This window comes from Pantherophis guttatus, chromosome 3 (genome assembly GCF_059756535.1).
Source record: "Pantherophis guttatus breed Tessera chromosome 3, ASM5975653v1, whole genome shotgun sequence".
NCBI classification, from domain to species: Eukaryota; Metazoa; Chordata; class Lepidosauria; order Squamata; family Colubridae; genus Pantherophis; species Pantherophis guttatus.
Genome location: NC_142065.1, coordinates 26854051 through 26998229, shown reverse-complemented (window position 1 = coordinate 26998229; position 144179 = coordinate 26854051). Strand labels below are relative to the sequence as shown.

Genomic DNA, 144179 nt, shown 5'->3' with positions numbered 1-144179 from the left:
GAACCTCACACACTAGTTTTCTATGTTTTAATCTGGAAAAGTTCTAGAAATGCTGGAGATGGCATTATCCACAGACTTCTTTACATGGCTTTAAGACAGGGGTCCCCAAACTTGGCAGCTTTTTTTTTTTAATTTGATTTATATGCCGCCCTTCTCCGGAGACTCAGGGCGGCTTACAATGCGTTAAGCAATAGCCTTCATACTTTTGTATATTTATACAAAGTCAGCTTATTGCCCCCACAAACTGGGTCCTCAATTTACCTACCTTAGAAAGGATAGAAGGCTGAGTCAACCTTGAGCCTGGTGAGATTCGAACTTACAGTAATTGCAGACAGCTGGTATTAATCACAATGCTATCAGTCTGTTGAGCCACCAGGCCCCTAGCTGGCTGGAGAATTCTGGAAGTTGAAGCCCACAAGTCTTAAAGCTGCCAAGTTTGAAGACGTCTGCTTTAAGATATTGTCAAGATCCTGAGTAATTTCACTGTATTGTCTGCTTTGGGAGTTGTCAAATTCTACTCTGTTTTATGGGAAACTACAGTATAACAATATTCATTTCCCTTTGAGTTTCTGCAAACTTTCTGGGCAGGCAGCTGAAACTCTTTCCATTTTCTGGGGTTTGCATACACCCTATAAAGATGCAGTATCCTGTTCTTCTATCTTCTTCATAGATAGAACTCATCTCCTTCCTTCTTTCACTCTTTCACGATTGCCACCACAGCAAGAGAATGGTTGCATGGTCGCATTTGAGAAAAATGCCTAATTATAAAACTATCAACATGCTATGATTTCCCAATTCACAAGAGCTTTTGAATGCAACAGAGGAATGTTAGCAAGGCAGTTGGGAAACCTTTCATTGCTTTTAAAACAAAAAAACCCAAAGCAATTAACTGGTTTGTTATTGCAATAGCTTTTTATCATAGCAGCCTCTTAGAATTTTAGGCAAATCACCAGATAATTGCACATAGAATAGTGTGTGTGTGTATATATTAATTCATTATGGTTTCTGGGGGTGAAGGAATGTTTGCTACTGATTTTGTCTTCTGCTATTGGTCACTTAGAGAGGACTGATTGGCTCATGGATGTCCCCAGTGAATTCAAGGTCAGAAGAAATTAAGGCAAAGTTTCCAGCTGCTTTGTGGGGGGTTGGTGGGTGGAAATTCAGACTGTGTGGATGTGCCCTGTCTTTAGTGTTTTGTAAAAGTGTTTTCTGGGGAAGAATTATGCAACACTCCCTATTTACCATGAAAGCAGCTTTACAAAATGAAATAATGCTTGTGTTATGCTGGTTTTGAGACTTTTTCTCAACTGTACTGGAATAGCCATTTCTGAGTCTATACCAAGATTGACCATAGATTTTAGAGTGGATTGGTGATTTACTTCAAAATCAAGTTTGTGCTGGATATTTACTAACTAGTAGCAACTGAAGGTATACTCATATCTCTGAAATCACACAGAGCTTTTTTGGTTAATTATTACATGGAATAACAAGAGAGTCAGCTTCCCATGAAAAACATACCTGAAAACACCTGGCACTTAGCATAGGTCATATGAAAAGAACCCAGGAATTATATTTCAAGGTGTGGCTGTTCCTATTACAAATAATTGCACTACATTCTCCCTTTAAATCCAGTAGCTTCAGAAACTGGAGAAATAAATATGCTGAGCAGTTCTAGAGTTTGTTAGACTACTTATGTTATTATGAAGGTTTTGAATTATATGGCACTCTTTTTCTGGCTGCAGCGTCCTGTGTAATTAGAAACTTTGCAGCCACAGATAGATCATCCAAGAGGTTTATGTGCCTTGTTGGGATCTGGTTGATTAACCACTCCAGGAAACAGGATATTGGGCTTAGTATCCTTACCAGAAAGTGATGTAACTCAGATATGGCTTGGAAGTTCTTTTGATTTGAGAAATAAGTGATGAATCAGTGACAGCTCACTGTTACCTCACACAAGATTTGTCTCCTTCCTCTTCTGTTTGTTTTGGTACTTTTTTTAAAACTTTGGCTATACCATTAGCAAACCCTGGAGAACTGCTTTACCTCTTGGTCAATCAGCAACATTTTCTTCTACGGTGTTGCGGTATCATTCCCACCTCCAAGTTCTTTTCCATGGTTTGATTTTGGTTTACATCATGATAATTGAATTTCAGGCATGGCTTGAATTTCCATATTGTTAAGCCAAAGAGCACTTCAGCACAAGTGGAAAGATCAGCATTAAAAATTGTGCCTGAATGTCCTCTTTATTCATTGCATGGCATTGGCATATTATCCTGAATTGACTTTCTGCGTCTTAACCAAGTCAATAAGCCTCTTTTTAGAGCAGCAAACTAAGGATGTTCTTAAGATATGGGACTTATTTTATCAATGGTTAGATAATAAAACATGGAAATGAAATATGAAATATGAATGTTATAAATACAATATTAGAAAATAAACTTTTTGAAGCAAAAATGCAATAGTTAAATAAATGATAAATGAGGATGTTGATTTGTTTGACAATATGAGAAACTAGATAATTAGTAAATTTTGAATAGGAGGATGATGCACAAAAGATTTGTAACTGACTGACACACTGTTTGTATTTTGTAATGGATGATGGATTTGTTTTATGTTTTGTTTTAAAAATAATTTTTTTCAAAAAAAAAATTAAGGATGTTCTCTGGTTAAAAAAAAATAGAATTAAGACTCTTAAAATGGGCACTGATGTGAAAGATAATGAAGAAATTGGCATACAGTTGGGCTTGCCTTATAACAGTTCATTTAGTGACTGTTTGAAGTTACAATAGCACTGAAAAAAGTGACTTATGACCGTTTTTCACAATTAGGCACAACAATTGCAGCATCCCCATGGTCATGTGACCAAAATTCAGACGCTTGGCAACTGACTCATATTTATGAGGGTTGCAATATCTTGGGGCATGTGATGACATTTTGTGACCTTCTGACAAGCACTGTCAACAGGGAAACAAGATTCACTTAACAACCTTGTTGCTAACTTAACAACTGCAGTGATTCACTTTACAACTGTGGTAAGAAAGGTTGTGAAATGGTGGGATTCAAATAATTTAACAACCGGTTCTCTGCCCTAATGACTGGCTGGGTGGGCGTGGCCATGGTGGGCGTGGCCAGGGGTGTGACAGGTAGCTCGGCTTCCTGCACCTTTTTGGGAGCAGAAACAGGCTGCAGGGGGATGCGCCCCTCCCTGGGCCCCGTTTTGAGCCTAGGAGGCCTTGCTGAAGCCTCCTGGGAGCAAAACTGGGGTGTGTGGGGCATGGGTGGGTTCTACTTACCTTTATTACCAGTTCACAACAGGAGAGCGCGCATGCGCAGATCACCCATGATGATGTCATGACGGGTGGGCGGAGCCTCCTGCTGGTTTTACTACCTGTTCCATAGAACCGGACCGAACTGGGAGCAACCCACAACTAGTGTGGGGAGTCCTGGAAGGGGCAGGGCAGGAAGGGGCAGAGCCAGCCAGCAAAACTCTTAACAAATGTCTTAACAAATTTCTTTTAGCAAAAGAAAATTGTGGGCTCAATTATGGTCGTAGGTCGAGGACTACCTGTTGGTGATGTATCTGATACACAATTCTGAATCACAGAATTATGCCTCAGTCAGTATGATTTCAGGTCATGCCAATTAGGAATCCTGAGAACTGTAATGCCGACACATTTAGAAGGGATCAGGCTGGAGATCTAATCAAAAACACTGGGAAACCACCAAACAGGGAAATATTCACTAAAACAAACTAAAGTAGTGGTGAAATGTAAAATTTGTTACTACCGGTTCTGTGGTCGTGGCTTGGTGGGGGGGAATAATATGACTGAGTGGGCGTGGCCAACTTTTTTTTTTTTACTTTTAAAACCATTTTTTCTACAACCTCTTTGGCTGAAGAGATTGTTTAAAAAATGCTTTTAAAAGCCTCTGATGATTCCAGCTGACTTGCCTGATCGGCAGAGGCTTTTTTTCCTTTTAAAAACATTTTTTCTATAACCTCTTTGGCCTCTGATAATTGCGCGGCTCAGGTGGGCAACGGGGGGGGGCAGGGATTTTTGCTACTGGTTCTCCGAACCACCCGCCTCCATCATTACTGGATTGGGCGATCCGGTCTGAACCCGGAGCATTTCACCCCTGAACTAAAGGCATGAAAAATGTGTTACTCTTCAATGACTGTTTAAAAGGCAGTTTCATTAAGAATTGAAAAGAAATGGAACAATCTTAAGAAAGTACAGAACTCTTTGATGATAATATACTATACTTCTGCTAAAAATAAAGGAAATTAATTGAGGCCATAACTGTGGTGAAAATTACATGGGTCAAACACAGGTCTTCTTTTCAAAACCAGAACTAGATTAAGAATTTTTGGGGATTCACACTTCACGGGAATCGACCTGTTTATTTATAAGGAAAGGGGAACTAGACAAAGCATTCTTAATAGGCAAAATGCAGTTTTGCTCTGGATGGTAGTAGAATACGAACAAAGAAACTATTCATTCCAACTTGATTTAAGTCTGCAGCCAATACAGTAATAAATATGCCATATCCTCAGTAAATATGCCCTATCCTCAAGCTGTAAATGTAGATTAAAGAGAAGGAAAGCTATTATTGGCAAGAACAAACACACTGATTCTTTATCAGAACAGTGGTTTATCAGCATGACGGATGTTTGGCGGATGATGGGAGCATTAGGATTGTGTCAAGTTCAATGAACTATAAACATGGCAGTAAAACAAGCATACAACATTTTTACCTTGTGTGCATAACCGTGTAAAGCTGTTCAGTATCACTCAATATATACACAGATTGAGGCATAAATGCAGTTGAGTCTCTGGTTCTAGTTTACACTATGTCCAATGTTAACATATAGTATACATGTGTGTGCATGCATGCGCACACATGCACACATATCTATAGAGAAATGTATATGTTTTAAATGTGAATTGCATGTATGGACACTGGCTGGATGTGGGAGTCAATAGCTGCCATCTTAACAGAATAACAGAGTTGGAAGGACCTTGAAAGTCTTCTAGTCCAATCCCCTGCTCAGGCAGGAAACCCTATACCAGTGATGGTGAACCTTTTGGCACCGAGTGACCAAACTGGAATGTGTGTATGCGCATGTGCGCTGGAGTTCTGGAAACCCGAAGACTAGTTGGCCGGTGTGCATGCATGCGCTAGAAACCAGAAGATCAGCTGGCAATGGCGTGCATGCCCACAGAGAGGGCTCTGTGTGCCACCTCTGGCACGTGTGCCATAGGTTCACCATCACGGCCCTATACCTTTTCAGACAAATGGTTGTCCAATCTCTTTTTAAAAACTTCCAGTGTTGGACACCTACAACTTCTGAAGTGAAGCTCTTGCACTGGTTAATTGTTCTCATTGCTCTCCTTTGCCTTTATTTATACATAGTGTCACCCTGTGATGGCAAACCTATGGCATGCGTGCCACAGGTGGTACACGGAGCCATATCGGTGATGAACTCAGCTCCAGAGCGCATGTGGCAAATGGGCTGTTTCCGGCCTCCAGAGGGCCTCTGGGGGGTGGGAGGGTGGGGAAGGCCATTTCGCCCTCCCTAGGCTCCTAGAGAGGCTCTGGAGCATGGGGAGAGCAAAAAATGGGCCTACTGGGCCCACTGTGCCATCGTGTGCCAAAAGCAGGGGGAGTGTGGGGGGCGAGGCACATAGAATTATGGGTGTGGACATGCGTGGGTGTGACCTTCCTGCTCCCCCCCGCTTTTGGCACGCTATAGCATAAAGGTTAGCCACTACTAGTGTCACCAATCACAGAGGAAAGGAGTTCTTGATAGAAATGTGTATAAATTTAGGAATTTAATTTGTTTTATATATATATATATATATATTTGTTTTATATATATACATATACATATATGTATATTATATTGGTATAAATTTGGTATAAAATGGTTTATACCAAATTTGGTATAAAATGGTTTGTCGTGAATGCGACTGCTTGCGGGGTCCTGGATTGGAGCTGAAAGGCAAAAGGGAGCAGAATGCCACCTCCCACATGTTGGGGTAGACCAGGTGTCTCAATAGAAAAACACTTAATGTTAATATATATACAATGTTAATATATATATAACAAATTGTCCTAACACACACACACACAATAAATTCTACAATGGCCTTAGCATGCTGAAAGTCACACACAAAAAAGGAGAAGTCACATAAAAACATGTTAAAAAGTGAATAGAAACACAATAAAAATTAAATTAGGGCAAGATTAAATGGATGGAAGTAATATTATGTAATTACTTAATGATTACATTTTAATGCATAAGTGCACACCGATGCACAATTTATATCGATTCCTCCCTTTTTACCTTAAATTAAAAAGCATGTGAGAAAAAAAAAGATATCCATGTTCATTCTCTTTTTTCCATGCCTCCTGTTCTATGCCTTTCTCTCTCACATACTCACTAATCATTTTTATACTGGTGACTCCTAGTAGCATCATCTAAGCATTTCTGAAGTGACATAACAGTTTCCATCACTGTTATATTGGCACCATAATATTTAGAAAGCTCTTGAAAATGCTACAAATTGCTAGTGGAGAAATGACTAAAGATCCTGAAGATGTGATAGAATAAGATAGAAAGAAGCGACAGCGACCTAGCCACAGAAGGTGGCTAGGTGACAATGGGCCAATCATTCACCTTCAGTCTAACTTACAACATGTAGTTGTTGCTTGGAAAAATAGAAGGAAGTGCTATGTACAAGGCCTTCAGCTTCTGTGCAAGAGGATATAAATGCAATCAATCCATAATTCTAATTGCAAGGGAGAATGCAGCCTTCACATCTGCTGTGAAACTGAACTGGATTTGAACTCCAGATTCTCAACCAGCTTGATTGTGAATTATGAGAGTTGAAATCTAACCAATTTGTGGGGGCATTGGGTTAAGGCTGACATTTAGGACTGCAATGAATGTCTGAAATAGCTCTAAGTCTAAAAATAATTATGGCTGTCTGTTAAAACTATCACACCATCCATATCCATGTACTTTCCAAATAAGGATATTTATAATATAGGTACTCCTCCACTTACAACAGTTCATTTAGTGACCATTTGAAGTTACAATTGCAGTGGAAAAAGTGATTTACAACTGTTTTTCAAACTTACAACCATTACAGCATCCCCATGGTCACATGATCAAAATTCAGATGTTTGGCAACTGACTCATATCTATGACGGTTGCAGTGTCCCAGGGCAATGTGATTCCCTTCTGCGACCTTCTAACAAGCAAAGTCAATGTGAAATCCATCAGGTTCTGGAGAACCGGTAGCAGAAATTCTGAGCAGTTCAGAGAACCGGCAAATACCATCTCTGGCTGGCCCCAGAGTGGGGTGGGAATGGAGATTTTGCAATATCCTTCCCCCAGGAGTGGGGAGGGAATGGGGATTTTGCAGTATCCTTCCCCTGCCATGCCCACCAAGCCACGCCCACAGAACCGGCAGTAAAAAAAAAATATTGGATTTCACCCCTGAACTAGATCCACTTAACAACCATGTTCCTAACTTAACAACGGCAATGATTCACTGAACAACTGTGGTAAGAAAGTGGGGCAAAACTCACTTAACAAATGTTTCACTTAGCAACAGAACTCTAGGGCTCAATTATGTTTGCAAGTTGAGAATTACCTGTAGTTGCTTTTTTTGGGACAGGCAACTAAGGCTGGTCATTGAGAAGCACCAGAGCAAGCCAAGAATGGGACAGGAAGAAATTCATCACTCACTAGACAGTAGCTCTTATAAAGGCAACAAAGAGCACAAACTAGGCTACTGTGTCTCTGTGGGGAATTGTTGCCTTCCAGTAATAAAGGTTGCTGCCTTCCAGCACATGACGTAATAAAGGTTACTGCCTTCCAGCACATGTAAGCATTACAATTAGAGTATCGAAAGATACTAATTTGTCCTAAAATAGATTCCGCTTTATGCCCTGGTTTGTATAGAAAGGTAATAATGGTAATATCTTTATTGTGATCGCTCACCAGGATTTACGAGGCAACAAATAACAGCTTCTATTTCAAAGTAAAACAACATAAAATGATAGATAAATAATTAAAGCAATCAGAGCAATTCAGTCACATTCAGAAATAGCAAATCGTACTAATTTCACAAAAGTAGGTGCATATGTGCACCAGTCAGAATTGTCTGAGTGCTTTATTAGCTAGGCTAGGGAGTTATGAAGTCGGTCCTTGTATAAAATGCCCTATAGCAGAGCATCAGCTATGGATTCAACAAATCCTTCTGCATAGCCTTAGCTTATAAGGGATATTGTTTTTGTACTTGCCCTCAAGAACAGTTGCCGGGAAGACATGGGCTGATGTTAGTGGTCTTCAGAGCTTAAGGACACTTACTTAAGTATTTTGCTGGTCTAAAAAAAATGGGGATTGGGATCCAGTTGTCTAGAAAGGTAACTGAAAGAATGAAAGAACGAATACATATAGTGTACATGTCAATGTAACCTGTGGATTTGAAGAATTTTTGGACTACAATTCTTGTAAGAGCATGGCTGGATGCCTGCCTTAATGAATTAGCTTGCAGTCACTGAGAATAGAAAGCAGAAAAATATGATGGCATCACACTGCCCTGATTATGGAGTCCTAGTCAGATTCAGAAAAAAAAAGTGAGGGGGAATGGTACTGTCCCTAAAATTAAGGTGACAATCGTCCTCCTTTAGGGAAGACAGTCCTTCTTTTGTAAGTTCTGTCCTCTCTTGAAAAGTGTCTAATCTGTGAAGACTAATCTGTAAATCTCCGTATTTGATCGATGCCGATCCAATCTGTTGCGTGTGATGTGACATATTTGTATTTGACATGACGCTTCATCAAGGCTCGGTACAGTGCAACGAGGCACCATTATGAGACCCATGCGCTCCGCACAGGAGAATTGTTTTGAGAGAGTGCGCCGCATGAAAGTGGCTTTGTTTACTTTTTACCGAAACATGACACGGCACACACGCACACATTAGACTCACTTCTTTCTCAGTGAATATTCAATCATACACAGGTGAGCACAATTATTCATGTTTTATTAATTCGTTATCTATTTAATAATTTCCAAATATGTATAATTTTATTTACAAGTTTTTATTTACAATATTTTTTCTTCAATTTATTTGTGTCCTCCTTCTCACAGTAAAAAAATCGATCACCTTACTATAATTCTAATATGGGTTGCATAAGGAGAGAGATTGGTGGATTAGCTGAGTTCTGCAGCTTATTTTCTTTTCCCTCAATCATCACCCGCTGGCAGGAAGAACCATCAATTGCTCAACTTAATGCCGGTAAGGCAGGCTTGAGCAACTGTAGAAAAGTGCCAGGTCACAGATGCTTTGCTTTGTGCCCTGTCACTTGGGCTATTTCTGAACATGAGTCTAGCACTCTTTGGAAAGTGTGCTAAGCCTGTGTCTAAAAATATCCTTGCTGAAAAGAGGGGTGGAAAGTTGAAGTGAGACGGAGGGAGACATGTATTCAGAAATAGCCTGGCTGATAAACCAGAGGCACGGATGGAGATTTTCAAGGAACATCGGAGGGTAGTCCGTACTATTTCATCTCCTGACAGAAGTGTCTATCAGATGTAGTCAAAAAAAGTGCTTGTTTGTTGCACATAAACAATATAGACATAACTTCAATTGTGCTGTTATGGCAGCCATTTTGTTTTTTTCGCCTATATCCTCTGGATACCCCTGGCTCCTGCCCTCCCTCACACTAGGAGCTGCCAGTTGAGTCAGCAGATCCAGCAGAGAAGCACAGATGAAGGGGAAGCGAGCAATTGATACCGAGTAAGCTACATCCTCAAACGATTCAGGAGAACACCAGTGCCAATTGTAAATGGACTGGCTGGCTGCAAGCAAATATGTCTATTTTATTTGCCCAGTTTTGAAACCACCCACCATCTCCTTCACAAAAAAATAGTCCATAAAATAACATTGCAGTGGACAAAATGGTGTTCCCCTTCTAAAGCCCTTTGTCAGCAGAAGCAGCAAAAAAATCTGTGATGGGTGTCAGAACTAACAATACACATTCACCCTGGTGTAATTGACTTTCTGGGTAGCTCCTGTTTTTCCCCCAGTTAGGTCTTTATCACTATTTCAGAAGAGAGAGCTATGAATGTGAGGGGCCCTGATCAATCTTGGAAGCACCGGTCTGCATTAGATGGGCAGCTATGGAAATGTCTGGTTTCTCTTGCAGCCCCAGGCAAAATGGTGCTAGAGTGTAGTGCCCAGTGACTAGAGCAGGGCTGTCAACCTCCCAGCCTGTGGGCTGGATGCGTCATGTGCTGGAGATGTCGGGTTTAGCGAAGGGGAAAAAAGTCCCAATACATCAAGTGATACCGCCATAATGACGTGAGTTTGACACCCCTGGACTAGAGGAATGGGATGTGCCCACAGCAGCTTTAAGTGGCTAAGAGGAGCTGGCTTGATCCCACTTCTGACCCCCCCCCAACCACCCCATTGGTCATTAAAAATCCTAAAATGGCTCCAGAGCAGAATTATGTTGGGAAGAGCCGAGGTGGCGCAGTGGTTAGAGTGCAGTACTGCAGGCTACTTCAGCTGACTGCTAGCTGCAGTTCAGCAGATCAAATCTCACCGGCTCAAGGTTAACTCAGCCTTCCATCCTTCCGAGGTGGGTAAAATGAGGACTCAGATTGTTGGGGGCAATATGCTGACTCTGTAAACTGCTTAGAGAGGGCTATGAAGCACCGTGAAGCGGTATATAAATCTTAAGTGCTATTGCTATTGCTAAAAGAGAATATAATTGCTTCCCTTTGCTTTAATATTCAATCTGTTAAATATCTGTAGCTATTTTAATTTATGTATTCCTTCAGTGTAAGTAATTCTTAGGGAAAAAAAAGATGTTAAAACTCGTTTAAAAACAGCCCTTATCAAAACCATGGCTCCAATTAAAATCTAATTGTTTCTTCTATATTATTTACATACTCTTAATGCAATGCAAATACAGGAAATAGGAAATATGAAGGTGAAGAGAGAAGGAATGTATGATGCCCAAATTATCTCTTATAGTTTAGCTCCCCTGGGCTATAGGAACAAAAATGTTTCATGATATTCTTTGCCCTTGTACTGACTTCAATGAAGCACAAGGTGCCCCCCACCACTTTTTTTATCACAACAGATTATTTCAGGTTAACTCCTGAAAGTGTCTCCTCCCAGTCAGTGGGGAAATCGACCCCAAAGACCTTCAGGCTGGCAAAAGGAAACAGAGCATTCTCTGTTAAATTGGAGCTGTGTGTCTCCTCTACTGCCCTACCGCCTTCGGAGCGCTGAGAAGCTGCCCTTCAGTCAGGAGTTTTCAACGCCTTTTTATTCTTACTCTCCCATTAAAGTTGCCTGGAAAAACAAAAGGCCTTTCATTTCCATTGCTTTGAGAGGTGTGAGGTGGGTACTTGGGTGTGGTGCCTTACTGGAGAGCAAATATATCAAGTGATACAATATCATATTGAGTAAGCAGAAGTGAGCTAATGTTTCTAACCTGTTGGGCAAGAACAACTTTTCTGGAGCTTATAAAGAAAGGCACAAATAATTACATTATACACACACACACACACACACACACACACACACACACACACACACACACACCGGGGGGGGGAGGAAGGGGTTGGTTTTGTATGGAGTCAGGATTCTCCTGTTTCATGCATTTCTTCCTGAAAGTAAAACACCTTAGCATGCAAGCAAATAATAGAAGTGTTAATATAGAATCACAAGAAAACAAAAAACTTGAAATGACACAGAAGACTTGAAGACCATAGGTTACTTGTCCCCTTGTAACCATGTTAGACTCTCAAGGTTGCACATTGAAATTTGGAGGCAAACAGCTATTTTTGTCTTTTAAGCAAAAAGATTCCATAATCCTTTAGCAGGTTAGATAAAAAAAAAAAAAAACCAAGCAATTTCCATGTTCTCTGGGAAAGCTGTAACATTAATTAATGCCTCTCTAGTTAACACTTAGTACCTTTTTCCTTCCTTCCTTCCTTCCTTCCTTCCTTCCTTCCTTCCTTCCTTCCTTCCTTCCTTCCTTCCTTTTTTTTACCAAGCAAATATGGAGGAGAAAAAGGGTGGGGAAAGACTAGAAAACTCAGAAACAAATAATGTTTAGGCAAAAACATTGGTTCTAAATTGCTGCTAAACTTTAGATAATTCCACAAAATGGCTACCATATGGAAGCTTGTTCATTCAAAACCCAGCTGCCATGCCCATCTAACAACAAAATTCGCATTTTTCTAAAGCCAAAATGATGCTTTCTGTTCCCTACCTAGCTCCCTCCAAAAGTTTGTTATTTTCTCTGAGCAGATAAGAATATTTCGAAACAAAGTACTGAGCTGCACACATCCTCCATTACATTTATTAAGAATACTAAGGAGTGAATGAGAAGTTCAGAGAATAACAGAAGAGAGACAAGGAAATTAAATTCAAGGAAATTAAAACCCAATGTTAGAAATGGGAATGTTGTGCCATGATTGTTTCCCATTTTGTTAAAAAAGATAGCTGTAACAACAGCAACAACAACAACAAAAAGTTATGCGGGGCAGAGAACCTGACATATGTTAGAAACCTTTCCTGCACATTGTGGTGAGAAATGTATTATCACAAGATTGCAATGAAAGCATGCAGGATTAATCTCTCTTGTGCTCTTTTTATTCTATCAACGTTTTGGTCAGCAGGAACCTCTTCTTGGAATCTCCCATAGCTTCATCATCTACCCCAAATTCATATTCTTACTGGCTGCCAGTAGTTTCTCTTCATCTCTGTCCCTATGTATGGTTTTTATACTTGCAAGCAAACAAATTAAACAACTCTTGCTTTAATAAAGCTTTCTTTCTTTTTACCTGAGCATGTCAATGTTCCATGCTTCACAATCTTTTTGAAACTGCTTTGAATCAGGATATTTCTTTCCCCCACGAGTTGAACATATTCCTGTAAGAAGCCATTCTGTTCTTCTACCATGCAGGCAAGTGGCTCCAGACAGCCCTTGTGCAAACAGCTCTCTGTGTGGGAGGAAAGGAGACGGAAATTACATCTCAAGCTCCATTAATTCTCTGAGCTCGATTTAAGAATATCTGAGATTACGAATCAGTTCTGGTCAACTTCTCCTCTCTCAAAGTTTAGATTTTGGATACAGGTAAGGTCTATATTGAGGCCCTTGAACTATGGTGCTGGAGAAGACTCTTGCAAGTCCCTTGGACTGCAAGGTGATCAAACCTTTCAGTCCTAGAGGAGATCAACCCTGACTGCTCTTTAGAAGGCCAGATCCTGAAGATGAAACTCAAATACTTTGGCCACCTAATGAGAAGGTCAGACTCACTGGAGAAGAATCTAATGCTGGGAAAGATTGAGGGTAAAAGAAGAAAGGGACGACAGAGAATAAGGTGGCTGGATGGAGTCACTGAAGCAGATGGTGTGAGCTTAAATGGACTCCAGAAGATGGTAGAGGACCGAAAGGCCTGGAGGAACATTGTCCATGGGGTCGCGATGGGTCGGACACAGCTTCGCAACTAACAACAACAACAACAACAACAACAACAACAACAAGGTCTATATTATTTGCTACATTGCCATGTTCTCCCAAAGGAATCCAGTACTATATATAATATTATCTTATGTATGCAACAAATGTTTGCTTACTGATTTTGCTCAGGAAAAGGAAGTGCAACTTTGATTTTAAAACTTCCAAAATGAAGTGGAAAGAATGGTAATGGGCAGGTGGGGATTATTTAAAGCATTTTATACAAACCCTGCCATTATTCTTGTCCCAACTCCTGCCAACCTAGCAGTTCAAAAGCATGCAAATGCAAGTAGATTAATAGGTACCACCTTGGTAGGAAGGTTCTCATCAGAAGGCGTTCCATGCAACTTGATGTATAGTCATGCCGGCCACATGATCTAAAGTGTCTTTAGATAAACTGGCTCCCACAGTTAGGAAACTCTAGCCCCCTAGAGTTGGATACAACTTGACAGGGGAATCCTTTATCTATTTAAATAAAATGTATGGAATGTAGTCTGCTGAAGGAGAAAAATGTGTTTGTGTAACATACTTGCGTACCCGAGTATGAAAAGATTTCCCTCATAACCGAAAGAAAGCCTAAATGCAGATAAATGTATTGACACATATTTTTTCCAGGTTCATACTGAACCCCTCCATGGTCTTCCATGTAGCTAAAAGTCAGAATTTACACTCTGTAGAACCACCTACAGCGAGGGTGCCTTTCTTATGTGGCTTATTTACAAAATAGATGGCTCTTTGTAGAGCAGCATAAAGAGGCATGCATATTGATGGTGCTATATAAGCAAACTGGCAAACATGAAATAACATTCTGTTCTGATTCTGACTTGGAGACATGGCGTTTGATCTCTGGAGGCTTGGCTTTCCTTTCTGTAAAAATGATTGCTGACTCATTTAAAATTGGTCCTGCTCATACCTGTAGGATGGTGTAAACCCATCTGCCCCAGAGAAACCTAACTAGCTCTTGAAAGCAACGAATAAAATAAGCAGTACATTCACATTAACCATTTTCTGTTAGGGTTGATTATATTAGGACAATTGCTTGCAAAAATAAAAACCCCTTGTTCATTTTTGTTTGAAAGTGAATGTCAATCAACATTCCTGTTCAATTTCTTAAGATTCTTCTTGCTGTTTCCATAGCGGTTATAATTTTTACAGGTAGGGGTTGGCAATGTGATGGACCCTCCTGATGCCAAACGACCAAGAAGATGCCCTTGAAATATATGGTGAAAAACGTTCATAGACAACTTAAAGATTTTAAACATTGTATGGGAAGACGCTGAAGCCTAAAACCAAAAATACTGGAGATCCCTTGCTGCCTGATGTGCTACATAGCATGGGAAAAATCTAATGCTAAAAAAAAAAAAATCCTATTGATTTTTTTTCTCTAGTTAAAGGAAAGAACATAAGTGACAGAGAGGTTAATATAACAGCTTTCAAGACATGAAATATCCCAATTGACTGAATAAAACTTCATTTTGGAACCATACAGAAGAACCACTGAGGGCAACAAAATAATCAGTTGTAACCAATAAATTATTAATTTCTCCTGTTCTTCTCCAAGGTCTTTACTTTGTTCAGCATTCTTCTTTTTGATTTCTTCACGAGCTTCAGCTCCTCTCAGAACCAAACCTTTCCCTAAGGCTGTGTATGATCGTGCCCCAAGCCAAAGAATCAGTTTTCTTTTCTTATATAGAAAATAAACTGTAGAAGGTCAGCTGTTCCACAAACAGTTGGAAAGTTAACAAACATGATGTAATGTCATACTAGCTCAGCCAATGACTATTGTAAGCATTGCCACCTTCACCACAAAATAGAAGATATATACATGCACACATAGAGAAAATGATTTATGGGTAAATATATTACTACATTGGGAAGGAGGCGTGTGTGTGTGTAATTATGTACATATGCAACCCTTACATAAATGAATTTCGGTTTTGCACTCTGAAGAAATGGTGGTTAAAGGTCAGTAGAATAAGTTGTTAGCAGCATTTCTTCACCACAGTAATAATGCAAAACACAGACAAAAAGCAGCAAGCAAGCCAGCAAACAAACAAACAAACAAACCCAACCATAGATCTGAATCAGAGACTGGCCTTCAAAAAGGATGAATTACAAGGATTGGCTTGGAAATGATATTCTCTCTTTTTCCAGAGAGATTACTAATTGAAACTCAGCAATTTATGTTCTTCTGGATAGAAAAGATTCAGCAAAGCTTAGTTTGGGGAGTGGGGGAGTTAATTCTTGTTCTCTTGGGTAAGTAAGTAGATTCTCAGTTTTGGTTCATCTTATCTCAATCAAGTGAAGCCAGTTTGATGAAGTGATTAAGGCATTAGGCTAGAAACCAGGAGACTGAGTTCTAGTCCTCCTAGAACTAAGAAGGAGGAAATAGCAATCCGATTCTGAAAAACTTTTCCAAGAATAAAGCAGGGATGGCAACAAGCACTGACTCAATCTCAAAATTCAATATTTAAACATGTAATTAATGTTTTTAAAAATAATATGCAGAATCTTAGAAGCTTTCAAGGTTCTTGCATGAAAACCTACCAGATCTTGTGTTTGGATTCTGATATTTTGTGCAATCATAGAGTTAAGAACAACAAAATCTTATGAAATTTCAGTTGACCAGCCATGTCATTTTAGGTGATAATCCATGCCATTTCAAGGTTGAAATTATTAAAAGCTCATGAAATTGGAGGATCTTGTAAAGTTGGGAAGTTTTTAAAAAGCTATTCTTTGGAGGCTTCCTGAGATTTGTTTGAGATTTCTGTGTAGCTCTGGCATGTGCAATAATAAATTACAGGAAAACCAATATGGGTCTATGGCAAATCTAGATAGCTTATTACCATGTTTCCCCCAAAATAAGACCCTGCCTTATATTTTTTTGAACCCTGAAATAAGCACTTGGCCTTATTGCCATGCTCTCAAAAGCCTGATTGGGCTTTTTATCAGGGAAGGTCTTATTTTGGGGAAAACAGGGTAAAAAGCAGAGACATCACCCTGCCAACAAAAGTGTGTATAGTCAAGGCTATGGTTTTCCCAGTTGCAATGTATGGCTGTGAAAGTTGGACCATAAAAAAGGCTGAATACCAAAGAATTGAGGCCTTTGAACTATGGTGCTGGAGAAGACTCCCGCGAGTGCCTTGGACTGCAAGGTGATCAAACCGGTCAGTCCTAGAGGAGATCAACCCTGACTGCTCTTTAGAAGGCCAGATCCTGAAGATGAAACTCAAATACTTTGGCCACCTAATGAGAAGGAAGGAGTTACTGGAGAACATCCTAATGCTGGGAAAGACTGAGGGCAAAAGAAGAAGGGGACGACAGAGAATGAGGTGGCTGGATGGAGTCACTGAAGCAGTAGGCATGAGCTTAAATGGACTCCAGAGGATGGTAGAGGACAGGAAGGCCTGGAGGAACGTTGCTCATGGGGTCACAATGGGTCGGACACGGCTTCGCAACTAACAACAAATATCTAAGAAAAAAGAGACAATCCTGGACTCAAAGCTTCTATTATCTCTCAGAACCAACAGATATACTTGCCTATATTCACCTGAAAGGCAACAAATGGATGTCGCTCAGCTCTCTGTCTACACACAGCAATGGGTGAAATGATACCTCTAAGACAAGTGTATTCATTCTCTCAACTATGCCAATATACAATTATGCACGCTCCCAACATAGGGCACCCCAAGTGTACTGAATTATAACTTCTATACAGGTAATCCTCAATATGTGACCACAATGGAGCCTGCTCATCATGGTCATAAGTCACAACAGTCATAAAATGGGTCAGATGTGACCTTCCTAATTTTATGATCCTTTTTTGCAGTGGTTGCTAAGCGGACAAATGGTTTACTATGGGTATGATTTTGCTAAAACCCAGAAGTAAGTGCCAGGTTTTAGCAAAAGTGCTGTAAAATGCAATCACTTGAATGCAGAATGTTGCCCAAAGTTCACAAGTATGGCTGTATTGCCGAATGCCCAAAGTTAAGTCCTGACTGTTGGAACTGGGTCATAATTAGCCTTAAGGAAGATTCATCATAACTTTAATCAGTTGCTAAGCGACCAGTCATAAGTCAAGAACTACCATATTTTTCAGAGTATAAGACGCACTCCCCCCCCAAAAAAAGAGGGCGGAAATCAGTGTGCATCTTATACTCTGAATGTAGCCCTGCCCGGCTTCTCAAACGGAGATTTCAGAGGCTGAGAAAAGCATCAGAAACGAAGCTTCAGAAAAGAAGCTCCCAAACAGAGCTTCAGAAAAAAAGCCTCCAAACAGAGCTTCAGAAAAAAAAAAGCCTCAGAAACAGAGCTTCAGAGGCTTTTTTTTCTGAAGCTCTGTTTCGAAGGCTTTCAGAGGCAGAAAAGAAAGTTTTTTCTGAAATGGAGTTTCAGAAGTTTCAGAGGCAGAAAAAAAAGCAAAAAAAAAGCAAGGCACAGAGCTCACAACCAAGGAACCTGTTGCTAAAATTCACCTCTGGGAACAGCTGACTGGGGGTATTCCGAGAGAAGGCCGATCCACATGCCAATCAGCTTTTTTTTATTTTCCTCCCCAAAAACTAATGTGCATTTTATTACTCCAGTGCGTCTTATACTCCAAAAAATACGGTACTTGTACAACACCATATAACTAGACCAATACAACATGAAAAGCTTCTGGTTGCTTCTAAGCTCAACTTGTAAGGTTATCTTTGATGAAGAAAGCGTTTTTCATTCCAGCTATATCACATACCAAGGCAGGAGACAGGTTTGTGGTTAAGCGGTCAAGTTAAATATAGTCAAATTAGGGCTAATTTATATCTGAAGCACTGTGAGTCATGATCTTCTTCCAGCTAGTAACTGAGATTGCAAATAGGCACTCAGGTAGATATAACTGTGTTAACTTGGCTACTTGCCTATTGCAACTTTGCTTATTTTACAGATTTCATCTCTGAAATTCAGCTAAATGATGTATCCACTGAAAGATCTCTTAACATTCAAATCCCTGGCTCTAATACTGTTTATAGAAAGATCTATATATTTCCTGTATGTTTCACATTTTTTATTCTTCTTAATTATTATAAAAGGTTCCCCTCGCACAGTTGTTCCTGACTCTAGGGGGTGGTGCTCATCTCCGTTTCAAAGCTGAAGAGCCAGCGCTGTCTGATGACAATTCTGTGCTCGTGTGGCCCGCATGACTAAATGCCAAAGGCACACGGAACGCTGTTACCTTCCCACCAAAGGTGGTGCCTATTTTTCTACTTGCATTTTTTACGTGATTTCGAACTGCTAGGTTGGCAGAAGCTGGGACAAGTAACAGGAGCTCACCCCATTACATGGCACTAGGGATTCGAACCGCTGAACTACCGACCTTTCGATCGACAAGCTCAGTGTCTTAGCCACTGAGCCACCACATTTATAATCAGTTTTAACCCCCTTTATAAGCTTTCTGGAATTGTATTGTGATTGGGCAATCTTAGAAATTGAATAGGTATATAAATGTTTGTATGTATACAGAGATGATGTCAATGATTCACTGAACAATTCCAACACTTTAAGCTTGTGCATTTAGGCAATAATCTGTTTCAAAATCCATTTTTTATTCCAAGGATATGTAATGAATTCCAGTAACTAAAATGGTTCCAAGATACATAAAGATTTTGCAATATGTGTTAAGCAAGCCTTATATCAATATGGGATAGAGCAGCAAATCTTACAACTACTGTCAAGCACTGGGGAAATCAGGAGGGTCAGGCAGTTCAAATGAGTATAAAGATTTATTGCAAGCTTAAGCGCTGTACAAGAATCTGAGCTACTAATGGTCAAGGGAAATGAGCGGGAATTAAGAAGGCATTCAAGGTGGGCTAGACTTAGATCTCTTGCGGGCGCACAGGGATTCATGACTTATGACACATTTGATTCCTCCCTCGGGCTCAGCCTGGTCATCTCCTACAACTATAAGGGGAATTATATTGATCGACTCTTGTAAACACATGAACCCAATATAGTACTCCTGCCCAATGGTGATAGTCTGATTGTATTTCTGTGTATGCAGAATATGTGAGTCCTATTTGCTGTGTACAGATAAAAATTTAGGAGCAGCTGCAGGTAGTCCTCAATTTTAACCGTTTGAAGTTAGAATGAACCTGACCAAAGTGACTTACAAACAATATTTGCAAAACCATTGTGGCAACCCACAATCACATGATCAAAATTTGTAGCATCCCAGGTCACATGATTGTCATTTTTCGACTTTACTAGTTGACTTCCGACAAGCAAAATCAATGGGAGAAGCCAGATTTGCTTAACAGCTGTGTGATTCACTTAACAACTACAGTTGATCTGTTTAACAATTGTAGCAAAAAGTTCATAAAAGTGGGTGCCACTCACTTAACAACCACTTTGCTTAGCAAAGGAAATTCTGGTCCCAACTATGATTGTAAGTCAAGGACTACCTGTATTATAATTTAAATAGTCATGCAGTACAACTCATCATAGTGGATTGTAATCCTGCTTTGCCTGCTTTCTACTGTCCAAGATAAAATGTTGGGGACAATTTCAAGCTATTTCTCCTTTATGAATTCTTTCTCTGTCACCTGAACTCTGATTTGACAATTCTTCAAGTAGAGTATTGTTTTCTATAAAATGACACATGGCATGAAAGCCATAGGCATGTCCTTGTGTTTATCTTTTCCCTTTGTTTCTCAAAGAAGTACCAAAATTGCTTTTGCTCAGGGGTGTGCACCCTTCCAAAATGAAAATGAGTTTGGTATAGTAGTTACAGTATTAGATTAGGAATGAGAAGACTCCTAATCTCTGTGACAATCTAATCTGTGACAATCTAATCACCTAATCTTTGTGACAATCACTTTCCCTTAGCCCAGTTTATTGCACAGATTTGTTTTTGGCAAGTGGATATGGGGGAAATGTGCAAGGTCTATCACTTTGAGTTTTTGGAAGAAAAATAAGAGATAAATCTAATAAATACATAAAAATAAATACATTCCAAACCAGTGCTTTGGCCACGGGGAAGCACAATATCTTTATTCATTATAAATTTATTCATTATTTATTCATGATAGCAGTGTTCCGATATCTCAGGGGCTGCCACAAAGAAGAGGGAGTCAAGCTATTCTCCAAAGCACCTGAGGGTAGAACAAGAAGCAATGGGTGGAAACTAATCAAGGAGAGAAGCAGCCTAGAACTAAGGAGAAATTTCCTGACAGTTAGAACCAGAGGTGAAATCCACTTACCTTTGCTACCGGTACGGCCTCTTTGGTGCATGTGCAGATGGTAAAAACCTGAGACGTAATGACGTCCCGGCGGGTGGGCAGAGCTTCCCGCTGCCGGTGCTACCGGTTCAGTGAGCCGGATAGAAACAGGGTGATTTCACCACTGGTTAGAACAATTAATCAGTGGAACAACTTGCCTCCAAAAGTTGTAAATGCTCCAACACTGGAAGTTTTAAAGAAGAGATTGGATAACCATTTGTCTGAAGTGGTGTAGGGTTTCCTGCCTAAGCAGGGGGTTGGACTAGAAGACCTCTAAGGTCCCTTCCAACTTTGTTATTCTATTCTTTTTTTTTCTTTTTCTTTTTAAGTTTTTCTATTCTATTCTATTAAAGCAGCTGCCTCTTTTGCAGAGTCACCTAAAAAAACCCAGGTTGCTTTAATGAATATATCAGAGAATTACTACGGTTATGCATGTTCCAAAACACTTCCTTCAAATATTCTTCTAATTCACAAAATATTATGACTACTAAGCAAAAGTGTGTGTATATGTGGGAAAGCATATATGCTGATCTATGTGAGAGAAAAAAAACTGGGACTCTTGAATAGAATCAAGATTATGGTTTTAAAAAAGCAGGCAATGCATAAATCCATCGATGCAGAGTATGTATATCTTAAGAAGATGAAGAAGTGAATAATTCTCCACATGCATTCAACTTCGTTTGCAGGATTTCCATGTGTATTAAGATTGTTTTTCCAGCTCATATCTCACTCAGAGCTAATTACACTAAAGCAGCTTATGGGTAAAATCAAGTCATTCAGAAACGCCAAATTGAAAGAGTGAACCATTCATTGTCAAGGGACACTGCAAAGCTAATTACAATAGCAATCCAGAACAGACAACAAGAACATAATCAAGAAAATTAAACTAAGCCAATTTTCCTCTGCAAGACACCTTCAGATTGTGCTTATACTATGCTAACTAGAATTCCTAGTCAGTACCGTTAAGTGTTGGGGATTCTGGGGACTGAAATTCTAATTTATTTTGTGAGCACCAGATAGATAAAGTCTGGATGATAGGCATGGATTGTGAATAGTTTCACTTCAGCTTGGGAGGGTTGTGTTTTCATAACAGATATAATCAGTCGCATTCCAGGCTTGTTCCAAAACTATGGGCCAAGGCTAAGTGATATGACAGTCATTTTTATGTGTTCCAAATGCTTTCCATTAAAATACTGCAAAAGCAACAACAATACTGTCCCACCAAATACTTTTTAGAGACAGACAATACTAAATAAGGAAACAAGATACAAATAAACAGAAAAGGCACTTAACATTTCCTCTTATCTGTTCTTCATCCAGCTCTGTCCCATCCTTTTAAATTCTCAGGGTAGTTATCCCCTTTTCTCTGGCTTCCTCCTTTCCACCTCGTGTTTCTTCTTCTTTTGCTTTTTGATGTTGTAAGACAGGGGTGTCAAACTTGATTTTATTGAGAGCTGCATCAGGGTTGTGTTTGACCTGGGTGTGTGTGTGTGGCTGGAGGTGGGGGTGGGCATGGCCAGCTCAACGTCACTCGTGTCAGGGGCGCCTGTGGTGGCCTGACCACTCTTCCAATGAAAACGGGCTCCCGAGTTCTGTTTTCAGCTGTAACGGCCTCCTGCATCTCTCTGCCAGCGAAAACAGAGCTCGGGAGAGCCGCAAGCTCAATTTTCGCTGCCAGAGGCGCTGCAGGCCGGTCCTTCACTGCTTCCAGAGTGGCCCCATGGGCCAGATCTAAGCACCCCGTGGGCTGGTCTTGAGTTTGACACCCCTGTTTTGTGTGTGTGTGTATGTGTGTGTGTGTGTGTGTGTGTGTGTGAGAGAGAGAGAGAGAGAGAGAGAGAATGTTTATAGATGAATATGTCTATTTCTGCACACGTGGGAATAACTGATATATGCAGACAGAAGTCAAATTATTATTATTTATTATTTATTTTGTGTGCTCCCCATATCGCCACATACCAGTGGTAGGTTGAGTAGTTCGGAGAACTGGTAAATATCACCTCTGCCTGGCCCCACCCCCTTCTATTCTCTGCCTCCCAGTCTCCCAGCTAATCAGCTAGAAAGAAAAAAATCAGGGCTCACTTGACAAAGAAGAGGAAAAAAAACCAAGACACCGTCGCTTTAAATTGAGAAGCCAAGAAGCCTCCCGACTGATCGGCTAGAAGAAAAAAATCAGGGCTCGCTTTTCAGCCAGGAGATCACTTGGCAAAGAAGAAGAATAAAGTAAGCCATGTCCTCAGAACCGGTAGTAAAAAAATTTAGAACCCATCCCTGCCACACACATAATATAACCTAGGTACCTGGTTTTAAAGGAAACTAATTTTAAACAGTACTTATTCCTGCCTTCAAAATAAATAATAGAATAGAATAGAATAGAATAGAATAGAATAGAATAGAATAGAATAGAATAGAATAGAATAGAATAGAATAGAATAGAATAGGCAGTACATATGTGCATGCAAGTTAGCCCCTTGCATACATTCATTGGGAAGGAGAAATATCAGTGGTAGCCAGGCTGACAAGATGGAGAAACAATGTACAGAATTGATTCTTGCATTTGTAACTACAGTATTTTCTATTTTTCTGTATTAAATTAAGAATTTTATTTTCAGGTAAGTATTTTCAAGAGAATGAAGGACTCGAGTTTCCAGAAAGTGCCATTAGGTGCACATAATTTCACACCCGATGGGATTTGAAATAAAACTAACAGCCAACGAACATTAACTAACATTAAAATTGAGCAAAGTTTCTTCAATTAGAAAGGTGTACACAATCACAGCTACCATAGTCAGGGTTGTAGATCATCTCTGAATAACAGCAGAGATTTAGAGCACTCCAACGTTTTGCTGCCATCTTCTGGTGAACTAGATATTTGCAACCATACATGGTGGCTTAGTGCAATTTAAAACCCTGGGGCCATATGCAATTCCCAGAATCCTCCCAAAGTTGAATATGACTAAGTACATTAAGAGTAATAATCTTAACCCTATTTAATTAATTTAATTTTAATTAAGTGTAAGTGAAGTGAAATCCAATGTACTTTTGCCCTAGTTTGCCTACTTTTTGCAATATGCCCCAGGCATACTTCTTAAAAGCCAAGTGCAATCCTCAGCTGGAAAATGTTGTCCACCTAATTAAAAACAGAAATACTCAAAACAAAAAGGCCAACTACGCAAGCAGTCATTTCAACATAGAAACAATGGAAAGCCACAATCGTTTTTAATTCAAAGAGAGCAATTCTGGCTTGCTTGCAAATGTTAAAAGTCAGCCAATGGAAGGGACTTTCTGGTGAGAAGTTGCACTTCAGTTTCTCCTCTCCAGACAATGCTCAGTCTGAATTTGACAATGGAGCCAATTGCATGCAGAAGAGGCGGTAGGTTCCATTTTGTTGAATGTGTTGGTGCAGAGACAAGATAGTTGTCTGTCAGGTTTAATTCGGATTTCTGCACTTGAGCAGAGGGCTTGACGTATGAGTAAATAAACCTTCCTGTTCTATGATTCCGTTGTTTATGTGTCCAGCAGTTCGCTTGAACTTTAGGCATTTTTCCAAAGCCGGAAGCATCTCCTGACTACATTCTTTCCAACTGCTCAGAATGGCGACTGTTTCATGGCACAGATTCCTCTTGAAGACATCTCCCAGTGTTATGAAATGCAAGTGGGGCCATTCAAGGTAGAGAGCTTTTTCATAAGAGCTTTTGACAGAGTGACGGAGAAACACACAGTCCATTTCACATTTTTGGTTTCTGTGGCCTTCTAGATTCCATTGTAGACAGTTAAAAGCAGATGGTTGGAATAAATTGAACCATAGTGCACAATTTAGGATTGGTTAAGCCCTCTGCTAACCATGGGGATAGTATGTTCACACATCACAGCAGCCATTAGAGGGCTGCAAAGGCAAATTATCTTTTGACTAGCCCACCCGTTTTTAACCAGCCAAAGAACTTTCCTGGCAGACACTGTTCCCACACCTTTGAAGTTTGTATAATGTTGAATCGGACGGCTGCAATATGTTGGCAGATATCTGACTGGGCAGGGTGCTGGCAATTGCTCAGAGCTGCCCTTCGCTGCCTTAGGAGACAGCACACATGTAGCAAAGGTGGCACTGTTGTGGCTTAGGTCAGCAGTGCTGTAAAAAAGGGCTAAAGATGGCCTCTGGGTAGCAAAAGTGGCACCAGTCTCTCTCTCTCTCTCTCTCTCTGCTTCTTCACCAGTGTTGACTCTGCAGGCATATTTACTGTCACCACTCGGTCAGGTAGCTGAATAAAAGTATTAACAGCAAGTACATCCCAAGATCCTGAGAGAGCAGAAGAAAACACTCCTAACTGACACCGAAGGAATTAAGGCTTTCTAAAATGAGAGCTGTTAATGGCTCCCTTTAAAACACCCACGCCTCTCATTCCAGCTGGGAGAACAGGAGAAAGAGAAGTATTCTGTATATAATCCGTCACTAGGTTAGTCTAATTTTAAATATGCTAAAAGTGAGTTTTGGAAGTTAAAATAAATTCTTAGCTTTGGCTTCAAAAAAAGAAGTCTTAAAAGTGTATTTTAAAATCGGGAAAAGAGAGAATGGCTTATCAGTTAAATTCAAGCCCTTCCTTCCTTCCTTCCTTCCTTCCTTCCTTCCTTCCTTCCTTCCTTCCTTCCTTCCTTCCTTCCTTCCTCCCTCCCTCCCTCCCTCCCTCCCTCCCTTCCTTCTTATTTATGAATATAAAGGTAAAGGTTCCCCTTGCACATATGTGCTAGTCGTTCCCGACTCTAGGGGGTGGTGCTCATCTCCGTTTCAAAGCCGAAGAGCCAGCGCTGTCCGAAGACGTCTCCATGGTCATGTGGCTGGCATGACTAAATGCTAAAGGTGCACAGAACGCTGTTACCTTCCCACCAAAAGTGGTCCCTATTTTTCTACTTGCATTTTTTACGTGCTTTCGAACTGCTAGGTTGGCAGAAGCTGGGACAAGTAACAGGAGCTCACCCCGTTACGTGGCACTAGGGATTTCGAACTGCTGAACTGCCAACCTTTCGATTGACAAGCTCAGTGTCTTAGCCACTGAGCCACCGCATGTCCCTCATTTATGAATATAATAAAAATATAAAAAATAAAGAAAAAAAGAAGATAGAACAAAAAGAAGTGAAAAAGGAAAGAAAATTTAAATTTTGATTTCTGCCTTTCTTTCTATTGAATAGTTGCCATCATACTTTCCACCCCTCTATCTTTAACCCTTTTTGGTCCCCAATTATGTATATCTTCCATTCATTCTTTTCTTCTTTCAATAAAAAGTTCATATAAGGTTTCCGGCCTTTCAAGAAAAAAGTCTTTAACATTGTTTTTCCTGACCAAACTAGCAGTAGTCCTCAACATATGACCACAATTGAGCTCAAAATTTCTGTTGCCAAGTGAGACAGTTGTTAAGTGGGTTTTGCACTATTTTGCACTACCTTTCTTGCTTGTTAAATGAATCACTGCAGTTGTTAAATTAGTAACACGGTTGTGAAGTGAATCTGATTTCCCCATTGACTTTGCTTGTCATGGGTCACAAAAGCTGATCGCTGCAATTGTCATAAATATGAGTCAGTTGCCACCTGTCTGAATTTTGATCGTGTGACCATGGGGATGCTGCAAGTGTCGTAAGTGTGAAAAATGGTCATAAATCACTTTTTTTCAGTGCCATTGAACAGTCACTAAATGTTGCAAATGTTGCAAGGACTTGGAACAGTCCTTGTTGCAAATCAAGGACTACCTGTAGTCAGCGTTGCCATTTCCACAAATTCACATTTTCTTAACTTTTAGCTCAGAGGCTCACAGAGGTTTTTTTGGGAAAAAGAAATGAATCTAAAAATTGTGAATGTATCGGTTAAGTCCATGGTTTGGATCAGTTTAGACCTGAGATTCTTAATGGCTGTGAACGAGAAGAAAGCGAAATGATAGGCAACTTGATAAGGGAGAGAAAAAGCACCGATTTCCAATCTCTAAGTGTTGGATTGGGTTGTTAAAAACAACACTACCTTTCCTAAAATGTTTCAGGAAAAAGAATATTTATGGATAATTGTTCTAGCAATTCTTTGCAAACTCTAGCCAACTCCCTACAGAAATATCTTAAGGGTTCCTGAACTACCTTCCCCATATATACGTGCTCTATTTTATTATTTTATGAAATGCTCTGTTTTTTGTTTTTTTTTAAAAAAAGTTTCTTCTTGATTTTGTCCTTTCTGGTGCTTGGTTGATGAAGAAGAGATGAGTGAACGCTAGAGGTCAGCAACTGTTTATGTAACAAATGCCGAACAGCCTTTGAAACTGAAATTGGAATCTGTTTCTATGCACGTTGTGCAATGTGTCTAATAACATTCATTTTTATAGAAGTAGCATGCAGTAATTGAAGCAGTTCTGTAAAAATGTAACCTTGCTTCTTGTTGAAATCTTGATTTAAAATCTGAACAGTTTCCCCCCCCCCTGGAAGGGCTGTATGGATTCCTTCCTTCTTTTTAAGAATCTCTTGCAAAAATATCAAATCTATAAGCAGTTAAAAATGAGTTGTTTTGCAGCACAGTTTCTTTTGGAGTTATGTTTAAGTCATCGATATCTGGTCAAATCACTGTTTCTATCATGAAATATTCCAGACCAACCATAAAGAATGTAGTGACTATTTGAAAATCACTTTGAGGACAAAATCGCCCATAATTGCTTGAAGCTGGTGGACCCAGTACTGACAGAATCCATTAAGGTGACCGAGGCAGCTTCTGATATCATCTGGGATTCTTTCATTGAAAGAGAACAAATATGATCTTCAGTAATCGGAGCTCAACCACTTGTGGATTGGATTTTTAATGTTCCTAGATTGTTCAAGTTGATAGAGTGGGTGAAGTACGTAGAAGCTTCTTTCAGGGAGAGGGGTTTTTTTTTAATTTGATTTATATGCCGCCCTTCTCCGAAGACTCAGGGCGGCTTACAATGTGCTCAGCAATAGCCTTCATCCTTTTGTATATTTATACAAAGTCAGCTTATTGCCCCCACAACTAGGTCCTCAATTTACCTACCTTAGAAAGGATGGAAGGCTGAGTCAACCTTGAGCCTTGGCGAGATTCGAACCCTGCAGTAATTGCAGGCAGCTGGTCTTAATAACCAGCTTAATAACAGGGTGCCTTAAACCCCTGTACTACCAAGGCTCTTGTAATTGAAAGAGGGGTGACGCAGCCCCTCTGAAGAAATCATTCCTTGGCATTGGACAATTTCTTTCCCAGAGAATTTGGGGGGAAATACTTGCAGTTAATCTACACCAGATCTTGGAAGAGTGGATTATGTGGATTTCTTCCAGTGTAGGTTCAAACTAGGACAAAAATGACACTCGTTGCTCTTATGAATCTTCTGTGGTGGGACTTGACTGCAGGGAGTGAGGCCCTTCTGATTCTGCTAGAACCTGTCAACAGTACCATTTATTACTGTAATCTCTGGAGTGCTTGTGAGGATTGGAGATTCATTAATGGTGCCGTTCCTTCCTGAATGTGTAGGTCCAGTTGGATGGGAGGTGGATGAGAGATGAAATCCTTGGTCACATGGCTCTCTCTTCCATCTTATTTTACATGTAGTCAAAACTTCTAGGAGAGATAACCTATCAGTTTGGGGGTGAGGATCTTCCATATGTCAGTGGCACTCAATTGTATACTTTAACCTTGGACAGTGCAGGAGATGCTGTGGTGGTCCAGGCCAAGTGTCTGATGGCTGTTAGGAATTGGACAAAACAGACTCAGATCCAATCCCAGCTGGACAGTGGTTATTTATCAAGAGAGCACCTAGGTCATATAATTCTTATTTACAGTAGTTCTTTATTGGGTTGCACTACTGTAGAAAGAGGTGGTCTGGGATGGGGGTGTGTGAGGTCTTCTAGGGTCATAGCTCCGGTTGGGACAGCAGATGGAGCCCGTGGCCAAAAAAGGCATTACCATTTCTGAGTGTTTGCCATTTCTGTTCTGGAGGCGGTCATCATACTCTCATGATCTCAAAATTCAATTACTAGAATTCATTTTACTTTGAAGACTACTGGGAACTGCAACTGGTGATCTGGTGACTGTTTAACTGCTTTAACATAATTATACCTAACTTATAGGAGCTGTTTTGGTTGGTAGTAGGCTTCCAAATACAATTAAAAGAGCTGGTTAAAGGCCTCTGTTTTTACAGAATTATGCCCTCCAGGTAGAAATGACCTATCCTGTGAGTGGGAAGGTTTTCTAGTAGGCAGAACATAGGGAAGCTTTTTCCATGGTCACCCTACCCTTCTAGAATTATTTTCTCTCTGAGCTTAGAATGGCTCCTTCCTTACTGGTATTCTAAAAAGAAGATAGTCATCATTTTGTTGAGATGTTAGAGGGGAGGTGATAGGAATGTTGACTGTTAATTAATTCCTAATGATCATAATTTAGGTTTTTGCTTTTACCAGTAGGATTTACATGACCATATTTATTATTTTTTAATTGGATTTTATAATTAAGAACTGTTGTGATACGCAACACATGCATATATGAGCATATCAGAACTTGAAAAAATGAGTGAGCAAAACATGAACAATGCAAGATAGATAGTCCTATACATAAGTCTGTGCAAAATCTGAGGATATATCAACTTTCTTTGGGGCTTATCATAATTTTACAGTTGTGAATCTAAATACGGTGCAGCAACATTTCTCCATATTAATTTCTCCAAGTGTCTTAAAATTAGTTGGGGGGTAGGCCCCTTGATTTTGCTGGAAGACTCCTGCACCAATATTATTAATTGTACAGTTAACAAGAACTAATTCTTCTACATTAGTTTTCTGTGGACACAGATGGATAAAAGTCATATGATAATGGCAGCATATTGGGTAGGAAGTGAGATTCCTGAAGCTCCTTACTGGCTTGCTTGCAGTTTGTATGGTTGGCTATCTCATACACTATTGGGCATGTAGGCGTTCAGTCACATTTTTATCAGAGAAATTAAGCAAACAGTAAGCAAACATTCCTTTCATTTCTCTCCTTGATACTATGAAAAATGATTGCAACGTGTTTGATAGAAAAAACCTTTACAGTTGCCAAGTGGTGTGGTTGTTTCTGCTAGGCTCCCTTGGGATCTGAAGCACCTGAAGATTGTCAACAATGTGACTTTAGACCTTGGCCCTAAGCCTAACCCTGGGGTTAATATCAATCCAACAGAGCATTTGGAAATTAATTTATTTCAATTGTAGCATTGTCATTTAGATGCTGGCAGATCTACTAGGAACCTCATTTAATGGAAGGAAACACATCTGCATAATAAATGGACATAAGGAGCTTGAGTAACACACAGGCTATAAAACTAGTTTGTTGAAATAAAGAAGGACAAAAGTACTTAATTTTAAGTGGGCTATATCCAAAATATTGAATATCAAACATGAATTATTTTATTGATATGCATCTTTAAAAAGCTATTTGTACACCCAGGAACCAAAACAAAGTCAAATATTGCTGTAACTTAAGCTATACCAGTATTTGAGAAAAGGTTGAGATAGGTCAGCAACAATAAATATTAAATTAGAGTCATTGGAGCCCTGGTAATAAAACTGATATGCAAGATAGCCTTCCCCAAGAAATCCACTTGACAGCAATTACAAACAACACAAGCATTTAAAATAAAGTATTCATCAGAGGCACAAAATATATACAACATTCTAAAACTGTAAAAATCCATTGAATAGGAATACATGTTAATCGACACATGTACAGTATAGTAACTATAAGGACCTGAAATAAGGATCCAAAATAAGGCAGGGCCAGTGATGGGTTGTTCCCGGTTCTGTCTGGTTCTTTTTCAGTAATAAAAGTGGTGGGAGGCTCCGCCCACCCGCCCAAACACCATAATTGATGATTTGCACATGCGCAGAAGCTTCTGTGAATGCGCAGAAGTGCGCACATTCCCATTGCAAACTGGTAGTAAAGGTAAGTAGAACCCACCCCTGGACAGGGCAGAATATGTTCTTGCTATAATGATAATAACTATTTATTTGATAAGATATCACCATGTGCATTTTCATTTTCATACTTACAAAGAAGAAATAAAGTTTGGACCTGGCAGTTGGAAAAGAATGGAAGGGGAACAATATTTTATTTGATAAGAGTACAGAGTACTGATAAGATAGTCTAATGCTAATAGTGAAAGGATATCTGGCCCTGCCTTAACCCGCATTTCTTAAAACAGTTCTTTATTGATACACCACAGTTATAATTAGAGTATAAAACTCAGCCAGATGCACAATAGAGTGGAATGTGTGGATACTGCAACTTTAGTTCCAAGAGCAGAAAAGTTAACTGAAGGAAACATTTTATGGTTGCTGTGAGCCATAAAAGGTAACCCAGACAAGAACTATATCCATGAGTGTTAACTTTCTCTTTATTGTAAGATTACATTAGCAGAATCTTGCAAGACTGAAAGTGTTGTGACCCCGACTCCAGAGCCTGTCCTAACAGAGGAAGAGGATTCAGAAGGTGATGGGAGGAACTGACAAGGCCTCCCTCTCCAGGACCCTCCTCTCTGGCAATGCCTCAGGTTCCATCCGAAGGCCAAGAGGAACAGCCTGGGATATGCCAGGAGGAAAGCATATCGGAACAACAACAGATGTTGTTGTTCATCATCAGCAAGGATGATGAATCCTGGCTTGATCCCAGGCAGCGTCGGAGGGAGAAGTGTGCGCAGCAACAAAAGAGGTGTGGGAGGGCCAGAGATTGAGCTGAGTCACTGAGCCACACTCCACAAGGAATAAAAGTGGGTGTGATTGCTCTTCAGGCTTTGTGACAGTCAAAGTTAAAAACCTGAGAGTCACATCGCGTTACCTGGAATCTGGCTTGTACATATTTGGATTGGACCTTGGCTAACTCTTGCTTCATGGATTACTTTTTGCTACTCAACCGGATTGAGGATAAACTCTCTCTTGCTTACTGTGAGTGAAAACTGACTTGGCAGGCATTACGCAGTTTACTGCCAAAACTCTTATCTGCAAGGGTTTCTAGTCTGATTGCTTAATAAAAACTTGGCAGGCGTGCCTGGTTGTGTGTTTGCCTGTGTGGGGAAGGGGGACAGAACAGAAAGTATCTCTCCCCTCCTTTCCTTTCACTCTCTGGAAAACTAGGGAGGGTCATTTCTGAAACATTTCCCATGCCCCCTCCTGTGCCTTGAGATATCTTTTACATGCCAGTTGTCCAGTCTGCACTCTTCTTTCTGTCTCCCAAGGTCATTCTCACATGCCATTTCAGCTGCATTAATGTGTGTCCCTCCAATCTTGAGTTATCATAAAAATATTTTCACTGCCTTGATGGCTAAACTCAAATCAGGTTCAGTAATGAGGTTTATGAGTGGCCTTGTCCACTTCTTGTCCACAGCTTCACTCTGAGAATTTATCTAAAGCAATTGGTAGATTCTTCTAGCTTTGTTTTCTTTTCCATTCAACATTAAGAACTGGCTGGAAAAGCCATGCCCGATTGCTTTCAGGTACAGGGTGGGCTTGGATGAAGGAGTGGGTACCCAAGATGGAGGTTTTAGCCTATTTTAAATCACTTGACAATACTCTCTCCTTTTAAAACATACAGGTTTATGAACATTTGTTTTTTTTTAAATTTGTAAACTTTTATTAATTTAAGAAACCACAAAATACATTTATAAATACAAGTAAAACAATATACAACAAGCATCATCTTAATGACATCTAAATTTAATGTCTGAATTATTACAATATCAATAACCTATATTCTTCAATATATATTCTTTCTCTCACCTTATATAATGATATTATTTTATTGATATCTGGTATTTCTTTTTTTTTTTATTGAAAAAGTTTTCAAATACAAATTCCCCCCCCTTTTTTTCCCTCCCCCTCCTCGTCCCTAACCCCCCCTCCCCACCCATCCCCCCCTGTGACTTCTTCGTAACAAAAAACCTAATTCATAACAGATTACTTACTCCCTCCTCTAAATACTGACCTTTACTTACTAAAAATATTATTAATATTATAACATCCCCCTTTATCCATACATTTCAAGAAAGAAAGAAAGAAAAAAAAAAGACATTATACTATAACATTGTAAAATAACTTCTAATTTAGCATAATAGTATTATAACTCCCAATTTGGCAGTAATCTGCCCTTTTTTTTCTTCTCCCAAACTTATATCTATATATTATTACAACAAATCAAATCAAAACCACCTTCCGCTTTAAAACTATACAATAAATCCTACTTTAACATTTAATCTTCTGTATGTATTACTATAACATTTCAAAGCGGCCTTCCCCATAAAATCTAATTTAACATTTATTCCACTCTATCCATTTCCTCCACTCCCCTAAATATATCACTTAAAAATCCCTTTTCTTAAACTAATCAGTCTGCTAACTAGCTTATTCACCCACTGTCCTGCAAAATTACCATACACAACAATTCTTAATATCTTTGATTCACTGCCCACGCTACTTAAAAATATATGTATATATATTCCATTATATCTAGATAAAAAGGAAAAGACAATGACTTTAAATTTATAGTCCATATAATATCTTCTTGAAAGTCTTTCCACTGGATTGTTAGGACCATCATCCATAATAGGGTAACATAGCTTGCTGATGCAACAGTTTATTCAAAATCTTCAATCATATCCGCCCCCATCAGTAGTAAATATCCTCTTATATGTATAAAAGTAAAAACAACCACCCGAGTGACATTATAATTATATTCCATATAGTAATAATTGTGGCTTTCATCAGGATTATTGATTCCCATCATCGTAGTGGGTAACAACTGATCTTCTGCTTGCCCCAGCATAATTCTCTTGCCTTATGATTCAAGATAATTATAATATATTTATCAGCACAAAAAAGGAATTCCAAAGTGGATAATTCAAATCCATCAGTTTAAGGCTCTTTTCACATCCCAAGATTACGGCAGTGCAGAGATCTGTCACTATCCTCAGGATAATATTGACCAATACGTCGCCTCCTCTATATTTTCACATACTCATTCATTTTTTAAAGTCACTGGCTTCACTGTTGCTTGATTTAGAAATTTCTATTTTGATGCAACCTATTTCTTTTTTTCTTTTCTTTTTGTGGGTTTGATTTCGATCCTGGTTTCCTTTCTACAGATTGTGTATCAACTAATCGGTTTTCATTCTGCTTTGTAGATTGGTCTTGTTGGTTTTGTTTTTGTGTCTCATGTTTCTTTTTTATCCCTTGTATATCCCCTAATTGGTTTCCATGCTTGTCCTTGACTTGATAAGTCATCACGTTAAAGTCAGATGCCACTTCTCTCAAATTTGTAGATAATCCAGCTGGGGTATCCGAAAAATCCAAAGGCAATTTATCTGGTACAGTCTCTGTAATTCGATATTTTCCCTTTATTTCCAGCTCCTTCTGCTTATCCTGTATTATACCTGAAGATGTTAAGTTCATTTTCAACCTATTTTGATAAAATTCTTCCGCTCTTTCAACAGTATTTAGCTGGGTATCTTTCTCCTTGATATCTCAATATGATACCAACTGGGGCGTCCCACCTAAATGGGATATTTCTCTTTTTTAACTCAGCCACCAGAAAACCAAATTTCTTCCTTTCCGTTAATATCTTAGGTGGGAGTTCTTTGTAAATCCAAATCTTTCTTCCATACAATTGCAAATTAGAATTGAAGGAATTTTGCACAATATTATTCCTAATTTCTTTATCTGTAAAATAAATCACCACATCTCTAGGCACTTGCCTTTGCTTGGCAATCCAGGAATTTATTCTGTAAACTCTGTCAATCCTACAAAACACGTCCTCAGGTTGAACCTTTAAAATCCCAGCTAGAATTTCAGAAGATATTTTCCTTAAATCATCTCTGTTATTTTCCTGCAAACCTCTCAGTCTTATCGCATATTCTGTAAAATTATATTGTACCATTAGAACTTCTCTTTCAATCCTCTGTTGCAGATTTTCTACGTTACCAAACTTTTGATCAGCCTCCATTTTAGGTTTTTCTTCTGAGCTATTATCCTGAGTGTTTATCAAATCATTTTCAATTTTTTGGATTCTATTGTCCAATTTATCTTGAGTTTCTTCCATTTTAGACTCTAGTAAATTAATATTTGTATCCAACTGTATCATAAATTCTGAAAAACCATTAACCACTTTTAAAATTTTTCGCTCCAAAAAATCAAACTTAGATTTCACCATTTCTTTAATTTCCTGCTTAAATTTTTCAAGATGCTGATTCACAATCTCATCCCTTCTTTCAATCTCCTCCAAGAGAAATTCTATTATATTGAAATCAGGTTTCTGAGACTGGAGAGTTAAAACTTGTTCCTTTAAATTGTTAGTGGGGGAATCCCCCCCCCACTACTTGTTTGTCTGACTTTATGAGTCTCAGTGCCATGTTTCCGCCCAGGCAAGCTTTGTTAAAAGAAAAAAAAAAAACAAGAAAAAAGACTTCTTTCCAATCAAGAACAATGTCAAGTCTCCAGGGAGAAAAAAGAGAGAAAAAAACACAGGAGCGAAGTTTTGTCTGCAAATGTAGCCAGTGGTATTTATTCCGCTACATTGTAATAATAGAAAACGGAAGGACTTTCCCTTTCAGCCTCTTCTCCAGCCGCGGCAGACGCCATTTTAAAAGGCTTTTTTCCCCCCCTTTCCTTTCCTCTTTTCTCTTAAGTAGTTTTTTTTAAAAGATAAGTAAAATACTTGCGATTCAGTATTACAGGTCCAGCTCACATTTTCTTTGAATAATCTGTTAAATTCGCAGGCTTGCTTTTGACGCCTGGCTCTGCATTAGCAGAGGTCTCCCAAAGCCCGGAGCAGCGGCTGGGGATATGGGGCATCTCATCCGCTCCATCCCAAAAGTAAAAGAAAAACTTTTGGGACTATGCAGAGAGTTCTACCCACCCCTGCCGGCTCTATCTCCGTTTCCTCATGGAAACGGAGTTTTATCGAGCCGCCATTCCGCTGTGAAGGCGGCTCTAACAGGCAATGGAAGCTGACGATCCCGAAGGAACATCTGGCGGCGGCCAGCAGCAAACCGGAAGTCGATATCTGGTATTTCTTTATTAAATTTCATTTGATATAGAAATTTATTTTACTCTTTTGAGATCTTCCTTTTATTTGATTTTTCTTTTTTCTTCTTCTAACCATTGATACCACCTTTGCCAGACCAGATAATATTCAGATTCTTCCTTTCCTTGAATTTCCTTGGTGAGTCTATCCATCTCAGCACATTCCATAATTTTAGATACTATTCTATCATGAGTTGGGACTTCTTCTTATTTCCAATTTTGTGCATATGTGATTCTTGATGCAGTCAAGATATATGTTATTAAATATATTATTTCTTTTTCATATTTACGTGTAGGTATTCCTAATAAGTATGTTTCCGGTTTTAATGGTACTTTTTGAGTTGTTATTTGTTCCAATTGCGTTTTAATATTGATCCAGAATTGTTTAGCTTTGGGACATGACCACCACATGTGGTAGTATGTCCCTTTTTGTGCTTTACATTTCCAGCAGAGTGAAGATGTACTGGGAAACATTTTAGAAATCCGCGCCTGTGGTAGGTGCCACCTATAGAACATTTGTTTTTATAATAAATTTGTTTTTATAATAAATGTCATAGTCTTCTAGAAGACTAGTATAGCTGTGTATTGAAGGAACTGACACAGTGCTGTGATGGCAGTTTGCAAACTTTGGGTCAGGTGTTATATGGGCAGTTGCCTCCCTTTAAACCATAGCTTTGCTGGTGGCCTAAACCCAAATGACCACTTGTAGTGACTAGGGAATGGAGGAGGGGGTTAATAAGCCTTAGTCTTAGTCAGTTAATAAGAGTTTGGCGGATGCCAGCCCTTGACAGTATGATTATGAATGAGCTAGTAGATACTTCATATACCAAAGTTAATTTGGTCAAAGATGGAAAATACTATTTTAAAACCAGAACAGCTAAGGACAAAACAGGCAGATATTGTTCTCCATACTAAGATGTAGAAATACTGTGGAATGTTAATCTAAATAAATAATGTCAAAATGAAATGTTGGCTTCTTGAGAAATCCATGGTTAGTCAGTGGTTGCACCCACTGTTACTCAAACTCCAACATTTTCTTTTCATTAATCAGCCTTAGCATTTGTTTCATTGTGATATGCCAGAGAAGTATATTATTGTTCCTCTCCAAGCAAAAAGCAAAATAAAATACATATGGCAAATGGGAGGGAGAGATCCTGCTTTGTTGGCATCTATTTTTTATTATTATTATTTTCCATTCAAGCCCAAACTAAAATCTGTTAATCCAGTATATTGGTTGTGACCAAGAAGGTTTTTGATTTAAGCAAAGATATCAAATAAGAAATGTCTGTACTGGAAACTGATTTTGCAAATAAACCTTCACATTTTTCTGTTGGCAATGCCAATCCTCTTTTTTGGAGAAGCAAAATGCATAAACTAGAGAAAGGCAAGGCAAGGCAAAAATCAATTCATTTTTGTTGATGAAAAATAATATCACAGGAAAGATCGGGACTTATAATGATTACTGGCATTCCTGACCGATTGACAGAAGAATTAAATTCATTTTGTCACGAGACAGGTAGGATTGGGTGATCCACTTGAGTTATTTTCCAACCCAAAAGAAGACGCCGATTTTCCCATTTTCCCATATGATTTAAATTGCAGCACATTTGCTTAATCCATTAAGTTTTGCCTCCCTGATCATCCTTTCCAACAGTTTTGAAATCAATGAAGAAATATTGGTTATGTCAGTCCCTTAAATTGTGAGGCAAAATGCCACCTCCTTCTGCATGAACTATAAAATGTACTTAAATGTAGAAGGTGGCCTTCATCCATCAAATCAGAAGCATCAAGGTTTGGCTGCACATTCCTATGGAAGGAGAAGATAATTCTCACTGATAATTCACTGATAAAAAACTGAAAGGGCATATTCTGAAGCATTTTAGTGACTTAATGCTTTCCAAGGAGAATAAAGAGCTTTTCAGAATTCAAACTGATACAGTCTCTAGGTAAAAAAATTATCTATTATCTTCAAAATATTTTGGATTGCAAATGCTGTGATCAGTCAGCATATAATGGGATCTAGCAATACTTGGACGGTATTTTAATAACAGCTCTGTTAGAAGCTATAATATTGAATTCTTGTGCAGAACCTGCAAAGCAGGTGTCCATCCTATATTTTGCTAACTGGCAACATGGAGTTTCAGAAACTTTGGATGAAACAAATCCATATGCATTGGGATGCCATCTTTTTTCATGGAAAGGAGTTCTACTCTGTCATTTTGTGATGCACAATCATCAGTCATTGGAATTGTCCTCAATCCTTCTGGGTGGGCCAGGTTGTGAAACCAAGACGTGGTGCATCAACCAGAGCAGGAGAAGTCAAACCCTAACATAGGTGTGTAGAAAAATGTTACATTGGAGTCAATTGTTTCCATTCCTATGCGTAAACAAATGAGCAGGATCCTTCTTGGGACAATATTGCATTCCCTTTGAACAATCCATTTATGGCTTGCTTTAACAATAGGGCTGGTCGTAGATTTAACTAGATTGGTTTGCAAGACCCTTCCCTCCATTATGTATTCAACTTTGGCAATCTCTCACCAAAAATAGCCTTTCTTACCCATTTATATTAATGGGCAAGAATTGTACTCCTAATTTCTTTTCTTGACATGTAGGCCCATGTATGGGTATGTGGTTACAGTTTCTTACAATTACATCTGTGCCCATGTTGAAATTTTCCCATGGATTAAAACTCCCTAACATTGCTAAGTATGTACATTTCAGTTACCCCCAACTGTTTGCTGTCCAGATATATTAATTTTCACCTAATGGAATTAGGAATTCCATGGGTTAGAACTGTATATAGTGGGAGAATGCCAGGCTAAGTAATGCTGTACCATTTTCTTGTGGCCATCACGGAGCCTCACTGACTCCAATATTTTCAAATCAATTACTCCAAAAACATCTCTTCCCAGCAAATCTAACCCTGGCTGAAAATGCCACCCAAGTGATTTGGAAAGAACTGGAAAGAAATGCTAAGTTGTAAGCCCCATTATCAGTGCAATTTGAACATAGTTAGGGTTAGGTTATTATATGTAGATGCTTACACATGTGGACACGGCATTCAGTTAAGCAACTTGTCCTCAGTTGACGGAGGAAAATGTCTTCTGAATTTCTAATATATCTGGATCCATAAACGAAAATTTAATTATTTTATAAGCATGCCTTGCTGTTGGTGAACTTCATGCAGCAAACAGTACAGGTAAGCAGGCTATAATCTATTTTATAGAGAATGGTGTGCCAATAAAATTCTCTATCAAAACCTGCTTCAGAAAAATTTCATCACACTAATATTAAATCTGATGTATCAGCAGTTATGTTTTATCTAAGGTGATGACTGGAAAAAAAAAGAGAAAAAGAAGGATATATTTATTGAATATTTTGCTATTCTTGCATATTGCTTTGATCTCAACCAGTTATTCTCCAAAGATTTAGTCCTGAAGCATTCTTTGAACCTAATTTTCCCATAGCATCTACGTTCCCCATCAGTAAATATTGATTTTAGCTGACCACAGCATTAGAGTCAATTGTTTGAAGAAACTTTTATACTTTTGAACGATAAATACTAGTATACCAATATTTGATGGTTTCTGGAAAGATTATGGGAATGTTGAAACATCACCATCAAAACACATTGAAAAGTATATAACCACTGGCCATAGAAGAGTTGCCTATCATTTTTAAAGAAAAGATCTATATAGAGGGCTAACTCCTTCCTTTCCGTGCTGCCACTTTAGCAAGGCAGTCCTTAAATGAGGTTAAAATGGTATTTGTTATTTTTTAAAAAATAATATGAGTCTGTAGAAATGTTTAGAATAGAATAACAGAGTTGGAAGGGACTTTGGAGGTCTTCTAGTCCAACCCCCTGCTCAGGCAGGAAACCCTATACCATTTCAGACAAACGGTTGTTCAATCTCTTCTTAAAAACTTCCAGTGTTGGAGCATTTACAACTTCTGGAGGCAACTTGTTCCCCTGCTTAATTGTCCTAACTGTCAGGAAATTTCTTCTTAGTTCTAGATTGTGTCTCTCCTTGATTAGTTTCCATCCATTGCTTCTTGTCCTGCCTTCAGGTGCTTTGGAGAATAGCTTGACTTCCGCTTCTTTGTGGCAACCCTAAGATTTTGGAACAGGGCTATCATATCACCCCTAATCCTACTTTTCATTAAATGAGACATACCCAGTTCCTGCAACCATTCTTCATATGTTTTAGCCTCCAGTCCCCTAATCATCTTTGTTGCTCTTCTCTGCAGTCTTTCTGGAGTCTCAATATCTTTTTTGCACCGTGGCGACCAGAACTGGATGCAGAATTCCAAGGCCTTATGAAATGGTATTAACACTTCATGTGGTCTTGAAATGTGTGGGTGAGTATGATTCATGTTTGATATTTTTGCTTTTTTTTCTTCAGCCTAGGAATATAAATACAAGTGCACAAGACATAATTCAAGATCATAAAATTATATAAATAGCATCAAAATCCTGCATGGGTACAGGACTAATAATAATAATAATAATAATAATAATAATAATAATAATAATAATAATAATAATAATAATAATAATAATAATAATAATAAAAAAGAAATACAGGAATGAAAATTTCAGTTACTGCAGCCTTTTCTAAACGCCTCTTTAAAGTAGAAAATGTTCCCCTTTTGCTATGTAACTATTCTAGAAAGCGCATTCAGGAAAATCCGTGCCAACATGAAAAAAGCACTACTCCTTTTGCCCATGAAACAAACCTCAGGTAATGGTCGGAATGCAGAGCAAGATAAGCAAAGAAAGGGCATCTGATGGGAAGCCACCCATATCTGCAGTCCAATGGCTGGCATGCCAATATTCCCCATTGATATGTCATTTTATCCTGTGATATTTCACTGCTGTTCCTCAGAGACTGTACTGCAGAAAGACAAATGGTAGAACATGTGGGTTTTCTTGCATGATGTGGCTACCTAATTTTCTTGCCCAGAAAGCCAACTATACTTCAGGTCTCTGCCAAAATATTCACCACAAAGAGGAAATAGGCTTGATCTAAATCCGTTTCGTCCCCATTCGAGGAGACATCTTCCAAAGCGCACTGAAGATGTCTCCTCGAATGGTGATGAAATGTTTGCAACCAAATCGCCAAGCTCGGCGCTCAAACCAACAACATAACTACCAATCCGAGCTACTAATATTCAAAGACATTTCAATTAATCTAAATCCATGTATCCATTGCCCTTCTACTCCATCCGTCTCTGTCCTTTTCCTTAAAACTGGGCAATAAATTACTTTTTATGTGTCCCAAAAATCAGGCCAAGTCTATATATTGCACTATTCATGGACAATGCCCAAGGGGCTCTCCACCCTTCAACATCCTCTGGAGTATTTTACCCTGCAATGTATTTGTCCCTGAACAAACCAATAGATCACGTGGGCATTGAGGAGAGGCAAGCAACAGAATGGACTTTTTGTTTGCAGTTTGCTTCCACTAAAAATGGAATTTATCATGTAGGAGAGGGAAAAGTCTCCAAGAAATGTCCTGCCAAACTGTGGGAGATGCTTTCCTTCAAGAATTGTGTTTGGTGTGTCAAGATTCCTTAGACTGATTATTATATCATGTGAAGATAGGAGAAAAAATAACTTACTTAAATAACCATCCCACAAATATTTTGTAAGATGGAGTCAAATATGGTCTTGCAAGGCATAAGACTGCCTCTTGTAAAAGGCACTATCAGAAGTACAAAACTGCATGTAGTGTACATTGTAATTGATTTTAAATGCTTGGAACCAATAATATACAAAATGTTTTGAATGTAAATAATGTCAAATTCAGAAAGCCCTTCAAGTTTGAAACAGTTGTTTTGGAGTACGAAATAGCTATTCTGAGCTTGAAACAGGCTGTTATTTTAGAATCACTTCATGTTAGAAATAACTCAGTTTCAAAGTCAAAATGTTTCGAACATTATCAGAGTAATCTGTTTCAAATGTATAATAGCTGTTTTGCATTCATAAACCACTTTTAGTTTGATATGGATGAGGATCAGAGGTGGGTTTCAGCAGGTTCTGACCAGTTCTGGAGAAACGGTAGTGGAAATTTTGAGTAGTTTGGAGAACCGGTGGTAAAAATTCTGACTGGCCCTGCCCTCATCTATTCTCTGCCTCCCAAGTCCCAGCTGATTGGGAGGAAATGGGGATTTTGCACTATCCTTCCCCTGGATTGGGGTGGGAATAGAGATTTTACAGTATCCTTCCTCTGCCACGCCCACCAAGCCATGCCATGCCTACCAAGCCACACCCACAGAACTGGTACTAAATTTTTTTGAAACCCATCACTGATGAGGATGTATAAGAAGACAGTTCAGACTTTTGCAAACCTCTGTTCACAATGTAATGTAATGAAGAGCAGCTATTTATTTATTATTTATTTATTTATTTATTTATTTATTTCCTGTCTTTATTATTTTACACGTAACACAAGGTAGCAAACATATCCAACACCCTTCCTCTCCTATTTTTCCACAACAACAATACCCAATAAGAGAAAGTGACTGAAAGAGAGTAACTAGCCCAAGGTCATTCAGTTGGCTTTCATGGCTAAGGTGGCACTAGAACTCTCCTGCTTTCTAGCCTGGTGTCTTAACCACTAGACCAGATGGGCTCTAATACTCAAAAGCATTACAAGGGCCAGATTCTGAGATAGAGACCACACTTTGAAGGTCAACACAGCTCCATCAATGTCTAGTTTGCACATCACATAGAGCCATGATTTACCAAGTCAACATTTGTTCAATAACAGGCAATTGGTTGAATCTATAAAACAATTCAAAAGAAAATAAAACAGTTTCAAAATAGCCAAGGGACTCTCTGTATAATACCTCTAAATATCCATTTCCAATATCTTATCTTTTACATTAAACATCATTCATCCAAGAGAAATTCTAGATGCTTTTCTGAATATACATTACATTTTTTAAGGGATGCATCGAGGAAAACAAAACACAAACACATAAGCCAGGGAAATTAGGATAACTACAGCTGATTCATATAGTACGGTAAACCACAATGCAGTTTAATTTTAGTCAACTTCATCCAACTTAATGCCCTCCACATAATGACAATTCATGGCACAGGTTTCTCCTTTTTGACAGTGATCGACATGATAGTGCACCAGCTTTGGTGAAGGCTCATAATTTGGTGAAAATTGCATTTGGCACTTATTTAAGTAAACAAGTATACAATAAATTAATTTTGATTTCAAATGGTTGAAAGACATAACCAATGAAACCCACATGGGTTCAAGACCAAATTATTTGCACTCTGAGCAAATAGCTCAGAGCTATTTTTCCTAACCTTGTGTCATCCAGATATGGTAGAATCCCTGGATTTCTTCACACATGAGAATTCTAGATGTGGCAGTCTCATCCTATTTGGATAATGTTAGCCTAAAACAGCGATGGCTAACCTTTTTGCCATCACATTCCAAAAGTGGTGGGAGCGCGGTGGGTCACGCATGTGCATGCCCACACCCATAATTCTATGCGCTCCACCCACCCGTATGCGCGCACGACCCTCCACACTCCCTCCGCTTTTGGCACGTGATGGCACTGTGGGCCTGTTTTTCACCCTCCCCAGGCTCCAGAGCCTTTCTAGGATCCTGGGGAGGGCGAAAACAGTCTTCCCCCCCAGAGGCCCTCCGGAGGCCAGAAACGGCCAATTTGCCAACTTCCGATGGGACCAGAAGGCCCATTTTTTGCTCTCCCCAGGCTCCAGAGCCTTTCTAGGAGCCTGGGGAAGAGTGAAAAATGGGCCTTTGCCACCACCCCAGGCCCTCCAGAGGCTGGAAACAGCCTGTTTCCCTACTTCTGGTGGGCCCAGAAGGCCTGAAAATCAGCTGGCTGGCATGTGCATGCACGCCAGAGCTGAGCTCATGTGCCCACCAATATGACTCGCATGCCCTAGGTTCGCCATCATGGGCCTAACATATTAAAATGGCAATACTGTGGAGAGTCTCCTGACTCTCACTGGTATTTATAAGATTGTTGTGAGGGTAACATAGGGAGATGTAGGTTTACTGCTCCAGACTTGGGAATGAATAATAATATAATGCTGTATATGAAAATAAAGTACACCTTGGCTTGTAAAAGTCTATTTAGAATTGGTTGGGCACTGAACTGGGCTGCAACAGTAATCTGTGAATGACTAGAAGTACTTTGGTGTGTCAAAGGTGGGTCACCTGTTAATGAGATTAGCTTTATTATTTAGATAATAAATAAATGAACTGAATCTTTGATACTGTAGAAGTACCTGTGTTAACATAAAACAATATGGATGAGAGCCCAGTCTTAGAAACTACAGGCATTAAATTATTGCTGTGCTAATCTGAAGCACATCAACCACAGGATTTCAAATGGCCATAAAAATAAAATAAGGCTTCTTGTTGGCACGGCTCACTTGGCTCTTTTAGGAAACTGACAGTCACTAGCCTGCGGTCTGTTCCACCCATCTCTTTTATAAGCTTTCAAGAGTTCATCACAATTAGAAAAGTCAGTACCGTTTTGGCAACAGGTTCTCTTCTAAGTTGGCACTGGATGCTAAAACAACATTTCTTAGAATGTTGGATTGCCTCGTTGGTGCTGTATTCATCATTCAGAATAAATCTTTAAGCCAACATTGTGTAAGGGACATTGCATATGCTTCCCCAAATCCTTTGAAACTTGCTAGAAACTTATTAATAAAGAACTGTGCACACATTTATACTGTATATGAAGGAGACTGCATAGTGGTGGTTCAATGAAGGGCCTTCTTTAGGTGGACTGATGAATGGAATATTGTTTAATCTGCCCTCCTCCTTTTCTACTGCCTCTTGCAAGAAGACGTCAAACTTTACTGCCTCTCTCTCTCTCTCTCTCTCCTCCGATAGCTTTCAGGATTGCATTGCTTGCTTAAAATTAATTGGCAATTGGACTCACAGCTCTATCTAAAAGGGGGTATAAATCTTTTTAAAAATCCCTGAACACTTGTAAAAGGCCCACTAGCACACTATTTTCTTCCACTTTCAGACATTACTATTTCCTTAAAGCTAGGATAGACAAAAATCGATGTTGGTTAAGAACTGAACTGGAGACAGACAGCTTGCCCATTTTGACAACTGAAACCGGAGAACTTAAGTGTGTGAGGGCAGCTCTTTGAAGCAACAATCCCAAAGAGCGATCTATTTCTCTGGGAAAATGCCACCTTGTATAAAATGGTGCGTTTCAGATATTTGACAACTATGGGAAAGTGGTTCTACAGTAGAGGTTCCTGGAGGTTCATTCTCAGCCCTTAAAGTGAGGAGCTGGTGTCTCAGCGACTGTTAAATATCAACCGAATAGTTGGGGTGGGGGAGACTTTTGTTTGAAGCAAAAAGTATCTAAAGATATTCCTCCCACAGACAATTGTGTATCTTCTTGAAAGTACATAAATGGGGGATGTCCTCTGCTTTAAACGAGATTTCTTTGATGTGTTTTGTATCATCTGATTTATGTAACTATGTAACCACTTCACATGCTCATTTGACCTTCATTGGTTTAGAAGTGCTCTGAAAACCAAAGGGAGGTGAAGAGGAATACATTTTCTACAGCAGAAACTGATCTAACTATAATTCCCTTCAACTGCCCAACAGACTAACAGAATAGCAATAGCACTTAGACTTATATACCACTTCATAGTACTTTACAGCATTCTCTAAGCGGTTCACAGAATCAGCATATTGTCCCCAACAATCTGGCTCCTCATTTTACTGACCTCAGGAAGGATGGAAAGCTTGAGTCAGTCAGAATCAAACTCCTGGCAGTTGGCAGAATTAGCCTGCGATACTACATTCAAACCACTGCGCCATCATGGCTCTTTTTGGAATAAGAGAGTTGGAAGGGACCTTGGAGGTCTTCTAATACAACCCTCCAACAAATATTCTTTTTTAAAATCTCCAATGAATAAAACCACACAAGCAAATAAAATAAAGAAGTTAAAAAAAAAGCAGTTGTGACAACAGTTCTGATATTTTTATCTCCAGCCTTGCAAATGCCTGAATGCACCCTTTTACCAACTCTCACATTTACATTAAAAACTATCACTGTGACATGAGCATTAGAATTGCTTGCTGTTGCTGAGTTTTAGTGGATAGTTGATAAATATGCAACATGAGTTCCTCTGCCTATGCTGATGCAGTTACAATTATATTAAATATACACAGAATTGTATAATATATATTAATAGTATATTCTACTGAGAATCATACTCTTTAAGATGCCAAATAGGGAATAAAAAACCAGCAATCTTGTTCCCTACTAAAGCAATGCATTGCTACTAAGTAATTCCCGGCCTTCTTGTGTTGAAGCACAGAGCTGTATGCTTTAATATGTGTACAGAACACGATTTAAAAATAAAATGTTCATATGATCCTATTTTAGAAAAACCACATTCCATAATTTTATAAAAAACCACGTATTTACCACAATTTCTGCTCTAGCCAAACAATGGTGACCATACAGCTCCCGTTCTAACTTTGCATGAAAAGGTGATAATTTGTCTTAGTGAATTCTTGATGGATGGTATTGAGCAAGGTGTCAGAATCCTGCACCATCTCTGGCAGGAGGGGTTGGCCACACAGAAAACTCTGTTCTGGTGTATACGTGAAGCTGAATATACTGGAATAAATCAGACCATCGTTCCTTAGTAGCAGAAGGGGGACAGTGATTGGGTATCTCAACCATCTCCAATCAGGGCTGAATGCAGAGATATCAGGAACAACACACACTAACGACTTGGAATTCCTAAACAAACACAAAACAAAACAAAACAAAACAAAATTCATTTATGGGTTTGGGTGTGTGCATGCACACATATTTATATCAGTAGTGGGTTCCACTTACCTGCGCTACCGGTTCGGAACTGTGAGCGCGCTTGTGTGTGCGCGCTTCCTTCACTCGTGGCGCTTCTCCAGAGCATCTGGATTGACGTCCGGGTGGGTCGGTGGAGCCTCCCACCCAGGGGTGAAATGTAAATGTGTTACTACCAGTTCTGTGGGCGTGGCTTGGTGGGGGGGGTAATGTGACTGGATGGGCGTGGCCAACTTTTTTTTTTTAACTTTTCAAAGTATTTTTTCTAATGCTTTGAAAAGCCTCTGGCGATCAGGCAACTCAGCTGGGATCGTCAGAGACTTTTCAAAGCATTATTTTTGTCATCTCTTCGGCCAAGAGGTTGCAGAAAAAAAATGCTTTGAAAAGCCTCTGAGGATCCCAGCAGAGCTGCGCGATCATCAGAGGCTTTTTGTTTTACTTTTAAAAGCATTTTTTCGTCGGAAGAGGTTGTAGAAAAAATGCTTTTAAAAGTAAAAAAAAAAAAAAAGAGCCTCTGATGATCGTGCGACTCAGCTGAGCATGGTGGGGGGTGCAGGGATTTTTGCTACCAGTTCTCCAAACCACCCGCCGCCATTGCTACCATATCGGGTGATCTGATCCAAACTGGGAGCATTTCACCCCTGCTCCCACCGCCACCACTACTGGGGCGAACCGGTAGAAACCCACCACTGATTTATATACATATCCATAACATGTGCCTTTTCTCCTCCCCCCTCCCGTCCCAGGATAGTCTCTCTAGATTTTTCAAGCAGTTAAATTGTAATCAATAGGTTTGTGTAAATAAAAAAGTGGAGAGTGTGGGTTTCAGTGCTCTTTCAAAACGTACTTCCTTTTTATCTGTGGAACTTGCACAGGCAAAGCAGAATGGCAGCTGCTCTCCCTCTTTGCAGCTCTACACAGGCCAGCTTTCCAGGACTATTTTGTAAACAGGGCATCCAAACGCAGCACCAAACTGGGACATCTATTTGCTTAGCTGCTTAGCTGTGGAACATTTCCACAAGCCATGGCTTCATATATACCTCTTGTGGCAAAAAGAAAGTCTTCTACTTTTTTTTTTAAATTTGATTTATATGCCGCCCTTCTCCGGAGACTCAGGGCGGCTTACAATGCGTTAAGCAATAGCCTTCATCCTTTTGTATATTTATACAAAGTCAGCTTATTGCCCCCACAACTGGGTCCTCAATTTACCTACCTTAGAAAGGATGGAAGGCTGAGTCAACCTTGAGCCTTGGCGAGATTCGAACCTGCAGTAATTGCAGGCAGCTGGTCTTAATAACAGGGTGCTTTAGACCACTGTACTACCAAGGCTCTACTTATTTCTTGAATATGGGTTTCCAATTGGTACCTGGTTGAGCAATGTGAAAAGAAGGATGCTGCATTAAGTAAGCCTTTGGTGTTTGGTTTGGTTTGGTTTGGTTAGCATAGTATGCAGGATTTCATTGTCTGATTTTGAACAGTATCTTTTCTGCATTATGTTCGTGACTTTGTGCAGTGTGCTACACCTAGAAGCAAACAATTTGAACCCTAGACTTATTCATTATAGTAGCTTTCCATTAATCTTTCTTCCATAAGAAGTAAGAGACCTTGAGCTGTTTGTATTGTACAGCCAAGAGAAAGAGGCATATTGTTGAAATGTTGATTTTACGAGAAAGAAGGCTTGGGTTTTCTACTTTGCAGTGAATGGAATTTTTCTTTGTAGCTTTTATAGTTTTGGCAATAAATTTATTTAAATCCCTACCCATGTGATAGATCTGGTATCAGCCACAAGATGCCTGACATTATATACATGAAATAAAAATTGGAGATTTTGGGACCCTGTTTCCAAACTTATCAGAAAGGGAGTGTTTGTCTTCTTTTCATAGAAACCATGCAAATTACATTGCTGCTGCTGTGTGATTTAGTTATCTCTTTGTCAGGCACAGGGAACTTGAGATTTTAGAAGGTGCTGCCTTCTAATACTGGTATAAGTAAAAAAATAAATGAATTACTAAACACAACAACCAATATTGCACCGATCCCTTTCACTCACTCCTGATTTCTCTGGAAGAGATGCTTTTGGAAGTTGTGCAAAGAATAGTGGCCGGGAGACTTGCCCAACTGATCATGCTGTGCAGTGCTGGGTTTCAAATTTTTTTACTACCGGTTCTGTGGGGGTGGCTTGGTGGGCGTGGCAGAGGAAGGATACTGTAAAATCTCCATTCCCTCCCCACTCCAGGGAAAGGTTACTGCAAAATCCCCATTTCCTCCCAGTCAGCTGGGACTCGGGAGGCAGATAATAGATGGGAGCAGGACCAGTCAGAGGTGGTATTTACTGGTTCTCCAAACTACTCAAAATTTCTGCTACCGGTTCTCCAGAACTGGTCAGAACCTGCTGAAACCCACCTCTGATGCTGTGGTTTCAGGACAGTCTGTATTTGCTTTACCTGTACATAGTCTCTGCTTCCACATCTCCAAACCAAATTTTCATGTTTGCATGGAAATAGTTGCCTTGGACTTCCAGCATTGCCACATCCCCTCCACCAGTCAGCTGTGGAAAACAAACCCAAGCATAGGATCATCCATCTTATCATGAAAGTACAATATAGCCTTTCCTCCCAGCACTTTGTCCTAATTTTGCACCTCTGTGGATTTTAAAGCAAAGATACTCATATTTTGACCTGGAAGGCTTTTTGGCTTTGCACAGAAGTCTATAACTTCTGTAATGTCAATGGGCTGAAAATTTAAAGCTCTCCAGAGATTATGGAACTGTAACACCTGTTGTCATAAACACTATCCATTAAATCTAGGGCTGAGCGTTGAATACCTGGAGAAATGTGGTTTCCCAGTTTTCTGATATATCTGAGCCATGCTTGGGGTGGGGGGGTTAAAATGTATTGATGCTTATAGAAGTCACAGTACTAAATAAATAATTTAAATGGGAAAACAAAAGACTTTGATATGGTTCATATAATGTAGTTTCCAAACTGCATTAAGAGAACAGAAAAAACCCTCAGGTTATGATTACTTTTATGCCTCGCATCTGAATGCCTCCAAGATATGGAAGAACACAAGGCACCAACGTAATCCTTCATTTTAATCTCATAAATAAACATATTTTGCTGCAGCCGCACTTCAGTTGCTGCTTTCTGTTCCACAAGGAGCTCCATGTTAGCCTTGTGCATTCTATATTAATTAATTCATACCAATTGCCAGTTTCTGATTCAGTGAAAACAGAATGTTCTATCTAAGCTGTTTGTAGAGATGGTTGCAGAAGTAAAGAATAATTTAATACACTCCGCACAATCTTTTATTGCCATTTCAAGGAAACTGAATGAATCTTCAGGTTTTTGTTGTTAGGGCTGGAGATAAAGTTATTAAGATGAAATAGCCAATGCTTTGTCCCCTGATTTTTTTGCACAAAGCAGCAAGGCAAAAGAGCATGGGGGAAAAAAAACCTCTATGTACCTCCAAGGTTGTTATAAGAGGGACAGGACCCAATGGATTCTGGATGCTGGTTGGGTTGAGGCTGAATGAGTATTCCACAGCCTCTGTCCCAATGATGGTCCAACAGGAACTGTCATTCAGCAATTCTCGGTTTATTTCTTTGGGACAGGGAGATGCCTGCACAGCAATAAATATCATCTTTGAATATATTCATCAATGTGATTATAAATCACTTTTCTGTCTACTGAAATGCAATTATTCTACAAAATCATCACAAATACAAAGCGGAGAGATAGATACCAGTAGATAAAATCTGACTGGGTAGATCCAGCGGGGATGACGGGGGCAGGTCCTGAGAATGTTATCTGGGATGAGTTTGATTCTGTGACCCCTGAGGACGTGGACAGGATTCTGGGTAGACTGAATGCGACCACATGTTTGTTGGACCCGTGCCCCTCCTGGTTAGTGCTGGCTTCCCGGGAGGTGACGCGAGGCTGGCTCCAGGGGATTATAAATGCTTCATTGGGTGAGGGTGTCTTTCCCGCCGCCTTGAAGGAGGCGGTGGTGAGACCTCTCCTCAAGAAGCCTTCCCTGGACCCGGCAACATTAGCTAACTATCGTCCAGTCTCCAACCTTCGCTTTGTGGCGAAGGTTGTTGAGAGTGTGGTTGCACGACAGCTTCCCCGGTACCTGGATGAAACGACGTATCTAGATCCGTTCCAGTCGGGTTTCAGGCCTGGGTACAGCACGGAAACAGCATTGGTCGCATTGGTGGATGATCTCTGGAGGGCTCGGGACAGAGGTTGTTCCTCTGTCCTGGTCCTATTAGATCTCTCAGTGGCTTTTGATACCATCAACCATGGTATCATGCTGCACTGGTTGGAAGAGTTGGGGGTGGGAGGCACCATATTACGGTGGTTCTCCTCCTTTCTCTCCGACCGGTCGCAGTCTGTGTTGACAGGGGGGCAGAGGTCGACCCCGAGGCCCCTTATATGTGGGGTGCCACAAGGATCGGTCCTCTCGCCCCTTCTGTTCAACATTTATGTGAAGCCGCTGGGTGAGATCATCCGTGGTTTCGGGGTGGAGTACCATCAGTACGCTGACGACACCCAGCTGTACATCTCCACCCCAGACCACCCCAACGATGCCCTTGAAGTGATGTCCCGGTGCCTGGAGGCCGTACGGATCTGGATGGGGAGGAACAGGCTCAGGCTCAACCCATCCAAGACCGAGTGGCTGTGGTTTCCGACGTCCCGATATAGTCAGCTGGTGCCATCGCTGACTATTGGGGGCGAAGCATTAGCCCCCACTGAGAGGGTTCGCAACTTGGGTGTCCTCCTGGATTCACGGCTGTCTTTAGAAGAGCACTTGACGGCCGTGACCGGGAGGATTTTTCATCAGGTCCGCCTGATTCGCCAGTTGCGTCCCTTTCTGGATCGGGACTCGTTACGCACGGTCACTCATGCCCTCGTCACCTCCCGTCTGGACTATTGTAACGCTCTCTACATGGGGCTCCCCTTGAGGAGCACTCGGAGGCTCCAACTGGCGCAGAGTGCGGCCGCGCGGGTGGTGATGGGAGCAACGTGGAGCTCCCATGTAACGCCTCTCCTGCGCGAGCTGCACTGGCTCCCGGTGGTCTTCCGAGTGCGCTTCAAGGTCTTGGTTATCACCTTCAAAGCGCTCCATGGCTTAGGACCTGGCTATTTACGGGACCGCCTGCTGCCACCAATAGCCTCCCACCGACCAGTACGCTCCCATAGAGAGGGGCTCCTCCGGGTGCCGTCGGCCAAACAATGTCGACTGGCGGCCCCCAGGGGGAGAGCCTTCTCTGTGGGGGCACCTACGATCTGGAACGAGCTCCCCCCGGAGATACGGAGGATTCCGGATCTGCGTACCTTCCGTCGCGCGCTTAAGACGTTTTTATTCCATCAAGCTGGCCTGACCTAAACTTTTCCTCTTTTAAATGGAATTTTAAATTTGGTTTTAATTTATTGGGGTTTTAAAATGTCTCAGCCAAATTTATTTAATTAGTTTTATCTCTATTTTAAATTTTGTATTTACATGTTTTATTTTATGGCTGTTCACCGCCCTGAGTCCTTCGGGAGTAGGGCGGTATACAAATTTAATAAAAATAAATAAAATAAATAAATAAATATTTAAAACAATCCAAAGTAATAATAACATTATTTAAAAGCCAGCAAAGTCTTGATTAAAGTGCAATAGAAATGGAGCCAGCCTGTTTTACTTTGAAAGAAGATTCTTTCTACTTAGAGCTAAGGAGTGGAATTAAGGCAATCCTTTTCAAACTTGGCAACTTTAAAATGTATAGACTTCAGCATGCCCACTGGGAATTTTGGGAGTTAAAATGGCAAAGTTTGAACATCACTTAACTAAGGCAACTAAGACAGCACTGACTATACCAATTTCCATGCTAGCTAGAGATCCCGTAGTCCAGTTATTGTGAATGGCAGATTGGGTAAGCCTAAAGCCTGATTGGTATGGTAGTTGCCATTTTCTACTAATGTTTGATAGAATGATGTTAGTGAAATAATGAAATGCTTGAATGGTTAAAACAGTGGAATTATACAGGTCGCATAAACTTTCAACTTTCCATTTCAGTATTTTTACCTTGCAACAAAAAAGAGCAAGGGCTTTTTTTTTAGTATCTCCCCAATTAATTTCCCCATTTCTACGTTGCTGAAGTGGCCTTATGACCATGGGAAACTGTAATCACATCCAATTCAGATAAATCTTTAGTCAAGCTTTGGCAATTATTTCAGTGTGCTCAGGGGGCAATGAAAATAGCCATCTGTAATTCTTCAGTTGTGTCCAATTAATATGGTGATATATAATCATGCACTTTTCCTTCTGATAAGTCCTAATTTTTGTGGGGAAAAAGGGAAGTCTTTTTCCCCACAAAAGCATGGTCTATTCAGATAGTCTTCTGCATATACTGAACACACGAAGGGAAGAGTAACAATGTTCATCATGGTCATTCTCTATATCCTCTATGCAGTGGTGAAATCTAAATTTTTTTCCTACCGGTTCTGTGAGCGTGGCTTTTGGGGGGGGTCATGTGACTGGGTAGGTGTGGCTATGTAGTCATGTGACTGGGGGATCAAAAGACAGAAACTCACTTTAACAATGTCCTGCTGGAGTAGGGGCTTGGACTAGATGACTTCCAGGTCCCTTCCAGCCCTGGATTGATTGCTGTGCTCTTTCAAGGTATCACCTGAAGCTGCGTCTAATGCCAGGTTTGTGGTCCTTCCTTCCTCTCCTTTTTCCCTCCCTCCCTCCCTCCCTTTCTTTTTCTTTCTTTTGTTCTATTTCTTTCTTCCCTCCCTCCCTCTTTCTTTCTTTCTTTCTTTCTTTCTTTCTTTCTTTCTTTCTTTCTTTCTTTCTTTTTTTCTTTCTTTCTTCTCCTTCCTTCCTTCCTTCCTTCCTTCCTTCCTTCCTTCCTTCCTTTCTCAGCACCCCCTCACTCCCTGTTTTTGGCCTCAGGGAAGCCTTCTGGGAGCAAAAATGGACTTCCCCCAATAGGTAGTAAAAAATGCTTTAAAAAGTAAAAAAAAAGTTCCAAGGATCACGGGGCACAGCTGATTGTCACAGCTGATTGTTGGAACTTTTTTTTTACTTTTTTAAAGCATTTTTTTTACTACCTATTGCCCGAATAGGTAGTAAAAAAATGCTTTAAAAAAATAAAAAAAAAAATCAGATGATCAGCTGTGCCGCACCATCTTCAGAACTTTTTTTTTTACTTTTTAAAGCATTTTTACTACCAGTTCCATGAACCAGTCACATTTGTTATTACCAGTTCGGGAGAACCGGCCCGAACCAGTAGCAATTCACCCCTGCCTCTATGGATAGGAGGTAAATTTCACAGGTATCTAACACTAGTTCTCTAGAGGTCTAAACTATATATGGAGCCTGTGCACTCCCAGAAGTTTTAACAGCTCAAAAGATTTGTTTATTCTTGAAGATTAAGGAGGATGGGGAGGGGGGAGGACTTATTTGCTCATATTTGCTTTCACTTCTCATTTGTTGATTGGATTTCTTCCTCTGACTACAAGCAAGAACATCCTTATTTATACTCAAACACCTTGAACAACTTCAAACTTTGTGGCTACCTGCATTATATTTAATTCCAAGATAGGTTGGTTACTGGAAGACAACCGCATCCACATTACCTGGTACTGGATTACGTTCTCTGTCGAGAGACAGAGGTACATCCTATCACTCCCATGAAACTGGAATGCACATTTATGCAACTGGGAAACTGGTTCATCCACATCCAACATTACCGATTGCTTAGCAACTTTGCGAATGATCTCAAGAATAAATAGACATAACAAAAGTTCAAAAGAGAACAAAAAAAACCATTTGACCTTTGCAGTTGAGTTCAGATTTTTAAAACTATGCTTCAGAGGACAGAATAGGAACAAAAATGGCAAGCTATGCAAAGTAGGGTCGTCCAAGGATTGTAGTCGGGACTGATGCAAAGCCCTCCAACCACGACTACTATCTACTCTTTGAATGGGAACTTACAACCAAGAGTTCTCCCCCCAAAAAATTGTGCACCAGCTGTGGGAGGTTCCCAAACCTATAGTCACTCAGTCTTGCCAAATTAAGCCTGAGCCTGTTCTTTCCATTAGATGCTGAGAAAGCACCTTGATGATATCACTCATCAACCAATTGTATTTGAACATGTATAACAATATATTGATATTACCTAAATATGTGCCATTGGATGACTTCACCCAACAACTTCATGTAGATGTTAAATAAGAACAGGAACACAGGCAAGCCCTATGGAACCTCACTCTTTAGGGACTTAGAGGTGGGCCCCTTCCACACAACACCATTTGGAACTGAATTGCACAACCACATCTTTTTACATTTGTTGTGGATACTTCTGCTTCTCTATTAGTCTGCAGCAATCCTCTAATATTACGGCTGATGAATATCTCTGTTTTATGTAGTCACTATATAACTTTTGTGTAGGTATAGGATGAAGAGAGAAGATGATGATTGCAAGCACCAAGAATACTATTGTAAAGTTACAGACTATTCCAAAATGTTACTTCTGCAAGTGGTTTTTTTTCTTCCAAGTTATTATTAAAACCTTACCAGAGGAGGCAGTGCTAGCCCAGTAGTTGTACAGATAAGCCGTACTCTGGAACCATACCGAATGTAGACTTCCCGCAGTGGAAACCCGCCCTGGGATTGAGAACAGAACTCATCTGCATAACAAAAGGAAAGGAGAGAAAACAAAGGGAGAGAAAGCTTAAAGGTGATGACAAGGAGCAAGAACTGGACTTAACCACAGCACTGTATTGAATGACAAGGTGGGTTTTAAAAATGCTGCTTGAAATATAATGTGATTTTGGTCCCATCTATTACACTAATCTATGTAAGTTCTTATTAAAAAAAAGATATCAACTGGCCATCAAGCTGCTAACAAGCATTGTTTAGTGAAAGCAATACCCTCCAGATGTATTGGAATATAAATCCTAGAACTCCCAGCCAGCATACTCCAGCCTGATAATTGCCTTCTCTGGAAAGGTTATTTAAACAATATGATAATCGCATTTCCAGAAATAGAAGAGCAACTTCACAATCAAGGACATCTGCAAGGGAGATCAAAAAAGGCAAGATGGCTTCGATGACCATGTGGTGACATCTCTTGACTTTCATGACTTCACTTATATACTACCGGGTTTCCCTGAAAATAAGCCCTCCCCCAAAATATTTAAATGCATGCGCAGTTGGTCCCCGCCATTTCCTCTGATTAGGGTTAGGGAGACAGAGCTGGAAATCAGGTAAGACGACAAGAGGAGCCCCATCTTGCTCCACGCGCCCCAAAATAATAAGACATTCCTGAAAATAAGGCCAAGCACTTGACAGGGTCTTATTTTCAGGGAAACACGATATATGTCCCTATTCCTAGTATTGGTAACAATGTTACATCCATTCCTTTTACAAAACTGACATCTATTTCAGATGTTAATGTGATACACTAAATCACCTGTCTCCAAAGCTTATTGGAGGTTTAAACCCAATCTCGTAGAATCATAATGTATACTTTCACTTCAGTATCAAAGTTTATTCAGCCTTTCTCCATTTTGATAGTCATTAAACCACTCAAGGTCAAAATGTCATTAAGCAATTGGGTAAACAGATTTGCAGTTAGGCTCCAGCATGAATGATTAAACCTCTGCTTGCCCTAAACCAGCCTCACCTAGATGAAGTGTGAATGCTGCCCACTGCCGGGCACTTGCAGTGAAGGCATCATCCTCGACAAAAAGGTAGCGAGTGCTGACAGTTTGTGAGCGCAGGCGATTGAAGAGAGAGACCTTTGATCCAGATAAAATGCACACTAGGAAATTGCAAGTGGGAGAGAGAGGGAGGAGGAGGGAGGGTGGGAAACAAGTTTGGAGATTTTATGTGTATATTTAGATTTTTATTGCCGTACTTTTCCATATATACGATGCTACTTTTTCTTAAAAACCTTTACTTGAAAATGGAGGGACGTCTTATATACAGGAGGCCAAGAGGAGAAGACTGTACATGCCGGATGAGCCTCTATTCTTATATGCAGCTCTATCGTTCCTCTCTTATTGTAGTTGTTTCCTGTATCACATTGCCACTCTAGGTTTCATCTCTATTGTTCCTGTGATGCATTTTCTGTTCTTGTTGTATTACTCACTCTAACAAGATGGCTTCTGCACAGCGATGGCTGGTAGTGTGCTTACTACAAGAAGCTACATGAAACATGGGCGCATCTTATACATGGGGGCCAGAAGTGAGTTTCAGTTTTGTTTGCTACTGGTTTGCTCATGGGTGCGCGCATAGAGACATCTGGGCGGGTGGGCGGAGCCTCCCGCCGCTTCTACTGGTTCGCCCCATCTGGGGTGAACCGGTAGCAACCCACCACTGATGGGGGCATCTTATACATAGGGCCAACTTATAGATGGAAACATACGGTAGTTATCTTGATATTGTAGTCCTAGGCATGTAGATACAGATGGGCTTAAACTGAACAACCCAGGTAGGATTGTTCTACACTGATGTGAATTGATAAAGATGCTGTCAATGTGACCCTAGCTTTGCACTTCTAGCTGGTCAGACCTTTCCTTGGCCTGCAGCTCTTCTGCTCTGTGTTATCTGCTTTAACATAAAAAGCTACCTAAGCACCATCTACCACCCCATCATTGTTCTAAGTGACAGCACCTCTCCAAAGGCTCAGAAGGAGAACTTTTCCATCTCCGGCTACCTGATTTTATTCTCTGAAATGTCAAAGCAAAGCAACCATGTCCTATGCACTAGCCTGTCTTAATATACTAGTACCTTCTTTAATGTATTCCAGTCTACCACCTCTCCTGCCAACAAGGCCATCCCAAAGGACTTACAGCAACTTCTCTTCATGGAAAGACTTACGGTCTGTGTTCTTCAGGGACTGCTTTTTCTGTGAGGGCTTGGAGATCACTTTGATCCGCTTGCTGTGGAATGTGCCAATCTCCTGCCCATTGCTGAAGAACAGCTTCAGGGCTAGCCGGAAGTGTTTCCTTTTGTCAGAGTCTGAGATGTAGAGTGCTTTGGCGCAGCTGAATATCTACATTAAAGGAGGAGGGGATATTGATTGGCATGAAGTGGAAGGAGGGCTTGAGATCTGAGGTTTAGGGATGATAACCTGACATAGATTAGCATAATGGGAAGAAGAAATAACCTTGAGGAACAGGAAGATCTGTTAGTCATCAGATTAAAGAAACCTGAGTCCAGAGAAGAATTGTAACCTGAGAAAATATCTCAGACAAGATTCTCCATAGTTCTCATGAAGCTAAAGAGAGGGAGGGAGAAGGACATCAGACTTTCAAGAATATATTATCTGAGCCATAGTGGCACAATGGTTAGAATGCAGTACTGCAGGTTAGCTCTGCCCACTGCCAGGAGTTCGAACCTGACCTGCTCAAGGTTGACTCAGCCTTTCATTCTTCTGAGATTGGTAAAATGAGGACCAGGATTGTTGGAGGCAATGTGCTAATTCTGTAAACCATTTAGAGAGGGCTGTAGAGCACTATGAAGTGTATAAATCTAAGTGCTATTGCCATTGCTATATTAAAACTGTATTGGCCTGCTTGGCTCTGGTTTCCTGGTCTGGTCTATTTTGAATGGCTGACAGTAACACCAATTCACTGGGGGAGACAAATAACTGGAGGCATTGGAGTAAATAACACTTGGAAGTTCTCTGGTGGGACCCAGAAGAAGGGCCTTCCCTGTGGTGGCTCCCTCTGTCTAGAACACCATTCCCCCAGAGATTAGAATGGCCCCCACTCTAGTACTCTTCTGGAAGGCGCTGAAGACCTGGTTCTGCCAGAGGGCCTGGGGAACCCAGAGCGGGCCTGAGCCCATTAAATGGTTCGTATGATCTGCTGTCACTGGGGTGGGGAGTGGGGTGGGTGGTTTTATTATATTATATTAATTTATTTGATTCTTTTTATTAGTTTTATTGTTTTAAATGTGGTTTTATATTCTGTAAGCCACCTTGACTCACCATGGGCGAATAGGCGGCTACATAAATTCAATAAATAAATAAATAAAATATGTGAGCATTATTGAGCAATAACTGTTCAAGTGGCAGAGCTATTAATATTTTATTTCATACGGGCCTTGGCTAAATATAGAGCTTTTCCTTCTTCTGCAAAGGTTCCTCCCCACAGAAGAAAGATGATATACACAAAAGTGTTGCCTTTGATATTTACACTCTTTCCATTTACCCTGCTGGTAGAAAGGTTTTCCAGCATTCTGTAACGTTTCCAAAAAATTAGCCGATTGGAGGTAGAAATGGAAGAGAAGAAATGGAAACCTTAAAATGATCCGAATGACCCTTAAATTATACCAGACTCCCAGAGACTCTGCACTCTCTAGAAGTGTGAATTCAAGTCCCAGAATTCTTAGGAATGACCGTGCTCACTGGAGAATTCTATAGATCTTGTATGTGTCCAGATTGGAGAAATTTAAGATATACCATCATTAATCGTTTTAATAATCATTTCTATTTCAGGAAGACTTAGCAGGGATTCTTTAAATAACCTATCATCACAACAACCAACCAATCACAATGACTTACTACTAGTAGTCCGGCTTTATTTTGTGCTACTTAAGATAGTGTACATAATGTTCCCACCTCCTGTTTTCCCCACAACAACAACACTGAGAGGTCAGCTGGGCTTAGAAAAAGTGTCTGACCCATGGTATTAAGCCAACTGTCATGCCTAAGAGACGACAATTTATTTATTTATTTATTTATTTTTCAGATTTCTATACCACCCTTCTCCTTTTGGACTCAGGGCGGTGAACAGCCAAATATAAAACATTCGTACACAGAAGTTAAAATAGATTTAAAATGATTAAATAAAATTTAACTTAACAATAACTTCTGGTCTCCCATTTTCTAGTCCAGCAGCACTTTAGCCTTTCTAATTCCTGCAGCCAGTGTCCAGAGTAAGCAAAGTGATACATTTAACTGAATATACTATTCTATTTCAAAAGATTGAAATGGAAGTTTTGAAGCACAAAAGGGGCAGAACAAAACATTATAAAGCATTAGTAAAGAACAAAGTGGTGCATTTAAATGGTTAATGTAATCATGATCACAATGTTGTCAGTAAGAATAAGAAGCAGAATAAGACTTAAGCAAGAATCTTATCAGATTAAAAAAAAATTCAGCAGTAATTGAAGTCCAAATTACACAACCTCCTTGCCAAATATTGTGAATAAGTGTACAATCAAGAAATATAAAGGAACTAGTTTGAAAGATCTCACTCTATGTCATCCAGCTTTTAGAGGGTCCCTTCTTAACATGAGCTCAGTTTGTCATCCATGAGAACGAAATATGGGATCAAGTAGCTCCCACTGAAGTTTATAATAGTCCCCATTTCAAAGCCTTTGTGGTTCATATAAAGGGAGAGGTGGATTAGGGATGTTATTACAGGTGAAATGCAAAATATGGGTCTCGTAGATGTTTTATTGACTTAGCAGTTAGGGAAATCCAAATGGAAAGGCGTATTCATACGTATTTGCTTTTCTGACTGCAAAGAGCAGGGGTCCCCAAACTTGGCAGTGTTGTGGTCCACCAGCAGCCTGGGGAGCTGGCAGCAGAGTCGGACAGTGAGGAGGCTGGGGAGGAACATGGGCCAGTCCTGGAGTCTGGGGAAGGCTTGGACGAGGGCTCTGCATCGGAGGCAGAGAAAGGGCCATCTGGGAGGTACTGTACATGCTGCCTCCGGAGCCTCCAGAGTCGGACCTCAGCGAGGCAGAGGAACAGGGGGAGCCTGTTCCCATTGCACGCATGCACAGAGCTGCCAGAAGGCAAGAACAGTTAAAACAAAAGGGACAACTTGGGAGTAAGCCTTGGAGATGATTCATCCCTCCCATAAGACTTAAAAGAGGAGCAAAGGCCTTTGGGCCTTTGCAGGAAGCAACATTGTTAATTCTGTAGTTTAAAGTCTGAAGCTCTGTTTGATTCTGGACTCCGTGTGGCTTTGCCAATTAGGTCTTTGGTAGCGTGTCAAGGGAGATAAAGATGGGTGATTATCAGCCTTATCCCGAAGGACTCTTTACAACTATTTGGGACTCATCTGTGAATGAACAGAATTCGCAGCTATTAAAATAAAACAGGTTTTGGGGACTACTCATGGGTTTTACTGACTCAGGAAGCCTAGGTCAGAACAGGCAGCTTTAAGACTTGTGGACTTCAACTCCCAGAATTCTCCAGCCAGCATAGCTGGAGAATTCTGGGAGTTGAAGTCCACAAGTCTTAAAGCTGCCAAGTTTGAAGACCTCTGGCAAAGAGCCTCCTAGGTTTACTGTTCCCAGTCATCTTGGCGCTTTCTCTGTTCTGATAGGCTTTGCTTTTACAATGAGTTAAACATTGGAAGCACAAAGGTTGCTACTGTAGCTCGGTTGGCCCTCTTCTGGCCTCTGCATTCTTCCAGGGCTGTGATAATGCTGCGGACATTTTTGTTCTATTAAAAAGATGCCAAGAGATATCTCTCACTCTTGATCTTGGGGGGCCCACTCTAGTGTTTTCTTTCCCTCTTTATCTTCCAATAAAGAAGGCACTTTTACTTGGCAGCAATCAGGATCAGGCTTTCCAGGGTAATCTCTGGCAGACCTCCCACTGCCATGAACATCAAAGGACACAGCAAAGAGAGATGAGCTTCTTTGAAGCCCCATAAAAGGTTACATTTTTTTTATGGTTGTCACATGCAGGAAAATAGTACAGAAAAAGAGTAATTGGGCTAAGGGTTTTATGAAGGATTCTGAGGAACTAGCTGATGTTTGAATGGCTTTGATGTATATGTAGGTAGACCTCATTTAACTGAACTGCCTCATGCAGCAACCATTGAAGTTACAATGACGCTAAAAAAATAACTGGAATCAAGGTGCACATTTATGTGCTGAGGTGGCACAGCCCAGGTGGTACAGTGGTTAGAGTGCAGCGCTGCAGGCTATTTCAGCTGACTGTTAGCTGCAGTTTGGCAGATCGAATCTCACCAGGCTAAAGATTGACTCAGCCTTCCATCCTTCCGAGGTGGGTAAAATGAGGACCCAGATTGTTGGGGGCAATATTCTGACTCTGTAAACCACTTAGAGAGGGCTGTAAAAGCACTATGAAGCGGTATATAAGTCTAAGTGCTATTGCTATTGCTATGACCCTCGAAGCATCACTCAGTTTTATGTCTGCCATTACAGTCAGCACTCTTGTCCTGTGCCTGACCCATTTTTTCCTCCTCTCACCCTAAGAGACCAGAGATATTGCCTAAACAAGTGATCTCTTCCTGAGTTGCTTTGTTTTGCAGCCTGGCTTCAGCTGCTGCCTGAAATTGACAAGACCCTAATCCATTTTACACTAAAGGCTTTTGTTTGCCTCCTAAGCAGCTCGTTTGGCAAACAGCTAGGGCATTCCTTTCCATGTATACTCTCCCTTGTGTGCCTGCTTACTCTCCTGTAATCCTCTTCTCTCCAATGAATGTAAATACAAGCATAAATTCCTTTCTTGCTAATTATCCCAGCACCAGGATGAGCATGCCAAAGGACAGGGGAGTGGGAAAAAGGCACAGCTGAAGTAAGCACAGTCTCAATGATTTTCCACTTACCAACTGCATCACTTAGCAGTTGTGGGTCCAATTATGGTCAATAAAAAAGAACCATGTGTAACAATTAACATTTTAGCTCACTAAAGGTAAAGGTTCCCCTTGCACATATGTGCTAGTCGTTCCCGACTCTAGGGGGAGGTGCTCATCTCCGTTTCAAAGCCAAAGAGCCAGCGCTGCCCAAAGAAATCTCCGTGGTCATGTGGCCGACATGATTAAACGCCAAAGGCACACTGAACACTGTTACCCCCCACCCCACCAAAGGTGGTCCCTATTTTTCTACTTGCATTTTTATGTGCTTTCGAACTGCTAGGTTGGCAGAAGCTGGGACAAGTAATGAGAGCTCACCCCGTTACGCGGCAGTAGGGCTCACTAAACACTAGGCCCTTAGCTCACTAAGGGATCTGAATTTAGCTACTTCTGGGTAGAATCAGAACTTCCCTGTTCTTCAAGTATTTTTAGCTCGCTGACTATCATGAGAGTGCATTGTATGGTCACAAGGAAAGAGACCTTTCTTTGCAACAGTGCCCTGATTGTGCAGTACCCTCTGTTTGGAAATGTACCAGCCATACACTTCTTTTTGACACTAGTTATAAATCAGTTTCTCAGATATATTTAGGTAATTCATGTGAGCAATTAACTTTAATGTCTTTTGAGATTTCCTGAATGTTGAAAGTTAATATTTTATCAGATTAACTTTAATAATATATTAGGATTTTTAAAATTATATTTCTGTATATAACATAAAAGACTATTTAAATAAAAAAACCCAAGAGAATAAATAAGAAAAGCTCAAACTAGGCATGATGATAAAGATGTCTTGCATTTATTGCATTAATAAAATCCTTTAAAGCAAGTGTGGAAAAGGACAATTTATTTTGCCTCCTGTCTTGCTGTCCTGAACAAAATCCTTGTCCTGAACTGCTCTTTGTATTAACAAAAGTATTTATTGTTGGCACTTAAAGGGAGAATTTTTTTTTCACAATCCAAAAGAATTTTCATCAGAACCGTAATAAGGAGGGAACGGTTAGCTTCCATTCTGCCCTTGCTGAAATGCCAAAAATAATCAGCTTTCCCAAAGGCAGTGTTTCTTTTAAAAAGTGTGCATTACATTCTGAGATGCATTTAACACATCTGATCTTCAGAGGATTTTGGCAGCTGCTGCTAACTGCCAGGTTGGTCTGTAAAATGCTTCCCCCCTCCCCTTACCTGCAGTTTAATCATTGCTTCTATTTCTATGTATGGCTATGAAAGTTGGACCATAAGGAAGGATGAGCGTCAAAGAATTGAGGCCCTTGAACTAGGGTGCTGGAGAAGACTCTCGTGAGTCTCTTGGACTGCAAGGCGATCAAACCAGTCAGTCCTAGAGGAGATCAACCCTGACTGTTATTTAGAAGGCCAGATCCTGAAGATGAAACTCAAATACTTTGGCCACCTAATGAGAAGGAAGGACTCACTTGAGAAGTGCCTAATGCTGGGAAAGATTGAGGGCAAAAGAAGAACGGGATGACAGAGAATGAGGTGGCTGGATAGAGTCACTGAAGCAGTTGGATTGAGTTTAAATGGACTCCAGAGGATGGTAGAGGACAGGAAGACCTGGAGGAACATTGTCCATAGGGTCACGATGGGTCAGACACAACTTCACAACTAACAACAACTATTTCTATATATATTTGAGCCAGCTTACCTTGGAATCCAATTGTTCTTCAAAGTTTAGCTTCTGCATTTCTACATGGCTACTGCCCATGCTATCAAGTCCTATATACCCACATATCTGGGAAATGGACCCTGTTACATCTTTGTCTAGACAAAAAAAAAAAAGGAGACAGAAATGTCACATCACCATTCTACGTGTCTAAGAAGGAATGAAAGCTGAAAGAACTCTGCATTTCTTTTTTCTATATATGCTGTAATATCTGCTAGCTATTTATGTTACAGTATTGCATTTCTACTCTTTCTTTCTTCCCGTATGGAACAAAACCTGCACCCAATATAAAACAGCCCTATTTAGCTTTAGTAGGTTGAATGTCTGTCTCAGATTCTCAATCATTCAGGTCATAGTTGTCTCAAAAGTGCTTTTTTCTCCCTTCTTCTTCAAAAGGCAACTGGATTGTTTTTTCCTTGAGGAAGAAGAAAACATTTCACTTTGCATCCAAAAAGCTTCATCAGTTCTGATGGGTGTGTGTGAAATGGAAGGATGGGTTACTGACAATTGAGACTAGGTGGTGGGGAGATGGAGGGGTAGGTTCTGACAGGATGGTGGGTGAGGAATGGAAGGATTGTATTCAGTGGTGAAATCCAATTTTTTTTTACTACCGGTTCTGTGGGTGTAGCTTGGTGGGCGTGATGTGACTTGGTGGGCATGGCTTGGTGGGCATGGCAGGGGAAGGATACTGCAAAATCCCCATTCCCTCCCTACTCCTGGAGGAAGGCTATTGCAAAATCTCCATTCCCACCAGACTCTGGGACCAGCCAGAGGTGGTATTTGCCCGTTTATTTATTTATTTATTGGTTCAATTTAGAATTCTGAACTACTCAAAATTTCTGCTACCGGTTCTCCAGAACCTGCAGGATTTCACCCCGATTGTATTTCTTTGCAGTCATCTGGTTGTTAGCACTCTCCCTGAGAGCTCTTGAAGCAACTTGAGGGCTTATGTTTGCCCTCAGGGTCACCTGAATCAGGGTGCAATTGGTTATGGAAACTTCTTACTGCAAGGGCTGCGTTGTAACTTGGAGATAGTTGGTGTCTTATTCCTCCCCCTCTGTTGAGGAAGAGGTGTTCAATTCTAACATAGATGGATTCTTTTACTCCTCTTTCAAACCAATGGTCCTCTCTATCCAAAATGTGGACTGTAGTAGGATGCTTCTAAGGATAAACAATTGTCTTTGATTTGCTACATATCTGTTTCTTAATTTTATTCATCTAAGTCATATCTTAGTTGCATACCATATGTAGATTTCCAAGAGAGCATACGGTATAGAATGCACAATACAGCTATATGCACAATTTCTTTCAAACACATTTTTATCTGATTTCTGAATCAGACTTTAAAAGATATTTTCTTTAAAAAAACTGTACAAAAAATTATATACCTAAGCACAAAAATGGTGTAATATTCCAATATACACATTATTTTTTTTGCAAAATATCTTTGTGCATATTATGTATGCAACTATCTTTAATATATTAAGGGCTTTTTCCTTCTGTATTTTATATATTCTTTTTTTAAATAGATACTTTATTTGTGCAAAAGATAAAATATAAAAAAGAAAAAAGGATTAAGAAGGAAAAATAGTGAAAGGGACGATGCAAAGGAATAAGGAAAGAAGAAAAGAAATGTAAAAAGAATAATTTCCAACTTTCTTTGAAACAAATATAAAATATGTTAACCTTTTGATATAAAATTCAATATTATACAGCATTTCAATAATGAAAAACAATTCTAACTGTCAAATCCCAAAATTAATATAACATCTATTTTGCTTTCTAGCAAAAAGTCCAAAAGTGGTTTCCACCTAGAAACATAGCTAGACATTATCTTTCTCTATTTTGTATTTTTATGCATTATATTTTTATTTCTTGTTTTTTGCTTTATTAGAGAAACGCGTTACAAAATTCAAAATATTGCTTAATGCATTGTAAGCCGCCCTGAGTCTCCGGAGAAGGGCGGCATATAAATCAAATTAAAAAAAAAAAAATACTATGGAAAACTGTATTCTGTGAATTCATTTTGAAACTTCATATTAAGTCAGTTTCTATTTAAATGTGAATCAAAAGAAGCACTATTCCATCACTAGCTGTTTATCATGTAATTTTAGCCCATCCCTGGGAATTAATCATGCATGTTAACAGCATGAGCTTTGCATGTTTATGCAAGTCCAAACTGATATATCTTCCCCCATCAAGTAGATTTGCTAGATCCTTTTCCTTATAAAGGAATTAAGTGCAAAGGGAAAGTGTCATGCATGCGTTTTCTTGAACTGCAATTAGCTTCTGTTGATGAAAGAAGACAAGAAATAGCGTTGCTGGTAAAGTTTGGTAAAGTTTTTGAAATTCTCCACCTAGAACAGGCTCCTGTTTTCCACATGAGCTAAACTGGATGTCTACCAACAGGGCATAAAACCCCATTCCACTGGCTCTGAATGGGACATTCTGTATATGAGCATGTAGCTCTTATTCGCTCACTCCCTTCCACATGCTTGTTGAGATGCTCAGGAAATTCTAAAAGTAATTTATTTGTTTTTCTAGTTAAGCTATTACATCATCTCTGCCCAATTCAAATGAGGGCGTGGAATCTCCTATTCCTCAGCCTGGCCTGGCAATGCAATCAGATCAGTTTTCTAAAGCTGAGTTTGGCATATGCTTGGGAAATAACCTCCTTCTGCCCTCTTGTTGTGCCAGCAGATCATGAGTCTAAATTCTCTGTGGTTTGGATACAATTCCTGTAACGGCAGGTCAAGCTATAACCCAATTGCTTTCAAGCTTTGTGGCATTTTTTTTCTTTCAGGCTACCAGTTAAGCTGAAAAAGGAATGCTTCATACCCAGTGCAATTAACAGATGACAAGCAAACGAGGAAACTGAAGCTGAAGTAACCTTTTTCCTAAAGGAAAACACATCTCCTCTTGTTTTCCCTTGGAGCTCTTTGGCTAAGGTTGTTCGGAGAAGGCGGAAGAGCCTTAAATTAAGCAAAAGTATGGCTGTGACTTCTTGGTTGTACATGAAAAACAAAATTGCATGGTATGAGAGTATATTGATGAATGAACGGGGAACCCAGTGCCAGTAACAATTATGGTAAAGGTAAAGGTTTCCCTCACACATATGTGCTAGTCATTCCCGACTCTAGGGGGTGGTGCTCATCTCCGTTTCAAAGCCAAAGAGCCAGTGCTGTCCAAAGACATCTCTGTGGTCATGTGGCTGGCATGACTAAATGCCAAAGGCATACAGAACGCTGTTACCTTCCCACCAAAGGTGGTCCCTATTTTTCTACTTCCATTTTTTTACATGCTTTCGAACTACTTGGTCAGCAGAAGCTGGGACAAGTAACGGGAGCTCACCTCGTTACACAGCACTAGGGATTCGAACCGCTGAACTGCCGACCTTTCAATTGACAAGCTCAGCATCTTAGCCACTGAGCCACCACGTCCCTTCAACAATGATGGTGATAAATGTTAAATACCTCAAATCCGTGACCTACTGCAGCTCTAAGAACTTTTCAATTTTTGCATTGTTTGCTATTTTGTATTGGGCCTTTGATCCAGCTGGTAAGAGTTGCATTTGAAGGCAGAGATATGCCAAATCAAGTAGTAGGTACATGCTCAGTTTTTTGTGGTAATGACCAATGGGAAGTGAGCATCAGCTGGCTGCTGAAGGTTGAAGATCTACCACTGCCCCACTTTGTGACAACTCGATTCCTATCTACCCTCTGTTACAAAAACAAGAAATAAAAGTATCATGTATGAAAATACAACATACAGGGGGAAAGCCCCTTAAATATATTAATCTGTGTTCTTATTTCCTTCTTACTTTTTTGTTATTTCTTTTGAATGGTGTGTAAATATGGTTTATCTCTATGTGCCTATTAATGGCTGATTTGTCTGAATGCCAAGAATCAAACGTGATTGAATGTAAGAAAAAAAAAGATGATCACAGTTTCCTAGTTGAAACAATGGCTGAGTTTGTACACATGTTATGAGTTATCATTGTGTCTTGTTATTGCTAATTGATGCTCATGGATGTACTCTGCTAGTCTTAGATAGACAGAAGACTACAATACATATATTTTCTTCTATTGGAACTGTAATAGATATTCAATTCTATTAGGATATTACAGATAGATTTGGCATTCAGGATTATCAGTCTCATCTAGGTGCATCCAATAATTTTTATGATGGGTACCTGGATTTTGCAGTCCAGTTACAGTAGGTTAAATATTTTTTTTATCCTAACATAGAAGGTTTCCACAAACAGTTTCCCAACTTCTATAATTCTAATTCTTGGGAAACAAAGAGTGAACTAAAATGGATTATACCTTTAATTTCTTCCTTCTTTTGTTTCCAGCCTGGTCCACTGAGATATACACATGGGGGTGGGCAGAAGAATCTGATAAGAAAAGAAAATTCTGTGTAGTAAACAGTTAAACTAGGAAAGTTTCTTTAAATTTTTATTTTTCTGGAGAAATAGATTTCAAAATATTTATTATTTTATAAATGACATGAGGAAGGTTTTCAGGAGAGCAGTGCACAGGAAATCAAACCATAGTTTAGCATGATGTATAAATTCAAAGTTATGATGTGGCAAAGAAAGAGGTTAACATTTGTCTTCCTGATAATTTTACATGGGGCTCTTAAAGTGCCCCTTGATTTCACTAAAATATCCTCTGGGCCTGAAAAATTATTTAGTAAGAATTGGAAAGTTCAATCTGTTGAAAGAAGTCACCTTTTAAGCTTCAATTGATGTTTTTAATTTTTTGAAAAACAGATTTCCTCATACTATTAGGGATCACTTTAGGGATTAAAACAGATAAAGAATCTCTCTCGTTATTTATGTAGCATAATTATATATATCCTTGAGACTGGATTCATATGGATTATCCTTAATTTTTGTATTCTTAACTTTTGTGACTACCTCAAATAGTTCATTTTTCAAAGAATAAAGTATTGTAACTGTACGATTGTGTCTATGACACATAGGGCACCTATGTTTAGCAGTAACATGTTTTACTCAAACTAATTTGGGGGATTTGCACAACATAGAAAGTAGTGAACTAAAAATAGAGCTGGGTTAACTCAAAACACCAGGTTAATATGTAGCTGGCTAGTTCAATGTGTATGTTTAATAGTAATAATCTCCCTCAGAAATGTTGTTAATTATGAATACAAAATGTCTAGATTTCTTTTCCATTTTTGATTCTAAGTTTGCCAATGACTGGTCCTAAGTCATCTATTAAACTCAATGTAGATTTGTTCAAAGTCATGTCTAACCCTAAACCCATGTCAGACAAGCTTTCAGATTAACCCTGTATATATCCTGGAGATCTGCAGAAACATAGAAACAACACAAAATGAATAAATGCAAATGTTTTTAAAGCGTTTGGATTGGATAGATTGCAATTACAACTGTAAATAAAAACAGTGACACTAAAAAAATAATTCAAACCCATAAATCTTGCTCCTTCTTTGATCATAAACTGTGTTCAGAAATTCTTTTGCTTCTTTAAGCACAATTACTTTCTATTGTGTAAAACATGAATTTGCTTTCCTTTTTTTTTGTTTCCAGTTTCAGACATCTGTACAAACCAGACACAATTATGAACTCATCAGCCCTGCTCTGTGGTGATACTTATACAGGGGTAAAACTTTCATTTTATATCTAAGTAGAAATAAATCTTATTCCTATGAATTTTTTATGGCCTGTAATATGGAATCCTCAGAAGATTAAGAACAGAGATTACATTCCCAGGCAAAACCTTAAACCAGCTCACATCACAGATTCAAAGATTTGAAAATATGTTTTCTTGTGTGATATTTGAGTCTTCAAACTCAAATGAATAGCTGAGATTCATACCACATTGGTACTGCATAAACATCAGTAACAATAAAGATGATAATGAAAAAAAAACCCATAATGAGTAGTTGCATATTCCCGTGCAACTGGTTATTTGAGGTTACTAATTGCAGAATATTATAGAGCCCATACTATTTCACACTATTCCATACTATTTCAAGCTTTACTTAACAAGGTCAGAGGTAAATCTTTATTTCTTTTCATGGGAAAAAGCTGAAACAAATCAATTTTCTGTGCTATTGCCACAATAAAGTGTGCCAGATAACTTTCAAATCATGCCAATTTGTTGAAATAGATGAGAGCATGTAATTGTTTAAGGATTTGGCTTGCTTGCAAAAGGAGAAATGTGAAAGATTAATTCAAACCCTACTGCCTGTGGGCTGCCACAATCTATACTCCTTTCTGGAACATCCTGGAGCTTTTGCAGAGAAAAAGAGGTGAACAGGTTGAAAGAAGTTGATTGTCAAGCTATCTCTGGCATGGAAGCTATCCTCTTCCATGTTTCCCTTCACACATGGTGACCCAGGAAACAGGACAACCTGACCAGATCAATAATGATAAACTTTTTAAAGTGGGTGAAGAAAAAAGTCACTATCAATGTATTCAGGCCATGGTCACCTCTGACCCAAACTGTCCCCAAAACAAGGGAAATCACAGTTTTTAGATGTAGATAATTGACAAACCTCCCACTAGGAAATTAAAGTGATCCAGAGCCTTTGGATAATTCATTCACATCATGAAAGAAGTATTTGCAAGAATGGGAACAGGCATCTGGCCAGGTTCTGACCAGCTATCAGCAGCTCCGTAATGAATTATTTAGGAATGAGTAGCAGTTGCAAAAAGTTTTGTTTCCATTAGGAAATTAGGAAGCAATCCAGAAGAATCTATGATAATGCAGGATCTTTGAGAAAGATTTCCATTTTCTAGTGATGGGACCTCTGCCAACTAGATGAGGAGAACATGCGTGCGAGTGTACAACTTCAAGCTGAGATACTGCTTTCCATCTGGCTGTCAATGCACAGCCCTAATTGGAAATAAAAACCATCCCTGTCTTGCCATGGCACAATTGCCTCTGTTTGGAAGCTTTTTCCTTTCCTCAGTTTAATGGGAAGCATGGCTCCCTTGCTGTTGCTTTTAGAAGATCAGAAAGTACCACTTTAAAAAAGGAAGTGCCAAATTCTCATACGTGTACAGAAGCAGTGATAACTGTCAATGAGATTGAAACTATTTGTTCTTTTCAGGGCCAAAGTATGGGAGATTCTGGATTGGATCAGCATTATATAACCAATAAATGTCAAACAGGAAAATACAATATTACTATTATTGCATCTCAGCTAGTGGCGGAATTCTTTTTTCCCCTTGTTCCCTTGTAAGTTTCCTAGATAGGAGAGTGACCAGGAAATTAATTGGTGGGTGAGAAAGGGCATGCTAAACTATAAATCAGAATAGGCAAACTGTTTTTATTAAATGTTTTGGAAAACTAATATAAACAGAGAGAGAGATAAAAGAAAAAAAAGAATAAAATACAAATAACTAAAAAAAGAGGTCTAAATTGTAGTGGAGATTATAGGTTTCTGATATATCATTAATTGTTTATGAATTATAGAACATATGCTTTACAAAATTAAGCATTGCTATTAAGCTTTAAACTGAGAATGCATATTATGGACCTTGGTCAACACAGTGCAGTAAAAATAACTGACTGAAATGATTAGCTAAACTGGATCAATATTGAGAATCTATTCTAATTGGATCTAATCCTACGATAATAGAATAGAATAACAGAGTTGGAAAAGACCTTGGAGATCTTCTAGTCCAACCCCCTGCTTAGGCAGGAAGTCCTATCTATACCATTTCAGACAAATGGTTATCCAATCTCTTCTTAAAAACTTCCATGCTGGAGCATTTACAACTTCTGGAGGCAAGTTGTTCCACTGATTAATTGTTCTGTCAGGAAATTTCTCCTTAGTTCTAGGTTGCTTCTCTCCTTGATTAGTTTCCACCCATTGCTTCTTGTCCTGCCCTCAGGTGCTTTGGAGAATAGTTTGACTCCCTCTTCTTTGTGGCAGAAGCCCCTGAGATATTGGAACACTGCTATCATATCTCCTCTACTCCTTCTTTTCATCAGACTAGAAATACCCAATTTCAGCAACCGTTCTTTATATGTTTTAACCTCCAGTCCCCTAATCATCTTTGCTGCTCTTCTCTGCATTCTATTAAAATATTGACTCTCTGTATATAGAAAAATCCAAATTATGAATGAGATACACCTATATGTACTAAGATATAGTTCAGGAATATTCCAGTTAGAATTGTCCCCACTCCCAAATTGTAAAGCAATGACTCTCAGCTTCTATCACTATTTATGAAGCCTTTGGAAATTGAATTTTAGCACCTTCCAGAAGACCTCTATCTTGGTAAACCAGGCATTTATAGAAATCAATGGACTATCAAGAGATCCACAGTGTACTTCTCATAGTGTGCATTCATGTGCAAAGAAGTAGACTTATACTATCTAAACTATTGCAGAAATTTCCAGTGAAATCTACTTTTAACAGGAAGTTCAAATTGTTTCCTACCTTTTTTCATTCCCATATGATTTCTGAGCAACTTTTGCATGTAGTATCAGCACTGTCTGATCAGAAGGGAGCTGAAGATATCTATGCACAGCATCTTGGAGAGGATTGATTTGCTCTGGATTGAACCTTTATGGAAGATAGTCAACAGTACATCTTTCGTATTTAGGAAGAATAAAGAAAAGTACCAAGAAAGTGAAAAACAAATAGAAAAAAGTAAATGTAGTTATAATCTTTCTCTAATCAAACAAGTTAGTTTTGCCATCTCTGTTAGTTGTGTTATCTTTACAAACTACAGTAATCCCCTGATGTGGGTATTTTAGAGTCTTTCCATCTTGGGCCATATAATATAGGTAGTCCTCAACTTAGACCAAGGGGCAGTGCAGTGGCTCAGTAGTTACAGTAGGTTGATATGCTTGTTGGCTGGAAAGACTGCAGCCCAGGTTCAAGACCTGAGTGCCATGTGATGTGGTGAGCTCCTGTCCTTGCCCCAGCTCCTGCCAATTTAGCAGTTTGAAAGCATGCAAATGCAAGGAGATAAATAAGCACGACTTAGGTGGGAAGGTAACAGAGCTCCATGATGTCATGCTGGCCACATGACTATGGAAATGTCTTCAGATAGTGTTGGCTCAATGGCCTTGAAACAAAGTTGAACAACCCCCCTCCCCCATAGTTGGCAACAACTAGTGGAGTAAAGTTCACAGGAACTCCCAATTTACAATCATTTATTGAGCAATGGAAATTCTGATCCCAGTTGTGGTTATAAGTCGAGAACTACCTGAAGTCTTGCAGCACTAATCATATCTAAACATAATTTTTCATGTTTTTTTTCAATTGGCTGTCCACTAATCCCAGCGAGAAAAGTTCTGGTTTCAGTTGAATGTTAATCTTTAAACTTCTTTGTATCATTATGTGTATTTGAATCCTAAAATGTCTGGCTTTTGTATAAGTTCACAGACATGATAAAATGTCTCTTTATGTTGTCTGTATCTGCAACATAAATTTAAAGTATGGTACCTTTATAAATTCTACACAATTTTTCTAGAGCCAATAGGGAGGAAGTGTTATATACTTAAAAGTATACACACTTATTCAGAAACCCAAGTGAATCAATTTGGTGATAAAGCAGAAAGCATCTGCATTAATGTAAGTAGATGAACAAATAAAAGTAATTTCATTATTAGTATCTATTATCACCTGCTCAACCAAGAAAAAAGGTGCAGTATGCTTTCCAAGATCAAATTGCAGATCTTTCAGAGAGGCACAAAATAGTAATTGAGAACTTCAACCACCTAACATCTGTTGGGAAGCAAATAATAGCCTTATTGGTTATGCTTCTAATGCATTTGAATAAACCCTTCTCATTCTTCTCCTCTCTTTAGACTGTACTATCACTATTAATGTTTCTAATAATAAAGGAGAAAAGCAATTTCTCTCCAGACATTAATAGTATGCATAAAAAACTAGGAAGATGTAAATAAAATTTCAATTATACCAACTCAAAATTTGATGAACATGTTTTATCATTGATATTTCCAGTTGACCAGTCTTTAATACCACTTGCTTTTGCACAAGCATGAACACAGAAAATCAAGGCAAATTAAAGGGTGAACAATTCTTCTGCGCCAAGAACATTTTATGCAATTAAACATATCAGGACAGAAAGCAATGGAATGTGATTAGAGTTGCTGCACAGACAACTCAAGTACATTCAAGATGAGGTACAAGGATAATGTGTTCCAAGATGCTTGTTTATCCTTTTAGGAATCGTGTGTATTTTGCAAATTTGAATCTTAGCCTCTTCATGTTTCTATGCATGGTTTTTCCTCTTTATTGTTAGTTCAATAACTGAAAATCAAAGACAACCAAAAGTATCACCCCAATGAAACAGAATTGCTAGGAACTTTAAAGATAGCACAACTGAACCGTAACAATGGTCATTGTAAAAACCCATCATAATGGAGAGTTGAATTATGTAGACTAGGAGAAGGTAATGTTTGGGAGTTGGTTTTGACAATAAAAAAAGTGTATTCTCATAAAAAGTATATTCTCATGCTATAGAACAGGGGTGTCAAACTCAAGGCCCAGGGGCTGGATCCTGCAGGGCCACTCTAGAAACAGCAAAGGACCAGCCCGCGGTGCCTCTGCCACAGGGGTGGGTTCTACTTACCTTTACTACCAGTTCGCAACAGGGCTGTGTGTGCGTGCTCGCTTTGCTCGCACGCGCGTGCTCTTTTGCACATGCGCAGAAGCATTCTGATGACATAAGGGTCGGTGGGTGGAGCCTCCCGCCGGTTTACTACTGGTTCTATAGAACCAGTGCGAACCGAGGGCAACCCACCACTGCTCTGCCAGCAAAAACGGAGCTCGGGAGTCTTTTTTTTTGCTGTCAGAGTGCTTGGACCACCACAGGCGGCCCTGATACGAGTGATGTTGAGCTGGCCACACCCACCCTGGCCATGCTCATCCCGGCTCCTCGAGGTCAAACACAACCCTGATGCAGCCCTCAATGAAATCAAGTTTGACACCACTGCTATAGAAGAAGCCGCAGCATTGAGACAATGTTTAGGGCCTGGTCACATGTCATGCATTTATCAGATGGCAAATTCCTGCGGTCACTCCTCATAAACCTATTTCAGCCATTTTTCTACCAGAATTTGCCATCTCCACCAAATATGATGTTTCCTGAGTTCTTTCATGCCTTTCATTTCTCCTGTCTCTATTGTTGATCCCAATTTTTCTCCAGGCTTCCAATAAGGTACTGCAGAGGAGAGCAGAGTTCCACAATTTTATTTGGGAAAGAAGGCATGGTCACACCACCACCACGATTTTAGTAATAGTATAGTAGGAGAAAATAGTATAATAGGAGAAAATAGGGCGTAATTATGCAATTATTAAATGATGTCCAGAATTGTAACTTCCAGATGCAGCATTATTTTCAGAATGTGGCTCGACCACTCTTACTCATTTCAGCATCCTGAAAAAGTCCTCCAGCAGACTTCCATGCCACAATCAAAACTACAGCTCGGGTTTCCCTGCTCCTAATCCAGGGAAGACCAGACCAAATTAGTTTTCTATTGTTACTAGATAAGGTAAGGTAAGGGATCAACTTATAACTAGCACAATAAAGATGGAGTTACTCCTAATCTTCTTCCTCTCTCCCCTGGACCAAGGAATATTTTCTGATATGCTCCTGCTTCCTCCTATGTTTTCTGTGTCTGCTAAACATTCTATTAGCCATCTTCCTGAAGAAGTTAAAGTTCACCTGAAAATAATCACTTGAATGAATCTCAGAATTGTAGACTTGGAAGAGATCACAGGAATGATCTGATCCTGTGGTCTGATCTTCTACAATGTGGTGGAAAACCAATTAAATCATCTATGAGAGGCAGTCAATCCTTCAGAATGATCCGGAGCTGAAGAAGCTTCTTGGATGAGAAGCAAAACATCTTCAAAGAAAAACCAGAAAGTCCAGTTGCCTCTTGAAAAAAAGCACCCTTGGGACTTCAGAATGAACGGAACCCCATCCTTTATAGGTAGACTGGTCCATTGTACACATCGTACGTCAGAAAGGTTTTCCTCAGTTAGACAACAAATTTGAGGTAGCAAGAACTGTTTCTGGTCCAAGTTTCTATGGCCAGAGTAATTAGTTCTCAACCTTCTTCTTTGTAGCTTCCTTCTATATATCCGAAAATAACTAATGTCTCCATCAGCATCATGGAGGTATATAAGACTTAGGGTTCCATTGTCACTGGTTAAGCAGAAATGCTAAACTTAGGGTGAGAATGATGGGAAGGATATGATTTGCAAACATTAGGAGTTGTGATTTTTTTTCTTGTGTCAGATGGACAAAAGATTTCCCTAGCAGCCATGGAAATATGAGTCAGAGATCTAATTTCTCTAGCAATGATGCTACTGGGGATCTGGATTTTCACATTAACATTCTTTTAAACATTTTTATTGTGACAACAGGGTGTTAAAATCAGTGTACTGAATGCAATTCATATTGCATGATTTCCCATTTTTGATAGAGATTACTTATCTCCGACTATGGTGTGATACTCACAATTAGCCCAATTACAGAAGTCTTAGAAAACAGGGGTTTACAATTCCTCTAGTTGTCTCATTGTATGACCCACAATACCAAATCAATCATATTATCCGGATTTTAATAAATGTATTGCTTTTACACATTTTAAAGTAAAATACTGGTGTAAAGTTTTTCTTTAGACCTGTCTCTAAGGAAAATCTCTGAACGGTTGCACTACTACATATCCGTGAAGATTCTCATTCATCCAGGTCATGCTTGTCCCCAAAGGTGCTTTTTTTCAAAAAGCAACTGGACTTTGTTTTCCCTTGAAGACTTTTCCCTTTTGACAGAACTGAAGAAACTCCTTGGATGAGAAGCGAAACGTCTTCAAAGAAAAACCAGAAAGTCCAATTGCCTTTTGAAAAAAAAGCACCCTTTGGGGTTGCACTACTGTAGGATTCCCGTGTTTGGCTTGCTGTAAGACTAGGGAGGCTTAATGTGCAGAAGAAGCCGAGGTGCAGAAGAAGCTTAATGTGCAGAAGAAGCGGACTTCTCTGCAGGAGCCCATTCAGGGGACGACATATCGGATTTTTATTTGCACTAAAGTTGGACTTCGTTTATCTTCCAGATGTCAGCGATTGTCCAGGAAGGCACAGACATTGCTAGAGACACATTACTATTAGGACTTCCTGCCAGGGGTGAAATCCAGCAGGTTCTGACAGGTTCTGGAAAACCGGTAGCGGAAATTTTGAATAGTTCGGAGAACCAGCAAATACCACCTCTGACTGGCCCCAGAGTGGGGAGGGAATGGGAATTTTGCAGTATCCTTCCCCTGCCACGCCCATCAAGCCACGCCCACAGAACCGGTAGTAAAAAAAATTGGATTTCACCACTGCTTCCTGCCCTTCAAAGGTCTCAAAGGTGCCCAGCTAAGCCCACCACCATCACCCCTCCAAGGAGTGAGGGGTTCGTGCCTGGCAGTGTGGGAGGGCAGAGGGGGTTCGTGCCTGGCAGTGAGGAGGTGGGTGGCTGGGTGGGGCCGGAGCAGGGCAGCCCCGCTCCCTGCAGAGACAGACCCGCTCTTTAGCCCCGCAGAGGAAGGGGTCAGCCTTCCTTCCCCCCCTCCCCTCCCCTCCCCGCCTCTTCAGCTTCTCGGTTAAAGACAGCGCTCTCCTCTCTGGCTCCTTTCAGTCCGAGCAACAGTCTGAGCAGCTGCCTCCCCACCCACCGCTCCGCTCTTCCCGCCCGCTTTACCTGGACCAAGACTTTGGGGAAGTCGTCCTCCCAACCTCCGCTGTTCCCGCTGGTTCTCCCGCCGAGCCATCCTGCCGGCCCAGGTGAGTGAGGGGTTCCGGGGAGAGTCGGGCACCTGCAAGACGAAAGCACGAGGCTGAGCACGGTTCCTCCCGGGGCAAGTTTGCGCCGGCAGGCTGGCGATTGATCTCCATCATCTCCAAAGGTGAGCTCCCGAGGAACCGCCTGGCCATGTGCAAAGTGCAAAGCCCAAGGATTCTCTTGGCCGCTGCTTTGAGAAAGCCTGAAAAGCTAAGAGGGGGCACAAGTCGCGTGGGGCTGCAAAGATCTATTCACACTTGAGTGAGAGAATAGGGCTTCCCCCCCCCACACACAAACCATCCCCAAATCTGACTTCTGAGGCTCACTTGCCATCAGGGACCACCACAAGGCCTGTAGAGAATAAGGCATTTGAGGCATTTTAACTTCTCTTGAAAGCCCTTTGGGAAAAGATTGCAAAATATTGAAAAGGAACAAGCCGACTAGCAGTTCTCCAAATAGCCAAGGCCAGGCAGCTTTGAACCAACCTTCCTTCCTTCCTTCCTTCCTTCCTTCCTTCCTTCCTTCCTTCCTTCCTTCCTTCCTTCCTTCCTTCCTTCTTTCTTTCTTTCTTTCTTTCTTTCTTTCTTTCTTTCTTTCTTTCTTTCTTTCTAAATATTTTTTTTATTTTAAATACAAATAATACAAACATAATACATATACATCCACCCATAAACATATGTTTATGTTTAACCTACTAGTTTCTTGCATTTCCACTGGCAGTTTGTCAAGCAGTTGTACAACTTCTTTTTGTGGTACTTGGTTAAATGTTGAAGGCAGTTTTTGTATCTGCTTAATTGTCCAACAGGTGCTTTTTCCGGAGGCAACTGGACTTTCTTGATTTTTCTTTGAAGACATTTCACTTCCCCTCCAAGAAGCTTCTTCAGCTCTGACTGGATGATTTATCCATATCCATATCCTGATTTATCCTTCCATTCCCCACCATCTAGTCAAAGCTGAAGAAGCTTCTTGGATGGGAGGGGAAACGTCTTCAAAGGAAAAAGCAAGAAAGTCCAGTTGCCTCTTGAAAAAAGCACCTTTGGGACAACCATGATCTTGACGACTGAGAATCTCCATGGACTATCGGCTTGATTCTGACTAAGAAGTATATATAAAATCTTTTTTTTCTACTGTAGAGCATAATGTACCCTGTTTCCCCCAAAATAAGACATCCCCTGATAATAAACCCAATCAGGCTTTTGAGTGCATGGCAATAAGGCCAAACACTTATTTCAGGGTTCAAAAAAATATAAGACAGGGTCTTATTTTGGGGGAAACATGGCAGTATGTATGACCAATCATTTACTTTTACTCATGCTCTTTTTTTTCCTCACTTGATTTATTATTCCCTATCCTTTTAAAATCTCTACCATCCTCCCAGTTAAAGTCTCTTGCCCTAAAGATCCCAGGATGTGTATATCCTTCTGACATCAAGATTTATCTTTGCCAGAAAGTAGAGGGAGATGAGGAACCGTAGGGAATAGTCCTATTCCCACCAACCTGCTCACTGTGGTGTCAGTCTGAAGTTTCAGCCTAGGGAGACAAATTAGGCAGCTCATTTGTGAAGAGGGGAGATAGTGTCTTATTCTGAGCCAGATTATTGCTCCATCTCTTGTCTGTCTGGGTGCTGATTCTTCAAGGTTTCAAGCAGGAGGCTTTCCCAGCACTGTGTAATAATGATGGGGATTGAAGCTGGAAAGTATGAAGCCATGTAATCAAGGCAAGAAGAACCTCCAATGACATCAAGGGAGACTCGGTTAGAATCGCACAGAACTTGTTGCAGATTTCATTTGAGGCACATCTGTAGGTCAAAGCCAGCAAGTGGCTGAAGCATATCACTGGCCAGAGATAGCGAGAAGCCAACATGCATGCCCTGAGATATTCATGAATTCTCAAAGACAGATGCTTGGCTCAGATTCATCACATACAGTGATTCTTCTATATTTATTGCTTTCACAGTATGCCAGGGAAACAATATATTATTGACAAATATGCTATTGGCAAATGACCTAAGTAAAATGGATATAGACACCCACTCACACGGACACACACATTATAGAAGCATATCTTTCCCAATATGGTCCCCTAGAGATATTGGATTATGCTGTCCTTTATTCCTGCTTATCTTGCTGATTAGGGATATTGGATATAATAGACAAACCCAGTTGTAGGTATTACATTGGGAAAGACTGGTATAAACATTGTCCTAAATGGGGAAAAAGCCATCATATTGTATATACTGTATGAAAAAGAAGAGCATATCCTATTGGCCCTCATAGACTTTCTAAAGCAGAACTGCACTTTTTCTTATTCTTATAGGCACAGACCTACCCATTTATTAAGTATCTCTTTCATAGCCTATGATCCATGCTACTGGTTTCCAGCCAGTTTTATCTTAAGAGATAAAGCCCCATTGTGAGCTTTGTGGCTTAATAAGAATTGGAATCTGGATCTAATCAGTCCTCTTCCACCACTCAGTTGCTACTCATCAAGCTATCTTAAGAGTTGTAAAGATGAGTTGCCACTAGAGAAGAAAGAAATCAGGTGGGTGAATTTAAGACGTAATCAATTGATCGTTTTTCTTCCTTTCTTAATCATTAGTTCAGAACAACATCAATAATTTAATGAACTGGATTTTTCTAGATAGAGAAAAGATAGAATGACAATTTGAGTTTTGTTTTTTTCTCCTCTCTCACCCTTTGTCATTTTTGAGTTCCTGCCACCCATATATTACTGATACAGAATTTCATGGGAACTTAAAAAATAATCTCTACATTTTTCTTGACATCCTAAATCCATTTGTGGCAGAAACACAGAATACTGGGAATATCATAAGACCTACTTATTGCTATATAATACAAAATCAGGACATTTCCTATTACAGTTGTAATAAACTTGAGTTTATAGAGATGGAACAGTCGTGGTACATTTTCTGCTGTTTTTAATATTGAAGACTTTGGATTTGCTCATTCAGTGCTGCTCTGGAATGTGAAATGCTTTTTACAGCTGTCTCTTTGTAGCTGTACTTTTTTCTTTTACTTCAATTAAGATGCTTCACTGCAGTGCTCTTAAGCATGACAAGGTGTATCAAGGTTTATTCTTTACAATTATTGAATGAATGCCTTCAAAATACATACCATTATTGGTGGTGCATGCAGTAATGTTTGCATAAATAACCAATGACTTTCGTATTCTCTAAGTTTTTATGCATGCAGAATCAATTAAGGAACTATAAGTATCAGACCAGAGTTTGATATAGTTATAATTGAATAAAATAAAATAAAATAAAATCAGTTCTTTGTTCTTCCATATAGCCCTGGAGATAAGCAAAATTAATCAACATATTATATTTCCTACATAATGTCTATATCCTTTGTGCAAGACATGGCAAAGGAACTGAGCAAACTCTGAAAAGACACTTGCTTACATGAAGGTTTTTTTTTTTAAAGATTTGGCTAATTCTAATAATTCTAATACATCAATTTATTATGGAAGCTATCTCCAGAGAATGTTAACCATCGATTAATGGTTCAATTTCCATTGAAGTGTTCTGTTGTTTACACTCAAGACTTAAAATATCACCCCAATTTCATGTAAACATGCATAGTTTATATTTACACAGTCGTCATAAACTTGCAACAGGTATCAGCATGCCAAGTTATAAATCATGCCCCTTTGAGATGATCCTTGGTTTCTGTGCTTTATGTATTAGGTAGTATTAAAAACATTTGTTTAAAATTGTACCAAGAATGAAACATTTTAACAAGGTTAGGTAGAATACACATCCCCCCCCCTATTCAAAGCTGCATATCTTCAAAGGAAGAAAATCTGTATGTTTTAGGTGATAATCCTAGGGCTAAATTGGGCTAAAAATCAGCTGCTTTAATAAGTTAGTTACAAAAATGTAAAGCTGGGGCTAAGTTGCAGAGAAAGCCAGTTTGGTGTAGTGATTAAGGCATCAGGCTAAAATTTGGGATACTGTGAGTTCTAGTCCCCCCCCCTCTGCCCCCCCCTCCAGGTCTGTGACTTTGAGCCAGTCACTTTCCCTCTTTTCTGAAAAATCTTGCCAAAAAAACGGCAGGGACTTTGCAGGCAGTCTTGAATGAAAGGGGGGTGGTGGGGGGCGGATGGGAGACTGTTCTGTGATTGAATGAAATTCTTATTAGAAGAGAATCATATATAGCAGAAAATGTGAGTGGAGAGAAAAATATTCTGTAGAATGTTCCATTTTTCCAAGAAGCCATTTAAGAAAACCCTGGCTCAAAACCCCTTGAGTTATTGTGACTTTTCCCCTGAAACTGAATGCTTCAGGCTAGCAAAATAAATTACCTTTCAAATTTAGGCCTGCATTCCCTGCAGGGATCGCCAGATCTGTATATAGTCTTGTAAAAGCTGTGGTGGTAGCTAAAACTTATGAGGACACAGAAGTTATTTTTTTGGAGCAAAACTGCAGAACTTTGCTTTGGCATATGTCCCTAAGAGAGTAGCCCAATATAGTCAATGGGATTTACTTCAAAGATGTAATTGGCCCCATTTCAAATATGAATTCCTGTCTGGGATGCGGTAGCAGAATTTGGTATGTCTTATTTATTTACTTAGTAAAATGATACTATCTACCTAAACTAGTAAGCTTTTTCTTCAGCCTTCTGGAAAGACAGTGCTTGAAAATGTTCTCTGTTTCAAAAGGATATTTTTCTCTCTTTTTCAAAGCATTTCATCACATGTTGTTCATTAGGAGAGTGGTTAGATCTTTTTTCTTTGCTCATTTGATTTTTAGTGGCTTATTTTTTTTTTTTAAAAAAAGAATTCCATATAAATTAATCCTTGGTTGGTCAAAACACAATATGTCTCTCTGATTTTCAATACCCTAGCAGTACATATAATCTGGTTTGTTTTTTTTAAAGGAAAGGGAAAAGTCTGTTCAGCCTTAAAATGTGAAGCAAAAACAGAAGTGAAAAGTTAGCAGATACATTTAAATTACATCTGACATTTCTGTAAAAGTGTTCAATTTGCAAACTGGAGTGCTCCAATTTAGGAAGGCATAATGCAATCTTATGCATATTTCTCTTGGATATAGATTCCATTATTTGGTAAAGCTCTGCTTAAATGTCAATCAGAATGTATTTTTTTTAATTTTTTTTTAATACTATTTTTCCCCCTGAAGGAACTGGTGGATAACATTCCAATGAACACAATACTTGGGTTCAGAAAATTCAGCTAACCAATTCAGCTTAACATGTCGCATGATTTGCCCGAATAGGTTGTAAAAAAAAAGGCTCTGATGATCGCATGCCACAGCTGTGATCGTCAGAGCCTCTTTTTATCTTTTAAGAGCATTTTTTAACAACCTATTCGGATGCTTTTAAAAGGTAATAAAAGGCTCTGATGATTGCGCGGCACAGCTGTGATCGTCGGAGCCTTTTAAAAAACTTTTTAAAAGCATTTTTACTACCAGTCCCAGAGAACCGGTAGTAAAAAAATGCCTAAAAAGTTTTTTAAAAAAGTTCCGACGATCAGCTAAGTGACGTGCGATCTTTGGAACTTTTTTTTTTTTTTACTTTTTAAAGCATTTTTAACTACCGGTTCCAGAGAACTGGTAGTAAAAAAATGCTTAAAAAGTTTTTTAAAAAGTTCCGATGATTGCTTGTCGCTCAGCTGATTGTCGGAATGTTTTTTTTACATTTTTTACTACCGGTTCAGCAAACCAGTAGCCTTTTTTACTACCGGTTCGGGTGAACTGGACCGAACCGGGAGCATTTCACCCCTGGATGTACTCCTAAGTAAATGTACATGAAGTGAAGCTGCATAAGGCCAAAATGTTAATGGTTGCAACAACTCAGCATGCCACTAGCACTTTCTGCATAGTATAAGGGTATGGAGATTCTCAATCATCCAGGTCATGGTTGTCCCAAAAGTGCTTTTTCATGAGGCAACTGAACTTTCTTGTTTTTTCTTTTGAAGACTTTTAACTTCTCACCCAAGAAACTTCTTCAGCTCTGACAGGTTAGTGGGGAATGGAAGGATTTTTTATTCCTTGCAGACAGCTGGTCATTTGCATCCTTTTAGAGGGTTGTTGAAGAACTTGGAGGTTTATCTATGTCCTCAGGGTCACCTGTGTAGTGCTCCTGGTTCCTGTAGTCTGCAATTTTTCCTCAGGAAATCCATTCCTACTCCCACACCATTCAAAGGGTGTTCATCCCAAATTGTATAGCTAAAAGTCTGTAGAGATGGATTTCCAGAGATGGAAAAATTGAAGAGCCGAGGTGGCGCAGTGGTTAGAGTGCAGTACTGCAGCTACTTCAGCTGACTGCTAGTTCAGCAAATCAGCGGATCAAATCTCACCGGCTCAAGGTTGACTCAGCCTTCCATCCTTCCAAGGTGGGTAAAATGAGGACCCAGATTGTTGGGGGCAATATGCTATTTAGTATACTGTCTTTAGTGTAAGCCGCCCACAGTCCTTAGAGAGTGGGCGGCATAGAAATACGAATATGAATAACAACAACAACAACAACAACAACAACAACAACAACAACAACAACAACCAGGAGGTGACCCTGAGGACACAGATAAACCTCTAAGTGTTTCAAGGACCCTCTAAAAGGATGCAAATGGCCAGCTGTCTGCAAGGAATAAAAAATCCTTCCATTCCCCACTATCCTGTCAGAGCTGAAGAAGCTTCTGGATGAGAAGTGAAATGTCTTCAAAGAAAAACCAGAAAGTCCAGTTGTCTCTTGAAAAAATACCTTTGGGACTTCAGTTTTACATTTAACAACAACAACAACAACAACAACAACAACAACAACAACTTGGTTGATACCTAGGACGCTGGCAGCAACCCGTATCAACCATTAGCACTAGTCAATGGTATTTGTGACACATTTTTAAATGTTCAGTTGACTGAGTTTCATGTTTAATGAATAATAAAAAACAGTGAGTTTTTTTAGCCACTGGGTTAGTAATGGGATGGTTTTAGATTTAGTCTGTTCTAAACATTACATTAATATCCATAATATTTCACAGAGCTACTTAGATCTCACTGATCTTCAGAAGTTTTCTCTAAAACATGCCTATTTATGAAACCATCACAAAATCTATGGCTATGTGCATACAAGGGATTCAGGTAACCATTAAATATTCTGAGCATGATGGTGAAGAGATAACACCTTCCTAGCATGCAGAATATACCACCAATTCTGAGGTTCAGTCCTTACTTGATTTTCTTCTTGTGGATTACTACTCTTCTTCATAAATGCAAAGTAAGATAAACATTGGCATAACTAATATCGCTGCTGAAATTCAATAATAAACTCAACAATAGCATCAAGAAGATAAGTTTGATGTTTGAGGATAATAATAATAATAGCCGCAACGTGATGAGCAGTCTGCTGATCAAAATGTGTCCAATGGCAGTGTGAATGCAAGAAGAAAAAGATTCTTGCAGGTATTCCCAGGTATCTGGTTGCAGAAACATTTGGATAAGTAACATTGTTAACTACCTTATATCCAGTGGTGAAATCCAAATTTTTTTACTACCGGTTCGGTGGGCGTAGTGTGGCTTGGTGGGCGTGGCTTGGTGGGTGTGGCAGGGAAGGATACTGCAAAATCCCCATTCCCTCCCAACTCCTGGGGGAAGGATATTGCAAAATCTCCATTCCCACCCCACTCTGGGGCCAGCTAGTGGTGGTATTTGCCTGTTCTCCGAACTACTCAAAATTTCTGCTACCAGTTCTCTGAACTGCTCAAAATTTCCACTACCGGTTCTCCAGAACCTGTCAGAACCTGCTGGATTTCACTTCTGCTTATATCTCACCAACAGAATGCAGGATCAGGTCTTCAAAGTCAATGTAAACTCATGTGGATGTTTATAACAAAGAGACTATTGGGTCTTTGGCTGTCCAATCTAAACCAATTAAGGATTCAATCTTACTTATCAGGGAAATAAACCCCATTAAATTATTTCTGAGACAAAAATGCAGAGTTATATTCTAATAATGGTAAAATTAATTAATTTTGATAAGTTTATGAACAAGTAGGTAGCTAACAAATATGATGTAAGATTGGAATTATCCAATCTGCCTGCTGAGCTCCAGATAATTTTGAGCTATTACTGGTTTCACTGTCACTCACCTGGGGAGCTATTATCATTTCTAAATTTGACTTTTCTGTTCCTGGCAATATTGAAGAAGCCTCTCCCCCCTGATATTTGCAGAGCTTTCTATTGTGCATAATTGCAATATTTGTACAATTTGCAATTTTCTAAAAAAAAAAATGAAAAGCAAACAAATTAGCAATAAGATCTGTGCCTTGGAACATGAATTATTGGCTCTGATCAGAAGACTTCCATTAATTATTTTTATTGCTTTATTTGGTATTTAAATTATATAACCCACTACTTGATATATGGCTTTAGTTGGCTAACAATTGGAATTAAACAAAGACAAATTGAAGCAATTTAAAAGGAAATTAAAAATGTCACAATGTGTTTGGAGTGACACAAAAATGTGCAACACAACACTAAGGTGGGTTCATCAACTGTCTGTCCCAGTACTCAAGGACATAGCCAGATCTTCAGAACCTTTTGAAAGGCTGGTAGAATTGAATTCAGTAGTTTTCAACCTTGGCAACTTTTAAGATGTGTAGACTCCAAAGCGTGTTGACTGGAGAGTTCTGGGAGTTGAAGTCCACACATCTTAAAATTGTTCCATTTGAAAACTACTAACCTAATTGAAGGTGTGCAAAGTGATAAGAGAAAGGGTGTGATGGTCTAGTGGTTAAGATGCTGGGCTTGTCAACCGGAAGGTTGGCAGTTCAAGACATAAAATCATATGATGAGATGAGCTCCCATTCTTGTCCGAGCTCCTGCCAACCTAGCAGTTCAAAAGCATGCAAACACAAGTAGATAAATAGGTACCATTTCAGTGGGAAGGTAACAGTGTTCTGTGAGACTTGAGATATACTAATGTTGGCCACATCACCATGGAAGCATCTTCAGACAATGCTGGCTGGCTCCCTCGACTTGGAAACAGAGGTGAGCACTGCCCCCTAGAATGACTGCACTGGACTTTTTAAAAAAGTAAAGGGGGCTAATGCCATACTGCACCCAGTGAAAAGGATTGGAATAGTTCCATGCTTCCAGGCATGAAATATGACTCAAATACTAAATAGTTTGGGGGAACAATAGATTTTCACCCAAAACCACAAAATGACATTAGTTCATTCCATTGTAAATGTCAAAGGTTAGTTACACTGGGAAAAGTTTATATTGGTTAAAAATAAACATATGTGTGCAAAGTTTTCAAAACCCATGGCTCAAAGAAACGCGTTTCTTACAGACTTACAATTTGATAAAAAAATATTTCATTGAGTCTGTAGCCAAAAAGGGGTTTAGATGCCTCTTTATAAATCCAGGCTTGACAATCTTAGTCCCAGTGCTCTTCAATATCTTCATCAATGATTTAGACGAGAAGATAGAACTCATCAAATTTGGAGATAACACCAAGCTGGCAGGATTAGTCAATACTCCAGAAAATAGACTCAAGATACAGAAGGAACTTGACAGACTCGAACACTGGGTGTTATCTAACAAAATGAAATTCAGTGATGAGAAAAGTAAAGTTATATATTTATATGAGAAAAAAACAAATGCACAGGTATACAATAGGTGGTACCTGGCTCAATAATAGTAACTGCGAGAGGGATCTTGGAGTCCTAGTGGACAACCACTTAAATATGAACCAGCAGTATCCTGCAGCTTCCCCAAAAAAACCAACATAGTCCTAGGCTTGTATTTACTGAAGGATAAAATCAAGATCATGTGAAGTGTTAATGCTACTTTATAATGCCTTGATAAGACCACATTTGGAACACTGCATTCGGTTTTGGTTGCCACAATATAACAAAAAAGACGTGTAGACCATAGAAAGAGTCTAGATAAGAGCAACAAAGATGATTAGGGGACTGGAGGCTAAATCAAATGAAGAACGGTTGCTGGAATTGGGTATGTCTAGTCTAATGAAAAGAAGGACTAGGGGAGACATGATAGCAGTGTTCCAATATCTCAGGGGTTGTCACAAAGAAGAGGGGGTTAGCCCTTCTCCAAAGCACCTGAGGGCAGGACAAGAAGCAATGGATGGAAACTAATCAAGAAGAAAACTGATCTAGAACTAAGGAGAAATTTCTTGACATTGAGAACCAGTGGAATAGCTTGCCTCCATAAGTTGTGGGTGTTCCAACACTGGAAATTTTAAAGAAAAGAGTGGATAACCATTTGTCTGAAATGGTATAAGGTTTCCTGCCTAAGCAGGGGGTTGGACTAGAAGACCTCGAACATCCCTTCCAACTCTCTTATTCTGTTATTTTGTTATTCATGGACAAGGTGTCTGCAGGGTTTTTGGCAACATGTTTTACAAGTGGTTAGCCTATGCCTGAGAGAAAATAATTGGTTCAAAGTCATGCAGCTCATTTCTGGGCCTAAGGCAGGACTAGAATTCAGGTTTCCCCAGTTTTTAGTCCTATACTTTAACCCAGTATTTCTCAACCTTGTCAGCTTTACGATGTGTTGATTTCAACTTCTAGAATTCTGAGAATTCTGCATGCTGGCCAGTCTACACATCTTCAAGTTGCCACAGTTAACCACTACACTGAACTAGTTCTCTTAAATAAGACTAAACATAGATGTCTAGGCCACACAAATTAGTACCTTCGGATTACAACTCCCATCAGGTTTGCTCAAGGCCAATGTTGGGTTGATGACAAATGGAAGACCCTGCTCTAGTTAGATTTCTAACCTGAAGGTCCAGTTTATACAATATCAACATCCCAACCATTGTTTTTTCCCAGGCAATTGACTCATAATTCTATGCTAGCAGCCTAAAACCTCACTCGGCTACTCTTTTGATGGCCACATTGTTAACTATCCCAGTTACTAAGAGGTTGAGAAGCTCTCACTTCCTTCTCCACTGCTTGCCATTTTAATTTCCCCCCATGAATTGAAGATTTTAAGAGATTCTTTACCAAAATATGGGGGTCACTGCTGGAATCAATGTGCGACTGGCCAAGTTCATCTCTGCCCTGGAAGTCTGTTGTGCACTACTGTTAAGGGCTCTTCCAAAACTTTAGGATGATACTTAACAGTAGAGTTAGGATGATCAGACATGAATGAGATCTTTAGATATAAGCTGTGGGTCTTTTGTTCCTCTTTTTGTGCAACCTATAGTAATTAAAGCCTTTATTTTCTATTTTACCCAGATGGTGATATTAAGTTGCTAACATTGGAGAAGACAAGTTATTGAATCGGTTTAAAGTACTGAATGTATATTTTGAAAGTAACTCTACTTTCCAAATAATTGTCTGAAATCCTTATGTATACACCTGTGAAATTCAGGTTAGATATGCATACTGGATAAGAAGTTCTCCTTAATGAAAATTTCTTATCAGTGTTTTGCTAGAAATGGAGATTCTCAATCATCCAGAATATGGTTGTCCCAAGGGTACTTTTCCCTCCAAAAAAATAATCCTGTAAAAAATTTTTTTGTAAACTGTATTTGTGCAAATTATGTAAAACTTCAGAAATGGTTCCATGGTAATATAGGTTTTTAGTTTTTAGTTCTCTGCAGATTACTATATGTTTCAAACTTGCATAGAGTAGATGAGAGCCATGCCATAGCTTGACACATTCACACATTATTAATAAATATAAAAATATTTTATCTTTGAAATTCACAAATCTTGAATTTCTGTTTAGAAAGGAAAGCTGAATCCAACTTTTTACTATCAAGATTAATTCCTTTTTCAGAAGCCTTGCAAACTTTGATTAAAAACTAAAGGGCAACAAATACAACTCTGTGACTTAAATACTCCTTTCAGATTGCAAAGGAAATTGGACAGGATGCATACATTCCTACTAGCTTACAGCAATATCCTTTAGATTCCTGATCTTCTATGTTATTTGCACACACGGAAAATCATACTATCAGAGAAAATGAAAATATCAATGTGGCGAGTTCCAGTAATATCCCAGAAATGTAATGAGAAAGGGTTACCTATAAAAATACATATTTTAATAATACATTTTAATGGTTACATTAAAATGTATTATTAAAAATATGTATTTTATTCACCAAACCATGTCATATACCATTATTAAAAAGCAGCACTATCTTTCCCTTTAAATCTGATAATGAAAAATTGGGATATCAATGAACTGAATAATAAACCTAAATGATGATCTTTTGAATAATCCTCTCCAAGCTAATACTCTCAAGATATCTTAAATTACATTTCCTACATGTCAGTCAGCAGGGGATAATGGCAAATAAATTTGAGCATATCTAGAGGTCAGTCAAACAGGGTTGTGTTTGATCTTGGGGGAGCCGGGATGGGCGTAGCCAGCTCGACGTCACTCGTGTTGGGAATGCCTGTGGTCTGCCAGTGAAAATGGAGCATGGCCCACTCAAGCTCCATTTTCTCTGGCAGAGGCACAGTGGGCCAGTCCTTTGGTGTTTCCAGGATAGCCTTGTGGGCAGATCTAAGCAACCCACAGGCCAGATCTGACCCGCGAGCCTTGAGTTTGACACCCCTGATTTAGGAGATCTAAGAAACCTTAGGTTAAAACCTCAGAAAATACAGTAAAATGGGATGAAATGAGAGGAGAAATGCACATTTTGTCCCTGCCTCCTTGAAGAAGAGATTTTTAAAAAAAATAAAAGATAATAATAAAATCCTGAACTAGGATTCATAAAATACAAGAAGTCTGGCACTAGCAATGTCTGAACAATCCCTCTGTTGTGATTAGATGCTACCTTGTTGTTTTATATTACGGAGGACACAATCCTCTTTCTTATCCAATTTTTCATCCAACAGATGATGTGGAGCTATTCTTGAGAGAAGTCCAGAAAATGTTCTTACAAACCAAGGCAGAAAAAGCCGTTTCTACTATGCATTGGAGGAAATCCAGTATATTAAGATGTTAGTGTAAACCAATCTTCCTGCAAAGGCACCTTCCAGATGTATTGGATTATGCCCCCTATCTTTCATACTGTCATAATCTTTGCTTAATTTATTTTGGGTGTATTAGCTGAAGAGTTGAACACATCAGTGTAGTTTTGGAGAAGTTTTGTCTGAAGAGTTTGAAAATCAGATTAGATAGACAAAATAGAAGTTATTATAGATATTCATTTCATTAAAATAATAAAGAGAAGAATTGGTACTTGAAGGTGTAGCTGTCCAAAAGTTTAATGCAATAAAAACATTAAAGCTCCATTAATAAAACAGGAGCACAACAATAGTGACTGGGTTTGCTTTTAAAAAATACTGGTATGGAAGCCAAGTATTTATTTGCATAAGTAGCATTCTGTCTCAGCAGTGATAACATCTGGCTGACCTTGTTTTGGCCTAGATCAGTGCTTCTTATCCTTGGCAACTTGAAGGCTGGCTGAGTGGGAGTTGAAGTCCACATGTCTTCAAGTTGCCAAAGATTGTGAAACACTGTCTTAGAGCTTAACTGAATGGGTAGTACCAGGTAATACCAGCTAGGTTGGGAAATTAAAAATAATAACAAAAGAACATTGCAGGCATGGCTAATCACTTTTCTATTGTTTCAAGAAAACTTATATGCATCCATATAATTATAGGGAATAGAACTTCATTCAGGGACCTCTCACATTTTATATGGCTTTCAGTAGAAGGTTAATAAGCAGTCTCATTTATAACCGTAGAGTCTTGATCCACATTAACTTTCTATTTTCACTGAACTGGATGATAGGATTCATACATTATCTCACTATGGTTTACTGAATAAAATACATCTGCCTGTCAACATTGCATGCTAGACCAAAACCAAGGAAACCACATGATGACTTAGTGTGTGAATCTGGTTTGTATGACATGGTTAGGTAGTTATAGATAAGATTGCACTCTAAATCATTCCATTTTCCACTGTGTGAAAGTTTAGCAAAGTCCTTAAATACGTCCTTTAATTAAAATGGTTAGATATGCCGGTAAACTTTTGGTTTATCAGACTGTAACTTGGACTATCCCCTACCATATTCGTGGTTGTATCTATATAATGCTAACATCTATAATATCTTATGATATACAGCCCACTTTTTTCCTGATTTCAACAGTTGGAAAATAATAATCAAATAATGCAATGGCATTATATCACTATAATAATGGCAGGGATAAGTAGACCTTATGAGAAGTAATATTAACTTGATTTTAAAAATAGTGCTCTTTTTAAAGTTGTCCTCTCTTGCTAAATGCCCCTACATGGCAAATGAAAGATACTTCTTCAAATGCCTAATGAGGTTTATTTTAGGTTGATGGTCAATTCAGAACATAGTTGGCTGTGTAAATAGATGTTACATAGCTGTGGTCGTAATGATGTTAGCTTTGTAAATATAGGCAAAACAGAGATTCAGACATAAATTCCTTGTGGTGTATCATAGAAAGCAGAAAGCACAGATATTAACAGCATTTTGGAAACCTTCCCAAATCATCATGTACAATTATTGACTAAAAGAATAGTCAATACAAAAGTTCTGGACGAACCAATGGTCTGTAGGCAAAAATTAAAATAAATTTTGTTTTGCTGAAGTATTGCTGAAATCTTAGTTTTTGATTGTGTAAGTTTTTAGTATTTTTCCTCCTTTTTGGTCATCAGATTAGATTGTGCAAAGGCATCTGAGGACAAAAAAAAATGTGTCTGCTGCCTGTCCATTTTTCAACAAACTGACACCATTTATATCTTTTTATTTTGATTCAGCTGGAAGATTAATTTCTTTTCTAATTCTTTTCCAATTAGGACTTGTACTTTCTCTTCATGCAATTGATTTATTTTCATTTTCATTTTCGTTTATTTCTATTTATTCCTTTTCTTCCATATCGTTTTTTTCCCTCTAAGGTTGATTCTTAACCTCACCAAAAATATATATATGATCTGTCTCACATTCAGGACCAAATATACTTCACTGGTTCTTCCAGACTTTATTATAAACTGTCAATTCAATCATGCTTTCAGTTTTATATTAATTCTTTTGACATGTATGCATATCAATGGATTTATGGTTAAAATATGAATTTATAATAAATAGACTATTTTCTAAGATTTCCATTCTAATTCATTCTAGGGTCTCTGAATGGCTGAATCATTTTCTCTTTATTCTTTCATCTTGATTCCATCAGCAAAATCATGTTTTCCTCTTGATCAGAATGCCATGCAATCCCCACACTGGTTTTTTTTTTTTCATGATCAACATTTATTAGAGTATGATATGATAACTGTCATCAATTTATCATTGTATACTTTTATACAGTATGCACCTGGATGATACCAATTCATACCTTCTGGCATACAGTTTAGACCAGGGGTGTCAAACTTGCAGTATCATGTTGTCATCCTGTGATGTATTGTGACTTTGTTCCCCTTTGCTAAACCGGGAGTGGGCGTGGCCAGCACATAACGCATTTGGCTCGTGGGCTGTGAGTTTGACACCCGTGGTTTAGACCTTTTGGCTCATAATTAAATCTACATTTTTATACACACAAACACCCACACAGTTCTGCTTCATAGGATTCGTTCACTTTTATTAAAGTCTGTTAGATTCTTAATTTTGCAGGCTCATTTATGTTCTGCTCTTCACCATTTATTTCTCTTAGATTCCAAGTCTCAATCTTCTATATACTATGAACATGACCAGATGCCCTTTCAGTTTATTGTAATCTAGTATACAGTACACTACTTTACTTTTACTTTTATTTGATTTATATACCACCCTACTCCCGAAGGACTCATTTTCTCATTTAGATTACAAGTCTTAGTTATACCCATGGCACATAAACTGTTCTTTGCTAGTAGTTAAGGGCAATCCTGCTAAATTCTGACACATTTTGGCCATTCCACCATGTGTAAAATTACAGCCCAGTTTTATTCCAAGCATCCTCATTCTATTCTGTGCAAATTAGGACCTCTAATCTAGAGATTCTCTTGTAAACCAACATATTATCACACATCTCAGCAGCTAGGAGAAGTTACGCACTTGACTAATATACTTAGGATTGTCCAGAAAAATATGATTTTTGGAATTTAAATTATACCTTACAATTATAGTAGAATAGCAGAGAGCTGGGAAAAAAAAACCATTGGCATCTTTGAGAGAATATTCAAAAGTCTTCTGAAATCCCTCTTTGTATCTAAAGAATTTGCATCCATTTTAGCACAGTTTTAGTTTAAACATCTTAGTGGTATAGAGCACTGTTTTTAATCTTTCCCCGTGGGAATAGATTTGGAGCTACTTTAGACAGACTGGTTCAAAATCTGGAGACGTCCGCTCTTGCTCTGTACTACATAAAAGGTAAAATGATCTCTCTGCTTTATAAAGAGCTTTTTGTTCAGGTCTCTCTCTCTCTCTCTCTCTCTCTCTCTCTCATCACCAGCTATGACTGTAAGGAGCTGGGTTAGGAATTGAACCAGGGAAACTATTTGTTACTGTGTTAAGGGCAAAGACAGATTCATGTTTCAATTATTATGGATTGGTTTCTTGGCTGGTAATGGGGACCTGATCAAAGACTAATGGAAAAATGATTACCAGCCTAGTAGGACATTTTTCTGAGAGCCATTCTTTCCCCAGGATGACACACAGAGAGGCTAAGAGATAAAATAGTTACCAGACCTCCTACAGGTGTGAATTTATTTTCTTGCTTTGACAACATGGTGTCTCATACTGAGTGCTCATCAGTCCTAGAAAAATCAGGACTTTTGTTGAATGTAGAACAGGTCATCCTCAACTCAAAGAGGACTTCCATTTAGTGACCATTTGATCTTATAGTGGCACCAAAAAAAGGGAGTTATGAACAGTCCTAACTTGCAGTTACAACCATTGCAGCATCCCCATATGGTCAGGTGATCAAAATGGTGGGTGTTTGGCAACTGGCATGTATTTATGATGGTAGCAGTGTCCTGGAGGTGTCACACGATCACTATTTGTGACCATTCCAGTTGGCTTCCAGCAAGCACAGTCAATGGGGGAAGCTGGATTTGCTTAATGACAGCCTGATTCACTTAACAAGTGCAGTGATTTACTTTACTTTACTTAATAATAACATTGGGCACACTCACTTAACAGCTGCCTTGCTTAACAGTGGAAATTCTGCTTCAAATTGTGTCATTAGTTGAGCACTATATGTGATGCTTAGGATCAAAGAAAGTTACCATATTTCGAGCCAGACCTCAGTTTAATTTAGTGATCGGCAACTGTAGCACTCTGTATATAATATACATGGAAATATAACTTCCATGATCCTTCTCTATTAGCCATGCCAACCACATCTGCTGGATTGTACAGTTCAACAATATCTAGAGTGTCTGAGGTGGCCCAGGGCTGTTGACTTTGACTGCTGAGGAGTCTCCAAAGTTTTAAGTAGGATTTTTCCCCCTGATTGTATCTATTTTTGCCATGAATGGAGTCTGGAATTTTTGACATGTCTGATGTACTCAGAACTGTTCCAAATATTTCTAGGCAGACTCTTTGCAATCTGATCTGAACAAAGTGGACCACGTGTCATTCTCCTGTTCTCCCATTATATAATCCTATCTCCAGTGACCTATAGCCCTCCTGGCTTATTACTCTTTTTAAAACATTTTATTTCTTTAAAAATAATAACAGAAAAAGTAAAAGAACAAAAACGTACATATACCATTAGATTGGTCATTTGTATGACCAATCTAGCACTAATATACTGTACGGCATGTCAATTTCTCACATCATGTGGAAAAGAAACCAAAAGCCAACAAAAGCTCAATTTTTCAGCATATTTAATTCCTACCTTCAGAAAGTCAGTGAAATTTTAATATTGATAATTTTTCATTTGCTGTTAGTGCAGAGCTCTGTGGGGATTACTCCTATTTAGGCTAATGTCATTTGACATCTAATCTGGGCCATTTTCCATTTACAGTATAACTGATACATGGTGGACTTCTTCATCTCAGAAGCTTTGTTTAAAGACTGTAGCCATTATATGTGCTAACATCAAAAATAATGTGAATTTATCAGTCTCAAAGTAGAGTTGTAGTGAATTATAATGAACTGTGATACCTAAAGTGTTGGACTTGGGCAAAGGAGACCTAGGTTTAAGACTCCTTCAACCAGAAAGCTCCTAGAGTGACTTTGGGCCAGTCATTCTCCTTCCACCGAACCTACTTCACAGAATTTGGGGAGATAAAATTGAGTTCTCGGAGTTAGTCAATCAGTCAACCCATCCATCCATCCTAACTGAATTTAAAAAGAGCCCTCAAGTGTAAGTTCAAATGTATCTTGCAAACTCAATTAGATGCTTCTTGTTCTGTTCTGCAGAGATTCTTTCAATCTTTTCTCATATAAAATTGCTTTGCCTGCCAATATCCTCCATAAAATGTTACATCTCAAGTTGAGGATTGTACAATTTTTTTTTTTAGATGTGCTAAGAGTGCAGTATCAAGAGAAAGAAACCTTTGATGATGCTGGGTAGGAATTTGGAGAGTTGGAATCATAACAATCAGGAGACAAAGAGTTGATGTCTCTGGTTGTCCCAAAGGATTTTAACTGGAATATTCAAAGTATTTCTGATAACAGGTAGCCAGGAATAACAATTAGAGGAATTATTACTTGGCAGGCTGTATTGAAACCCAAAGCAACAGCTTTTGCTGAAACTTAGTACATGACCAATAGTTCATATATGAAACTTGGGAAGGAACAGGGCAAGATATTAGTAAGCAGAGTTGAGTTTCATATTGGCTTACCTGGCTCCATTACGTGATGAGGGATCCCTTTTTGCTTGTGGTTACAGTATTCTAGGAAGTGAAAGGCATCAGCTGGGTCTTCTGTTCAGTCTTTGTTCTTTTCTTCGCTTGTTTTTATACACTTACAGTAAACTGCAGGTAGAGATAAGGTTTTTGTCACGTCTTGCACGAGGCTACTTATCTCCTGGCTAGTTTTCATGTGAGCACAAATATGTTATTCCCTCCATTTAAATTACACAGGTCTTTGCTTTAAAACAACCAACCAGTTGAGAGCACCTTGGCTCTAGAGCAAAATGTCATTCCTTTTGTTTGTTTTTTAGGTCCCAAGGCCTCCTGCTTAGATGCTAAGTTTCCAATGCTGCTCAGTATTTGCACTTCTTTTCCCCAGCTGTTCTCTAATTGCTGATTTCCCACAGACGTTCTGCTACCTTCACCAGCAGGCATAATAGTGGATAAGATGGGGAAGATACCACTTAAACTGGTTGCAGATTATTACATAAGAAACCGAGGAGTTGGAGGAAATGTTTGTAGTGGGCTTCCTCTTGTTCCCTGCTGTTCTCTGGTCATGGATCTTCTGCTTCTAGGCCAAATGTCCATCACTAGGAAGAATGAATAGGGATGTGGTGGCTCAGTGGCTAAGATGCTGAGCTTGTCAATCGAAAGGTTGGCAGTTCAGCAGTTCGAATCCTTAGTGCTGCGTAACGGGGTGAGCTCCTGTTACTTGTCCCAGCTTCTGCCAACCTAGCAGTTCGAAAGCACGTAAAAAATGCAAGTATAAAAATAGGGACCACCTTTGGTGGGAAGGTAACAGCATTCCATGCACCTTTGGCATTTAGTCATGCTGGCTACATGACCACAGAGACGTGTTCGGACAGCACTGGCTCTTCGGCTTTGAAATGGAGATGAGCACCACCCCCTAGAGTTGGGAACGACCAGCACATATGTGTGAGGGGAACCTGAACCTTTACCTTTAGGAAGAATGAAAGAGTCCTGGTTCTTGTCTTACCATATTCTCCATAGTAATCCAATAGCAAATAGAAGAAAAACTAAAGGGCAAGTAGCATAATCTATTTCCTATGTTTGCTTTTCAGAGTAAAGGTGCATCTCGTCTCATGATTCAATCTTAGAAACAACTTTAGTTCTGCTCAGGTTTTCACCTGAATATAAAAGTTTGAAATTGAGTAAAAGAAAATCTGCATAGGCTTGTCCTTCCCACTTATTTCATGGCCCCCATCTTCCTTGGCTGGTGGTTGTTTCCAGTCTCTTCCTATCAAGCAAAGAGATTTGAAGGAAGGATCACATGGGAAAGCAAATATTGGTATAGCTTCAGATCTTGGGAAAGGGGCAGCAAGACAAGGACAGGGCTGGCAGGATGCAAGGATAAAAGGAGCAATTCCACCCTCTCTCTGTGTGTATGTGTATGTGTGTCCCTCTTTGCCCAGTTTTAGACATACCAGGCAATAAACTGGACTTGGGCAGACGGTTTTGTCATAATTGTGAAGTCTATAAAAATGGCCAATGTATTGTACTTCCCCAGTCATTTACTGCTGGTACATAGAATAATAGAATAACAGAGTTGGAAGGGACTGTGAAGGTATTCAAGTCCTACCCTCTGTTTGAGCAAGAGACCCTATACCATTCCAGACAAATGGCAGTCCAATCTCTTCTTAAAAACCTCAAGTGTGATGGAGCATGTATAACTCCTGGAGGCAAGCTGTTCCACCGATTAATTGTTCTGTCAAGAAATTTCTCCTTATTTCTAGGTTGGTTCTCTACTTGATTCGTTTCCATCCTTTGCTTCTTGTTCTGCCTTCAGGTACTTAGTAGAGAGTGCATAATAGGGAGGCTACTCATTCATGGATGTAATGATGGAATCATTCACATTGTGGGAGCATCCCAACAATTAATGTATAACGAGGGTTAGGGTTAGGGTTATATAATAATCTCTAATACTATATGTCCATTGTCCACAGTCTAGTCAAAGCCTTTGGGATAAATGTTTTGTAATTGGTGTTAACATAGATAAAGTACTTCTCTTAAAGTCACTAAAGCAACCCCATCCTTTACAAGTTTCTTCAAAAGCTGCCTCCATTGGGATCACCTCGGAAATGAAGTAGTTGCAGATGGCAGGGAATACTTTTTAAAGCAGCTGCATGAGCCCTGCAAATGAGGCAGTTGCTTTGAAGATTCAAAGACAGAGATGGTTCATTTATAGACATGTGTGCTGCCAAATACCTCTTTGGTGTTTTGTATATTTAAACGTACAGCTTCACAGTACATATACATCAGTGGTGAAATGTAAAATTTGTTACTACCGGTTCTGTGGGCGTGGCTTGGTGGGCGGGGTAATGTGACTGGGAGGGCATGGCCAACTTTTTAAAAAAACTATTTTAAAGCATTTTTCTACAAACTATTCGCCTGAATAGGTTGTAAAAAAATGCTTTTAAAAGGTAAAAAAAAGGCTCTGACGATTGCGCGGCACAGCTGTGATCGTCAGAGCTTTTTTTAAAATCTTTTAAAAGCTGGAAGTAACAACACCTGGGTGGGTGGGTGGAGCCTCGCGCTGCCATCGCTACCAGTTCTCCGAACCACCTGCCACAATCACTACCGGATCGCCCGATCCGGTCTGAACCGGGACCATTTCACCCCTGATATACATACACAATCACGGTATTACAACTTCATACATTATGCACACGTGCCCATACAGACACATCTTTATTTAGTCCAATAAATTAGGATGGTGTGTTTATTATGTAATTCTTCATCTTTGTAAGTCACTCATCTTTCATTTTTTGGAAACAGTAAATCAGGCTATTTGCCAGTTTGCTCCTGAGGTGAGGTTTGGTCACAATACACTTCTAGAAATGTTGTTCACAGCACAATTGCCCCAAACTATTTTTGGGCTTTGGTTTGCCGAGTGTCAGGGTAGTGATCAGGTACCCAGGAAATTTGGGAGGGGGGTTTGGCGCCAGAGGCAATGAACACACTACTAAATAAAGGGATTTAAACCGTATGATTAATCAAGCAGACAGATTTAAAAGCATAGCATAAAAAGCATACGTACCAAACAAGACGACGCCCAAATCTCTTACAAGCTGCCAGGAGCTCTTTAATAACAACAGCAGAGATTGCCTAAGGGTGACTAGTTTCCACAATACCTAATAGCAATAGCACTTAGACTTATATACCGCTTCACATTGCTTTACAGCCCTCTCTAAGCAGTTTTACAGAGTCAGCATATTGCCTCCAACAATCCGGCTCCTCATTTTACTGACCTTTGGAAGGATGGAAGGCTGAGTCAACCTTGAGCCTGGTGAGATTTGAACTGCCAAATTGCAGGCAGCTGGCAGCCAGTAGAAGTACCTGCAGTACTGCACTCTAACCACTGCGCTACCATGGCTCATAATGCTAAGTTCTGTGCAGAAGCTCCCCACGAACAACAACAGCCTGATAGTTTTTATCAAAATTTGGTACCATGATTTCATGGCCCTGCTGTAGTCATAGTCAGGAGACTGCAAGACCTGTCTTTAATTGTCTGGCTCATGATTCTGGGATGGGAATTGAAAGTCTGAGAGTTTCATGATATCTTCCACTTCCCTTCTCCTTTGCTCTGCAAGCAAGCGTGGAAAAACAAGCAGGCTAGCTTAGAATGAGTTCTAAGTTTCTAGATTTTTCTTAATATAAGGAGAAATCAGAATATGTGACTAAGTCCTCGTGATAACAATAGTCTTCTGCATTGCCACTTTAGGCTTATGACTGCTTCCCCCCACTCCTGTCGAAAAGGAAAAGAAAAAAGAAAATAAGATGTGAATGAAACAAAATTGGCTGCAGAAGGAGATAATAATAAACACAATCCAATATTCTGCATCAGGGGTCTTTTAAGCTATGTCAGTGTTTCTCAATCTTGGCAATGTAAAGGTGACAAGATGTGCCAAGGTTGGGAAACATTGGGCTAGGTTACGGAAGGAATTAGATGACCAGAACAGTGTATGAACCCACATTTAAACCTAAACCATATGGTTTTGACTTGGTCTTGTAGCTCATCAATCCATTCTAAGTATACAAGAGTTCAGTCTAATAAGATTTGTTTTGTGTACTGTGTGACTGTTATTATATAAAAGAATTGTACCATGATCCATTTAATTGTTATCTGGTTTTCCAATTTAGACAAATACAGTTGCTTAGGGCAGACTTAAACTTTCCTCTTAGATCCTTATCCAATAAAATGCATCTTCCTGTACATAAGGAAATGTAAAGGTAAAGATAAAGGTTCCTTCTCACACATATGTGCTAGTCATTCCCAACTCTAGGGGGCAGTGCATATCTCCGTTTTGAAACCGAAGAGCCAGTGCTGTCAGAAGACGTCTCTGTGGTCATGTGGCTGGCATGACTAAACGCCAAAGGCGCACGGAATACCGTTACCTTCCCACCAAAGATGGTCCCTATTTTTCTACTTACATTTTTTACGTGCTTTCGAACTGCTTGGTTGGCAGAACCTGAGAAAAGTAACGGGAGCTCACCCCAATACGCGGCACAAGGGATTTGAACTGTTGAATTGCAAATTCAAATTCAAATTCAAATGAAATGTAGGTTTTTTTAAAAAAATACATTGATACCATACACACACACACACACACACACACACACACACACACACTGTGTATATGTATTTTGTGAAAGCACAAGCCTGGGGTGATACATTCAGCTTTTTACCCAAGGACTGTACTCATGCAATGGGTTATGCCACCTCAAATTTGTTGCAGAATAGACCGCATTACACTTTCACATATCACGCTTTTTACCCTAAGTAAAAAACACCGAGAATAATAATTTAGATATATCTTAATTGGCATGTTTCCCTTTCTATGTTTATTTATGTTGATAGCCTTTGGCTTCAACTGCTGCTCAGAACAGAAACTGGATTCATGCATCAACCCTCAGGGAGTCTTTTAGCTCCTGCTAAATAGAAATGGTCAATTTTCTTAACTGAAATTCTGTATGCCTTAAACTTTCTAGGCTTATTTTTTTGGCTCTGACACAAAATTGAGTTGGAAATTTTGCAGAGGCATGAAAAAGGCATTTCTGGTGTTCGGGGAAGAGAAATGGCTGACATGGAGAATATTGTATATATACAAAAGAGGCCTTTAGTAAAATGGAGGAATTATACCTCAGTTTTTAGGAGTGTGAAAGTAGCATAAAGTGACAAAGTATAAAATGATTTAGAATGAATAAATGAAATCTTGTTTAGCTTGTAGTGTTTGGAGGGTTAAATCAATTTTATGGGTATGAGTGGAAATCTGCAGAATAAATTTGTGATGTTTGTTTAGATTTGTTCATAATAAATAGCCAGTTTATCTAAGAGAATTGTTTTTAAACTGGGTATTTATCCCTTGAAATAGATTAATTAAGTACCCTTCCTTTTTAAAAAAAGCAGTATCATTAATTGAGTAATAAGAGTTGCAAACTTAATTTTGCGAAGCTTTTTTTCTGGAAACATTGTATTGCTAATCAGAATTTATAAAACTTATGCTAGACCAATTTTAGAGTATTGTTCAACTGTTTGGAATCCCCACAATATATCTGACATTAGTACAATCGAGCGGGTTCAGAAGTACTTCATGAGAAAAGTTTTGCGTTCTTCTGTACACAAGAGAATTCTTTATGCTACTAGCCTCGAAATTCTCAGTTTGGATAACTTAGAACTGTGTCGCTTGCGGTCAGACCTAGGTATTGCATACAAAATTACATGTAGTAATGTTTTACCTGTAAATGTCTTTTTCTGTTTTAATCGCAATAATACGTGCGTGAACAACCACTTTAAACTCAATGTAAATCATTCTAAACTTGACTGTAAAAAATATGATTTCTGTAATAGAGTTGTCAAAGTCTGGAAGGCCCTACTTGATTCAGTTGTCTCAGCTACAAATTTTCACAGTTTCAGTCACAATTTGACTTCCACGGACCTTACTTCATACTTAAGTGGTCAGTAGAGGGGGCGTGCATAAGTGCACTAACGTGCCTATCATCCCTTTTATTCTCTTATTCTTCTCGTTTTTGTTTGACAAATTCCAATAAATAAATAAAATAAATAAATATCCTCTATGGTGTTTGTCACAAGTAAATGCCTTATTCTCCATTATGTAAATAATATATGAACAGTGTGGCAGGGGTTAACTTATTCTTCACTTCTTAATGTATTCATACTTTACCACTCCCATAATTAGCTCCACCCATTGTATATATAAGGAGCTGCATACGTTCATTCTGTGCTTCTATCTGTGAATATTCAGTGAATATAGAATGCCTTATGTAAATAAAGAGAGATATATTTGAACTCTTAATTCTTGAACAATTTATTGAGTCTGATCCTGAAAATATCGCAACAATCTGGTAGCAGAGGATGGTTGAATTGACTCAATAAAAACTTAAACATGTCTAAAAGAGATAGGCCCAACACCAGGGCATACAGCAAAGAAATGGAAGCGGATCAAGAAATAATAGATGAGTCCACAAATGCAATTTCGAGAGAATCTGAAGAATACACCACAGAAGACGAAGAAATAATAAATGAAAATGATGACCAAGAAGAAAACGAAATAGAATACAACGAACTCAGGTCAGAGATACTAAAACTCCTAAAGAGCCAAAAGAGCGATGAAAGTCTTGTCGCGGACCTCCAAGATATACTAAAAAACAACGGAGCAGCGAGAGAGAAGCACATCGCTACTGAAAAACCAAAAGACTCAAAATTAGTAAGTGATATGCTTACAGATAAAAATACAGCGAAGAAGAAAACCGACAATCCCGCGCAAAATTTCGAATGGCAGCCATCTTGGTTTCAACGGACTCCCAAGATGAGTGAAGCAGAGCCAATCAGGAAGCAGGATTCAAAATGTCTGGCGCGAAAAGCCTTACTCGATACGAAAAATGAAAAAGAAAAAGTATATACCTCAGAAGAATCAGAAACAGAGAATGAAGAAGATTCGATAGACACACAAATAAAATCAGCAATGAAAACGCTTTTTGCTGCATTTGGGCCGAAACTGAAGATTACTAAAAAATCAACCAAAAGGTAAGCAAGCGAGCCAACGCCTCAAAATCTACCCGCTCCTACCCAGACGGCGAAAGCACCGACACCTGAACCCAGAGAGCCCTGCAGATATCACCCCACACCGCAGGCTGATCCAAGAACCAGCGCCTTCAGCAAAAGAAGACGAGCGCCCGCCATCACCAGGACTCCCAAGATCGAGCCGGAGACTGATTCATCGGAAGAAGAACGAAGCGAGGGAGCTGCAGCAGCGAGAACCTCTCACGATGACTCCAGGAACGAAATGAGCAACGCGCATGCGCGGGACTACGCAGACAACCCAGGAAGTCATGAGATGCAGAGAGAACCATGCAGACTCGTTGCGAGCATTCCCACGCCGTTTTGCAATTTTCAACATTTGCAAGACCACGGACTACCCCTGGTTGTAAGTAATGGACCCAACAATGTTGGGAATTTACCCAGTGACTTCCCAAAGCTGAGAATAGATGGCATTAATTTGCAAGAATGGTATCAGCAGCTCCAGGTTGTCTTTATGAAAGAAAACTTAATGTTTTTTATTACCAACCCCCCAAAAAGACCTTGGACTCTAAAGTTAGATTGCTTACATCATAGAGCATTTTTCCTATTAATTTCCAGTGTGTCCCCTGCCATGTATCACAGTATTAAGCAAAATCTGACTGTCTCAGAAATTATTCAATGCATGTTTAATTTGTTTCACAGTGAAAGCGTAGCCACTACCACAAGAATGTCTAAAGATTTCTTCTCTTCTAGGATAAAGCCAGGGGTTACCATAAGTGAACATTTAATATCTTTAAACAAGATTAGAGCAGAACTGCATTTAAGGGGGGAGGTGATTTCAGATCAAACGATGAAAAGTGTTATCATCAATTCGCTTGACCCATCATGGGATAATTATATATCACACTTAGACACAATCAATCTAGGATACTTATCCATAGAAAGCCTATCCAATAAGTTAATAGCTGAAGACAATTCAAGGAGAAGTCGTTATAACAACCAAATAGAACACAAACAATATAAAAGGGTAGCATTTCAAGAAAGATATCATGAAACATTTAGGTGCCACAATTGTGGATCTAAAGAACATAATAGGAGGGATTGTCCCAAAATTCAAAAGGATAGACATAGGTCAGAATATAGAAATAGGTACAACAACAGACAGTCTTCCAATGATAGACTTAGGTATAGAAGTCCACCCAACTATAGAGAACATAGAGGGGGCAGAGATAACTCAAAGGATAGAAAATCTGGCTCACTGAATGGGCTAAACAAACATGACAACATTAACACACCACAACCAGAGAACAATAATTGGCTTATTGATTCTGGAGCAACTAATCACACTACTACTAATAAAAACATATTATCTTCATTTGTAGAAGATAAATTTGTAATCAAAGTGGCTAACCAAGAAAAAGTTCAAGTTATAGGTAGAGGGAATGTAATCTTACCTGGCTTAGGAAAAATAGAGGGGGTATTACTAATACCTGAAATTCCTCATAATATACTTAGTGCCATAAAACTAAGCAGAGATTCTGACATTAACATTGTGTTCTCAAAAGGAAAAGCAACATTAGAAAAAAACAAAATAAACATAGGTACAGTAATAACCAAAGGAGGTCTACCTTACTTAATGACAAGGGAAGAATGGTTACACAACATTGATTCAAATATGGAAAATGATAATGAAATAGATAATGGAGAGAATAGCAACAGTGACAATGAAGAACGTGAGGTAACCCATAACCACAAAGATACACACAATAAAAAAAAACCTAAGATAGGTAAACCAATTCATGATGAGTGTGCTCATGTCTTACATAGGAAATTAGGACATGCCAGTTTTCCTGTAGTACAAAAGATGACTGAACATGCAGAAGGTGTTAAAATAAAAAATTGTGAAAACTATTTGGAATGCTCAGTATGTAAATCTACAAAGCTCAAAACTAGTCCCAGACCTAGAAAGTCAACGAGATCAACCAACAAAATTTTTGATTTGGTACATATGGACCTAGTTGGTCCACTAACACCATCAATTACTTATAAAAAACGTTATTTTCTAACAATTGTGGATGATTATAGTCGTTATGGATTTGTTTACACATTAAAACATAAGGATGAAACTTTTCAGAAATTTAAAGAGTTTTACAAACGTATAGAGACACAACACAATATTAAAATAAAACAAATCATGACAGATAGGGGATGTGAGTTCATGTCTAAGGAATTCTCCCAATGGCTAAAAGACAGAGGAATGTTACATTACACATCTAGTCCATTTTCTGCATTCCAGAACGGAGTGGTAGAGAGAAAGAACTCAACATTACAAACCATGATTAGATGCACTTTAGAAGATGCTGGCCTAGGTAAACAATTCTGGTCAGAAGCCCTACAATACTCTAATTACACACAAAATAGAACTTGGTCCAGCATTGTAAATAAGACACCATACGAAGTGATGTATAATAGGAAACCAAAATTAGCACACATGCACATATTTGGAGTCACTGCAGACGTACACATACCTAAACAACTAAGGCGCAAAGGTGAGAACGTATCCAGGAGACTTAGATTCATGGGATATGAGACAGGTACAAAAGGATACAGATTTATCGATAATAATAATAAATTCATAGTCTCCAGAACAGCTGTGTTCCATGAACAGGCCAACTGGTCTAAAATACATCTTAATGAAATATTCCCAAACACCAATACAGATACCAAACTTCAAGAAAAAAGAATTAGAGAAGAGCACAGTAACAATACACATAAAAATAAAATTAAAACATGGACAAACCGTCAACATAAAATAAAGACAGATTCATTAACTAAAAAAGAAGCAAGATATTTACATGACAATGATAGTAAACCAGAAAAAACAACCAGAAGTAGCAGAAATCAAATGCCAAATAAATACAAAGATTATGTAATGTATATGGATGGAGAATCACCAATACCTAACACATATGAGGAAGTGTTAAAGCTTCCTCCTGAAGAAAAGATAAAATGGGAAGCAGCCATGACTAAAGAGATGGATAGTTTACGAGGGCTAAATGTGTTCACCCCTACAGTTGCACCAAAGGACAAAACCATCATTGGCACTAGGTGGATATATAAAATTAAGAATTTAGAAGGAGGCAATACCCTATACAAAGCTAGATTAGTTGCACAAGGTTATGCACAGAAATATCCCGAGGATTATACAGACACATACTCCCCCACAGTAAGAACAGAGAGTGTCAAAACAGCTCTGGTTATAGCATCAGCACTCAACCTCGATGTATTTCAATACGACATACAGACTGCGTACCTACACGCAAAGTTAGATAAGGAAATATATGTAAGAGCACCCCACAGTCAATACACAAACAAAAATGAGACTTGGTTATTAAATAAAAGTTTATACGGGCTGAAACAATCTGGTAAACAATGGTATGATTGTTTGGTAAAAGTTCTCAAAACTATGAATTTCAATGCCACTACTGCCGACAATTGCTTCTTTGTTAAAAAAGATAATAATTCTCTAGAATTTGTACTAATCTATGTGGATGACATTTTATACATAGGTAAACATAAAGAAAGGAAAGAGGCATTTGTAACAAAACTAAATGAACATTTTTCATTGAAATCTTTGGGTAAAGTAAATAAGTATCTTGGTGTTCAAATCAGTAAAACCAGAAGAGGATTTAAACTCTCTCAAAGGGACAAAATCATAGAGCTCTTGAATAAATGTAACTTAAGTAACGCTAAGCCATGTGACACTCCCATGCAAACTGATTTTTTGAAGAATACAGAAGAATCATCTCCTGAATTCAAAGACAATACATTTTACAGGTCTGTCATAGGTTCACTTCTTTACATCTCCAATTGGACTAGGCCTGATATTGCTTTGCCTCTCAATTTATTGTCCAGACACGTTAGTAAACCATCACTATACCATTGGGAAGCTGTCAAAAGGATATTAAGATACTTGAAAAATAGTTTAGACTTCTGTTTATTGTTGGAACCTAAAAACGTAAAAGAGCCCATCCTCACATGTTATGCCGATGCGGATTGGGCTGGAGATACCTCATGTAGAAAAAGCACATCTGGTTATATATTCTTTCTCAATGACTGTCCAGTTTACTGGTATACTGGCAAACAAGAGTTAGTAGCCACTTCAACAACAGAGGCAGAATATGTTTGTCTATCTAAGGCAGCTAATAACCTTGTATGGTTCAATGATTTACTCTCTGACATTTGGAAAAAACCCATTTTGCCTTTTATCATGCATGAAGATAACAAAGCTGCTATCGAAATATCTAGATCTGATGCCATTGGACAAAGATCCAGGCATATAGATATAAAATTTAAACACGTGAGACAGTTGTCTCAGGATGGATTTATCAAAGCAGTTCATTGCGAAACATCGGAGCAAATAGCTGATATATTAACAAAGCCTTTGCCATCCAAGCAACATAAATACCTGACTTCTAAGTTACATGTACTATATTGTTCTGAATCTGAATGTAATTGTTGTAATATATCGAATCGGCATTTAGAGGGGGATTTGTCACAAGTAAATGCCTTATTCTCCATTATGTAAATAATATATGAACAGTGTGGCAGGGGTTAACTTATTCTTCACTTCTTAATGTATTCATACTTTACCACTCCCATAATTAGCTCCACCCATTGTATATATAAGGAGCTGCATACGTTCATTCTGTGCTTCTATCTGTGAATATTCAGTGAATATAGAATGCCTTATGTAAATAAAGAGAGATATATTTGAACTCTTAATTCTTGAACAATTTATTGAGTCTGATCCTGAAAATATCGCAACAGTGTTTTTACTTATATTGGCCACTAGGAGGCAGTCCATGACAGGTTTCATTCTCTCTCAGTAAGATTTCTCCTGCCTCCAAAATTTAGTGGGAATTACATGACAAAGCTGTGGAAAAAAAGTAGCTTCGGCTTGCAACAACTCCCTTTTCAAAACAGAAGGAAAACACTACATTTTTTTTTAGCATAGTCTCAGAGAATTCCTCAGTTTTTTTGTAGTGTCCCCATGCATTGTTCACTAAGCAAGAGCATACTACTACAAAGTCCTCTTCACCACTCCCACCCCATAAGCTTTTTCAATCTTCAAGTTATGGAAATTTGTTTCTATAACAGCAGTAATAGTCTGAAGATTTGGCCTGCGGAGCATCACACTGGAGGTGGCTACTAGACTGATAGCAAGCCACATCTCCCCCCACCTCCTTGCTCTCTGCTTCCCCGCCACCCATCTTTCATTCCCATATGGTGGTATTTCCATTGTTTTCTTTTTCATTGTTTATTCTAGTGTTCCATTTTTTTGCTATTGTTATGTTTAGCCTTCTTTCCTTTTTCTGCTTTTATTGTTGTAAGCCACCTAGAGTAGCCCCATGGCGAGATAGGTGGCAAATAAATTGGATGGATGGATAGATGGATGGCTGGATAGATAGATAGATAGATAGATAGATAGATAGATAGATAGATAGATAGATAGATAGATAGATAGATAGATAGATAGATAGATAGATATTAAGGCTTTTCTGGACAAACTGTTGGAAAAAGTTATTGCACTTGTGAAATCTCTGAAGGCTCAAGGCTGCTTTCTTTCAAACCACATTGCATGTTCATAGCACTTCAACCTCAAAAATTGTTGCTGACAAAATTATAATAACCTGTACTAATCTGGTGGTTTTCATTGCAGTTATTGCTATGGAGATTTGGGGCTGTCCAGGCCAGCACGGTCTGCCTGTTTCTTTCAGACATTCAGAGCCTGATCATGGGAGATAGATGCCCTTTCATGCATCCTGCTGCCTCCCATAATTAGAATGCTGGACACTTGAAATGAACTTATTATTATTTTTCTTTAGATACCCTAGATCCGTGATGGCGAACCTATGGCACGTGTGCCAGAGGTGGCACGCAGCGCCCTCTGATGGCACGTGAGCTGTTGCCCCAGTTCAGCTCCACGGCGCATGCACATTTGCCTTCCATCGTCCAGCTAGTCTTTGGGTCTCTGCCACGCATGTGCGGGGGCAGGGCACATGCGGGGTGGCCATGCTGGCATGCGCAGGGGGTAGGGCACATGTGGGGGGCTGCACGCACATGCGTGGGGGTGCAGTAGGCGGGCCGCATAAGCATAAATGGAGAGCGGCACACATGCCCAGGTGCGCATGCACATTGCATTTTGGGGGTTTGGGTGTGCTTGCTTGCTTTGGGCACTCGGTCTGGAAAAGGTTAGCCATCACTGCCCTAGATAATTATTGTCAAAGCTATAAGATGCCATTGAGGAACCGTGGTGGCTCAGTGGTTAGAATGCAGCATTGCAGGCTAACTCTGCATTCCACTGCCGGGATTAGATTCTGACCAGCACAAGATTGACTCAGCCTTCCATCCTTCCGGAGTTGGTAAAATGAGGACTCTGATTGTTGAGGTCAATAAGCTGATTCTATAAACAGCTTAGAGAATGCTATAAGGCACTATGAAGCGGTATATAAGTCTAAGTGCTATTGCTATTGAAATCAAGTGCCAATCTTCCTAAACATACTTCTGGGCCAAACAGGCAGGTTTTGCCAGCATTACCAGTTAAGGTCAGACTATTGGGAAGTCTGTGATCCTTGGTACCTTTTCATCAATAACTTACATTAATATCTAGAGATTCTTCTTTTCCAGAGTTCCAAAACTAATATTGCCCATATTACTTATATTACCACACTTTAATACTTTGCTATTACTGCATTTCTTATTCTCCTTAAATCATTTGGGATCTTCCACATTTAGAAGTCACCACACTGAAAAATATGCTATTGATTAGACATCTTGTTTTGAATTATTCAGAAGGATCTGTTTCTGCTAATATCCTTTTTTTTCCTGTGGTTTATGTCAACTGGGTTAGAGTGTTTAAAAATATCCTGAATATGAATAGAGATATGTGTTTATCTATGTGTTTGGGGATTGTTATGTGTGTGGGACCTGGTCTTTGGGTGTTAAGTGAATTTTGTTGTATGGGTATACTGTGTATACATGTACAATGACAATAAAGTTATTTATTTATTTATTTATTTATTTATTTATTTATTTATTTATTTATTTATTTTAAATGAAATTGTCAGTTTGGGATTTGGTGAATTGCTCATTTTCCCAATATTCTAAGTTGTGAAAATATGGCGGCCTGTTGACCTCCTTGAATAAGCCATATATGGTTACGGTAACCATGGATATTCTATTTACCACTTCTTGGGTCATACAGTACACAGAACCATAAACTAACTGCCCAGGGCTGGCTTGCACAACATACTAGCCTAAAATGTATATTTTGGCATGTTGTACAAAACAGTAATAGAGAGAGGAGTTTGGGGAAAGGAATATTTTATTTCAATAAATTATTCTGTCTTATATACTGAAATGAAGTTCATTAACATGCAGTTGGGCTTTCCATCAGAAAGCCACAATGTTCTCTTGTTTTGCTAGATGATGAAGAATTTTAATATAATATAGCAGGAGGAATACCATGAAACCACCCATTGGGACGACTGCTTTTACATTAAGAATAGTTTCAACAGTAACTTGGTATTTTTAATACCAACATTTACAAAACTGCACTTGCCTTATGTTCCCCAAAGAATTGGAGTACTGCTTTAGACTCTCAGAACTCTGTATAATTTGGAACAAAGTAACTTAAGGGTAAGCCCTATATGCTCAGTAGTTTACCACTGAATAACCAACTTTAAAATGATCTTTTACTTTCAAACCATGTTATCTATATTGAGATTTCAAGCTAGATAGCTAACCTTCAAAAAAACATTTGTGAACAACTGGATGTGAAAGTAATGTTATAAAATTTTATCAGATAAAAAAACATATCAAACACATCAGGATTCTGGTGACTAATATATTTTATTAAAAGGCTTATTTAATTCCACTATGAGAGGTTGTTGAACTCACGTGCACCAAAAGGCTTCAGGCAACCTCAGAAGATCTCAACAAACACAGTAGATTTTTAATACATTACAATCATTAATCTGTAAGGTGCTGGTAATCAGTCTCACATGTAACCTCCACCTGCATAGCCTTTTGGTCTTTCTCTCCCTCCCCAATTATCCAATTTAGGTCCTAAAACAGTCTAGCCCAGGGGTGAAATGTACTTACCTTCCCAATCGGTTCGGAAGTGCATGCGCCTTGTCACATCTGCACATGCGCAAACCCTTCTGTGCATGTGCAGAGGGTAAAAACAGGTTACTTCCTGGTTAAAACCAGGGAGTAATGATGACTGGGTGGGTGGGAAGAGCCTCGTGCTGCCATCACTACCAGTTCTCTGAACCAACGGCCGCCATTGCTACTGGTTCTCCGAACCACCAGCTGCCATCGCTACCGGTTTTCCGAACCACCGGCCTTCATCGCTACCGGTTCTCCGAACCACCGGCTGCCATCGCTACCAGTTCTCCGAACCACCGGCTGCCATCGCTACCGGTTCTCCGAACCACCGGCTGCCATTGCTACCAGTTCTCCGAACCACCCGCCGCCATCACTACCGGTTCTCCGAACCACCGGCCTCCATCTCTACCGGTTCTCTGAACCACCGGCCGCCATCGCTACCAGTTATCCGAACCACTGGCTGCCATCACTACTGGTTTGACTGAACCAGTCCAAACCAGGAGCATTTCACCCCTGGTCTAGCCACAAAAAGCATATGCCTTGTAATAAAATGTATTAGTTTGAAATGGTTCTACTAAACTCCTGATTTTTTGTTGTCATATACAGTATTAGCATAGAGACCTAGTACAGTGTAGTGGATAAGGCACCAAACTGGAAACCAGGTGAGTTTGTACATAAGGTGTCACCTTAGATACAAAGCCAGCTGAGTGACCTTGGGCCAGTTATACTCTCTTAGCCCAATGACAAGACAAACCACTTCTGAAATCTTGCAAAGAAAATAGCAAGGATTAGGCCAGGCAGTTGCCAGGAGTAAAAAACTGATTTGAAGTCACACACCCACACCCAAATTAACATGACTCTACTACATTATCAGATATTTTTGTCAGCCTTGTGAGAAGACACTATAAAAATCTGGTTAAATGAATAGATACATTCTCCTTTTGCACTTTAGACTTTTTCCTGAGATCCTATCATCTTGAAAGAAAATGATGAAGCTGCTGTATGTTATACCTTTTTTAATGCTTGCCTTCACCATGATGGAAGGCCGTCCAAAACTCTTAGGTAAGTACTAGCTAATTTTTTTGATTTTTAAATCAAACCTGAATTAAAACTCAAGATAAAGCTAAAAACAGATTGATATATAGACAGTCCAGCAGCAAGGTAGATTCAATCACTGTTGGAAGACCTGAAGATCTAGGTGGGGACCGATAGTCCTGGGCAAAATCTATCTCTATGGTTGCCAAAGAATTGACATCCACTTGATGACACATAATCAATCAATGTATCATTCATTTGACAATCAAAATTAACTGACAAAAAGATACTTTTTTTCAATTGATCACTCATTTAAGAGTGAAGATTTGTTACTTACCACTATTCAAATGCATCTCATAATGTACAATCTGAATTTCCCACCAGAAAAACATTCATTATTAAATTTGAAAAAGTAATGATTGAATTTGAACTAGGTCATATTTCTCATTTCTCATTTCTTGTGGGTTGGTGAGGGTTTTTTTCCCTGCACATTATGCAGCAACATAGTGCTGTAGTGTATATACTTTACACAAAGTCGTAAGGCTTTTCTCACTAGTGCAGTATCTATACCAGGCGTGTCAAACTCGCAGTGTCACAGCAGCGTCACATGAAGTATTGTTTTCCCCCCCTTCGCTAAACCAGGTGTGGGCATGGCCAGAGTATGACGCATCTGGCCCGTGGGCTGCCAGTTTGACAGCCCTGATCTATACTATGTCTACCCTGTCTGAATAGAGATTCAATATCCCTAATCTTCTATTACTAAAGTCCCACATGCCCAGTGGTGATTTGCCCCCAGTTCATACCGGTTCTATAGAACCGGTAGTAAAACCAGCGGGAGGCTCCGCCCACCGACCCCGACGTCATCAAAACGCTTCTGCACATGCGCAGAAGAGCACACATGCATGCAGCCCCGCTACAAACTGGTAGTAAAGGTAAGTAGAACCCACCCCTGCACATGCCATTACTGAAAGTTTAAGGTAGAAATCATGGAAGTATTTTAAATAAATAAATTGAGGTGATGGAAGAATTTCAGTTTAAGAGTGTAGCCCAACACATGTTTAATCAGTATGTTTAAGTTGGACTAATTTCCATATAAATATACTGTGAAATTGGCAAAATCATTAGTGGAAACATTTGGAAAAGGGGCCATTGACTAAAACAGTTGACTTTGAATTAGCAAGTCAGTTTCATGCCTTTTGGATCAAAGCATCCTAATAAGCCCTAATTTTTTATATACACTGTATACAATTTTTAAAAAATATCTTAGATGTGGGTTAAAATATAATGTATGGGACAATTCTAAAATGTTAATGTCTAATACTGGCTTTTCTTCTTTCTTTCTTTCTTTCTTTTTTTTTGCTAGAGTAGGCTATATGCAAGCAAAACCAAAACAGTAATACTCCTCTACATTTTTCTCAATCTTTTTTCAATGAATAATAGCAACTTTGTGGTCAAGATATGTTAACACCAGAAAAGGCAATCTGGCACCTCATAATGATTTTTAGTGGAACTCTCATTGCTATTGGTAATTGACCTTGCTGAGTATTGATAGCAAATGAAGCTTAAATAAATGTTGTGCATTAAATTGCCTGCTCTTTTCTAAAGGATATTTGTTTATTTATCAAATGGAAGAATGAATTGTACTGAGTGTTACTTTCCATTTAAGGGTATTTTACCTGGAGTGACAAATCTGTAGTCTTGTTTTAAAAGTCTTTACAGTTTGTGTGTGTGTGTGTGTGTATGTTTGTGCCACATATCATTCATGTTCTTTAGTTGATACACTAAAAAAAGTCTAAATACAATCTTAATTAATAAAGAAGGAATATCTTTTTCAAAGTATACACGATGATTAAGCCAGTTGTATCTTTTTTTCCTCCTCCAGAAACTAAATGTAAAACTCGTGCATTGGATATTGTCTTTGTGATTGACAGCTCACGCAGTGTCCGTCCCTATGAGTTTGAGACCATGCGGCGCTTCATGATTGATATCATCCATAACTTGGATATAGGACCAAACGCCACACGGGTTGGAGTGATCCAATACTCCAGCCAAGTCCAGAACGTCTTCTCTCTCAAGTCTTTCTTCACCAGAGCTGAAATGGAGAAGGCTATCAATAGCATTGTCCCCTTGGCTCAAGGCACGATGACAGGCTTGGCCATTCAATACGCCATGAATGTGGCCTTTACCGTACAGAACGGGGCCCGGCCACTTCATAGGAAGATTCCCCGTGTGGCTGTGATTGTAACGGATGGGCGGCCCCAGGACCGTGTCACTGAAGTGGCTGCTCAGGCACGAGCTGCTGGCATTGAGATCTATGCTGTGGGTGTTCAGCGGGCAGACATGAACTCTTTGAGGGCCATGGCCTCTCCCCCACTGGAGGAACATGTCTTCTTGGTGGAGTCCTTTGATCTTATCCAACAGTTTGGCAAGCAGTTCCAGGACAAGTTATGCGGTGAGTAAAGGAATAAAGCTTGCATTGAGACTGATTTTAATCCTCCTTATTTTCCTTCTACTTACCATGGGTGGGCAAATCTTTTTGAATATGAAAGCTTCATTAAATTTGAAATCCCAAGTGTTCAAGTGTGTTTCAAGTGTGGGTCCATCTGTTTTGAGCATTTTGGAAATATTTTCAGTTGGAAAACAGCTCTATTTCAAACATTTCCCAAATGCTTGAAACAGACTTTTTTCACTCAGGAGTGAAGTTTTGTGAAGGGTTTTCACTCAAAACTGTTCAAAAATAAAGCATGTCCTATACAGTAACACTAATATTTATTTATAGATCCTTTTTGAGGTGTTCGTGATCTTCAAAGTGGGCATGTGCACTGATTAAATATCTCAAAAATCCACTTTTTCAGCAGCCATTCTTGGTTTCAAATAACTTATTCCTGAAATATGTATATAAGTATGGGGGTGGGGGGATTATTGCCATTACTATGTTTGTGTTGTGGTTGTTGCTTCATTTCTACTGTTCCATGTTAGCTGGGGAATTCTGGGAGTTGGTGCCCCCACATCGTAAAATTGCCAAGGCTGAGAAATACTGCTAAAGGATCTTTTCTATCCAAATTTCCAGCTAAAGAGAAAGAAATTTAAATGGAGCCACATGCTTTCACAGGAACTCCGCCACCGCTTTAACAATATTACAATTTGCAGCACATCTTTCCTTCTCAATATGCAAACTTACTTCTTCCAGGTGTTGATATGTGCACAGAACTTGATCATGGCTGCCAGCACACTTGTGTCAGTATCCCAAGCTCCTTTTATTGCCAGTGTAAACCAGGATACAAACTTAACACAGATGGAAAAACATGCTCAAGTAAGAGTAATAGATTATTTAACTGACGGGTGAAATTTTGAAACTATGTTGTGAGCACTCACAAAGTTGTTTTTCTGCACCGAGGAAAAACATTTAACTATTATTCTGCTATTTGGTTGCCATTTTTGTTTTATCATAATGGCTGTGGGATCCATTGGTTATGGGGGCTGGTACTTTGCAGCATGCTAGCTTTGCATTTTTTTATTAAAATGATCAAGTGATCTAGTGGTCATAATGGGATGAGATAGATGATTACTGATGCAAATGATAATCTGCTGGGGCCCCAGAAGTATACACACACACACACACACACACAATTAATAGTTATTGATTATATATTAGTTATGGTACCCAACATAGTGTTCATAGAAATCAATGCTCATCTATGTACAGTATCTTCTAGCTAGTAAGTTAAACAAACTAGAGTCTAGACCATTTTTTAAAAAAACCTGTGGTTCAGAGACAAGTGTCATTGGATGACACTGGTTTTACAAAACTGCTGAGTCGTACAAGAAAAAATTAGAAGCTGTATCATCTGGAAATTTTATCTGATGCTGCATTTCTATGAGCTCTTTCTTAATGGAAATAGCGAAGGGAGACAGAAATAAATGCTTATAGCTAATGTGAAAGTAATAAACTAGAACATATATCTGTATCTAAGGCATTTTTTTCTCTTTTTGCAAAACTGGGATTGGGGTCTCTGTTAGCTTTCCCAGTAGGAAACACTCCTCTTGATTTTTCTCTGAAGTTCATACTCTGAATTCTGTTTTACCCCTGCAGTCATTGATGCTTGTGCTAACGAGAGACATGGCTGTGAGCACCAGTGTGTTAATTCACAAGGTACCTTCATTTGCCGTTGCCAGACAGGCTACCAGCTTAACCAAGACAAGAAGACCTGTAGCAGTGAGTAAACTCTGTATTGCTTCAGCAGCTATAGGGAGAAATAACAATTCTGTAGCTCCTGTTGAAATTTGGGTGGTATGGGAGGGTCAATTTTCAGCAAGAAGATGGCATAGTGAGAATGGTCACCCCAGCATTGCAATGCTGGGATCTTTTCTGTCCTCAAACTATACAAAAGAGAAGAATCTGTGGATCTTTTGTTGTTGTTGAACTGGAATTCCCCAGCAGCCAAGGAAAAGGAGATAGTTCAACAACTGGGACATTTCAAGCTTTCCATACTGTATTAAATACTGTATATTCTTCTGTATTTTATTCCCGTGTTGTTTGATGTAAAGGAAATGGAGCCATCTTACAGAAAGGCAAATGTCTGCAGCAAATGCTGGATCTTGAGTTCAGCCATTGTGTTAAATCAACAACGCAGGCTGTTTCATTGCATAGATGGTGAGGTCCTCTAATCGTTTCTTTCTTCTTTCAGTGATCAATTTCTGCAATTTCAACAACCACAGTTGCCAGCATGACTGTGTTAATATAGTCAATGGATATTATTGCCGATGTCGTGATGGCTTCACTTTGCAGGCAGATGGCAAGACGTGCCAAGGTACATTTGATATATGGGTGGCTGCGGCTTTGTATGCTTTAATCTATCACATGTAGCACACACTTAAATGGGCCAAATGATTCTATCTGTGGAATTAGGCTAGCAGAGCTGTGCAAATAGCCATCCACTCGAGTGATGAATATGATTCTGGTGCTCTAGATTAATAATAAATGACTGTCATACAAATGTTGCTCTTTAAAAGTTTGGAGTATTGTGAAACATTGAGAAATATTTTATTCATGTGTTTAATATTTCATCTATACAAAATCCCTGTTAGAAATAATCTTTTGGTTTCAGGAGAGGTATCATCAGTAGGTTGATGGTACTTAGTGGTATATCACCACTTCATGCCTAGCCAGAGATGTTTTGGAAATCTTGAACCAATGTTTGGTGCCTCTGATGGACTGAGTGGAAAGAAACAAGCTCTAGCAAGATGGATATACTGTCTGTCTTAAAATTCTGGGTTTTTAAGAAACCTTGGTTATAGGATTAGCTTAGGTGGGGTCATCCTTCTCCTGAAACTGTAGATCCATGGTCTGGATTTCTCACAGCATCTGCTTGAACATCAGATAGAAATTATGGCTATGTTTGCCCATCTTTAGCTGGTATGCCACTTATATCCTCCCAGAAGCACTGAATCATATCCTTACCACCAAATATTTGGACTGTAGCAGTGTGCTTTACTTGGTGCTACTTTTGAAGGCAGTTCAGAAGTTGAAACTGGTCCAGAATGGAATGACTATATTAGTTGATGAAACCTGCTATTCAGAATAACACCTGAACTGTTTGCTGATAGGCTTCTGGGCCCAATTCAAAGTGCCAATAATTACCCATAAAGCTCTCTGTTATGATACAGGTTTTATTAGGAACCTGAGAAAGATAGGAACCATTTTTCTCAGAATGATTCTGTCCATCCTGTGAGTTGACTGAGAGAGGGTCTGTTTCTATGAGAGATGAAGGGTAGATGGGCTACAAGGCAGGACTTTTCTATGGCAGCCCAACTTTCCCTAAAAAGCTTCCTCTCCTCTCCTCTCCTCTCCTCCTAATATAAATTTAAATATAAATAAAAATAAATAAATAAATAAATATTTTCAGTATGATTTTGGCGAGTAGTGGTGGTTGTGTTGCAATGATTATGTTATCATTGTATGATATCATCATATCATACATACTGCCCTAAGTTGTCTGAGCAGATGTTATGGCACTTTGTAAAATAAATAAAATGGGGAACACTTTTGTACAAGTGATGAGACTTGTATGGGGTGTCTCTTACCATGCTCTTACGGATAGGATATTTCAGCACTACCTATAGATACGGTGACTCCATTTTCTTGAAAATAAAAATAAAAATAAAGAACAAACTAGAAAAAAAAGATCCGAACCTGAAAGAAGTTCAAAAGGATAAGGAAAATAATTGTTTATGTTTATAACTTTGCTTTACAAAGGAAAATTCAAGAGCAAAACTGGGAAAATAAGTAATTAAACAAATTTAAAGGACAACTTTCTGAAATAAAGGATATCTTTTATAATAAAGAACGCATGGTCCCTATACATTTAGGTGAACCAACCTGGATATTCGTTAGAGACTTACTCATGTTTGTATCTGAAAGATATTTTGAGAAAACCAGGAGTAACAACAATAAAAACAACTTCTATTTATTACAGTATTGCACAAGTCACCATTCAGTCATAATGCAGCTACTTCCACTCTGACTGTGGAGGAAGGCAACTGTAGTTTGACACCTATAAAGGCTACCCTATTTGGCAAAATACATATATGTTCTGAATGATACATGACATGCTTCTTATTGGTATTTCAGCCAATGATCTCTGCAATACTATAGAGCATGGATGTGAATTTAAATGTCTCAGTACATCTGGCTCTTACCATTGTGTCTGCCCAGAAGGTCAGCAACTGCAGGCAGATAAGAAGACCTGTAACAGTGAGTATCAAGGTCTTTGTGCTTGATAAAAAGTTCCTCCAATGTATTGGGTATTTTTCCTAGCTAAGCATCTCATGAAAAGTAGCCATAGAGATTATTCCAGAGATAGCAGACAACAAAGAGTGGCATTTTGAATGAGTGCCATCACTTTTGCTAGTGGGTATTTTTACTGAACTGAATTCAGAGATGTGTTTTGATCCTTGGAGACATTTTAGGCCAGCATACCAAATCATAAATGATTTGTTAAAAACCTAAAACCATCATGAGAGTTATATTACTTTCTGGAGCTTATTGGATGTCCCAGAGTAAGCACCACGGCTTTGAAGAAGACAAATATGCATTAGATTGAGAAATGCTTTTAGGATTTGTGGTGAAAGAATGAAAGGACTGCTTGATTCCCCTATAAACTAGCAGAAAGCTTGGGGTACAATTCAACGAAGGGACACGCAAAGATTTTGATGTATAAAGCACATTCAATATATCAGCCTTGGCTAGAGTTAGAGACAGATATACTGTAGTTCCCATGTAGTTCCCAAAGGGTTAGTAGGAAAAACAAAGTTTGATCTAATATGAGCTAGTGTCTGAAAGAAAGTCAGACAAAATTCCAGTAATTTGGATGCAGAGAATCTGATTTAAGTTATGCCAGTGAGTCTGTGTATTTGGAGTCCTTTTTATTTAGCCGCCTCTGTGAGTGATAGAGGAACTGTCTTGACTATTTTGGCTTCGCATGTTCTGATTGGATTGTAGTATTAGTGGTCTGAATCCTATTGGCATATGTGAACTTGCCTGGTTAACTGAGAAGCCGGTGCCCTGCGGTAACCAACTTATTTCCAGAAAGGTGAATTTGAACCACTGCTTCATCCCTACTCTGGTATTCAGTGGGTAGGTAAAGGAACAACCATATCTTCTGTGACAAAGAAGAACACAAAAAGATCAGGAGCAATAATACAGATAGTCCTAAATTATGGTCACAATTGGGACCAGAAATTCTGTTGGTAAGCAAGGCAATTGGTAAGTGAGTCATGCCTGATTTTGCAACTTTTTTTGCATGGCTGTTAAGCAAGTCAGTACAGTTATTAAGTGGATCATGTGATCATTAAGTGGAATCCAGCTTTCCACATTGACTTTTATCAGAAGCCAACAGGAAAGGTTGCAAATTGTGATCACATGATCCCAGGACATTGGAACAGTCATATATACATGCCGGTTGCCAAGGTCTTGAACACATGACCATGGAGAGGCTGTGTCAATTTTAAGTGCAAAGACTGGTTGTAAGTCACTTTTTTCAGTGCCATTGTAGCTTCAAACAGTAGCTAAATATATGATTGTAAATCAAAGACTACCTGTAGGTCACAATAATCCGAAAATGACAATAATTCATGTTGTGACTTCATGATGGAAATTCCATCTTTTATTATTGTGATGGTTGATGCAAATAAATAGCTACAAAATTTGCATTATGACCTCCTGGCACACCTTTCATCCCAGACTTCTTTGCTGCTTCCAGAGAGATCCACAAACAGAAGAAGGAATTACTTAAGGAGTGAGGCCTTCTAGTGGGGAAAGGCATGAAGGACCATAGGCATTACATTTTTAGTTACTGTAAATGAACTAAGCAATTACAATTGAATTAAAATTTCAGGTCATTTTATGAACACTAAATGTATCCGACCTGCATGCTAACATTCGTTTGAATGCTAACTTGAGAGAGAACCTCCAAAGCTTTTTGGGGCAAGAAGTGCAAGACTGGTAGGGAATTCTCTGCTATAGGAGGCAGCTGCAGTATCTGCCAAGGGTTCCCAGGCTCACAGGGACTTGCCTTTCTTTTCTTTTTCTTTCTTTGAAGTCAAAATCAAAACTGCCTCATCTCAGCCTTTTTTCTTTCTTTCCATGGGCAATAGAGTGCAAGGCTGGGCACATTGACTTGGTGATGGTCATCGATGGCTCTAAGAGTGTCCGGCCCCAGAATTTTGAGCTGGTGAAACAATTTGTCAATCAGATAGTGGATTTCCTGGATGTGTCCCCTCACGGCACCCACGTGGGGCTGGTTCAGTATTCTAGCCGAGTGCGCACTGAGTTCCCACTCAACAAATTCACAACAGCAGATGATGTTAAGGAAGCTGTTCAAAGAGTGCAGTACATGGAAAAGGGCACCATGACTGGTCTGGCCCTCAAGCACATGGTGGAACACAGCTTCTCTGAGGCAGAAGGTGCCCGGCCTCTTTCTCAGAACATTCCCAGAATTGGCCTGGTCTTTACAGATGGACGCTCTCAGGATGACATCTCAGAATGGGCTAGAAAAGCAAAAGAATCAGGTAAGGCAATTAATGGAAAGTGTGATATATTTGCATTGTTTGTTAGGTTCATATCTTGCCTTTCCTCCAGGAGCTGAAGGTAGTATATATAGTGCTCTCTAATTTAAAATTAAATTAACTTTTTAAATTTTAAATTAATAAATTTTTTAAAAATCAAATTTATTTTTAATTTTAAATTAATAAATTAATAACAAATTTAAAATTAAATTAAAAATTTAAATTTTCTAACCGTGAGAACAATTAATCAGTGGAACGGCTTGCCTTCAGAAGTTGTAGGTTCTCCATCACTGGGGCTTTTAAGAAGAGACTAGACAGCCACTTGTCTGGAATGGTATAGTGTCTCCTTGAGCTTGAGCAGCGGGTTGGACTAGAAGACCTCCAAAGTCCCTTCCAACTCTGTTATCCTAATTCTGATTCTTTTGTCCAATTTTCCTTCACATCAACAACCATGCAAGAGAACTTGAGCTGCAACAGAATGACTGCCCCATAGCAAACCACTGAGTTTCCATGGCTGATGGTGTAATTGTGCTTGGATTTGCCCTATCATAGTGTGGTACTTTAAATTCTATAACACGTCAGCTCTTTCTATGTTTACAATGTGTTTAATGGATTGCAACACTATTATTCATAATTGCATAGATGTTAGTGATATAGATAGTATAATAAATGGCTCTGAACTGGTTTAATCCTTGAGAACACCTCCCAAATGGACACATTTTGCTATAACTCATGACAGAGATATACTAAATTATAGCCTTCTTTTGAACAACAGCTTGATCACTAAGCTTGTGTGAAGTGGTTTGGTTTCACGTCATTGAGGTGCTTTGTGCCATAGAAGCAATGCAGTTCTTAATGCCTCAGTCAGCAGTTTCATTGCTCTTCCAACTATAGAAACTGTTGTATGGAATTCTTATCATCTCCAGAAGAGCTCAGAAATGATGCTTTACTGTTAGGCCTTCAAACTAAAATATTTCTTGAAAGCTTTGCATAGCATGTTGATCAATTTATCCAGCAGTAGAAAGAATTTATCTGCAGCTTCCAATGTCAGGACTTAATAAAATAATTAGGAGGTTACTGTTCTCACAGTGTTTCCATATGGTCTTCCAGATGTCTAACTCTCAAAAATCCTACCCAGCATTCCAGCTGAAATTTATGAGAGGCGCATAACATATCTAGAGAACATCAAGTAATGAAAGACTCAATTATATAAATTTAGACAAGCCTTTTTTAAATTTTAAATGGAAAATAGGGCACTGCCATTATTTTAGAACTAGATTGTCCAGTTGGGCATGGGGTGGAATGCAACAGCTGGATGCTGTTGGACTCTAATTCCTCATTCACCATGATCAGGGGTGATGGGAGTTAAATACAACAATTAATCAGTGGAACAACTTGCCTCCAGAAGTTGTGAATGCTCCAACACTGGAAGTTTTTAAGAAGAGATTGGATAACCATTTGTCTGAAGTGGTGTAGGGTTTCCTGCCTAAGCAGGGGGTTGGACTAGAAGACCTCCAAGGTCCCTTCCAACTCTGTTATTCTATTCTAACAAGTTTTAAATCCTGGTCTAGTCCTATCATACTTATTTGGTCTAAATGTGATTCTCAGATATCTCCTCCTATTTTATTTCTTTAAAAGTAACAATTCTTAGTATGCAACTATGTGCATATTGATGGTGTTTCCTTATATTGCTTCCATCTCTTTTGAGCCAGGCGTTTGTGGCTAATTAACCAATTCTCTAATTTCCTCCTGTTATTGCCAAAGGAAAAATGTATAAGAGTTTCAGATTAACAGTATATAAAAAAACCATGAGACACTGATACTGCTTTCTTGGCAATTATTAAAATTCTAAGTGATGAAGTAGATAGACAGCTCATGTTTTGCAGTTGAACCCAAAATTAAGGAAAAAATATTTTGTCCATTGCCAGTGTTATTTTTGGATTCAAATTCCTTATATCTCACTGAAGCTGATCCAGACTTTCTACCCTTGCTTTCCCCCCAAGAATATCCAAAAGCATTAAGTTTGTCAAAGTGAACAGGGATTTCTCAAAGGAGCTGGCTCTTTGCATATGTCCAAAATGTGATAATTTGAGTCTGGTGATTTGTATCTTGAATCAGTATTCTGCATTGATTTGTTTTGTGATCCGTTTATTTATTTTCTTGGGTGTGCATTCCCAGGAGATTTCTCCAAAGTTTAAAAGTGTCAATACTCCTTCTATTCTTCTTCTAACTTTCATTTTCAGAGTCTCATGGGGAAGATCATTGTGTACATGATTCAGATCTTCATAGTTATTACACTTATTTATTCATTTAAATAATTTATATGGCTGTCTATCTCACATTGTGATCTCAGGTGGCACACAACAGCCACAATCTATTCTATAGTCAGACCCTGGCTACACCTTTATTTGTTTGTAAAATTTATTGGCCACCCATCTTACCTCAGGATAACTCAGAATGGCTTTGCTGCTATTACTAGGCTTTTCTTTTCTTTTTTAACCTCCTTGTATAAATAAAAGTCAATTTAATTTCTGGGCACCCAGATGTATGTATGTGTCATTTTGGTTGTTTGAAAATTATGTTAGCAATTAAGAAGTTGTTGGACTGATAAAACTTTCTTTGCTTCATTTCTGTTTGCTAGGCCATACAGTCCATCTACATTTCCCTCCTTGCTGTTTTCAGCTGTCTTTAACCACAAGCAGCACATCTTGTTTTGTCAGTTTCAAATTGTATATGACTACTAAACTCATGAATGAAGGCAAATACACATGTCCCTGGATAATGTTGCAGAATCCAATCTGAGTCAATCACTGGGACCAGACTGGATCCTGCAACTACTAAACTACAAAAGTCACCAGCCTTCTCTGATCAGCGACTGGAGAATAAACCTAGATAATCATCATATTGAAGGGTTGTTCATGAAGTCTAATTGATATTGTTCAGCTACAGATTGTAATATACCCGTCTTTGCTATATCCATCCTGACCAGTGGTCGGATTCAAATAATTCCACCACCAGTTCACCGAAAATGCGTGTGCGCACATGCACACACATGGCTTCTGTGCATGCACGCACACGGCCTCTGTGCATGCACGCACACGGCCTCTGTGCATGCACACGTACATGGCCTCTGCACATGTGCATGTACTCGCTTTCCGGATGGGACTTCTTACAGGAAGAACCATCCGGACTTTAGTTCATTCCCAAACCGCTTCGGCCCTCCTGTGCCCATGCCCCCTCCCCAGCCCTTTGGCCTAGCTCAGCAGGCCGCAGGCTGAATAAATTGCTTTGGCCTGGGGGACTGTAGTTTGAGGCCAGAGGGGGGCTGCGGCATGTGGGTGAAAGCCCAAGGCAAGGCCAGAGCAGAGGAATGGTGTGTTCCCCAACCCAGCTGAGGCAAACGGCGAGTGGGTAGAGGCTCCAGGGCAAGGCCGGAGCTGGGGAATGGTGCATGCCCTTCGACCCAAGGCGAAGAGTGAGCGGGCAGCATGCTTACCTTTGGTGAGCAGAGTGGGCAAGGCGCAGAAGTGAAGTGCGGAGATTAGCTGGGCCACATGGCGAAGGCAAGATATATAGGGCAGGGTGGGGCGGGCGGCAACCTGGTGGGCGGGGTGGGCAGCAACCAGGCAGGCAGGCGAGCAGCAAGCCAGTGAGCAGGAGGGCGGGGTGGGGGCGGGGCCAACCAGAGGTGGTATTTGCTGGTTCTCCGAACTACTCAAAATTTTCGCTACCGGTTTGCCCGAACAGGCTGAATACCACCTCTGATCCTGACTATGAAAGTGATACTATTCCTTCTTTGCCTTTCATGCCCTGAATAGTAAACAGTGTGGGCTTCCAAATGTTCAATTCCAGCCCATTTTTATTCACTGATGCCTAAGATGTCCATGTGTAGTTAGTCAATATTTGACCTTTTAGCTTTCCCATGTTCATGCTTTTTATGTTCTGTGTCCTCTGCAACTTTGCATTTCTTTTTTCTGCATTGCAATGTCAGCAATTTGAGATTGATAAGGCTCTAATTTAGCCAATCGTAAGTGCCATTAGTACTCCAAAACAACCTCAACTTTTTCTCTGTAGCATGTTGAGTAGCACCCAATCTGAGGTGTTTATAATCTGTCACTTATATCATCAATTGCTTAACAGTGACACTATAAATTTATAGAGTCCATCCATGTGTGGTTTTTTGGTTAGTAAAATAGAAGAATGATACACCAGTGCCTTTTCCTGTGCAGAATGAAATAATGTCTTTGCTATTGTCACTAAAGTGATAATGTTCCTATATTGCTACTACTCAATGTAGATAGCTCTTGCTTTGGAATCCTAAACAGTTGCTTGTAAGTTGAGGACAACCTGTATGTACAAATAACCCCTATATTGTTCTGCCCCAGTGACAATTTTCAGCTTTTCCATGGATGCTTAAGTGATATCTTTCCACATGTCCATCCACCCTGTTATTCCCCTCAATCTGGCCAAACATGGTTATTTTTTCTAATAGATCAAGTGTTTGCATTCTATATCCAAAGTGGGAATTTCTCCTTGCAAATTATTGACTCAGGGAAACAATTGGCCTTTATTTGGTCCAGAGCTGATTTATTGGTGTTTCCATGGTACTCTTAGCAACTATTTCTAAATCTATAATTTGAATATCCAATTTGTTGTTATCTTTACTTTTCCAACACATTATTCATCTTTCTCTATTCCTAAACCAAAGGAAATAACATTATTTACTATCTTCTATTCTTTGTTAGCAGTGAATTCATTAAGGATGGTAGTTGATATTAGCATTGTCTTAGTATTTAACATAACTCATCCTTCCATCCTCCCAAGATAGGTAAAATGAGAACCCAGACTGTTGGGGGCAATATACTGACTCTGTAAACCGCTTAGAGAGGGCTGGAAAGCACTGTGAAGCGATATGTACATAAGTCTAAGTGCTATTTCCATTAAGCCAAGATTTTCACTATTTTTAGATCCGTAATGAGTTCCTCTAAGCCTTCTTTACTAGTTTAATATAACTAACAAACAAGCAAGCAAAGAAATAATTTCTGAAGAATGGGGTATATGTGTCAGCTTTTTTCCCATCTGTTCTTCCCATTTACCAATTAAGGTGCAGTTTAAAATAAACATTCACACAAATGCTTCAATTTAAAGACACCAGCATGTGTTTCTAATCCACTTAGAATATATGCATGTATGCATGTCGCAATATATGCATGTATATATAAAGTTAAATGTCTTCAGTTGTGTTTAAATGCATTTTTGTACATGTTTTGCCAGGGTTTTGATTGCTTATTTGTTTAAAAAACAACAACAATGGAAGAAAAACTTTTTGAACTCTTTCTGGCATTTGAATTGCAACACTTGTACAGCCCTGTAAAAGGGAATGATTCTAATACTACCTAAATCAGCTTTCTTCAGAAGACAAGGGGTACAATGGCATTAATGGACAAACTCCCATTTTTCAATCCCATTCACAGTGGGATAAAAGAGCTGGTGAAGATAAAAATATTTTAAAACCTGGCTTGGCTTCCATAAGACCATATTAAAATATATTAGAAGAAGATGCCAATATTTGTCATTTCTCTATACTTAGCAGAATTTAGGTACTTCTTGAAAAACCAGTGATCTAGATAACGTGAAGGAGCTCCCATTCCCATCTAAACCACAAGTTACAGCAACTACAATCCAAGAATATATTATGGTGCCTTCAAAAGTACAATATTTGACCCGTCATCAGTTTTTAAGAACATTCAATCAAAATCTTCATGTCACAGATAGGAATAATTGTCCTATTGAGGCTCCTATGGTCCAAAATCCCATCAGATACAGCTGCTTGAATCCTCCAAAGTCTTTTAAGTTTGGCTTATTGGAACAGCCAGCATTTTGGAAGGAAGATGATGGCAGAGATTGTGAGCTGAGAGTGCAAAGTGGACAGACTTATATCACCCAAAGCTTCAATTTTCTATTTCTTCCTAAGTGTCATGAGAATGAAACTTAATTTTATTTACTCCTTTGTTCCAGTGGATGTAAAAAACAGAATTAATGGTTGACCATAGCCTGAAGCATCAGGCTGCCATTCCTTGCATAGATACCTAACTTGAAATTTACTGTATGTTGATGGATCTGCAGGAATCACCATGTTTGCAGTTGGTGTTGGTAAAGCTGTCGAGGAAGAGCTGAGAGAAATTGCTTCTGAGCCAGTGGATCAACATTTTTCATATTCAGCAGATTTCAACACCATGACTCATATAGTTGACAATCTCAAACTCAGTATCTGCCCAGGTAAGATATTACAGCTTCAAGTATTTAGATGACATGTTCCAGTAAAACCCAGGGGTAGCTTGTCCATTTTGCATCTTGGTCTATATCAGGGGTATTAAACTCAAGGCACGCAGGCTGGATTTGGCCCATGGGGTGCTTAGATCTGGCACACGGGGCCATCCTGGAAACAGCAAAGGACTGGCCGTGGCTCTCCTGAGCTTTTTTTTCGCTGGCAGAGGGTTGTAGGAGGCCATCGCAGCTGAAAATGGAGCTCATGAGCCCATTTTTGCTGGCAGAGCACTTGAGCCACCACAGGTGCCCCTGACATGAGTGACGTTGAGCTGGCCATGCCCCCTGGCATTCCCCTCCCGCCCCCCCAGGTAAAACACAACCCTGATGCAGCCCTCAGTGAAATCGAGTTTGACATCCCTGGTCTATATAACTGGAAACTTTCAAGAAGAGACTGGACTGCCATCTGTCAGAAATGGTGTAAGAGTCTCCTGCTTGGCTGGGGGGTTGGACTAGATGACCTACAAGGTCCCTTCCAATTCTATTAATCTGTATCTGTATATCTTGTCCTAGGTTACTTAACATTACAAAATGATGTTGTAATCTGAAACAGCAAAGAATGGTTATCAAATTTGCTTTGCACCATAATTAGAGCCTTGGGCAAATCTTATTACATGTACTGTATAATTATACATACAAAAATACTCATCATTAAATGTATTTCAGAGTCCTTAAATAAGCACAACATTTTTATGGGTTTTCAACTATGAGTTATTAGGATTACGGTTGAAGAAGACCATGGTTAAAATAAATTAAAGCTTATTATTATGTGTGAAGCCTCCAAAATGGGCATATAAGATCAATTTATGTAAAATTGTCCTAGGGCCATGACGGTGAACCTATGGCATGGGTGCCCAAGGTGGCACGCAGAGCCCTCTCTGTCGACACACACGCTGTTGCCAGGTGTTCTTCTGGACATGTGCATGCGCACCAGCCATCTGGTTTTCAGGTTTCTGGCACTCCAGTGTTCCGGCACATGTGTGCACATCCACGCACATGCACGCACACATTCCAGTTTGATCACTTGGTGCCGAAAAGGTTCGCCATTACTGTCCTAGGGTGTTGGGGCTTCTGGTTCATGCATAGAGGATTGAATTTCTATGTTTCTAATGAATTTTGTGGTATTTATTTCAGAGGAGGGCACAGGAACAACTGAAATCCGTAGCCCATGTGAATGTGCAGCTCTCGTCCAGTTCCAGTCAAACACTATTGAAATCCTACAAGACCTCACCAATAAAAATATCCTTTAAATAGTGTAACTTGCACAGAATGTGTGATTGGAGAAATTGGGAATTTAAATTAAATAGGAAAGTTGCTTAAACTTACCCTTTTAACAAAATTTGATTTTTTTTTACTTTGAATGTCTTCGAGTATTTAAAAAAAATGAAGATTTAGGGAACTGTTCAATAAACTATTTAATAAAAGTACAAAACGTATGCTAAACTTCTAGGAACTAATACAGCAAGTAAAAAGTAAAGGTTCAGTGGGTAAGGGATTGAATACAGTTGAGTGCTTACAATGATGTGTTTCAGGGATGAAATTTGACCAGCTTGGACCAGCTCGGGCAAACTGGTAGGGATGATTTGAATCAGTTCGCCGAACTGGTAAAAATTACCCCTGCTTGGCCCCACTCACGCCCACCCGGTTGCCTGCTCTCCCGGTCGCCGCTCACCTCTTCTGGCCACTGCAGCCTGTCCCTTTAAGGTAGTCCCTGGGAGGGAGGGGGCTGGGGGGAACCATAAAGGGTGCAGCAGCTCCGCTGTGAATGGAGGGAGAAAAGTTCAGCTTCTTTCTGCCACAGCATTCACTATGAGCCCTTCTCGTGCTCATACACACATTTTTTTCTACCGGGTTCTGTGGGCATGGCTTGGTCGGGGGGGGGGGTGTCATGTGACTGAGTGGGCGTGACCGTGAGTGACATCAAGTTGGCCATGCCACTCAGTCACAGGACACCCCCCCCACTAAGCCACGCCCACAGAACTGGTAGGGAAAAAATGTGAATGTCACCACTGATGTGTTTCCACTTTGAGGAAACTTAAGGAAGAAGAAAAAAAAGAATTGCCTGACTTGCAGCTGAGATATGTTCCCTGCCATCCAACATTTCAGTGTACCTTCACATTATTTCTTGTTTTGGCTTCCTTAATGCAAGCACTTGCTCAGATGACTGCCAGACTCGATCATTTGGAAAACCAGATTGCCAACAAAAAGTGATTGTCATGAAAAGATACCCTATATTTTGGGCAAAGAAATTTCCTATACTTCATCCTTGGCATATCAAGAGTGGTTGCAATGGTTATCTGCTCAGGATCTTGAGTGGGACTCTTTTTTCCTCCAGATTGTTTAAATTATAAAAAAAATTTTTTTACATTTTTTCCCCCTTTTTGGTAAGATAAGTTGGTAAATTGAGATGGAACTCTAATGAAACTGATTGAATTTTGGTAGAGTGGACATTTCAGAGAAGGAAAAGGAAGTGAAATACAGTATATAACATCTTCAAGAGCTGCTGGGATTGTACAGTAATTATTGATTTTTTTAAAAAGGAATTTGAACCCAGAACTCTCGATTTGCAAAATGGGAGCAGGAAGCAATTCCTTGCTAAATTATATTTTCAGAAGAGACAGAATCACAGTCTAACGTTCCCAAACAAAAGAATGTGTTGATGGATTTTTTTCCTAGCTTTCATTGTGAACAGCTGAACCTTCAGACTCTTCCTAATAAACAGTTTTTTTTTACCCAGGAAGATTCTACATCTCTTGATAGTACAGTTCCCAGAATTCCCAGCTAGCATCTTGTAGTTTGACCACACCTGGAAGTGTCCAGGGTAGAGGGTGGCTTGAATAAAACATTCTGTCTCAGAATCCTCGCTTTTGAAAGTAGATGTTTATTTAAATCATCAACTAAAATGAGTTGGTTCAAAACAAAAAAAGTGTTATTGGGACATTTCCTAGGCCCACCCTGACTTTGACAGAATTGCTGAAGAATTTGTCAAGATTTCCCTTTTTAAAAAATCAATGAATTCTTTTAAACGTTCTATATGTGTCTGCATATATGTATGTACCTTTGTTTCTAAGAGAGGGCAAGGGTAATAATTTTTCTAAATGTCTTTTTATTATATGCAAATTTTATCCTGATAAATAAACTTGTTATTGATTTCTTACTTCTTCCTATCTTCTTTCCATCAGAAATATATGAAAATAATTTATATTTGGATAATTCTTTACATATATAAATAAGCTGAACAAAAGTTTCAGGGTCAGCAAAATGGACATCCTTACTCCAATAATAATAATAATAATAATAATAATAATAATAATAATAATAATAATAATAATAATAATAATAATAATAATAATAATGATGATGATGTCAAAACTGTTTCACATTTGATATGTGAATGCAGCAAAATCACACAAACTGATTACAAAGCTAGACATGACCGAGTTGCTAAATTAATCTACTGGTCATTATGTAAAAAATATGACTTACCTGTATCCAAAAAGTCATGGGAACATAAAGTGGAAAAAGTTATAGAAAATGAGAAGGTGAAGATCTTGTGGGACTTTCGAATACAGACGGATCGTCACTTGGAACACAACACGCCAGTTATCACAGTTGTCAAAAACCGAAACATACAATTTATTGACATCGCAGTACCAGGAGACGCCAGAGTCGAAGAAAAAGAACTGGAAAAAATCATGAAATATCGCGACCTGGCCATAGAAATTACACGGTTATGGATGAAACATGTCACAGTGATACCCATTGTCATCGGGGCACTTGGTATCATGTCCAAGAATTTCATAAAACACTTCAAGAAATTGCAGCTTCCTGCAATAACACCAGCGGAACTGCAAAAAACTGCGCTACTCAGAACATCATATATTTTACATAAGAAGGTACTTGGTTGATACCTAGGACGCTAGCAGCAACCCGTATCAACCATTAGTGCCAGTCAATGGTATTTGTGACACATTCTTAAATGATCAGTTGACTGAGTTTCATGTTTAATGAATAAAAGATAATAATCAAATCCCTTCCTCATGAATACACAGATGCATCCATGTGGAGACAAACATGCTGTCAGTGATTGATGCTCTCCCGTTCAATAGAAGAATGCCAAATATACAGAGAATGTATTACGTTAAATCTAAATATTCTCCAAGCTGGTTCTTCCAAGTATCCTGGACTTTGAATCCTTTAATCCTTAGCCAGATGGCTATCAAAGCAGATCCACAAGGTGAACAGGCACATTTACTTCCCAGACTGAAGTCATGTTTTACTTACGTTGTGCAAGGTGCTACGGTTGGTAGCTAAGCCAGGAGAAAAATATGAGCAGTCTGAGAAACTTCAGTGATGGAACGATACAAAGCAGACAACACCCCAGCGATATCACTCTCTGCCACCTCTGACAGTAAAGTAAGCTTAAATACATGAATAAAAAACAGAAAATTCTTCTGCTTTAAAACTTTTAAGTTAAGCAGTGAAGCAACCAGCTATATTATCATTGTTGTTCAGTTGCTAAGTCGTGTCTGACTCTTCCGACCCCATGGATCATAGAATGCCATAGCATATCTTCAGAGGTGGGATTCACTTACCTTCCCTACCGGTTCGCAAATGTGAGCGCCCACCTTCAGCGCATGCTCAGCCTTCCATGCATGCTCTTTGCTCATGCGCATGCCTTCTGCACATGCGCACGGCTTCCAAAACATGGCTAAACAGGACGGCATTATGTCCGGGCTGGTGGGCGGGGCCTACTGCAGTCGCCGCTACCGGTTTGCCTGAACCGGACAGAACTGGCTGAATCCCACCACTGCGATATCTTCTACTGTTTCCCAGAGTTTGCCCAAATTCATGTTCACTGCATCAATGACATTACCTAATCATTTCATCTGTCGTCTCCTCCTTTTGCCTTCAATCTTTTCCAACATCCGGCTCCTTTCCAATGAGTATATATATTATTGTACATCCTTAAATATTTAATGGAACTTTGTCTTAAGTGCAAAAATTAGACAGGAGGAATCTTTAACTATGTTACCCTGTAAACATCTGTATACCCATGGAAAATCACCATATGGCAGAGATGGGCAACTATGGCCCTTTTATGACTTGTGGACTTCAGTTCCCAGAATTCCTGAGCTAACTTGGCTGACTCAGGAATTCTGGGAGTTGAAGTCCACAAGTCATAAAAGGGCCATAGTTGCCCACCCCTGCCATATGGGTATAACACTGCAAACAGTTCGTGTATGTTCAATGCATGCTCAAAAACAGTGCAACATTTCCAATTTGACTACAAAATTGGATTTATTTTGGAGGACATAGGAACATGAATTTAGCATCTTCTTTCAACTCTTTAAAGCAACTGTGTGGGATCAAGCAGCAGCTGCAGAGAGTGGCCACATGGTTCCAGGAAGAAACATGGAGGCTTTAATGAGTAGCAGACAAAACTACATTTGCACTCCGAAATACTTTTTAATGAAATATTTCCAAAGCATTGCACAGCTTTAATATCCGCTACATGCAAAACCACTTCATAATTATTCCACCCAAACTGCCTCTTTTGGGAAATGCCAAGAAAGAATCACATTTCCTGCACCAACTCTTTCTCCATGCTCTGGAAAACTGGACAATTGAAGCATTTGACTGTGCCAAATGAATGAGAACTTGTAAAAAGTGAAAGGACCTGCCCTCCACTGCTAGAAATGTATATTTTCATTCAGATGCAGAGCAATACTTTTTTTTACAGGTGAAAACAGTGGTTGGTTTCAAAATTTTTTACTACCGGTTCTGTGGGTGTGGTTTGGTGGGCGTGGCTTGGTGGGTGTGGCAGGGGAAGAATACTGTAAAATCTCCATTCCCATCCCACTCCGGGGGAAGGATACTGCAAAATCCCCATTTCCTCCTGATCAGCTGGGACTTGGGAGGCAGAGAATAGATGGGGGTGGGGCCAGTCAGAATTTTTACTACCGGTTCTCCGAACTACTCAAAATTTCCACTACCAGTTCTCCAGAACTGGTAAGAACCTGCTGAAACCCACCTCTGGGTGAAAACCTTGAATGGGACATTTAATCTCCATGATTTCCCAATGAGATGGATAGAGCCTGTTGTTCATAATGTACACTATGCTCTCAAGTCCAAGCAGATGGCGAAGAGGAAGGGTCACCGCTGTATAAGTTTTATTGCTGGTAGCTCTGAATCAAGCAATTCAAACAAAGCATCTTAAGGAACCTAAAATGATTTTGAAGACAAAGAAAAAAAAATCTAAAACATATCATGTAAATAAAGCTTAATGCAAATTTGCTTTCTTTGCTATGCTCTGCTTGTTATGGTTGATTCTTGTACTGACTGCCCGCAAGAGCACCATAGTTGGAAGAGATATATAAGCAGATGAGAAATTTTAGGAGCAGAAACTCTGGAACCAAAAAATACAGCTGTGAACTAATTAAAGGTAATAAATTAAGCAATAAGAAAATGCGAGAGCCTCTGAAAAAAGATCAGTACAAACTGTTCTTCCCTATCTGAAAACCAACTGCAAGATCAAAGGATATCACATCAAAGTCAAAAAAATCTTTCTGGATTGTGCAGAAACATCCCTCTGCTATCATAAATCTTCAAACCTCTCACTACAATCATAGGATCAGCAGCTTGTAATAACTTTGCTAAGAAAATAAATTTCTTAGCAACAATATGGCAGCGGTTTGTCATTGCCTTCTGGGATTTTTAAAAAAATTTCTCAGTTGTCTCCCCCATTTAAATACTAATCCTGTTTACTTTCCAAGACATGATTAGGTCGGTCAGGTTCTGCCATCTCCCTTAAACAGAGGAGGGATTCATCCAGAGACATTAGACATTAGAGGCACTTGTTTTTTTAATCAGAGCTTTTGTGCCCTCATAAACAATTTGTATGTAGAAAATACACTGCTAAATATTTCTGTACAGTCATACGTGGGAGAGTGAGCAGGTATTTTTAATTCCAGGGATGCAGAGTTTTAGTGCTATCTAGGAAGGATGGTTATAATATGCACACCCTCTCCTTAACTGGAGAGTTTTTGTTATAATTAGAGAACTGAAAACAAGCATGTGTGTGGGCTGAGAAAAAGAGTCAAGACCAGAAGACAGCAGAAACATGGGAAAAGGAGACTGTGACCCAAAGGCAAATATTACACACTAGTCTTCAGAAAGCAACAGGAAACTTCAACTGTTGGAGCTGCAGGACTGCTGAAAGGTAGAGCTGAGAGCAGGGCGAGGAAAAGAAAATAAGAAAAACCAGAACAGGGGTGGCAACTTTAAGACCTGTGGACTTCAACTCCCAGAATTCCCCAGCCAGCCATGGAAATAGGAGTTGAAGCCCACACATCTTACAGTTGCCAAAGTTGGACACCCATCAAGTAGAATCTGCAAACCCAACCAAGCCCATGGTGTGCAGGAGTTTGGATGCGGAGCTCTACAAACCAGCTCCAGAAACAGGATTGTGAATGCTTTTGGCGGGAGCCGGGAGAGAAAATGGCATTCAGTAGTATATAAAGGAGCGAAAAGGGTTTTCACATGGAAATGGGCTGAGATTGGCTACAAAAGCTGAAGATGTGTGGGGAAAGGAACAAGAAAGAAACAGTTCAGATAACATTGTAGGGATATAGAAATAGAATTTTATATGTAGAATTCTTTATTGGCCAAGTGTAATTAGACACACAAGGAATTTGTCTCCGGTGCATAAGCTCTCATTATCATAGTCATTGTAAAAACACATTCATTATAAAACATTAGATACAACACTTAGTGATAGTCATGGATACTAAATAAGCAATCAACATCAATCATACTAGGATACTAAGTAAACAATATAAATCGAAAGATACAAGCAACAAAGTTATAGTCACAAGAAGATAAGGAGATAGATTAAATATGAATAGAAATAGAATAGTTATAAAGTTATAGGAAGATAATAGAATAAGATTGGAGTTGAATTTTGTACAGTGAAGCAGTTTTGTGTGGGAAAAACAAATATAGTCTTAATGTCTGTGTTCAGTACTATATTAATGAAAACCTTAACATACCTCATTCTGCAATAAAAAAACTTTAATTTTTAACGTGCTGATCAGTGGTGGGTTCGCACTGGTTCTATAGAACTGGTAGTAAAACCGGCGGGAGGCCCCGCCCACTGACCCTGATGTCATGAAAACGCTTCTGCACATGTGCAGAAGCTTCTGCACTTGCACGCGCACGGCCCCGTTGCAAACTGGTAGTAAAGGTAGGTAGAACCCACCCCTGGTGCTGATAATATATTCAAATATAGAACAAAGGGGGAGGGGCCAGGCAGCCTATTGTACTTACTGGGTTGGATGTACAGATGTTCCTCTCCTGGTTATCGTACAACTCTAACTGATTCAGAAAAGAATTATTATTATTTAATATTCTGTATTAATATCATCTTTTTAAAGTTGGCGAGTTTCTTGCTGACTCCAGAAACAGATTAGATCCAGTCATTTAGCTGGCATAAAAAAGATATCCCTGCTGCCTCATGCTTCCTAGTTACCCCACCATCTCAAAAATGTGCCTAGCAGCAGGCTGGGATAGAAGACCAATAGAAGGATCACTGGGGTGGAACCAGTGGTGGGTTTTTACCGGTTCATCCCGGTTTGGGCGAACTGGTAGTGGCAGCGGCACGAAGCTCCATTCGCTTGCCCGGATGTCATCATGGTTGCTCTGCGCATACATTCTGTGGTTCTGTGCATGCACAGAAGTGCCGCAAGTGATGCAAGCGCACACGCGCACGTGCTCCCAGTTCCAAACCGGTAGCGAAGGTAAGAGGAATCCACTATCGGGTGGAACTCTGTTGTAAAAGGGAATAGATTAAATATGTGATAGTCAAAACTTTATAAAAATTTCAGCATTTAAAGTGATGCTGAGAGACTCACCTTTCTCAAACATTTATGTAGCACTTTCTCATAGTTGTTATTTACAATTTTCATATCCCCCATTTATGACAGGGCTACCTAGTCTTTTTCAGGCTGAGGCCATGTTTGGCTGTTGAGAGTTGTGCTCAGCAATGAACCCAAGTACCTGATAGGGCCAGATATAAACAGCATTGTTTGAACTGAATTTAAATGTAAATTCAATCAAATTAATGGCATCCAGTATGTATTTTATGAGTTTCTCTATTTATCATATATGATCATGTGCCATCAAGTCGCTGTCAACTCTTCGTGATCACCCATTTGCACTGTGATTCAGATGACCCTGAGGGTACAGATAAGTCCCCCAAATGGCTTCAACGATGCTCAAAAAGCTTCAGAATGCTAACGACCAGATGGCTACAAAGAATATCAATCCTTCTATCCCCATTCAGTCAGAACTAGAGGAGCTTCTTGGATGAGAAGTGAAATGTTTTCAAGGAAAAACCCAGGAAAGTCCAGTTTGGAAAAGCACCTTTGGGAGTGCACATGTGATGTTTCTCTGCCTGCTTCCTATGCTTTGAGGAAGTGGAAAACAGAAACATTTCCTAAGCGTGATCTTATCATCTATGCAGGCAGGTAGCCAAATGTATCAGATGAGAATGGACAGCCTTTATTAATTAGGTATATTAGGTATATGTGAATTAAACTAGGAAGGAAATACAATTATCCTTCTGCCAAAGCAAGATCCACTCTTAAGAATGGTGGTAATTTCTGGCAAAATATGGTTTCAGGAATGCTAATTATCATCTCTCAACTGGGGTCATTGAAGCCCCAGCTATCCCCTGAAACCCCTGGTTCCAAAGTAGGTACTACCTCCTTCAATCAATCACCTTCTCCCAATGGGCCATAGATAGCACTGGGGGTGGAGAGGAACTGAGCAAAGTGTAAGTAGATAAGCACAGAGTAAGTAATCCTAAACTATGCAATCCAGCAGGTATTGCATCTCTTCAGAGCAAATTCCTAGATAATTGTTGCATAGTAGTGCCACTGGTGTTTCACTGCAACACTGTTTGGGCATGTAGTAAGGAAATACCAGGTGCAATGAAAAAAAAATGGTACTGCCAGGGAGCAGGCAGCCATCATTTCATGCCTCCTTGCCCTTCCCATCAAGAATGACTTAAGTGTCATAATCAGTTTCACGATGGCCTGTGGCTGCCTTTACTGAAACTGTTGGGAATATTCAGAATGAACTAACCAATACCCTATTCAGCAAGGAAGTACAAAAATCAGCTTTCAACTGGTGCTCTGTTCTCTATCATTGTGTTGGAAGAAATATCCGTCTGAGTTCAGTTCAGTGGTGGGTTGCTACCGGTTCTCCCCAGTTCTTGCAAACTGGTAGTGGAAATTTTGAGTAGTACGGAGAACCGGTAAATATCACCTCTGCCTGGCCCTGCCCTCAATCTATTCGCTGCCTACCAAGTCCCAGCTGATTGGCTAGAAGGAAAAAAAACTGTTTAAACTTGCCGCGGCGCTTCAAAAGGTTGCCCTACAGCTGAACAGCGGTAAATGGCAGTGTGGTGGTAGACCAGTGCACTCCAAAAACAAATGGGTAGATCGGTGCGCTGCAAAAACAAATGGGTAGATCGGTACAGGTCTGAAAGCAGCTAAAAGCCTGGAAGACCAGTACCTCTGTAATCCTAAAGAATTGTCACATGACCATCAAACCACGCCCACAAAATAAACCACGCCCACAGAACCGGTAGTAAAAAAAATAGAACCCACCCCTGGTTCAGTTCCAAGTGGGAAAAAAAGACACTGGAAACATAGTGGCTGCTTGGAAAGATGGTTTTAATGGTGGACAGGATCACATGCCTTGATGTTGGGTGAAGAAAGAAAAGGGCTGAGATGCTGCGAGTGCCCTGGTTTTATGCTCTCTCTGGGCCCCACCCTAGAGTTTCCTGTTCCTGTGTAAGAAAGGCACTCTGATTGGTGGTCAGATTCCTAGGGGGCGGGGGTCTTAGCTAACTTTGTAGGCTGTCTCTCTCCCAGGCTTGGTTGAGCCTTGTTGGCTGATGCTATCTCCCCAGGCACTATGTGGTGAATTCTGTTGCTAGAGGGCTAATCCTATCTTTGGTATGTAGAATGGACTGGCCCAGGCCTTAATGGCCCATTAACAAAGGTGTGGGGGGTGAGTTTCTGCCTCCCTTTTAGAGGAAATATTCTGCCCTTTTAATATTTCCTAAAATATTTCATTTTTCTAGGAGAGGGGTGGAGGCTAACTTCCTACAATTGCTTCTTCAGTATTGCTGTTCACAATGGAAAAGTAAAAGTAGAAATTTAAAAAATCAGTGTGCAGACACTAGAGTGCTACTGAGGTTTAGCAATTATAGAGAGGAAGGAAAGCCAAGGACTGGGAGGCGACCCACCAACTGCCAGCCATGTTTCCCAGAACAACAAAGTCAGAATTCATTCCCCGCTATCCTGTCAGAGCTGAAGAAGCTTCTTGGATGAGAAGCGAAACATCTTCAAAGAAAAAGCAAAGTCCAGTTACCTCCTGAAAAAGCACTTTTGGGACAACCATGACCTGGATGACTGAGAATCTCTACAGACTTTTAACGAAGTCAGAAATTGCAAAATGGGAGTATAGTCATTTGAGCAGCATTGCAATGGAGCTGGGGGAAAAAATCAGTTCAGATACCAATTGGCACCAGTGACATGCGATCAGAGGGATCCAATCTGATCTAAGAAACAAAAGTCCTGTGTGGAAGTGTCACAGTTGAGGCCCTTGTGCTCTTGAGCCTCATGGTAGACCTCACGACAAAACTGTAGTTTTCTTTTGATGTTTAGAATGGATTGCATGGGTTTTGTTAAAAAACAAAACTGTCTTTTTTTAAAGTGGGAAGCGAGGTTTTACAGAGTACCTGTTTTTAAAAAACATAAAAACTTAACAGCTGTAGCAGCTTCTCCAGCAATGCATTTAATCTCTTGGTGGTAGAATTCAATTTTTTTTACTACCGGTTCTGTGAGCGTGGCGTGGTGGGTGTGGTGTGGCTTGGTGGGCATGGCAGGGGAAAGATACTGCAAAATCTCCATTCCAGAGGTGAAATCCAGCAGGTTCTGACAGGTTCTGGAAGAACCGGTAGTGGAAATTTTGAGTAGTTCGGAGAATTGGCAAATGCCACCTCTGGCTGGCCCCAGAGTCGGGTGGGAATGGAGATTTTGCAATATCCTTCCCCTGGAGTGGGGTGGGAATGGAGATTTTGCAGTATCCTTCCCCTGGAATGGAGTGATATCCTTCCCATGCCCACCAAGCCACATGATGCCCACCAAGCCATGCCCACAGAACCGGTAGTAAAAAAAATTGAATTTCACCATTGTCTATTCCCACCCCACTCCAAGGGAAGGATACTACAAAACCCCCATTCCCTTCCCACTCTGGGGCCAGCCAGAGGTGGTATTTGCCAGTTCTCCCAACTACTCAAAATTTCCGCTACCTGTTCTCTGAACTGCTCAAAATCTCCGCTACCAGTTCTCCAGAACCTGTCAGAACCTGCTGAATAGCACCCTGGATCTCTTCAAAAGTTAAGAGAGGATGAGCAGTGGGAGGGAGAAATAAGAAAAGGCAAAAAAAAAAAGGTGCCAAGGTGTGGTGTATTGCAGATGCCTGTTGTGGCCCACAGAGGCCTGCGCGGATTGTTGCTGATTCCGATGACGAGGAGGCTGGTGTGGTGCTGCACCGGCAGCCTGTGCAGCCGGCACTCGAGTCAGACAGTGAGGAGGCTGAAGAAGATGTGGTGCCAGAGGCAGGGATTCAGTCAGAGCCTTCAGAACCTGTAGAGGCTTCTTTAAGTGAAGAGGGTGAAGAGGAGGAGCCTCTTTTCAATGCACGGGCACTCAGAGCTGCCAAAAGGCAGGAGTGGTTCCTCAGGAGGAGGTCTCCTCGAGAGTAAGTCTTGGGGCTAATTGGCCACTTCCTTAGCCTATTTAAGAAAGAACGCAGCTTGCAACAAGCTGCAGGAAACAACTTTAGTTCGCTAATCATCGCGTTGGGATTTCTCTGCAACCTTGCTTCTGGCTTTCTGCCAACTTCAGTAAGACTCTGACTATCTTATCTGTGGAATTCTAGCAGGCTGTTAAGAACGCTTATTAACAGCTGGCATTTGCTAAAACTGCTTTATTTGAGTAAACTAAGTTTTGTTCAGAGTTTGTGTGTGGTGTGTTCTTTGGGATCCGTAGCTGAGGCAGAACAATGCCTCTAAAAGATTTGCATAGTCTAAGCCACAGGGACACTCCTTAGCCTGATGGTTCAATCTTGGAAACAACCTTGAAAAGGATGATAGAATGGTGACAAGATGATGGAGAACAGAAAACTAAGTGAAGCTCAGCCTTACTGTGTTTTTCAAATTACAGGTAGTCCTCCACTTACAACAGTTCATTTAGTGACCATTTGAAATCACAAAGGCACTGAAAAATATGACTTATGACCATTTTTCACACTTATGACCTTTGCAGCATCCCCACGGCCATGGGATTTACATTTGGATGCTTGACAGCTGGTTCATATTTATGACGGCTGCAGTATCCCAGGGTCATGGGATCACCTTTTGCGAACTTCTGACAACCAAAGACAATGGGGAAGCCAGATTCACTTAACAACCCAGCTTTACGAATTTAACAGCTTTAGTGATTCACTTAACAAATGTGGCAAGGAAAGTCGTAAAATGGTGCAAAACTCACTTACCAACATAAATTTCGGGCTCAGTTGTGGTCGTCCGTTGAGGACTACTGTAATGTGCTGTTCTCAGGATCTATGGAAAAACCTGCCCCTTTATGTGTCTGTTAAAGTAATAGTGATCAGTCTAGTTATCACCGTGGAATATGAAAACCTGAAATTGGAGCATTTAAGAATAGTTGGCTCTCTTGCCAATCCATCAAGGAAGAACTCACTTCCATCAACAACATTTCAACATTTTTTTGAAGGTAAGACCAGCATTTGAACTTCAGGATGTTTGGTGGAATCAACTTTCCAAAACCTAAAGGCTATGCATTTGTATTTTTCTATTGCACTTCATCCTACTTATTGGTCCAGAGGGAGGAATGATGGGTACCTATTTATCTTTTATTTATAAAATGAAAACTAGATTTTTTTTAAAAAAAAAATTAAATTTATTTTTATATGCCGCCCTTCTCCGGAGACTCAGGGCGGCTTACAATGCGTTAAGCAATAGCCTTCATACTTTTGTATATTTTATACAAAGTCAGCTTATTGCCCTCACAAACCGGGTCCTCATTTTACCCACCTTAGAAAGGATGGAAGGCTGAGTCGACCTTGAGCCTGGTGAGAATTGAACTCGCAGTAATTGCAGGCAGCTGGATGTTAAATGCTGCCTTAGTAGGAGGCATTAGCCTCCTATGCCACTCAGGCTCAGGCTCAGATAAGTTTTGGATATCCACTCCAATCACCAGTTGAGGAATCCACTTTTGGTACTTGTTTTAGATTAAAAACAATGGAAGAAACCCACACAGAAGTAAGGATTGTGTAGTTTGAACTCTATAATGCTACCCTACTGGATATGGGAAGAGCTGTCCTTCAACCTATTTGTTATAGGTATTATGAATCTTAGTAATCACAGGGAAACCTGGGATCTGCCCAACAGATCGTATCAGAAGCATTCATGCTGAAGCTAATGAGTTTGAGAGTGATGCTGGGTGGGAAGAAATGTTCTCATTGGGCAATGTGTTTTGCACCCTGCCTAGGGAACATTTCTGGAGAACCTGTGCTCTGTGAAATACTTGGCTTTTACCTGGCAACAACCATTCTTCATTATATCATTTATCAATTAATTCAGTTGCTTAGCCATTTGTCATGAACAGAAAGGATGGTGGAGAAGTTAATATGTACTGAAAAATTGTGAGTGGAAGGAAAGGGACTGGATAAAATGATTTTCTTAATAAAATTCTCAATTAACATAGAATATTTAACCAGTGATTAAATTAAGCATTTTTTTGATTGAGCACAATGTACTGAAATACAAACTAATCACAACACAAAGAGGCAAACAAAGTTAACATTCCCCAAATATATCACGTGGTTGAAATGTAGTCAATTCCTTTTATACATTTATAAAGGAATCAAGATAGAGATTCCAGATTTTAGGGAACAGGGCATCACCATTCAAATGTTTATGTTCCCCGCTTTGACATAATGATGGGAATTATCCTACAGTGCTAATCCATGTAATTTTTTGTATGGGTCTGTATACATATGAAAGAGAGAGGCGGGGGAGGGAGGGAGGGGGATAGGGAGTGGGAGAGAGAGAGAATGTAATACTTACATCATACTTACATCATGTAAGAATACTTACATCATACTACTTATGATATAAGAAGTATTACCATCTTTTTCATCTCTCTTTGCTGCAGGTATCAATAGGAATAGCACTTAGACATATATACAGCTTCATAGTGTTTCACAACTCTCTCTAAGTGGTTTACAGAGTTAGCATATTGCCCCCAACAATCTGGGTCCTCATTTTACCCACCTTGGAAGGATGGAAGTCTGAGTCAACCTTGAGCCTGGTGAGGTACTGGACCATTTTCTCTATCATCTTGTCTTCTACTCATGGCTTTCTCATCAGAGTTGAAGTAAGTCCCTTATTTAAGGGGACACTGAAGACACTGAAGTTTTTAAATCGGAAAAAAAAGAGAGAAAGACGAATCATTATAAAATCATGTGTGTTGTGGAGTATTAGATAGAAAAACTCTTCCTCCTCCTCACCCCAATACCACTAGTATCATCTAATAAAATTAAAATATGGGATATTCAGAATGGCAAAAATACACTATGGACACCATTGTATAAAACAATGTTAAATTATTAGATGCTATTTCACAGTATTTAGCAATGGCCTCCAATCCTGATTGTTCTATTGATGTTATTAAATTTAATTCCTACTTCTCCACCAATAACAGCTTTCAAAGGGGCTAGAACAGGCATCCTCAAATTATGGCCCCCGGGCCAGAT

The 144179-nt window shown here is 39.5% G+C and overlaps 2 protein-coding genes and 1 long non-coding RNA gene across 4 annotated transcripts in view; 1 reads left to right on the top strand and 2 right to left on the bottom strand.

Annotated features, from left to right (window-relative positions):
- Positions 1-12974, bottom strand: part of LOC132711186 (uncharacterized) — a 17302-nt gene extending 4328 nt beyond the window's left edge. Inside the window, exon 1 of the long non-coding RNA XR_009622015.2 lies at positions 12873-12974. This is a non-coding gene — a long non-coding RNA (uncharacterized LOC132711186). The remainder of the gene's footprint in view (positions 1-12872) is intronic.
- A 33256-nt stretch (positions 12975-46230) lies between these two features.
- RBPJL (recombination signal binding protein for immunoglobulin kappa J region like) lies at positions 46231-77975 on the bottom strand. The gene is made up of 11 exons (XM_034413775.2): positions 77743-77975; positions 72462-72587; positions 68348-68418; positions 64005-64120; positions 57600-57774; positions 56401-56538; positions 55290-55402; positions 54350-54490; positions 50184-50339; positions 49163-49266; positions 46231-46652 (listed from the first exon to the last, which is right to left on the bottom strand). The coding sequence occupies exons 1-11, from the start codon at positions 77973-77975 to the stop codon at positions 46379-46381; spliced, it is 1647 nt and encodes a 548-aa protein (XP_034269666.2). The 3' UTR covers positions 46231-46378.
- MATN4 (matrilin 4) lies at positions 77535-131421 on the top strand. Of its 2 annotated transcripts, none has more exons than XM_034413897.2 (11): positions 77535-77825; positions 112789-112898; positions 114754-115323; positions 116062-116184; positions 116965-117087; positions 117560-117682; positions 119503-119625; positions 121527-121940; positions 128064-128216; positions 129399-129503; positions 130417-131421. In XM_034413897.2, the coding sequence occupies exons 2-11, from the start codon at positions 112823-112825 to the stop codon at positions 130473-130475; spliced, it is 1869 nt and encodes a 622-aa protein (XP_034269788.2). In that variant the 5' UTR covers positions 77535-77825; positions 112789-112822; the 3' UTR covers positions 130476-131421. The 2 variants fall into 2 exon arrangements, with proteins under 2 accessions (XP_034269788.2, XP_087745286.1); XM_087889160.1 differs by lacking the exon at positions 77535-77825 and adding an exon at positions 80298-80364.
- Positions 131422-144179: the final 12758 nt, after the last annotated feature.

Excerpts from the sequence above, each read along its gene's own strand:
- RBPJL (XM_034413775.2), bottom strand. The coding sequence starts at position 77,975 with ATGGCCAGGCGGTTCCTCGGGAGCTCACCTTTGGAGATGATGGAGATC. Across the intron at positions 72,588-77,742 it reads TCCCCAAAGTCTTGGTCCAG|GTTCAATCCAGAGCAAATCA; the intron begins GTAAAGCGGGCG and ends TCTTCCATAAAG. Across the intron at positions 50,340-54,349 it reads AGAACGTAATCCAGTACCAG|GCATCTCCCTGTCCCAAAGA; the intron begins GTAATGTGGATG and ends ATTGCTGTGCAG.
- MATN4 (XM_034413897.2), top strand. The coding sequence starts at position 112,823 with ATGATGAAGCTGCTGTATGTTATACCTTTTTTAATGCTTGCCTTCACC. Across the intron at positions 116,185-116,964 it reads AGATGGAAAAACATGCTCAA|TCATTGATGCTTGTGCTAAC; the intron begins GTAAGAGTAATA and ends TTACCCCTGCAG. Across the intron at positions 128,217-129,398 it reads CAAACTCAGTATCTGCCCAG|AGGAGGGCACAGGAACAACT; the intron begins GTAAGATATTAC and ends TATTTATTTCAG.